The sequence below is a fragment of the Podarcis raffonei genome, chromosome 2, assembly GCF_027172205.1.
Source record: "Podarcis raffonei isolate rPodRaf1 chromosome 2, rPodRaf1.pri, whole genome shotgun sequence".
Classification (NCBI taxonomy): Eukaryota; Metazoa; Chordata; class Lepidosauria; order Squamata; family Lacertidae; genus Podarcis; species Podarcis raffonei.
In genome coordinates, this window is record NC_070603.1 from 67,077,761 (window position 1) to 67,209,875 (window position 132,115).

Genomic DNA, 132,115 nt, shown 5'->3' on the forward strand with positions numbered 1-132,115 from the left:
GACATGGGTGGCGCTGTGGGTTAAACCACAGAGCCTAGGACTTGCCGATCAGAAGGTCACGGTTCAAATCCCCTTGATGGGGTGAGCTCCCATTGCCCGGTCCCTGCTCCTGTCAACCTAACAGTTCGAAAGCACATCAAAGTGCAAGTAGATAAATAGGTACCGCTCCGGCAGGAAGGTAAACAGCGTTTCCATGTGCTGCTCTGGTTCGCCAGAAGTGGCTTAGTCATGCTGGCCACATGACCCAGAAGCTGTCCGCCGGCTCCCTCAGCCAATAAAGTGAGATGAGCGCCACAACCCCAGAGTCGGTCACGACTGGACCTAATGGTCAGGGGTCCCTTTACCTTTACCTTACCCCTGACTTATATATGTGTTGGGAAAACATGTGCGAAGTAGTCCTGGGCATCTAAGGCCCATTTTATTTTGCTGCTTTTGCTAGAGGGGCTTCTTGGATTTCCCACTTTTAGAGGGCAAGTTAAAGAAACTTCCTCCAGCGCGCACACGCACACACAAAGTGGAAGCGTCTGTTTTCCAGGCAGAGCTGAACTCGGGTATGAGAACCGCCCCCCGCCCCATTTTCACCTTAGCGGTTCTCCATGAAACAAGGAAACCCGACATGTGTGGCATCTGACCCCGGGAGTCACGAGCACCTGCCGGATTTGTGCTGCCCCCCCCACTCGCCCCAGGGAAGGAAGCTTCGCAACGCGCGTAGGCGCCGAAGAGCACGTGGGCACAAGCCCCTCCTCTGGAGAAGGGGAGACGGAGTCAGATTGAGAAAACCCGGACCGGGAGGAGTGGTGGATCCGGCTGGGGCAGGTGTGATCTCTTTTCTCGCCCAGGGCAACTTCTCCGCTCGCCACAGGTTGGGGCGAGGCCAGCCGGTCGACTTCGAGTCTCTGACGAAGGGAGAAGAGCCAAGAGCGCGCAGAGGCCGTCCCAATAATTTGTTAGTCTTGAAGTTGCTCTTGCCAAACGAGACTCCTTGGAGTTTTCGCTCGCAGGGCTGCGCTGCCCCTCTGGGAACAGCGAGCGAGCGAAGATCGGCGGCGGCGCGGAAGAAACGATCGCACCCACAGCCTCCTTGGGTCCCGTCTCCGGCAGCCGCGTCCTCTTCGCGTCGCTTCTCCCGGGGATGCGCTGATCTCTGCTGAGCCTCGGCAGGAAAGAGCACATGGAGCGACCGGAGCCGCTCTGGGTGAACAGTAGCTGCGCCAACGGTGAGTAAGAGCGCTCGCTTGGCCGCCGCACGCGGGTTACGAGGAGGGAGATGGAGAAGAGACTGCTCGGCTGCTCTCCTCCTCCTCCTCTTCTTTTCCTGCTTCCACTTCCCAAGGTTAGGGAGACCTTTCCATCTCTATCAGGCGAGTTCCTGGTTCCTGGTCCAAAAAACGGATCGGTCCTTCCCACGCTGGCAGACAAACCCAATAAAATAATCGCTTTGCCCCCTTTTGCTGGAATACATATAATTTTAAGAGGGAGATCAGAAAATTTATAAGGTCTTCAGAACCTCTTGCCCCACGTCGCCCTTGAGGTCTCTGTGTTGCTCCGAAGAGTGGCCTGCTTTGCGTAACTGTGGGGTTTGGGAAGGTGGCGTTTTCTTCTCCTTCGGTTCTCCAGGCGATTGCAGCAGCTTCCTCTGTTTCCTTCCCTCCGGGTGCCTGTAGGTCACCAAGCAAGCAAGCCAAGCGATTGTGCAAAGTACGCCTGAAGAGGCAGGTGCAGAGATTAAAAACAAAAAGGAGAAGCTTGTTTGGTAAGGGGGCTCGTTCTCACGATCAGCCCGGCCAGTCTCCTCCTTTGCAGGTGAAACTCAAACTTAAAGAGCAGGATTTTCCCGGGGGTGTTTTACTTCAACTAGCGAGGTGGTCGTGAGATCGAATTAGAAGTAATTGTATATTTCCTTCTTCTATCTTTTTTGGAACAGGCAGTTCTTGTGAGCGCTTGTGGGAACATGGGAAGTTGCATTGTATCAGGTCAGACCCTTGGCCAGTCTAGTCCAGTATTGTTTACACTGACTCCCAGTGGCTCCCCAGAGTTTCCCAGCTCAACTTGAAGATGCCAGGGATTGAATTTGGGACCTGCATGCAAAGCAGACTCTCTAGCACAGAGCTGTTCACCCCTAGAGAAACAACAAGAACTCTGGTGGCAGGTGAGCTGCCGTGCCCTGATGTATCAATGAGGTTGAACTTCTAACTCCTATCAGCCCCAACCAGTGTAGCCAATGGGAGATGTAGTCCGACAACCTCTGGGAGGGTCAAAGGTTCCTTCATCCCACAGGTAAAAGGGCAAAGGAAAGATTAAAGCATGGGAGGTTGGGAACATTATGGCCCTCAGGGCAGTTACTCCAGTATTATCATGGCCACAAACAGAAAGTTCATAAGAAAGTGGAAAAAGCCCTGAAGACTTCCCTCATGCTCAGGTATAATAGCTGCCTTGTCTTAAATTGTGCTGGCTTGATTGGGAATTATGGCTGAGTATGGCGCTGTGGGTTAAACCACAGAGCCTAGGACTTGCTGATCAGAAGGTTGGCGGTTCGAATCCCCACGACGGGGTGAGCTCCCATTGCTTGGTCCCTGCTCCTGCCAACCTAGCAGTTCGAAAGCAAGTTAAAGTGCAAGTAGATAAATAGGGACCGCTCCGGCGGAAAGGTAAACGGTGTTTCCGTGCGCTGCTCTGGTTCGCCAGAAGTGGCTTAGTCATGCTGGCCACATGACCCAGAAGCTGTCCGCCGGCTCCCTCGGCCAATAAAGCGAGATGAGCGCCACAACCCCAGAGTCGGTCACGACTGGACCTAATGGTCAGGGGTCCTTTTACCTTTACCTTTTTATTCCAGGATAGGGTTATGGGAGTAGTGGAAGGGTTAGGGTGCTAAGTGGGTGGTGAGAATGGTGAAAAGCAGTGGTGACTTGTGAATCCTACAGAACAATGTGGTGTTGCTCAGATTAGGGTTCCCTGTTCACCTTCCAAAAGGGTATAATGATTTTTCCCTCCATTCGCAAGCAAAAGTAATAGAGATGGCTTCTTTTGCTGCCCTTCCGCTGCTGCTTAATTTGCTAAGAATGTTTTGAAACAGGATCAAAAGCCACATCTGCTTTCATGAGTCTGTTTTGTCATAGGCTTCTTGTGAAATAGGCTGTAAAAGATAATAGAAGCATATGACCCATAAGTCTTCAAGAATACCTTCTGTTAGCTTCTACTGATGAGCATGGCTGCTCCCTGGATTAATGTGGCTTTATTGGCTCGTGACTCTTTTTTAATATTTATATTTTATTGAGGTTATAATAGTGAGTTAAAGTAAATAGCGGAGGAAAGAATATAAAATTGAAAAAGAAATAATCATCATAATAATTTTCTTATTTATACCCCACCCGTCTGGCTGGGTTTAAAAACATTTTAAAAAGAAGAGGAAAACAGCAATAACAAAATAACTATAAAATACAAAACTATACAGTATATATGTAGATGGATAAACTTATTGTTTCCCTCAGTATATGATGATTAATGTGTCACTATGGTTTTGATAAATATGTTCCAAAGTATCATTAAATTTGTCCATGCCTAATCTTCATCTGAAAGTGATCAGTTCATGGGTTGCAGGAGTTGTCATGTCAGCTATCCATTAATTAAAGGATCCTTCATCCATATTTTTGTCCTTCCAATGTATCAGTATCAATCCTTTTGCAGATGTGAGTGCATGGAGAATAGTCAAGCCTCATATATTAAGTATATAGTTTAAAATGATGTTATCTTCTGAAATGTTTAACTCTTTCTCCACAATATTTATTCATTCTGCATCTCCAACAGCATGTTGTCGCTGAGAGTCCATGTTTATGCAATCATGATGGAAGCCAATAAACTCGAAATAAAATCTCTTGTCGTATGAGACATCATTTATAATCTAACGATACATTGTAAACGGAGGCTAAAATATTATCCCATTCTTTAACTAAGATGGAGCTTGTTAATAATGTATTCCATTTGCTTCTCAAAGTTTGTGCATCAAACTAATTAATACACAATAAACATTTCTAAAAAGTAATAGCTGGCTTTTTAGCCTCCAGGGATTCAGTCAAGTATCACCTTGGCTTTTGACTCTTGGTGTCAGGCATTATAGCAAGGGGATCCAAAGATGAATAAACAGATTTTTTAAATCTATCAATTTCAAAGAAGTTTGCACTGCAGATTAGGCCGGAATGGATGGCATACTTTTTCTAAGCTTTTATTTTATTTTTACTCAGGAAAAAAACAGAGCAAAGGAAGAAAGATGTATGCCAGATTTTGATGAGTTTACAACTCTTTCATTCTCTCCTTTAACAGATAATCCTGAATACTTTCATGGCAGTTGGTTTACCTGCTTGTGATTTTATGAATATCTGGCTTGGCGGGGGTGGCAGGCTATGGAGTGGGCATCATAATTAAAGGCTTTGACCTTTGTTGAGATGCCATCAGTCTTTAATAAATACATCACTTTCTCCTTGAAAATTAGAAACTATGTTTTCAAGACCGGAATTCACTAAAAACGTTCTTGACTGGGAATTGTTCCAGATGTCTGCTGCTGTGTGTGACACTGCCATTGAAGTATAGAGATGCCTCTCTAAACATGGCCAAGGTGTAAAGAGACAAGCCATAAGAGTCTGAATTGCTCACTGGACAACATATTGCACTCTGTATCCTGAGAAGGTGGTGGGTTGTGGGTCAGCTGCCTGTGGGTGTCATCATTATAGTTGTAAGCTCCTTTAGGTGCCTTTTTTTCTTTTGGCTGAAGAGCAGGGCAAAATGCTTCTGATAAAAAACAGCCAACACCTGCAAACCTAAAAGGGAGCAAGTCCTATTGAAAGTGAGACCTACTTGTGAGTAAATACATTGTTAGTTGTGCTGGAAATTTGACTTTCGAGTTAAACTGCACATTTGGATGTTTACTTCTGTCCTTTGTGATTTTTATGGAAGTTCGAAGGGCTGATCTACACACACAGTAGACTGAGGTGAGAGAATCTTATGATGCACAAGTGGGCTATACTAGTTCATGCTTCCTGCCAACCCAGCAGTTCGAAAGCACGCCAGTGCAAGTAGATAAACAGGTACCATTACGGCGGGAAGGTAAACAGCATTTCTGTGTGCTCTGGTTTCCGTCACGGTGTTCTGTTGTGCCAGAAGCGGTTTAGTCTTGCTGGCCACATGACCCAGAAAGCTGTCTGTGGACAAACACTGACTCCTTCGGCCTGAAAGCGAGATGAGAGCTGCAACCCCATAGTTGCTTTTGACTGGACTTTACCATCCAGGGGTCCTTTACCTTTTACCTTTTTACTGCTTCATGCTGTAGTTGGGGGAGAGGGTTACCCATTTTTTATCACTCTTGCATGTACTCAATCAACAGACTGTTTTAAAAAAACTACTGCAGCAAGGAGAAAAATAGTATCTCAGCCCATTTTCTTCTGTGCTGGTTTGTACAGTCTATTCTGCTCCCTCAGAAGTCTTCCACCTTAGCATTATCACCTTGGCTAGACAGAAGACATGTCCCAGATCCCATTTCATTTCTGTTGCAAAGGGTTGAAATTTGGTGGCGCTCTTCGAATTTCCCCTCACAGAATGCAGCAGAATCTGAGCAAATAAATTGGTGTGGTTGTAACTGGCCTCAATCCTCCCCCTTCTCCTTTCTTTTTTACTTGGGCTTTTGAGGATGTTGGTATTCTTGTCAATCCCCGAGGAAGGAAAAGGCTACATGACATTAGGGCATTGTGAGTATGTCGGAGATAAGAATTCACTGTTTGTTTTCAGGCTCACAAAGACTGGTCTGTATCAGGCAAATTGCCAGTGTCAAAACACCATGCCACATTTGCATTACTGTATTTGTAGCATAGCTACAATCCTGCCCTGTTTTATCAGACCATAGGTATATATGTTCTCTCCCTCTCATTTAAAGAGCTCTTGCAAATGGGTACGCACCATTTCCTTTAACCTTTCCTTTAAGGGTCTAGGTTGCCAACATTTTTTTTCATCAGAACGCCTGTACTTTTAAAAAAATGTTGTATATATTTATTTAACACATATACAGCTCTGCAGCAAAGTGGATTTACAATAAACAACCATGTACAAAACAAACAGTAATAGCAAGGAACAAAACACAAAGCATCTCAGGGTTCTTAAAAAAACCTGATTAAATAACCAATTTAATTCAAAAATATTTTTATCACCTATATCCTGAAAACCAATGGGCAGGGTACAGAATAAACCTCCCATATCCACTAGTTTCACATACCCTCCAGCATTTCTCCGATGAAAATAGGGACATCCCATTCTGTACTGATACTTTTACTATTTATACCCCACACATCTTCCTGGGTTGCCCCAGCCACTCGGGACAGCTTCCAACATATAGAGGGTGAGTCCTTTAAAAGAGGCCCCGTGGATATAGAGTACACATATGAGAGCCAGTGTGGTGTAGTGGTTAAGAGCGGTAGTCACGTAATCTGGGGAACCGGGTTCGCGTCTCCGCTCCTCCACATGCAGCTGCTGGGTGACCTTGGGCCAGTCACACTTCTCTGAAGTCTCTCAGCCCCACTCACCTCACAGAGTGTTTGTTGTGGGGGAGGATGGGAAAGGAGAAAGTTAGCCGCTTTGAGACTCCTTAAAGGGAGTGAAAGGCGGGATATCAAATCCAAACTCTTCTTCTTCTTCTTCATCTTTTAAAAGACTTACCCTGTATATAAAAACATTTAAAAACATTTTTTTAAAAACCTTCCCTATACTGTACAGGATTGCCTTCAGACGCCTCAGGGGCCAGATAACTTCATACCCTCCAACATTTCTCCAATGAAAATAAGGACAACCTAAGCAAACTATGGCAAGTTCTTAAAGAAATGGGAGTGCCTGATCACCTCATCTGTCTCCTGAGAAATCTCTATGTGGGACAAGAAGCTACAGTTAGAACTGGATATGGAACAACGGATTGATTCAAAATTGTGAATGAAAGGGTATGAAAGGAGTACGACAAGGCTGTATATTGTCTCCCTGCCTATTTAACTTATTTGCAGAATTCATCATGCGAAAGGCTGGGCTGGATGAATCCCAAGCCGGAATTAAGATTGCCAGAAGAAATATCAACAACCTCAGATATGCAGATGACACAACCTTGATGGCAGAAAGAGAGGAGGAATTAAAAAACATTTTAATGAGGGTGAAAGAGGAGAGCGCAAAATATGGTCTGAAGCTCAACATCAAAAAAACGAAGATCATGGCCACTGGGCCCATCACCTCCTGACAAATAGAAGGGGAAGAAATGGAGGCAGTGAGAGATTTTACTTTCTTGGGCTCCATAATCACTGCAGATGGTGACAGCAGTCACGAAATTAAAAGACGCCTGCTTCTTGGGAGAAGAGCAATGACAAACCTAGACAGCATCTTAAAAAGCAGAGACATCACCTTGCCAACAAAGGTCTGTATAGTTAAAGCTAGGGTTTACCCAGTAGTGATGTATGGAAGTGAGAGCTGGACCATAAGGAAGGCTGATCGCCAAAGAATTGATGCTTTTGAATTATGGTGCTGGAGGAGACTCTTGAGAGTCCCATGGACTGCAAGAAGATCAAACCTATCCATTCTTAAGGAAATCAGCCCTGAGTGCTCACTGGAAGGACAGATCATGAAGCTGAGGCTCCAATACTTTGGCCATCTCATGAGAAGAGAAGACTCCCTGGAAAAGACCCTGATGCTGGGAAAGATGGAGGGCACAAGGAGAAGGGGACGACAGAGGACAAGATGGTTGGATAGTGTTCTCGAAGCTACCAGCATGAGTTTGACCAAACTGTGGGAGGCAGTGGAAGACAGGAGTGCCTGGCGTGCTCTGGTCCATGGGGTCACGAAGAGTCGGACACGACTAAACGACTAAACAACAACAACAACATTATAGAATGTTTCACCTCCCTCTTTGCTTCTGATTGTTCAAGTATCAGTCTGCCCTAACCCAGGTCCTCCACAAAGCATTGGAGTCCTTAGGTGTCACTCACTTTGCATAGCTCAACCAAAAGGTCTGGACAAGTTTTGACAGCACCTGCTTCTTCTCCTTTCTTTCCTGTTCTGGAAGGCAAAGTAGAACCTACACATGGAGATCAGGTGCTGTCAAGCCCTTTGGCCACAGTTTACCTTTAGAAAGCTTCGCCCAACCTATCCCTATTTGAGTTGTAAGGTTTGTACTCTGCACCTCAACTATCCATAATCCGTTTAGTCACGGAAAAGAAGGATATTTATAGTAATGAGTGGCGTTGTAGAGATGGAAGAGGTGTAATCGTTTCCACCTGTCTTGTATTATGGTGTAAATGAATTGGTGCCTTGGGTGTGTCTTGAGTCTGGGAATCACAGAGGCTCATCAATCCCCACCCACACTAGCTGACACACCTTAGATCTGGGTGCTGGTAAAAAATTTAACTGATGAAACTTGATTTGTATCTGTGTTCATTCCTGTTAAAACTATGTTGCATGCTTTATTTGCAGAGCAGTCTATGCGTATGTATGTGCTGAAAGAGAGTGCGTGTTTCAATTCAATGCTCCAAAAATTCTCCTTTCTCCCTTTCTCTCCCCCCCCCCCAGTTTTATACCCAGCCTGAGGGGAACCTTCTTCAGCCCAAGGCTCAAATTCTTCATGAGCCGCGTGTCCGTGGTACTGGGTGGGACCAGAGGCAACAAAGGGTGGAGAAACAGGTCTTACCTTCCTAAAATAAAAGTTAAAGGTTTCTACATATGTACCCACCCACTTCTGTCTGTCATCCAGCCAGGCAGTAGGCTGGGAATAAAGGGATGCAGGCTGGGAAGGATCCCAAAGCCAGACAGAGAGGCCCGAAGGTCTACGTTCAGCCCTAGGCCTGAAGTTCTTCACCACTGATCTAGCATGTTGACTGCATTGGGAATATTTTATTCTCTCCTATGTGAAGATGATAGTGTTACCGGTACCAAGTCCAAAACGCCGTCCTTCCCAAGCCAATAAAGAGACAGTGGGTGGAAAGGTAAAAGTTTATTCTCAGTTGCTACACAGAGACTCGGCAGGATATCACCAAAATCGAGCACACAAAATGCAAAGCATTTATGCCACTGTAGCAAGCAAACAAGCACATGATTTCTTGCGTCACTGTTAGCTTGTGTGAACAAAGCGTGCCTAAGTCAGGTATTCTACTTGGCTACAGAACAATTACTCACTTATCCTTCTTCATCTCTAGCTCAGGCCATGCCAGGTGTGACTAGCCTTGTACTTGCAACTGTGAGAACATCTTGCTGTTGTGACTGTGTTTATGCGGACTCAGCAGGCTGTGGTTAACTATGTATGTGACATGCAAACTTCAGAGTTATGGCACCCAGGTATCACTAGTGTTTAGTTTGACTTTGACTTTTATTCAGTTAACTTATTTCAGTTCTTGCCGTGGTAGGATTTATTTATTTATTAATTTATTTATTTCATTTTCAGAGGTAAACTCACAAGTTTTGAGCCTTTCTCAGTGTTGTTGCTTTAACAAGGATAGCGCATTTGTTGGCACAATTTGAACAATCATGTCTTGGCTTAGTAAGCTGAGATTTCAAGAAGCCTTTATCCTGCCCAATGCATCCCTTTCACTCCTTCCTTTGTGGCAGGAGCAATCGAACCAGTAAGCCTCTAATTAGCCACACTTCCCCATTTAGTCTGAACGAAAAAACTATGATTACCAGCTTTGGAACAAGATGGGATATTAGAGTTCAGTTTGAAGTTAGTTTAATAACCTTGTTTGTTCCAAAGCTAGTAACCTGGTTCAGATGAAACAGGAAACTATGGTTCATTATAAACTCCACGAAGGGGGTAGAGAAGGGGCTGCCAGGGTGGACAAGAGGTGTGTTCCTATCTCAGTTTATTAAGATGAGATTTGATTGTCTGAATCAACCAGTTTTATAGTCCCATATAAATCTGTAAATCATAATTTATTTGCATTTGCAAAAAAGGGGGGTTGGTTATTATCCTCAGTCGCAGCTCAGTCAAGTTTTTCCAGTTTTATATTTTTTGATAAATGATTTGTTAGTGATGAAATGTTACTGATTCAGTACAAGTGTATGAAAGAGATTTTGAGAAATGCTCTCTTTATATGATGCAATACATTGTAAGACAGACTGCAAGACATACAGCATTATGTCAGCTGTACAATTCGTTTTTTGGGCAACATCTATGGCTCTTCATAGGAGGGAATTCTGATGAGCAGGTAACATTCCCTTACTTCCATCATCCATACAGTAACTACATTTATTAGTTCATGGAACTGTTAGAAATTTAATAAGCACAAAAGCTAATCGTGTTCTTGTGCATGTTCTAGAACAATCATGTTCTAGTGATCTAGCAGGACATTTCTTTTCTTCTTTCAAGGAAGCAAAGGACCTAAATAATGGCACGTAAAATAAAGGCAGCAAATGTATTATTTGCTTAAAGTCTTAATTTCTGCCCTCTTCCCATTTTCTTGTCTTCCCAGGTTCATTATTAGCTCTGACATGCCTTTCCGGGCAGACATTCTGTCAAGTTGTTGGGAATGTCAGCTCAACAGTCTTACCCCACAATAATATCACCTTAAACACAAACTGGATGGTACAGATAGAAGACAAATATGGCTTCTACATTGGCTTGGCCTTGGCCATCTTCTCCAGCTTCTTGATTGGCAGCAGCGTCATCCTTAAGAAAAAAGGACTGCTTCGGCTTGTGGAGACAGGAGGCACCAGGGCAGGTATGGTTTCAATGGCTCAGGAGGTGGGTGAGGAATTATTTTCTGAATGAGCTCTGGTTGTATCTGAGACAGGGCTGGCCAATATGGCACCCTTCAGATGTTTTGGACCACAAGTCCCATCAGTCCTGACCACTGGCTGACAGGAATCGTCATCCACATCTTGAGGATATCATGTTGGCTATTGCTGAGAGATCTGACTTTGAGCCTCAAAGTGTTTTGGATTCTGAGGGCCTTTGCCTACACATTACACAGAGGCAAATCCTTGCCTGAACAGGCAACTACAGTTCATTAGGGAGTGTGCTTGTATGACACATTTCTCCATCTAACCCACTGAACTTCAACTGGTAGATGAAGTTCACCAGGGGTAGGCAGGTGTAGCTGGCCAACAACTTGCCTCAACCCTGACCTTTGGTCATGCTGGGTGGGGGCTGATGGGAGTTACAGTCCAACATCGAGAGAGCACCGCATTGGCAACTTATCTCTGCACTACTTTGTTACAACTTGACCTAAGGCGAGTCTCAACAGCAGCACCATGCAGATATGATAAAAATGAAGAAGCGGGTCCCCAAGTGCATTTAACTAAATCTATTTTTTTTTTTGTTGGTTCATTCATTCACAATCTATTTTATACCTCAACTCAATAATCTTCCTAGGATGGTTTACTAAAATAATTTTTAAAATGGAGAAAATAGAATAATGCGAAATCCACAAAATTATAAAAGCAGCAAAAAAAGTCAGCAAGATTAAAATGGCACCTAATAAATTTGGGAACAGTTTCTGACACTGAAGGGACAATAATGTAATCACCAGCCAAACCTCTTCAGCATTCCACCCCTGGGATGCCACCACCGAGAAGACTCTTTTTCTGGAAGTAACTCGTCTCACCTTGGATGGTGGTGGTAGTGCGAAGCACTTGCAGGGGGGCTCTCCAGTGAATATCTTAATTCCCCTGTTTTGCAAAGCTTGAAGGCAACAGACTAGCTCTTTCTCTTAGAAAAATATCAGCAGTCCCTGCTAAAAGGAAATAAACTCGAAGAGCACACACAGGTTCTATAGCTCTGACAGGACCATGGAGTTTCTAGACTTTGCTGTTCTACTCTCTTCCCCTGTATCTGCCCCATCTAATCTCATGCCCATCTAGGCATTCAGGCCATATTTGTTGTCATGGTATCTAGGTACTTCCTCTTTCTCTTGCATTTTAACATTCCTGAAAGTCTGACATCTATTGATAGGTACTAGCAAAACAGGAAGCACCACCTATTTTCAGTCTTAAGCTGCTTTGGTTTCCAATAAAATACTGGAATCAGGATTCTTGTGTGTAGCAGCTGATAATCTCACTCTGTGTTTTTCCAACAAGGTTTTTTTTTTAACCTAGTTTTTCAGTGTTGTGTCTTGTTCTAAATCTAGGATATAATTATTATGAATAGTAATAATGTTCAGTTAGCTATGGTAGGAGTCACTATACTGACATGCATTGACAAATAGCTTTTAGATCAGGGCCTCAAATTTGCAGGGAGCTTCCACAAGTAGAGCTGGTTCTCAACTGCAGGCACTTAGCTGAAAAACATGTAGGGTCAGAGGGCAGGATCCTAATGGAGGCACTGGGATCTTTTAAGTGCATCCTTGATGTCGTCCCCCTCCCCCAGTCTCACGCAATGGAAAACATATGAGGGGGAATACTTGATTAGGGTAGCATCACAATCACAAAAATATAAGAAGCGTCTTGCTGGATCAGACCAATGGCCCATGTAGTCCAGCATCCTGTTCTTACACTGACCAGGCTTTTTGGAAGCCTGAAAACAGGATTTTTTAATATAGATTTGGGGAGATAATGATCTGACCTGCCAGCCAGAGTAGATTCTCCACCCCGTCATAGTTTAGTATAGAGTGCAAAAGGGCCTGGGCCAAAAGCATTATAATATGCCAAATGGCATTAGGCAAACACCATCGTATTCTTTTAGACACCTGTGAGAAAAATTTCTGTTTTGGTGGGCCTGTTTAGACACGTGATTTGTTACATGTTTTGTTGTGTTTCATTGTTTGAAATGTTTTTAACAATTTTGAAATGTTAAATATGTTTTTTGCTTTATTTTTGATTGGATTTTTATTATCTATGTGTTTGCCACTCTGGGCTTCTTTGGGAGAAAAGGCAGGATATAAGATGGAGGGTGGGATGGCTAAAATTCATATGATGTTGTGTGTCAAAAATGTGCTCTATAATTATCTTAAACATGAAATGCTTTCTTGTCATTCTGGGAAGGAAGTTAAAAATGCACCCAGAACCCACTGGTTTGCATGTGTTTTATCTCTTTTTGTTTCTATTTAATTTTACCTAGTATGTGGTTCTTATTTCCTTTTGAAGTGTCTAAGCCTGTGTGTCTTTTGCTTTCCCAGGGGATGGAGGCCATGGCTACCTTAGGGACTGGCTGTGGTGGGCTGGCTTGCTGACCAGTAAGTATGGTTATTCACACTAGCCTGGATTTGTTCCTATCAAATCTTTATCACTTTCCCTCTTTTTCATTCGCTACGCTACCATGTGGAGGCCATTTCCATTGATAGTGCCCCACATGCTAGCAGTGATATTTGAGAGCCTTTTCCCACAATGACATGGGAAATGGCTAGGTCATCAAACTGAACTATATGGAGTCTTTACCACCATTGCATGAAGCATGCATCTAGCTTTCTTCAGCTTCCCTGTGGGGACTGGAATGTATAGAGCTCATCACCAAGGTTGGGGTGGAGGGAATAATCATCACCAGGGCCAGCCCAAAACATATTGATACATGAGGCAAACCACAAAATGGTGCCGTCCCCCTGGAAGAAGGGTTGAGTTAAGATCTACATCAGGAACGAATTGGGGAATCAAATCAACATTATATGATGGCTGAAGTGGGAATCAAAGACTGTCATTGGGAGTACAGGGTCCCGCTCTGAATTGTGTTCAAGAGACCCAATAGGGCAGCCCTCACCATTTCCTCCCTATGTGTGGGAGACCAGCAGTGCACCCTATTCACCAAGAGGCTGCTGTCAAGGCGGTATGGGGTGGGGGAGCTGCTGAGGAGGTGGGAGATCCAGCCTCCAAGGAGTGTGACACATCAGCAGTAGCAGTAAGCGATACATTCCTTGGAAGCCAGATCTGCTGTCCCTGTGGATCCTGCCACCTGAGGTGGTCGCCTCACCTTGCTTCATGGGTGGGCTGGCCCTGCTCATCACAGTATAAATGATTGACTCCTCAGTAGAGATGTTTGCTGGCCAAAAACAACAAATAGCCTCAAGGCACCTTATGGAATAAGCCAGCAATAAGCAGCCTGGTGCCTTTCATATGTTCTGAACTGCTACTGCAACTCACATCCACCCCAGTTTGGCCACCGGTCAGAGGGAGATGGGTGGTGGGAGATGTAGGAGGCTACCTTGTTGCTGCCCCTGGCATCAGCTTTCATGGGCTAGAGTCCACTTCAGAAGGAGTTGGAAGCAGATTCTAGTCCATGGGCAGGCAAACTAAGGCCTTCTAAATCCCCAATCGCCTTCTAAATCCAGCCCACAGATGGTCTGGAAATCAGCGTGAGTAGAATGTGTCCTTTTATTTAAAATGCATCTCTGGGTTATTTATGGGGCATAGTTCATATTTTTCCCCAAAATATAGTCCAGCCCCCCACAAGGTCTGAGGGACAGTGGACCGGCCCCCTGCTGAAAAAGTTTGCTGACCCCTGTATCTAGTCCATGAAAGCTTATGACACTCTTAAAGGTGCTCCAAGGCTTTGGAAGCTACTGACCCAAGGCAGTGATCAGTCATTTTAGCATTGTCTGGTTTGCTAGGATTGGGTCCATTTTCTAAAATTGGCTGGGCACATCTGCCACCATATTGGATTCTGATCCATTACTCAGGAGATATTTGGTCAATACTTTTCGCACGGAGTTCCTTGAATCTACAACATGACTCTTAAGATGTCTTTTCTTGTTTAAAAAAACAAAAACACAACAGTGATTGCTGTAAAACCATCTTTCTCCTGGTTTTTAACTCCAGTGCTCTTTTTCATTGGGCCAAACTATGCACTGAATGCAAACAAGATTAGCAAAAATGCTTGAGGAGGAATAGCACTCATTGTAATTTACCTGTTTTCTGTTTATTCTTTGGCTGTTTGCTCAGTGGGTGGAGGAGAAGCTGCCAACTTTGCCGCCTATGCCTTTGCTCCTGCAACAATTGTTACTCCACTCGGAGCCCTGAGCGTGCTCATAAGGTGATTTCCTCTCGTTTCTATTCTGTCCTCCCATATTTATTCTAGGTCTGTAAATGTCAGTGGTAGTAACATGACTGGCCATGCAAACAGAAAAATAGCCTGATAACGTTCTCCCAGTACACAGAAGCCAAACATTTGCTTCAGCCTGGCTGTTCCCCGCCCCCCAAAAGCAGATCTTGCATGATACTTTTTGACACAGGGCTGACTTTAATGTAGCACTCATTTAAAACAGCAATCAGCAACCTGGTGCCCTCCAGATGTTTTGGACTGAAATTCCAGTCATTCTTGACCATTGGCCATTCTAACTGGAGCTGATGGGAGTTGTGGAGACACCAAAGTAGTGGTCCCAAAGGCTGCACTCCCTTTGGGGAAAAATGGTGGTGGCAGCCTGCCGCATTGCAGCAGCACCCCTTAAATATTAATCTCAGGGCTGGAAATCAGTCAATAAGACATCAAGTGTTTTCCTCTTCCCAGCTCTGATAAGACTTGATGAACCTCAAGGGCGTTAGGGCTGCTAGGAAGGGATGTGTGGGTGGAGTTGCTCCCCTCTTCCGTCTCTGTGCTCCTCATCAACTGATACACATGGCAGCTAGCATATGATTGGAGGAGCAAACTGGTTGCGTGAGAGTACCCAAAGCTCATCAATATATCAGCTTATTAAGCTAAGATATGAGCATCTGAACATGCCCATTGTGAGTTAGATGATTGATTCTGATTTGAAGTGTCCAAATATTGCATATATCTCTCTGTTTGTCACTGAAAGAAGTTTCCAAAGTTCTGTAGAAGGCTGTTATTAATGGGACAACCATGTATTCTGACTTCTTGTTAGTTTTCTGTATGTTGATTACCCCAAAGCAATTTTATTGATTTTTCTCCCCTATGACCCAGTGCCATTTTGTCCTCGTACCTGCTTGGAGAGCGGCTGAATCTCCTGGGCAAACTCGGTTGCATGCTGAGCATTGTGGGTAGTACAGTTCTTGTGATTCATGCTCCAGAAGAAGAGGAGGTCACTACTCTGGACGAAATGGCCTCTAAACTGAAAGAGCCAGGTAAGCAGAAAAGCAGAAGGTTAAAGGTATCACCAACCAGCTGTATATGTAGCTTATTATCTGAATCCCTTGTTCAAGTGGGATGGCAGTGGCATGGCACTTCAGCTTTGAATCCCCCTTGTGGCTGTCATACTATTTGTGAGCATTGTGGTTCAGTGCCATCCCCTGAAAGGTCTTTGCACCTCTGCTGCTGTTTCCTGGAGACATTGCCCCCTTCACAGATCTCTCATGCCCCATTGCCAAATTGGACATGCAAGGGTGTTAAATGTGGAGAGCACACTTTGAAACCCTCTTCAGACTCTTTGCACTAAAACACACAGTGGTCTAAAGAGGAGCCTGTGTGCCCAGTGATGTTGGGCGCATGATGCCCTCCCATGATTTTAAGTTATGAATTGTTAACCTGTGGCCCTCTAGGTGTTGTTGGACTCAACCAGCAGTGGCAGTGGTCAGGGATGATGGGAGCCACATCTGGAGGGCCACGTTGAGAGTGAGCCACCTCCATTCTAAGACCTTGTTCAGGCAGATGTCCAAATAGCTCTTCTGAGTATATATGCAGGTGCATGAATTAGAGCTCGTGCACATGTCTTTCCCTGGATCCCGCCCTTATGTGTGCTTATTTTCTGCATTTTGTGCCAGTCCTTTTGGCAGACTCACCTCAGTTCCATTTGTTTAGGTGGAATAGTTCTCATTTCTTACAGCTAGGATTCTATTGGTTGATCAGTTGAACTCCTTATACCTGTTAGTGGTGTGTTACTGCCTTGCCACAACTTGTACCCTGCCCCTCATAAAACTGCCGCAACCTGGTGATGAATTCCTCACCCCCCCTTCTTTTCATTCTTTCAGGTTTCCTTGCTTATGCCAGCATTCTGTTGGCGGTCTGCCTGGTTCTGATTTTCTTCCTCGCCCCACGTTACGGCCAGACCAACATTCTCATCTACCTCACCATCTGTTCTGTGATTGGAGCATTCTCAGTATCTTCAGTCAAAGGACTAGGCATCGCCATTAAGGGCTTTTTTGCTCACTGGCCTGTTCTGAAGGACCCACTCACCTGGATTCTTGTCCTCACATTGGTGGCCTCTATCACCACCCAAATCAACTACCTCAACAAAGCTCTGGACATTTTCAACACCTCTATGGTTTTCCCCATCTACTACGTGCTGTTTACCACCATTGTCATCACCACTTCAGTCATCCTCTTTAAGGAGTGGGTCACCATGTCTGTGGTGGACATCATTGGGACGGTCTGTGGGTTCCTCACCATTATTTTAGGGGTCTTTTTACTCCATGCCTTCAAAGATATGGACATCAGTTTGAGGAACCTGCCACAAACCCTTCAAAACGCTGACGAGGCCCCAGCCGTCAAGGACGACAAGAACATCCTGATAGAGCTGGATAATCCAGAAATCAAGGCTGACAACAAACCCAAAGTATTCATGATCTACAGCTGAAACCTAATAGCAACAATCCTGCAGCTGCAGGAACTTGGATTGAACTGTGTGTAGGTAATACAGGCATGTGCTATATTTTGCATTAATGGGTACGCATACGCATCTTCTGAGAAATAGCAACCAAGTTGAATACCGTGAACTAGCTCTCTCACGTTTTGTCTCAGTAACCTTTCCCCCCCATCCTTTGGAATTTCACCGCACACCCCATACTCAGGAATTGCCTTGACTGCTTTGACTGTGCCTGCCTCAGACAAGCAGGTTTTCATTAATCATTTGGGGGTGGGGGTGGGGATTGGTTCCATCTGTGGTTGAAGTTGCTTCTTGGCCCCTTTGCATGACGTTGTCTCCTCCAACGTGATCTTCCCCTCAGAGGCTATACTGAGGTGCTGTGAGGCCACAAAGAGCATTCAGATTTGAAGTCCATGACCTGTGAAACTTCAGGGAAAGTTCTTGTGGCCTTTTTCAACCCTGAGTACTCAGTCCTCTACTGAAAGTGTTAACAGAAAATAACTTAAGTCATTCTTCTGATGAGCCAATTAGATCAGATATATCAAGCTATGCTAGGACTCTTTCCCCAGACAACTAGCTTTCTGTTGTTGCCTGACAATTCCTGATGAAGGGGTGATTGCACCATCGTGCGATTGCCTCATCTGTACGCTAAAGAGGGAACAATTTCACTGGGACAATATCTCATGCGTCTTTCTATCTATGCATACTACCTTTTAGTGCCTTTTTGGTCTTCCACTGTTATTCTGCTTAAAAGTGGATGGAGTTAACCCATTAACCTATTGCCCTGATAGTGCGGCAACTGTCTTACAGTTCCAATGTGTATCAAGAGGACAATTCTGATAGTGGTCCCATTTCTTGTACTATAGTGCCTATGTAATAATGTATTATGAAAAGGCATAACAGCCAGTGCAAAATTGTGAAATACGCTTCATCCCTTGTAAACTTCTGGTAAGACAAAATGCTGTTTATATTTCTGTTAGCTTCTGCCATTATACCAAAGGGTCAGCCATCTAACCAAGGGTGCTTGAGAACCTTTTGCCTTACAGTGTACATACAACCATAAGGAGAATCAGTCAAGTGCAGTATTCATTCCTGTGGTGGTAAGAATCTTGTCCATGCGCCCAGTTTTTGGTTGCAGGAAGATGATGCAGTTCTCCTCGCCACAAGCAGCATACTTCTCATGCAACATGCTTGGTTGCACATTGGGTGCACTTGGGCTCAGTACCCATGTTACTCTGACGACTTGACAGCTGCCAGGGAAACATGAAAAGCCCTGGCCCACACCCAAGGAACCCATGTTTAAAAGCTAGGGCTTTAAACATGATAGATATGAGAGACTGGTGTTGTGATGTAAATATTATTAGCCAATAGCCCTCCATGTTCAAAAGTGCCTTAAGTACCAGAATGATGGTGGTATCTCATGAGTTCTGTTTGGGGTACTGTGTTACGCCATGATTAAAGGGTGGGGGCAGCATGCTAGTTATGTTCTTAATAAGATTTGTAAGTGGCTATAACCATTAGTGTTTATTTTCAATGTTAAGACCCCCCCCCCAAAAAAAACCTTTCTGTACAGCTCAAATCCCCAGTTGTGATCACGGCAGTGTAAACTGGGGTCAAGTCTGCAGGATTTATGATGTCATGAAAGTTGACGGTGGTTTGGGTCCCATGACTGTCACTATTTCCCCAAATGCTTGTAAGATTTCCTTTGGTCAATGAAAGTCTTTTTGCTTAGCCTTGATGACCAAGAAATTGTAAAATGTACTGTAACAGGCACATGCCCCTTTTTTTGAGGAAAACCAATAAGAGAGAAATTAAGCAGGGTTAGGGGACAGACATCAAAATCATGAGAATGATGAATCGAAGCTTTTTGCAACAGCTCCCACCAACCCTGAGTCCATGACTGGCTATGTGTATAGCAGGCGAAAACATTTAGAGAGTGCAAGGTTGGAGACGTCTGCTCCAAATGAAGGGGGCTCAGGCGCAAATGACAAGCATTGGGTGCCATAAAATCCACATCCTGATCCTGTGTTTTGCTCCTGTGAAACAGCAAATCATAGTGCCTAGTGCAGGCTTCCACTTCATGGAGAAATGTATTTGCTTGCTATGGGGAGGGACAACTTCTCAGTCTCCACCGCAGCAGCAGCAAGAGCTGTGCATTTAAAAAGAGCAGCATCCTAAGATTTATACGGATAGCACAGGCATTAACTGAGAGCTGGCAAAAACTTTAAAGGAAATTTTAGGATGCAAAGAGAGTTGATTTTTGCATGCTGGTAATACTTCAGCTGTTGAAGTACAAACAGAAGCTCTGCCTGTCTTTACATAGTCTCCTTTTTTGTCATTTAAATCAGTGGTTCTTCATTCCAGAAGGAAGAACTCCAGTAAGAGTGTTACCCTTCTAAGGTTCACTTTCATTCTGCTGTGCTTCTTTTTCCAATACAAAATGACAAACTGGAGATTATTGGCATCTAAACTTATGGTGGCATGTGTGTTTGATGCTAGGTATGAAAAGTTGACGAGCTTCTAGTTTCTTCTAAATTTGAGGTCCTTTCTTCACTTCTGGAATGGAAAAAATGTGGTGTTTGAAGCCTCCAGGATGTTGAGCTCTAATGGCATAATGAAATCTTACAATAAGATTTGATGGGAAGGTTGGAGAGTGGAGCTCCATAGAGACTGAAGTGCATCCAAGTTCATCTCACCATCATAGTACAGTGGTACCTCGGGTTACAGACGCTTCAGGTTACAGACTCCGCTAATCCAGAAATAGTACCTCGGGCTTCAGGATGAGAACAGAAATCGTGCAGTGGCGGCACGGTGGCAGCAGGAGGCCCCATTAGCTAAAGTGGTACCTCAGGTTAAGAACAGTTTCAGGTTAAGAACAGATCTCCAGAACGAATTAAGTTCTTAACCTGAGGTACCACTGTACAGAGTTCCAATATCAACCAGAAATTTTGGCTTTGGCACTGATGCTGACAAATAACATTCATCCGGAAAAGGGAGGAGATGGATCTTGAATGAGTACAAGCTACAGATCAGAGATCAATGAAAAGTCGCCAACTCAGTTGAGAGGTCATATTTCAAAACTCTATAGCAGCCCACAAGTGTGGGCTAAAATTCTGTGCTCCTCATTGTCTACAAAGGTCTTTTAAAACTCCAGGGATCTTCATTCCTAATGAATGTATTTTACAGTTAAATAAGATCAATGTAACTTTGTGAAGTTTGTGGACAACTTTGTGGACAACTTGGATTTGTCCCTCCCTCCACTCCCAAGTTTGAACATATGGCATTTCAATGGTACTCATTTGTACTTGGAGAGGGGAGGAATAAAGATCTTTTTGTACAAACTCTTAAAAGGTGGAAATTTCAATTGTTTTAAGTTTTGTTTGCTTCCTTGTATTGCTTCCTGTAAGATTTGCTCTGTGACCAACCAGGAAGGCAAGTGCTGCTAATTAGATACTGGGATTGCAGCGCCCTCTGCTGGTGATAAGAGATAATTTTTGATTTATTCTACCTCAGACGTTCTGGGAAATAAATTTGCAACGCAGCCATTATACTGTTCTCCACACACAAGGACCATCTGGCTAACCCAGTAGCACAGGTGACATCTGGAAGTGGTACAAGCCCTGCCCTCCCCCACTTCTCAAGACCAAAGCCAGCCCTCCGTTCAATGATTTGGTAACTGTACATATTGGCCACAAAATTTATTAAATATAACTAGGCAAAAGGCACAACAAACTGCATTATTCAAGTATTTGCATAGATACACAGAGATCATATTGTAAACCTGCGAGACATAAAATGGTGGCGCATGATGCAGAGGCTCTACCATAATAATAATAATTAATAATAATAATTAATAAACACTGAGTGCAGCCCTGTGTGTGTTTACTTGGAAGTAGGTCCCACTGAATTCACAAGGCCTTACTCCTTGGTAAGTGAGCATAGGACTGCAACCACAATGTTCTTCTCCCAATCTATCCTTTCAACATACACGCGAAAGTACAAAACGATTTCCGATGCACTCATCAACCTTGTTTGAAGCAGGGGTGCCAGTTCCCAAACCTGTCTATTTAAAAACTTCTTGTAAGGAAGAAGTTCAGCAAAACTGGGCTATCTCCAGGGGGCAGCATCTGCATATCACCACCTCTCTACCCTGCCATCTCTCGTAGCACCCAAGGAAACTTTACCTTCACACTACAGCAGGTGAGGACAGAGGGCCTACAGCCACATTTCGGCAGCATTAGGGAAGGGAAAGCAGAGTGCTGATCTCTTTGCTGTGGAGCTTTTAAAAGTAAGCTCGGATTGGCATTTGGCAATGCCTTGAGGAAGATAACCTCCAGCTCTGAATAATTTTTTCCCCTTGAAATTGTAGCGAGTTGTTCTTCCGAGTATTCTGAGATGGCATAAGCCAAGACCTAGCAAAGCCAATGACTTCAGGGAGGTACTAAGTTAGCAGAACAAATCTGTTTTGTCTTCACCTGTGACAGTTCTGAACGGAAGATTACTGATCCCACTATGCTAAGAGTGCCTGAGACTTAACCTGAAAAGACAGAGACCAGGATGGATGCTGTTATGTTTTCTGAGACGCACACCTTCTGTCTTGAAATGGCTGCCGGCATGTGCTTAAAGCACACTAGTATGTGTACAACCATTCATTTCGGATATTTGAAACTAGACCAAAAATGTTTTGGAGCGTTAATTGTATTTCCAGTGACCGTTCTTTGTGGCACCAGTTCTGTGCTAGAACTGGAAGAACGTAATGAGCACAACCTGAGGATTTGGGGAAGAATGCAGTGCTCAAAACCACTTGTGCATTGTTATTGATAATGCAGCAGACAGCATAAACCACTTATTCTGTAACATGAGAGCAATGTAGGTACATGCATAGTTAAGATACCACTTGATTATTGCACTGTGCACAACTTGGGAAAATTTCTAGGAAACCTTGTTTTGCATACTCAAGCTGAGTTTTGGACTGTTGAAATAGCTTTTTGGGCCATGGGGCTACAATTGTTTTGGCTCATCTAGAAAGACAACAACCAAGCCTAAAGGGCCTTTTTTTAAAGAAACAAAACCGAAAACACCAGTTTGTACTGCTGCCAAAAAAAAACCCAGAAAGTCTGCATAAACAGCACCTAGACCCATTTCTAAGACTGGCTATGGCAGTTTTGATTCAAGTTTCCTAACAATTCATGGTAATAGACAAAACAGTTCCTTATTTTTAGCACCAGCATATTTGCAAAGCCAACTGAAAAAATATCACCGGTTCAACAAAAGCACCAAAAACACCTAAAACCTGAGAAAACATTCATAAAGCTTCAGACTGGGAACAATGTTGCAGCTGCATATTTGGAAGTTGAGGTTATTTATGCACTATGGTATCCTGTTACAGTATTAAAATAGCTGGGGTTTAATCAGCTACCCAATGGTAAAAGCACCATGAGTTAATTTTTCTATTTAGCCAGCTGAACTGTGTTAAGACACCCAATTAGGTGCCTACAGGTGAACTGGAATATAGAGGCTAGAAAGAAGGCACACAGCCTATGATTTTTTGTTGAATCAAGTGAGATGCAGCAAACCACTGTAGTAATAGGAAAAGAGTCTTAGGATTATAGCACCTGTAGTACCTTGTCCGAGGGCTTGATCACATTGTAAATTTGACATTGGTAATCCATTTTACACTAGCCCCAAATTGGAAAGATGCAAAGGGAATTCCAATTACACCAAGATTTAACCAAGGGTTATTTCCAAATTACTCAATGTTGGTTTCGATCAGCCTTCTCAAGCCTGGTGCACGCAGGATGTTTTGGACCTTAATTCCCAAACAACCCTAGTTAGGGGTTGATAGGAGTTGGTAGTCCGAAACATCGGGGGCACCAGGTTGGGGAAGGCTGGCTTGTATTAATTTAGAGCTATGGTATTCAACCCTTCCCACCAGCTATAGGCTTCAAAGCCTTAGCTTGATAGTGTTGAGTGTAAACTCTCAACCAACTCTCACATCAGGAGAGGATAAGTATCCTCAGGTAAATTAGTGGCACCAATTTCCTGAGTGAGCAAGCCCAATCCAAATGAAACAGAAATAGACAAAAACTAAGCTGAGTGTACTTGATTATATGAACAAGATGTAGCATGCAAAAACAGATAACTAACTGCAATTAATTGTAGGAAACCCTTAAAATGCCTTGCTAATATTTGGTTGATTGGTAGAGTACATTTCTTTTAGGTTGTCATGGGAACAGTGTGCTGCCACACAAAACCGGCCTTGCATTCTGTGCGGCTAGGCAGAACCTATAATTAAGATGCCACATGCAAACAGGATGGAGTAGACTTTAAAGGTTGATGGCGGTTGAGAGCAGAGGAAGGACTCACCATAGTTATGCCACCAACACTTTCAAACCTTGAATGTAATGACCAGAAAAGCTTTGGGCTAATAAGGTGATGGTGTAAGAGGGCAAAGGTAAAGCACTGAACCCTGGGAGATTCCTTAAAAGAGGGAATAAATATAGTCAGTATGTAGCAAAATTCCACAAGATCAGACTACGTCTCCATACAGTACTTTGGAGGAGATGAGGTCATCACAGGGGCACCACAACACTCTCTTCCCCATAGGATTGTCTGTGGTTGTAACAAAGCTGGAAAAGCTGAGAAGGATGCGGTGGCTCAGTGTTGACTAAAATACATTTGTCTTCTGTTGAGGCAATAATGAATTGCTGGGAGAAATAGAGGCTTCTCCCACTTCCGTTCCAGCACATTGCATATTGCACTATAACACACCAGTGCTATTTTAAACAAGTAACTCCTGTAATGAACAAATATCCAAAAGGCAAAGCAGGTCACATTAACCTTGGTGTGCATGGATAGAATCCCCACTGATGTCCAAGGGTGTGTCATCGACCTGTGCCAAGGTTGCTAGAACCGGACCTGAAATTGGTCTCGGCTAGTCATACAAGGCTGTGGGATGGGGAGGAAGTTGAGATTTGCACATGCCCAGCATGTCTTCTTCCTGGAAACAAAGCCTGTGGGAAATCCCAGGTCAAAGAAGGAAGAACCGGTGTGGAGTTCAGAGTTGCAAGATGACCTTCAATGTCTAAACTTCAGGGTATTCACAGCTTCAGCATTCTTCAAGACTGAATTCTAGGAAAGGGGAAATGATTGTGAGTTCAATGGATGCTAATTTAGGTAAGAGAAGCAAGAGAAGAACAGTACCTCTTAAATGGAAATACTTCAGTCTCTTGTAACTGTTCTCACTTCACAGTTATAGACCGATTCTATATGTGTTTATTCAGAAATAAGGCCCACTGAATGTAATAGGACAGTCATCCCCAAACTTGGCCCTCAAGCTGTTTTGGGACAACAACTCCCATCATCCCTAGCTAACAGGACCAGTGGTCAGGGGTGATGGGAACTGTAGCCCCAAAACAGCTGGTGGGCCAAGTCTGTAATAGGACTTGCTGCTAACTATAGGATCTCAGCTTTAATTATATATACAGTGGTACCTCGGTTTACAAACTTAATCTGTTCCAGAAGTCCGTTCTTAAACCAAAGCCATTCTTAAACTGAGGCACATTTTCCTTAATGAGGCCTCCCACCGCTGGTGCCCTTCCATCGTTCGGATTCCGTTCGTAGACCGAGGCAAAGTTCGCTAACCAGAACACTACTTCTGGTTTTGTGGAGTTTGTATACTGAGTTCATAAACAGGGCTGTTCTTAAACCAAGGTGCCACTGTAGTTCTGTGTTACAAGCTGGGTGCTGTAGAAGGAGAGGATGGAGGAAGCCTACTCAGATTGGATTCTTCTTTCTAAAGCACCCACCCAAAAAACCTATTTGTAAATGCCTTCGTATATGACAGAAGCAGTCAAATGTAGCTGCTCCCTGCCTCTCAAAGAAAAACGGAGCTGGCCCAGATTGACAATCCCCAACATCTCATAGTCAGCTGACAAGGCCACAGATTGAATACTTGACACTGAACGCGGTGGAGTTCTGGTCTGAAGTATATTGCTACATAGCCCTTGGGCAATAATAGCACCTGCTGTCCTTTATATGCCTCACCTCCTGACGTACTCTCGTATTCCTTACAGCACTGTAGGGGGGTGGTACTCCTGCGTTCATCCTGGGCAACCCAGCTCTGTTGCTGGCAGGAACTGGATTAGCAGGAAGAGCTTTCTGAGGTGGTCGTGGTCTGGAAGAATCCTGGGACAAGAAAGTAAGATCTAGCAGGGATCTTCTTTTAAAACAACAACAACCTTCCAACTATCCAGTTGCCAGGATGGGCAAAACTCTGTGTTATCTTTATTCCCTGCTTTATGATCTACAGAAATGTTAGGCACCAGGAAAATAGAGCAATGCATTTTTATTCTTCAGAAATGCATGTAATGAGGCAAAAGTCTGGATTTCCCTTTCAGAAAAGAAAAATATGGCCTTAATTCATTTGCATGTGAAAACACATGCAAAAGTTTGGGGCTGAGCTCATGTGAAGCACAGCCAACTGGCAAAAGGATGTAAGCCAATATAGCTATACTTGTGTTTTTTCAGTGTTGATATACACAGTTGGTGGGGAGGGGCAATACCTGTCCTGCTTCTACCAAATGCATTTTTCCATACTGAAGCAGAATTAACTATACTAAAGTTTTATTAGCCCTCATTTACTAATATGTACCAATAGTAAGGCCAAAATCAGCTCTTAGGCACCATTAACTCACATATTCACTCTATTTTTAGCAAGCTGTGGGAACAAGTTATTTCCACGGGTGTAAAGATATCAATCCGTATAAAAATACTCACTTGAGAAACAATGACTTTTGGTGCTGGTGGCGCTGGCCTGCTTGGAGGAGTTCGCTTGGGGAAATTATTTGCCTCACTCTGGTACCCCAGAAAGGGAGGTTTCTTTGTGTTAGCTGGAAGAGCAGGTGGTGGTGGTGGTGGTGGTGGTTGTGCATGAATTTTGAGCTCTGGAGGTGGTTCACAGTAGAGCACTTCAGGCTTTGCAGGGATATTCAGTATGCCAATAGCCTGCATGCAATCACACAAAGAGCTGGTGATCTTTCCAAAATCACTCCTGCATTTACATTGTCTAGGTTTATTCCTGCTGAGACACTTCAAATGACCCAATATGAATAGATTTATTAACCAACCACAGAATCTCAGTGCTGCTTACAAACACCATGCATTTAAAGCATCCCCCCAAAATCCTGGAAACTATAGTACGTCAAGGGTGCTGGGAATTGTAGCCCTGTGGTGGGTAAATTGCAGTGCCCAGGAATTTTTAGTGTGCGTGTGTGTTCTTTAAAAGTACACAAAGTCCTGGTCCCATATACATTTTGTTCCCTGAGCACTCCTTGGGTTTATTTATGAATTTTTCCAATTTCTCTCCCACTACTTGGCTCCATTAAAGCCCTTAGGGTGAGTTACATCTAATATAAACAATACAAATGAATTCTTTAAAACATTGACATTAATACATTCATGCTGGGTCAAATGCGTGCAGGCAATCATTTACCGTGAGAAAAGGTGCTCGCGAGAGCCCAAAGAGGTTCCCTAAACAATCACTTTCACCTTTTGTCTCTAGGATGTAGCAAGAGAAGCAGCTTTGCAGTTCCAGCAGATTGATTGATTGATTGATTGATTGATTGATTGATTGGATCATGTGTTTTATAATGCATGGGAATTATCAGCATGGATCAATACTGGGTTAGCAATACAGTGGTACCTTGGTTCTCGAACTTTATCCGTTCCGGGAGTCTGTTTGACTCCCAGAACTGTTCAAAAACCAAGGTGCGGCTTCCAATTGGCTGTAGGAGCTTCCTGCACTGAAGCAGAAGCCATGTCGGATGTTTGGCTTCCAAAAAACATTTGCAAACTGGAACACTTACTTCCAGGTTTGCGGCGTTCAGGAGCCAATTTGTTTGTCAACTAAGCTGTTCAAGAACCAAGGTTCTACTGCATAGAGAAGATCAGGTGTTATTCAACATGGCAGCTGTAAGTAGTTTCAGCTTTCAGGTACCTTTCTCTGTTCCTGGGGGGTTTTCAGCTTGAAGGCTGGGTTAGCATGCCCAGTCACACCACTCTGAATGGGAGGAGCGGTACTGCTTGGGGAAAACAACAGGAAACAAATATTACAAGGAAGCTGCCTCTCATGGTATATATTTAACCATTTCATGTAGCTGAGTCAGAATCATGTATCAAAAACAACAAACCCAAATAATCTAATTTAGGATAGAATGGGAGCGAGACTGAGATGTCTGGCTCCCATTCTATCCTAATTTAGATTATTGGAACAACGTTTTTGCAAGAGGCCAATATATATTGTAAGTTGATTTGAGTTTATTTTTTGTAAGTTAAAAAAGGAGACTAATAAGTGAATATAAATATAAATAATAATTATAATAATCTGGCCAACTCAACTGCAATAATTCAGGCTCATTTACGGGCAGTGAGTACTGTTGATAAATCTAAACTAAATTTTGCAGCAGGAAGTCTCTGCATGATGAACACTAAATGGGCTAAATGTCTGAGGTGGGAAGTAATTGGAATTTCCTAAAAGAAGAAAGGAACTAGTTTAAACACCTTCCCTTTTCAGTATCTATATCTTTGTTGTTGCATATGCAAGAAATACATTTGTTTATCAGTATATCTGTATCCTGGCCTTTCTCCAAGGTGCATGGTGCGCAAGGCAACTTGCACATGCAATCCCAGACTTCTTTATCCCGGCATCAGAAATGGAAACACATCTGTTACTGTCATGCTATAAATATTCACCTGAACTGCTGCATTTTCTTTGGAGGAATGAAAGCCTGCTTTAGTGGCACAAGCCTGGCTCTCCATTTATAGCAGCAAAAAGCAACTCCAATTGCAATCAAAAGCAAGATGGAAAGGACTCCTATTATGATTGGGAAAGGACCTGAGGGGGGGGGAAATAGACATATCAATATTGTTATAAGTCCTCCTTTCACATCGTTTTCCCCACCCCCCATGCCATGGTGACCAGTGAGTGGAAGAGGGAATTTCAGTAAGTTCTACCTATGTCATAATGTTGCCCAGGAACCTGCCATGCCCAGATGCCAGATGCCACAAGTCAAGATAGGTTAAGAGTTATAGGACCACAGACAGCTCCAAGAGAGCAATTTGCCCCAACAAGGTTGAGCGCAGACCCAGGCTTTACACCTCTACACCCATACCACCCCTTCCAGGCTCTACCCCCTGGTGGATTATTAAAGGGTCAACCCTTTGGCCTGAAGGTGAGCACTCCTCTCCATCCCATAGCCTCATCCCAGGTGTGTGCTCCTTGCACTGGTGGATGGGTAAGGTACTATAGGATGCATTCGGTTCCTACAGATTCAGGGAAAGGTGCCTGTGAGGGTCTCAGCTCTGGCCCTACAAGCCCTGGTGACTTGGGAGCTTGTTCTATTGGCTCCTGTCTGTCAGCCTTAGACTCAACAGTGTCCCAATCTCCAGCAGCTGGTCTAGCTCCTTAGCTGGAGTCTCTGGGCCATAGCTCAGTGGTACAGTACGTGCCTTGCAAACAGAAGGTTCCAGGTTCAATCCCTGGCATCTGCAGGTAGATCCTGGACAGACTTCTTCCTCACATCCTGGATAGCAGCTGCTGGTCTGTGTAGTGGACCAGCAGCAACTATCCAGGATGTGAGGCCCCAGATGCTGTTGGACTACAATTCCCATCATCCATAGTTAGCAAGGATGATGGTAGTTGTAGTCCAAGAACATATGGAGACCCAAGGTTGAGAAAGGCTGGTGTAGGCAATACTTTACTAGATGGACCAATGTTCTGACTCATTATAAGGCAGTTTTCTATAGCTGCTGGAATCTGGAGTTATGACAAAAACTCCGCCTGCCAAATTCCATCACCCACTCAGCTATATAGGTACAGGTTCCCTTGCCCTCTATTGTATCTAGTTACCTTAATTCCCTCCCACCCCCTTCAGATTTCCTTAATTTCCCCAAATAACATAAGTCACACCCACTTTTTTGAGGCATAGGCCCACTGTCCAGGCTTCCTCCATTCCCAGGTTTATTGCAAAATGGAGGTGCCCATCCACTGAAACAATGGCAGTTCTGGTTGTTGTTGCAAATCTGTAGAGAGAACAATGAGGAAATTTGACATTACCCTTTCCTTGTTAGCAGAAACATCACACACTATGATCATTCCAATCCAAAAGCACAGCAGGGTGGATTTGTAAGGAGCGCTTGCACCTTCTGTTGACAACTGTTAGGGCTCAACAACACTACATCTATATGAAGAATGTCTCATCTCCCCCTCCCCCACCCCCAAAAAGTCATGTCTAATACCACCCAGCCTTCCTAAGAATTGCAGTGGAAATTCCTATCATTTCTACCAACCAAGTTCCAATGGATATGTTTTCGCCCTTCAAAAGTATACTGGGATATATGCACATTCCCGAAATGCGACCAAACTGACTTTCCACTATTTTTAACCTCCCAGCAAATGTTTCCTGTAACATTGTCTGGCCATGATGGGCGTGGATAGCTTCTTCTCAAAAACTGCAACATGGCTGAAGAACAACTAGCACATCCAACACATAGTATCCAAGGTCTACATAACACTCAACAATCCCCCTATGCCAAACAAATCCATGAAGACCTCAATCTGACATCTATGTTTGAAAGCCCATCCATAAATGCATGCAGTTGTACAGGAAGCCATTCTAGCAGGCCACAGGGCAGAGTAGCTAACATGGTACCCTCCAGATGTTCTGGAATAACACTAGCTATGGAGGAGGAATCAGTTTTCAGTGGATTTATAAACAAATTTTAATTTTTTTGAGGCGGGCCAGGGTCTGAACCAGTTGAGCTTTGCTCACATCAGTTTGTCTATTTATGCAGGGGTTGTGTTCTGAGGCACTGCATGTGTCAGTGAAATCACATATATTTCCTCCTACAGATAGAAATAAAAATCACTAGTTGAATGGGCAAGTAGCACAGAGTTTCGTATTAAGAAGGCAGAAACCAAGATACCTACTCCATGGCCATTGCACTTCTTCCCACAGTCTCCAGTGTCAAAGAAGGAGGTGTTTCTACAGCGCCCTTCAAAGCAAATCTGTAGGAGGAAGACAGGCATTCAAGATAAAACTGAAGCAGTACTATGAAATGTATTCCTAGGCTGTGAGATAATCAAAGCTGCATCCATTACTTCACTCCACAGATAATACTGCTGCTCTTGGTAGCTGCTGGAGTGGTGGAACAAACAGAAGTCAAAAGGTGGTGGAAGAATGGCAAAAGCCACTTATTATTGTTCTGTGGTTCCCCTCCACAGCTTGCTGATCTGCTGACATGAGGCTGAACAAGAATTATTTTGCTTTCACAGATCTGTAGTGTTCCACCCAACATTTGACGTGGTGGAGCTGGTGAAACACAACCAGCCTCAAGCCTCACAGCATTCCCTTGTATTGAGCACAGTTCTCAAAAGGATACAAGGGATCAAATTTGGGGGTTGGGAACATTCCCTCCCACATGGAGCTGCTTTCCAACAAGCACATGACAATGAGCACACTCATTGTCATGGACTGGTTGGATGGCAGGAGGCACAAGCTAGGGAACCCCCAAGGGAAGAAGACTCAGAGCCAGGGGAAGTGGTGGTGGGGCGACAATGGGTGGTCCAGAGGAAAAGAGGGAGTAGATTGGGAGGAGGAAGCATCAGAAGCTGAAGCGGCAACAGGATTTAGTGAGGAGGAAGAGCATGGGGCAGAGAGCAGTCCAGAATCAGAGGCAGAAGAGGAAGGGGGCATGGGACAGAGATGAAGTAAGCTGCTGAAGAAGCAAGGGAGTCCCCCGCTCCTACTATGACCAGCTCCGTGTCCTTCCTGGTCTCCCAGAACATGCAGAGAAATTAGGAGGACAGAGCAATGAGAGACAAAACACAGCCTTAGGCTGCTGGGGGAAAGAAGTTGAAGAGGAACCTTACAGAGTGGTGGCAAGGTGGTGACCTTCAGCCCTCGCAACTGCCTCACTGGGGCGAGACCTACTGGGAAGAGTTGCTGTGATCACTAGGCCTGTGCTATTTTGGTTTCTTTGAATAAAGAGCTAACTTCACTGGAACTGGTGTTTTTTCTTCTGACCTACTCCTGGCTCTGGTTCCTGACACTCATTTCTGAAGAGAGTTCCACTTGTTGTTGTTTTTTCTTTTTCAAAGCTGTATCAAACCTCTGAAAAAGTGGCACCACTCAGGTGCTTTGAAAACAAAACAAACTGAGCTCTCTTCATAGCGCACAGTTGGAAAAGGTGCCAGAGCATTGTAGGCAACCTGCACTTACATGACTGTCCCCACACTTCGTTCCTGCCATCACAAGGCCCGGGTCTAACATGTCACCTTCGTCTTCATTTCGGTATACATGAGTCCCACGACAGAATATGTTCCTTCCGTCTAACGTGATAGTCGTGTCAATTGCAACGGCATTGGACTCCAAAGGCTTGGAAGCAGAACTTTGGCACTGTATCTTGCCACACTTAGCATCTCTGGAAAGTGAAAATAGTGCATGAGAACCTGAGCATTCTGGCTAAAGTGTCAGCTTTTCTTCACATTCAAGAAACTATCATTTCCATCCTACAAAATGAGCAAATCTGAGACAGAGAACTTTCTATGGGACCAGGAGCTAACGTTCCTTAGGCACAACTAATGGTGTATTTGCATCAACTTTTCCCTGGATATATCTTGGGATCACCCTCAAAGGAGTCAATGCTTAGAGTCAGGCTTGGTTTTGAGAAATAAAGTTTCTCATTAGAGTTTCTCACGAGGGATCACCTAAGCTTCCTCCTTAAAAGATTGGTGGCAACCCATCAATAAGTAGTACCTGCGGTGGCCAGCTGGGCCCACTCTTTTCTAAGTAGCAGATTTGTTCACAAACGAGCACCTCACACAGTTCATTTCACATAGTAGGCTTACTCACAAGTCATGCTGCTTTTCTTTAGATGCAAACCACACACTCAGAAAACCAGCGGATGGATATTTTGAAAAAGTGTGACCCGAAAGAATAGTTTACGTTCACATGGCATGAACATTCACTAAAATATTCAATATAAGCAACTGAATATTGCTAACAAAATTCCTAAGAAACCAGAAGTCATCTTCAGCCAGTTACAATAGAAAACTGATTATTTTTAAGCCTTTAACCTGTAAGGACACCAATCCCACCCAGCATAGTTGGATCTGCTTTCTACCTTAAGTTGCACTTCCTGTATCGGCCATTGATATCCTTCCCACAGTTCCCATAGGAATCGCCAGCAGCATTAACCCTCTCAAAGCAGATGTCAGGTGCTGGCCTTGCTCCTGCATGGAAGAGATTCATGTAACTGATTTTTGTGGAAGATAGTAGCTTACCCAAATCTGCCAACCACCAACTTTCTACCATGGCAGTAGATGTGAACTCTCTATTGTCGTTTACAGGTGAAGAGCAAAAAACCCAACAGCAACACTAAGAAACCGAGGCATACGAGATACGTCATCAGTATCACTCCCCCTGTGGCACAGGATAGCATAGCGTTTCTCAAACTTGGGTCTCCAACTGTTGTGGAACTACTACTCCCATCATCTCTGACCACTTGTCCTGCTAGCTAGGCATGATAGGAATTGTAGTCCAACAACAGCTGAGGACTCAAGTTTGAGGAAAAACTGGCTAGCATGACTGTGGATTGCTACAAACAGTGGAAATGTAAGAGATATGTGTAATGTGCTCCACACGTAGCTTACGAAGCAACTTTTCTTGGTATGTGGAATCATGAGAATTCCATACTCCTTCTAAAGATTTTTTGTTCTGCGTGGTTGTGAAGAAATTCAAAAAGCTATTCCCCACCATTCAAAATATCATAGGCAAGAAATAGGGAAGTGGGGACCAAGATTAAATTGTTTGCTAAAACCATATTTATTTAAAAGGCAATGTCTTCCATAATTTTCAGAGACCAGGAGATTCAGTTTTTGACAATCTGGATAGAAAATTACTGGTAGAGTAAAAGGAATGGTTTTCCTCGTTCCATTTGGTTGGACTGCTACCAGCCACAATAAAGGTATGGACCCATAGGTTGATCATATTCAACCGGGGACAGGGCTGTGTAGCAGAAGGGATTTTAGCATATGCAATTTCCCTTGAACCTACTGCACTGTGATAGGAGAAGCTGCTCCTGCTAAAATTCATTCTACTTAACTATTAAGAGCACACAAGTCACGGTTGCATCTGGTCACAGCATCTGGTCACAGCAGACTCAATGGATGTAAAGTCCATTCCCCAATTTATCATTTTCCCTGCTCCTCTGTCCTAATACAGCTCCATCCCTCAAGCTCAGGATATCAGCAGGGGAACAATTTGCTCCTTCCCTTCCCTAGACCCCATGCTGTTTGAAAAGCCCCCCACCCCATTTAGTCACATGTCCTTCCTTACCATATCCCCAGAGCTGCAAGCACTGCTGTTCGTACGTGAGGCACATTCCGCTGTAGCAATACGCCCTGCCACTCGCACAAGGAGTGCCATCCAGTTGGTAGAAGTTTGCAGGGCAGAATGGGGATTTGCCTGTACAGTATTCTGGCAGGTCACAAGGTCTGGCTTGTTCCCGGCAAAGAGTCCCCGGTGAAATCAACTAAAGAAAGAGGAAACAATTAAAAGAGTTGCTCCAGGGTAAAACTCAGGTAAGCACACCTGGTGACTTAAGTGAACAGGTTCATCTTTCAGCCTGTTGGTTTCCCATAACTTCTTCTAAGGTTTATGATTTTATAGAATACCAGTTTGAATAGGTATGCACTGGTGTACCTATTCCATCAATCCAGCAGTCCCTCAACCTTGTGGGCACACTGTATTGGTCAGCAGCAGCAGCAGCAGTGACAGGAGGGTGGCTTCTGGGCACTGCTGCACCCTTGTTTGTCCTTAATGACATAGGTTCGATCCCCAACATTTCCATTTTTTAAAAGATCTCACTCAGACAGCAGTGCTGGTAAAGACCACTGAGGAGCTTCTGTTACTAGCCAGAGTAGACAGCACCAGGTTAGATGGGAAGGACAGGGAGCAGCCTATGTCTGTATTCTGCACAGTGCCTGGAATATACTGCTGGCACAACATAAAGTTTCAGCACAATGACAGGGCAGAAGAGAAGTATCCGTGCTCACACAAAACACAATGAATCTCGTGTGCAGAACTCTGAAGGACTAACAGCTGCTCCTCACCATCATCAGGGCTACGGTGACTGCTATAAAGTACGGTGATTGTCAGCCTTGTTCCAGCTGTAGGCAGCTGACACCATGTAGAGCAGGTGTAGGGAACCTTTGGCATTCCAGATGCTGATGGATTCCAACTCCCATCATCCCTGGCCATTGGCCATGCTGGCTGTGGCTGATGGGAGTTGTAGTTCAGCAACATCTGGAAGACAAAGGATTCCCTGAAACTGATGGAGAGGATTAAAATGTTGCAGTTGTCTGCAAAAAGATGGAAATTGCCTGGAGAACGACTGGACCTGATAAACTGGCCACAAACAGAGCCAACATGTGCAGTGGTGGTGGTGATGATGATGATGATGATGATGTGCTGCCCATCTGTCTGGGTTGCACCAGGCACCTGATTCTAATGGAAGTCGGCATTTGGAGAGGAGCATGGAAGCAGTTAACATACCAAGACTATTTTAACTACACTTGCCTAGGAAAACTGAGACGTAAAATGAGACACAGGCATCTGCACCCCACCCGAGCCTACTGCTACAGATTTATCAGCCGGTTGGCTGGCAAAGGAATTCAGCTTTGGGTAGTGTAAAGCAGAACAGAAAGCTATTAAGCGAGATACAAGGCAGTTTAATCCCCCTGGAAAACAGCCTCTGTGTGCCTAAGTACATGTTTTGTCTCCCTAGCATTGAAGCGCCCGCAGCGCAGAAAAAGAAATACCAATAACTGGTAATAGAATCGAGCAGGGAGGCCCCACACCAGCCAGTTGCCTGCTTTGAAAGACAAGCCATCCACTTGCAGTTGCTATATCCCATAAACACAAGGCGGCACCAGTATAAGCCAAAACAGCTGGCGGGGTGGGGGCTGGGGCTGAGGAGTAGGTTTCCCACAAGACGAGAAAATAGGTGGCTCTTTCACAGTCTCGCTTAGGCACACAAACACCTGTAGGTTTCTGTCCAGCAGTAACAGAAGGCATTTCAATAAAAATCCAGCCTGACGCTAGCAAAATATACTTGTGGCATTGTCAAAAGCGGTTTGTGCATATTTAAATGACCAGGTCTCCCTGCAGTGACTGCAGAAGTGGGGCTTGATCACTTGGTTTGCTGTTTCTGTGTTTACTATAAGGAAAGCTACATATTTCAACCCCTGTGCCCAGTTTACTGTTGAAAGTGCTATGCATGTGTTCTTCCATTTAAAGTGGAGTACTTTTTATATCTGGGTTTCCTAAAAGAAGTGTGACTCTAACATGCAAACCAGCCAAAGACAGAACAAGGTCACAGTCTCCCTCCCTCTCCTTCTCAGTTATTGTCCTATAAACAGGAAAGCAAACCTTTATTTGTTGTGCTGTACAGAGAGGAACCAAGTAACCCCACCTTGCAGAGGTGACAGCAAGTTCCATGGGCACACTCAGCACCAGGCTTCAGAGAGCAATTAGAGGCATTGCAACAAGGATTATTACATTCCTAAGGGAGAGGGGGGAGAAACAAGACACGTGCTGTGTTTACAGGGCAGACAAAAAAACACCAGGGAGCATTGGGCTGCTTTCCAGGGCAGGTTGTAAGGTTGTAACTGCATGTGCAGTTGGTCTTTAAACCACACACATAACAAATAACCTGGAGCGAGCTCCAAGCACATTTTCTAACTGTATTACTACCTCCATAATGTGCTTGGGAGCTGCCAGAATTATCAAACTGCAGCAATTCTCACATAAATTTTATCATTGTCATTCTTTTATTTGATTGCCAAATCGCTTCCCATGAGATTGTGCATCTAGTCTAGTTTTGTGCTTTTGTCACAAGAAAAATTGTCTTCCAGATGCCACAAGACTCTTGGTTCTTTAGTTGCAAAGGGGATTTGGAATTACAAACAGCCCAGTAATCATTCTATGGGGGTGGGAGGGGGACAGAGGCAGAACTATTCCAGGTTTACAGAGAGTGTTTGTGTTGCTGATATGTCACTGGAACATAATTCCATTTTCTCTCTCTTCTTATGTTGCAGCCTATGTTTTAGTTTTTAAAAGTTGTTGTAACATGGATAAGGGAAAGTCGTGCCAGTGACCCCTTTGATCATGAAATAAGTCCAAAGAGAGTTACCTCTTCTTCTCCACAATCACACTCTTCCCCTTCCTCCAGGTAGCCATTTCCACATCTCTGTCCTCCGTATAAGGTCTTGGTATCTGGCATATTGTAAAGACACATCCCTCCACCAGACTGCAGGTACCTGTCCAGCTCCTTCATATTGCATCTGTTGAACACCCTGGGGAATGGGTCCCTGCAAGCAAGGAGGGCACATTGTTTTGAATGGATTGGGAAGTAATGCATTACAGTGACACAAGAAAATATTTTGTTACTAGAAACCACCAGAGAACAATGCTTCCTTTCCGTATCGGTATATCATTACTGTGTCAAGTGAATGGCAGGCACAACAGAATTGCCCCTTTTGCATTTAAGCAGGAATCTGTCCTGTACCAAATATTTGGGGGGGAGGGGGAGTGCTGTTTCATTTTATCACTGAACTTTAAGTGCTAGACTGTTAGAGCTTTCCTGACCTCTGAGAGAGTGAAAAACATGGTGGGTAGATTTATATTTGGGCTTGTCCACTGTTCCACCTGTCGTGTTGCTTTCCCCCAGAAAAACTGGCTCTTTACTGCTGAATTGGGGCAAACGCCAATCAGGTTTTCCGTGGATTGATGTTTGTACTGATTCAGCGGGAAAATGGCGGGGAAAACAGAAAACCACTTTGGCTCATGGCTAGAAGCACAGGGGAAGCAGAAAACTTCTCAGAAGTGTGGATGAGCCCCTGACAAAGTTATAATTCAGATTAAAGCTCCTTCCTCAAACCAGTCACAAATAAAGGAAAGCACTCTAATGCAACCCAGTTCGTAGCATGTTTTTACCAAACAATGAGAAGAGCCACCTCACCCTGTCGCAGCAGCCATGATGCAACCTCCATCTCTAGCGCTGGCCGTACAGCAGCCAGCCGCATCGTGGCTCATGCCAAAGTTATGGCCCATCTCATGGGCCATGGTGGCAGCAACTCCAATGGCATTTTCAGAGTGATCCTGTCCAGACAAGGAATCAAGGGTGAGAGTCAGTATACCACGTAGCAAAGTGTGAACAGAAATATGTATTATCTGGCACAGGAGATGGGCCTGTCCATCAGAACGCCCAATGAAGCATGGGTGCAAGATGCTCTCCTCTCCCTCAGCTGTGCAACATTCCCGGGAAGAACTACCCTCAGACTCAAGCCAGATATCAGGAACCTGTGCCCCTCCAGTTGCTGTTGGGACACCCAACTCCCATCATCTCAGCATATCCTGGACAGGGATGGCAGGAGTTGGGAGGGCAACATCTTTGGGAAGGGGGCAAACTGGAGTGACCACCCCAGGCTCCACACTCTGATAGGTACTAGGTACCAACAACCCTGCTGTTTCCCATCCACCCAGCGAGACTCTTCACCACCTTCTTTCCTATAGCGAGGCAGGGTGGGATCAGAGGGCCTTGGTGGCACCAAAGTGGCAGAAAAAGCAGGGGAATGTAAACCAGGGGGGCAGAGGGGCAGCTGCTGCAGCAGCAGTACAAGACAAAACATGAAGTGAGGTGGGGAAAGGGGTACCACTGCCATCACAATTAAGAGGATGGGCGGCAGAAGCAGGGAGAAGATGAAGGAATTGTGGGTGGGGGGTGGGTGCAGACAATGTCATTTGCCACAAGCCCTCTTAGGGATGCCCTGAGAACTGGAGTCCAACAGCACCTGGAAGATAACATGTGCCCCATATATGGTTTAAGCTAAGATCCCATGCATATCTACTCAGAAATAAATTTCACCGTGCTCAGTGGTACTCCCAGGTAAGTGTACATAAAACTGCAATTCTAGTTTACTGGGACGATGATCACAGGAATCTGTGATAGGGTCACATGTCATCTCAAGGAGTGCTCTTGGGGCAAGGGGTAGTCTCCTGAATCACCACCAAGCAATGTTAACTTGTGACCTTGCATTCTCTGGATGGTGGTTTCATCAGGCACAAAACAATATGGGAAGTATCCAGTGGAAGCGTGGGATGCTGTGCTGCTACTCATTTTGCTGGATCTTGTGCACAGCAACTTCCTGGAGGGTTGTGCTCTTTGTCAAGTTTAGGAAGCTTACCATATTCACTCCTCCAGACTGGTAGACAGAACACATGGCCATCAAGGGGGCTAAGCCAATTGTAGTACCGTGGAAGGACATCCCACTGAAACAGATTTGGAGAGACATTGCAGAGAAGAGCTGCTTGTCAAAGTGCCCAGCATTCCATAGGAGTCTGTGCTGCCCTTTCTCCACTGCCATCGCTGCAAGCAAACCTGGACAGGGCTGGGTGGCAGCGAGGTTGGGGCTGTGCAGTGCTCTGGTAGGGTCACCACATACAGTAGGTGTTCCCACTCTGCCCTGATCTCACTACCACCCTGCTATACCCCAGCACCGTTCCGATAAGCAGCAATGATCCCAGTGGTTCATTAAACACTGCAAACATTAAAGGAATCATACAAACAACAGCCTTTTGAATTGGTTTATGCATGCAGTTACATTTTAGAGGCAAATCTGGAAATTAAGCCTAAATTTGCAGCTTGCATTGCTTTCTCCAAAAATTACAAGTCAATACGAACCAATGCAAATCTTCTACAGTAGGGGTTGGCAAGACATGAAAGTTGTTGCAGGTATTTTTGAAACAGGATCTGCGTTTGGTCCTTTATACCAGGGATGGGGGCACACAACTAAAGTGTGACTAGTATCAACACAGTTACATAGAACAGTACCAGTTCACATTTAGTAACTAGAGAACTTGGAGCAGCAGTCATATTATTCCTATAAAAAGAACTTACGTGATTAGCTGGGCATTGTCGTGCTTTTTGTACATAAGCAGCTTACGCCTCCAAGCAAGAAAAGACCACAGGGTCGAATGTGGGTTCTCCGAGATGTCACACTTATTGTGGTCATTCCAAACCTCAAGCCCAACCAGAGCAACTCGTATGTTCAGAGATTTGTAAAACTAAGAGGTTGGAGAAAAGAAGAGCTAGAATTAATCACATGCCTCTGTTTCTACCATATTATAGCTCCAATGTGAGTTACATCTTCCTAGAATACAGTACACCCCATTCTTCCTTACCTAGCTCTCCTTGGGAAATAAATGTACATAAAACATGCAGCAAAAGTTGGAACTGAATTCTTTGTGATTCTTAAAGCTGTACTAGACATTACATGCAAATGCTCAGAATTTGCCACTGATTGCTTAAATATTTGGAAAAGCAGTTGGGAGGAGAGGGGATGTAAAGAAAAAAACAGCATAGGGTTAGGTTCTTAATCTTTTCACATGCCAATCATTTTTCTCCTTCAAATGTCCCCTGCAGTGGCTTTCCCCCATACAACAAATTTGTCCTATGAAATACACATTTGTATTATTATTATTATTATTATTATTATTATTATTATTATTATTATTTGATACACCAAAAAAGGGAAAAACAAAACAAGAACACAAACAAAACAGTAACAAAGACAATATTAATTACAAATCAATAAAGCAAAAAGTGTTCCTTAGACTATAGACCCAACCTCCCGTCCATTCCTTATTTCATTTATATATTATTTGTTGCCAATACACACTTTTATCTTAAATTAACTAATTATTGGTTTATCTTAAGTTTCATATCTTTCTTAAAGCTACTACTAAAATTATTCAAATACACATTTCGAACTTCACAGGAGAACAGCGACCTTGGGATGAAAGTTGGAATGATGGGAGGGGTGAAAGTTAAGCACTCCCCCCCCGCCATTTTTTTTAACAACAAATGAAACTCCCCAAACTCTTTTCTCATTTTTTAAAAAGCGAATATTCACTTATAAGCATGTAGTTAAGTCCTTAGCATTTGGCATCTTTCTTTAAAAAAAAAAGCAGTTTTCTCATAAAACGTAGCTATTTGGTCTCACCTTATCTACATAATTGGCAGCCTCCAGTAACTTATTTTTGGTTGCTTGAAGATCATAATTATGCTTCTGAAACTGGGGAGGGAAAAGCATTTCAGAATTATTCCATAAAATATCACTGCCATTCCTAACTCTGTGAAATTTATTCCTTTGAGATTCTGGCCTAACTCACGTGAGGAGCTGCCTGTTTTTACTGCCCAACTACCGGGGATTTGAAACTCACATTTCAATTTATCCCACGAACATTTACAAGCTTTAATAATTTCCTTGTACTCTGCGGGTGGCGCTGTGGGTAAAAGCCTCAGCGCCTAGGGCTTGCTGATCGAAAGGTTGGCGGTTCAAATCCCCGTGGCGGGGTGCGCTCCCGCTGCTCGGTCCCAGCGCCTGCCAACCTAGCAGTTCGAAAGCACCCCCGGGTGCAAGTAGATAAATAGGGACCGCTTACTGGCGGGAAGGTAAACGGCGTTTCCGTGTGCTGCGCTGGCTCGCCAGATGCAGCTTTGTCACGCTGGCCACGTGACCCGGAAGTGTCTCCGGACAGCGCTGGCCCCCGGCCTCTTGAGTGAGATGGGCGCACAACCCCAGAGTCTGTCAAGACTGGCCCGTACGGGCAGGGGTACCTTTACCTTTACCTTTACTCTGCGCTTCCAGAAAACACTTAAATAATTTTTTCGAATTCTTTAGATAAAAAGTTCAGCATAGTCTTTATATGGTCAAATTTGTGGAGCACATTTCAGGCACTTTTGTGCATTTCAGGCACCGCTGTAATAATCTCTAATTTTAGAAATGGAAAGGGTGAACAGCCCTTATGGAGGTACACAGCCCTTATGATGTGGCTTACACAGCAACATCAGAATGGCACCGAAATCAAAACCAGCTCTTAGAATAGCAGAGCCTAGAAACCCTTCTGGTCACCCGGTCTGTCCTAGCAGAATTAGTGTCACCACTCACCCCTGACAGATTAGTGGGGCTCATGGAAGAACAGTCCAGATGGCATAGATGCTAATGGTTTCTTGCTGCAGCTGACTGCCCACTAACCAGTGTTGGTTATTCCTCTGTATCAGGCTATTTGTAATTATAAAAAGAGCACAATCTCTCTGTCCTACATGACCGAACACAGTTGTAACATTATCCTGAAATGCCGCCTATACGTTTTTGGCAGGATTAGTTGTATTCTCCTCAAATGCACAGCATGCTATCTAGTAGTCAGTGTTCTAATCCCTGTCCCTCAAGCTCTGCTGGTTGCATCACCCACACTAGCCTCGGGGCAACTTATCCCATCCAGATGTTTGCATAGCAACCTCCATAAATTGCCGTGCTGGTTTTTGCAGACACCGCAGAGCAGATGTGGCTTCTGCTTTGCGGTGTCTGCAAAAAAACACCACCCAAAAACGGGTGTGATGTGCATGTCCCTTAAAATATTGTCTGTTAACTGAACATAGGTTGCTTGATCCAAGCAACTACTATTTGTGGGTCTGTTTTGTGAAGTGGGTTTTCCCCCCTTTTAGGGCGCGATTGGGGAAAAGGTTGCCTATTTTTCTATCTGATGTCTCCTTATGTATTTCTGTATTCACTTTGTCTAGTAAAAGGAGAGTGAGCAAACAACCAGAAAACCCAGAATGTTATTTTTCTCACACCACCTGCTCAGCTTCTCAGCGCCTACCTGTCAATTACCTGACATTACAATATCACCAGGTGAAATGTTCTCCTTTGCCTGCACAATTTGAAATCAAACCACAATAGCATAGGCAGGGAGTTTTGCAGGTGTCAATGACCAGCTGATTAATAGTGCCTCTAGACCAGTGTTTCTTGAACTCAGGTCACCAGCTGTGGATGGACTACAACTCCCATCAACCTTGACCACTGGGTCCCGCTAGCTAGGGATGATGGGATTTGTAGTCCAACCACAGCTGAGGACTCAAGCTTGAGAAACACTGCTCTAAACCCTGCTTTTGACAGGTAGCCACATCCTTTCCTGCCTCACACTTGGCACCACATATGTAGGGCAGGGAGCCATGACTTGAACAAGTGAACAGACCTGACAGGTCTACAAGTTAGATCAGTGGGCCAGAGGTACCCCACCACTGTCTGAGGCTGAGAAAAATGCAGTGGTTTGTCTACTCTGCTTGGAACAATTTGCAGCCAGTGGCCCAAGTGGGATTGCAGTTTTGGTTGTAAAATCCAAATGGCACTAGTTGTGATTAACTAAACACATTTGTTATGCATGATATTTATGCATAGAGAATTCAGAGAGACAAACTATAGCATAATGGAAGCCTTGTTTGTATGTGCATGTGTGCAGACACACAGATATGTCACAACAGTGGGAATGTGCCCTTTACATCAATTGTAAAATTGCAAGTGGGAAAACAACAGTTATGAAGAGATCCAGTTATGCAGAGAGGATCAAGTTACCTTGACATAAATTATATGAGCAGCGATGAAATCTTAGGAGAAGAGTGTGCCAGGAAAAAAAGCCATTAAAATAAAAGATGCGTGAATGACCTAATACTCTTGGGGATGGTTAACAAGACAAAGACCCAACTAGCTCCAGGTCACTGATTAGAAACAGATTCCAGGCACATGCAGACAGGATGTTTTTACATTTCTGTCAGTTGCTAACATACACAATATGAAATATATGAGTGCTCTCAATACAGTTTGATCCTTTGCTACATGTTTCAGCAGAAGGGTCTGCAGCTAAAAGAACAGGAAAAGAAAAGTATACAGATCTGGGATAAGGAGCATTGTTAAATCAGGTTTGGAAAACGCACATAAATTATACTCATTTTATTTCTATACCGCTTTGTATTTCTAAGAAAAAAATATCAAAGCATTTTAAAACACATTAAAACATCAAATAAAACAATCCAAGACAAAACATTCCTGTTTTGCTATTTTTGGTAGCTCACCAGGTCCAATTAACATATTAATTGGAGCAGGATATTTTGATTTTGTGTCATAGTTTTCTGTATTTTTACTTTAAAGCAGCCTCCAAAGTTACTATTAACACCAAAGGGATGGGGATATGGATGCAGGATCCCCCTACAGCTCCTTTTAAGTAAAAAGACAAATCACCAGAAGGTCCGATCATTGATCTCACATGTAATAATAGTTTGGCCCTGAACTGTCTATCCTGGGTTTGATTCTGGATCTGGTATAAATCCACGTCCCTCTTACCTCTGCATAATCAGCCACTAGAAGGAGCTCCACGTATTTCATAGACTGTTGGTCATCCCTCTTCACCTATGGTGACAAAAGTGACACATCCCAAACTGTTTCATGAGGCTCTTTGAAATCCAAAAAACACTTTTATTAAAAATGTACTCATTTTGTGAGGTTCAAAAATGTCACATATGCTGAAATAATTAGAAACTGTTTGTAGTCCTCATAATTTCAAGAGAAAACCCCACCTCTTCAGCTCAGATTTGAGGACAGTATAGGTGACGTGTGGGCAAAGAAGAGGAAGGAGAAGTTCTGTTATGGATTTTCAGCTCAGACTTCATTTTCCTGGGGTGGACCTAAGGCAAATTACTGTTTTTTAGCCTCAGTCCTTCATCTGTAATCTAGGAATAATGATGTGGCCTTTTTTATACTGCTGTTCCCATGATTATTGAGATAATACAAGTGAAGTACTTTAAACACTTAAGCATGAATCATCGTTTTTCTTAAAGCTTTCAAAACAGATGTCTTCTGGGATGCAACGGAATAATTCAGAAGTACTAACCCTGCGATAACTGGACCCGGCTGGGCTTGTCAATTCTCCAAGCCAATCCATAGCCTTTGATCCTGAATGCTGGTTTCCACAGGTACCCCTGGCAACGTTGAGATGTTCAGACCTGTAGATCAAGTGTTGCTCTTGGCTATGAGGCAGTGGTTCCAAGATATAACTGAGGTTGTTGCTCAATACTATAAGGCCACTGGAAGACAAAATCAATAAAGCAGAAGTTATGGAAGGGAAGTATTTACACTTCATTATTCCTCTGGGATTGCTCAGTCGCTAGAGCATCTTAATCTTAATCTCAGGGTCATGGGTTCGAGCTTCATGTTGGGCAAAAGATTCATGCATTTGCAGGAAGTTGCACTAGATGTCCTTCATGGTCTCTTCCAACTCAATGATTCCATAAATACAAACCAATAATCACCTAGCTTGGTGTATATTTTGCAGAATAATTTTTTACTGAATTTGTATAAAGGCCTGTTTTCAACAAAGGAAACTAATCTAGTATTGTTTCATGAGAATTGCCTATATAAAATTGGGTGTTTTTGCTCTCCCAGTTATTATTTATGCAGAATGACTGGGAACAATTTCTCAAATGAGATTGTTTTGAGTGCATTGTACCAAGGAAGAAGTGTTTGGCCTTAGAGATAGTTACACCCTTCCCCACCTGCTCACTTCCCCCCTTGAGAAGTACAAACATATGCAAGTGTTTAGCTTCTGTATTTCTCCAGTAATTCTGAAAGGACTTAGAACAACATGAAGGATACTGGCCAGCACATGGACCAACTCTACTGTAAATGAAAAATGAGGTTTCAAATGGTCATTTTGCAGCCAGGGATAAAATACCGGAAAATGGGGGGGGGAGGGTGAAAGTAGGCCAGCATGCACCTGCGATGCTTCCTATTTTGTGTGGGCTCTGTGTATTATGTCAGCCATAAATGGCCAGGATTTGCTTTGTTTACACTACTGGACAGTTTGTTTACATTAAAGTGACTTGAGGTCATTGAGGGATTTGGGGGGGAAATAAAAATTGGCCAAAACTGTTTCCTGACTGGATGGCAGCCCAGCTTTCAAATGGCTTTGAATAAAGGTGACCAAAAGGAAACCACATCCTGTTTATAAAAATAATCTCTTTAACTTGTCATTTCAGGAGGTCAAATCATCTCACGTGGAATAAATATGTGCATATCTGTACAACAGACTTGTGGCTAACATGGGATGTTATAGAATTCTGTTCTTGCGACGGGTAAATGGAAGAGAACAGCTTTTCAGAAGAAGCATGTATGTCAAGATTGCTATAAAATGCTGGCACTGAAAGGAAGAAATTCAGAATAATGTTGAGATAAAGAGATAAGATTCTAAGAAGGCAGGAAAGCAAGCATGCGGTGGAAACTGAAGATACTGAAATGAGTCTATTGATGATGAGATTTTATGTAAGATAGAATTCAGAGGAATAGAATCTTGAGTACCTAATGAACATTTCTTCAAATGGTGCTTGGAGGTGAAAATCTTAATGCAGATAACCTCCTTTTGAATGTACATTTCTGGGGATCCCTCACTGATGTCATTTGTCATTTCGGTATAGTTCAGTTGGTACAGCATGAGACTCTTAAATCTCAGGGTTGTAGGTTTCAGCCCCATGTTGAGCAGAAGATTCCTGCACTGCAGTGAGTTAGGCTAGATAACTCTTGTGGTCCCTTCCAACCCTACAATTATGTGGGGATTCTAAGTTTGAGCTGGGGCAACATAAGAACTGTTCTTGTGGCTTAGATCAGGGCATGGTCTTGCTGAAGCTACGCAGGTCTAGGTCTGGTCAGTGTCTGGATGGGAGACCACTTGGGAACCACATGTCTGCTGCACACGGTTCCATTGTAGGAAAAAAGGAGGATATAAGTGCAATAAATAAACAAATCAAATCTACCATTCTGTTACCAACAGTGTAGCTCAGTAGTCCAAGTCCAGCTCAAGTTGTTTCATTGGTCATGTTGTTCAGATGCCTGATTATCATCTTCCAAAGCAACTACTCTATTCTGAACTTAAAATTGGAAAGCGTAATGCTGGTGGTCAACAAAAGAGGTTGAAAGACTCTCTCAAGGCAAATCTTTAAAAAATGTAGTATAAACACTGACAATATGACAACGACATGTTTTTTTAAGCTATTCATTAGTTATTTTTAAGCCATACATGGAGGAATGGTGACAGATGTTAATGGGTATTAACTATGGCAGCTGTTACCAATCCATGAACACAGTCTTAACAGTGAGTCTGTAAGTGACTGTGGAGGCCAATTCTGGGTCTACACATCCTTCCCCTGTGGGGGCATAGGTTTTCAGGCAGGAGTTGATCACGGTGAGGATTTGCCAAGTGTGCCTTCCTCTTATCACGTTTCTCCCTTTCATCCTGAGTTCAAGTGTCTTCAAAGCCCATGACACCTTTGGTAAAGGCTGTTCTCCAACTAGAGTGCTCGCAGGCCAGTGTTTCCCAATTGTCTGATAGGGAATTACAAGACTATCAGGATGTCCCTGTGATCCCAGAGAACTAATCTAATTTGAGATTCTGTAAGGAAGAGCTTGACCTTACCGTAGACCATTGCATATGCTGAGTGCCACACTTGAGTCTTCTACCGCTCTCACTGTACCATGGTAAAAGCAATGATCCTGGAAGGACAGAACAAAGACTGTCAAGGTATTATTCTGTAAATTTATTCTTCCTCCTCAACTCCCCTTGATGGTCGATGCAAGAAGAGGATAGCAAAATGTATAGATTCTTCTCCACCTGCTCCCCAAAATACCCTGCATATGAGAAATCCATAGTTCATGTGCTTTTTTCCTTTATTGTCAATGAAACCTAAGGTGCTTTGAAATCCCAAGAAGGGTAGATGTGGCTAAAGCACATGGCTTGAGTATAAGCACCTTGTCATTTCCATCTGGGAATGTACATGTACTATTTGGGGGAAAACAATTATACATTCAAGTCTCCTTTTCTTTAGGTATATTCCACCACAGTAAGCAGCTTGTCTGGTGTAACAGTTAAAATGCTGGGACTAGGACTCAGAAGGCCCAATTTCAAATCTCTGCAAAACTCACTGAGTGACCTTGGGCTTGTCACTATCTCTACGGTTTGCTGTGAGGAAAGAATGGAGGCAAGTACCTTGTATGCTGCCTTTAGCCTCTTGGAAGAAAGGTGGAATATAAATGTAACAGATAAATGAAATGTCCCTATTCTATAATCTCATAAAGAAATATTCAGGTGTGAATAAAGTACAGATCAGTTACTCATAACCTCTCATTTTGGCATAATACTATTGAGTCCTGCAGTATTATTGAACGTAATTTCTTTGAAAGCCTGCCTAAAGGCCAGATCCAAAGCACACTGAAATCAATATGAACTTTACCGCTCACTCCAAATGGTTCCCGGAGCATTGTTACTTTAAAACACCCACATGGCATGAAGTGATAAAGCCCTATTGTAGCAGGTTCCTGTCATTACAAATGGCAAGAAAAATGTGCTTTACAACCCAATTGCCAATAAAATTCCACCACAGTAATCTTTCTTATTAAACTTTAAACCTAGAGGAAGGGAAGAGGAAGCAGCATCAAGAAGGATGAGCTCATAGACACGAGCTTTTTCATTTTTTAATCATCTAATTAGCAATATGAATTTTTGCAGTGTTTTGGTGAAGTGCCAGCCAGTCAAAGCATTTCCACTCAGTTAATTCATGAAGAAGGTCCTGCTGGATATGAGCCAGCTGGCAAGGGCTAGCTTTGCAGTGATCTGAGAATATAACCAACGTTCAGATCCCTCTTAGCAGAGGACAAGAGCAGAGGGGCCAGCTCAAGGATATCCAGTTTTAGATTCAAGAGGACTTCTTGAGAAGAAGTGTGACCTGCCATGGTGGAACAAGAGCCAACAAGAGCCAATCCAGTTTGTATCGTATGGCCCAGTTCACACATCATAGCAAACCATAGTTAATTGCTTACCATGAATGCACTGATCTGGGCTGCCTTGGTTCTTCTGCCTATTGCACAGGAGAAACCAACTACAACCTACAGTTGTCGTCTCCATTCACTAGTCCCTCTAGTCAGCTAGGCTCCCTGGGGTGGGGACTCTGCGGCTGGGCATGCAATACTTACTGTGTTGTTCAAAGTCACAGTGTAGGGAGTTCCGCTCTTAGTATAATGCGTTTCCGTATAGCCTGGTGCAAAGAGGTGCCTGCCAGCAACAAAGGAGAGACAAAAGAGAGCAGGGAAGAATTATATTTTGCATGTCATTACCTAAACTGTCCACCTCTGTGAAATCTTCCTATCATACATCATTAAAGGCTTACACCAATATCTTACAAAAGCTTTTTTAAAATAACAACAACAACATTGTCATGTGGCATTTGGGCCTGCCAAAGTTGTATGTAGAAAATAGAAATCTTTAAAATAAATAAAAGTACAGTATCTTCTTTTTAAGAAGATCAGACCTAGCCATTCTTAAGGAAATCAGCCCTGAGTGCTCACTGGAAGGACAGATCCTGAAGCTGAGGCTCCAATGCTTTGGCCACCTCATGAGAAGAGAAGACTCCCTGGAAAAGACCCTGATGTTGGGAAAGATGGAGGGCACAAGGAGAAGGGGATGGCAGAGGACGAGATGGCTGGACAGTGTTCTCGAAGCTACCAGCATGAGTTTGCCCAAACTGCGGGAGGCAGTGGAAAACAAGAGTACCTGGCATGCTCTGGTCCATGGGGTCATGAAGAGTCAGACATGACTAAACAACTAAACAACAACAACAACAAATCTTCTTTTGGGTCTGTACAATATATTGTTGGAGATGCAGCTGGCGTGGCAGAGTGGAGTGGAGGTGGCATTGTTCACCTTGCTTCCCAGTGTGGAGGTTGATGCTGGTAACCAAGAGGGAGAGGTGAGGCGGGGCAGAGGTTGGTGCTGTGCAAGCACAGCAGCAGAGCCAATCCAGCGCATTTGCAGTGTGCTGACCTCCCCACTGACTCACCCTTTTCCTTCTTGGTTATTGGCAGTGAGCTCCGTGTTGGGAAGCCGAGTGGGCAGTGCTGTCCTGTTCCGCTGGACACCACTGTGTTGCTAAAATAACCTGCAATGTCTACCATCAAGCGGAATAAAATACACAAATGCAACTAGGGGACAGATAGGCTTTTTGAGGCTTTGCAGGAAGTCTGGTATTCACCGACAAATTGCCTCTGGCACTTCCCCATGATCTGTGAGTCATCAGGAGAGATAAAGGAAAATGCTTCTCTTTTCTTCGCTCCCTTCAGAAGGATCATCATTTAAACCCCTGCATCATTTAAGTTAACTTCAAAAGTTGTATAGCTCACTGTCTGGCCTAGGGTAAGCTGTTAGCTCTTAGTTGCATGTCTTTCACAGAAGGTTACGATATTAAAAGTACCTCTGTATACTGAATGTGCTCTAGAGATAAATAAAGCCAACTAATGCCAATATGGCAACCTTTTATCGTTACTGTACTCCAGCAAAATTAATTTAGCTTCCCTGGCCTTCTTTGCTGATACAGAACACCAAGCCTTGCAACTGTAGACTACAGATAACCACAATAAAACAAAAACCCTAAACAAAAAATACTGCAAAGTAAGCTCTCTATTATCTCCTATGTTGTCATGGTCTGGAAAGCAAGAAAGAATTATTTTCCCCACCCAAACTGTATTAGCTTCCAGGAAACTGACATAAGCAATATGCTCAGAGCAAGCAATGGCCTTAGGAGAGGCTGTGCCAAACTTGCTTCAGGTGTGGTAAACTCAGATGAGATTAAATAATAATAATAATTAAAGTAGTGACTCCTGGAAGCACTTCACAGATATGCAAAGGGTTTGACCAGTGTAAGCTCTTCCAAATTGGCAGTTCAATTGCACACATGAAACTATAACTAAAAACATGGAAGTCACATGGAATTTTAGAATTTGAATGGAGTAGTACTTTTTTGTTTCATCAGGGGACCTAGCATTCTAATATTATGAGAGGAGACAAAATCCAATTTACCCACTTTCCCCATTCTATTTATAAATTTTGTGAAAATTTGTCCCATTTACTTTCTCTCTCTCTCTCTCTCTCTCTCTCTCTCTCTCTCTCACACACACACACACACACACACACACACACACACACAAACACACGTATATATCCTGGTTCTTAAGTCTGGGCTGAGACCAAGAATATGAAAGTATATTTGAGCAATATATCTGTAGTACAGACTGAAACAAAATGGTCATTCCCTCTGACAGGAGAATCTGGTAATTGTATTTCTGTGAGGATGAGGGTGGGGAAGAGGGATCTCTAAACAGAATTTTCAGCCTTACCAAACAGCAATATCCAAGATTTTTTTGGTGAATGCTGATAATAAACTGGTATAAAACACAAATACTTGTAATGTAGGTATATCCAAAGTCAAAGATAAGAGCATGTGATAATTGACACACCGATAACCAAGGCCAGCTGACATCAGCTGAGAGCTTGAGTATGACCATTTTGTCCTAATAGGCAATGAATTGTCAGGGGAGCTATAAAATCATTGCTCTTTCATGAACTGGCATATGCAGATCACCATTCATCCAAATCACAACTACCAGCATCTCCAAGTTACCTAACTTACCCATACATATAACACTGTACCCCTATGCCTGTTCACTTGAACTTCATTTTACTTGAAAATCTTTTATCTCCTCCCATCTTTGGACATCTGATTAAAAGAGGATAGATTCAAAGCTACTGAGTTATGACTTGCACCTTGGCATATGTACGACGACACTAAGGGCACTATAAGCTCAATGGATATTGTTTATACATTCCCTGAATTGTGTGTCTCTCACTCCATTTCCCCTTATTGTTTCCCAACCTATGATGCCATTCTTTAGACTACAAAAGAAACAGGAAATTTTGGGGTTATTTACACCGAGCAAACAAAACCCAACAATCTGAGTTTTGCCCTACTAATGCAAACTTAATATTATTGTGGTCAAGGCTAACTCCGGAGGGTGGGTATTTACCAGGGCCCCAAGAACAACTGAGATCCCATCACTCTAAAAGTCCTGCCATTTCCACTTTACACGGTATATTCCAAGAAGATCAGGTGCAGCTTAATAGAACTGTTATGTCCCACTGGGGGATTGGGGCGCAGCCACCATGGTGGAGGAGCAGGACATGTTGAGCGCTCAACAGCGGCGAGTGCTGGGCAGTGAGTGCCAAGCCACAGCAAGTGGCAGGCGCCCAGTGGCAAGGTGGGGGCCAGGCACAGTGTGGGCGGTGCTTTTGCCTCAAGCAGCAAAATGACCCAGCCTGGCCCTGAGTATGAATCTTATTCTAGAGAAGTCAAAATACAAGTAATCATGTGGTATTTTTATTTTTAAAAAGTCAGGATAAAAATATTCAAAATGAAAATTTTCAGTTACTGTAACTTGCTGGTTTCCATTTTTTGTCAGCCTACCACACAAATATCAGTAAATGCTAAATGTGTCATGCTGTGGTTAACGAGTATGGGCAAGATGTGAAGTACAAATGTGGCCAGCATGTGACAAATTCAGCTAAGTCCTGAAACAAGGCAAATCTCATTCTAATTTTTCCTATGGCTAGATGCTATGGGCCATCCAGCACAACAGCTCTTACATCAGGAATTTAAGAGGAGGGAAAGCGCATGGTGCAGTCAAGGAGCCCTACCTGTGTACTCCCCACCTCCAGAGGTCATCCTACTGTCTGGAACATATGTTGTTTTGAGATTATTTGCAATCCCTATATTTTTTGAAAAAACAAAAACAGACCTTTCTAATTCTTATGTTCTTATTGTCAAACCCATGGACCCAAAATAAGCAGGGTTAAGCTAACTTAATGGCTATGAGCCACACCATTTCATGATTATGAATACAAAAATAAAACATCCTTAATTGGACACTAAACAAATGCCTGGCAGGGATCAACAGTTAAATCCAACATAAAATAAAAACAAACATTGAAATGGCGATCTAACACATGAGCAGCAATGTAATTCTGTGAGGTCATTTGGCCAACTTTTTGCATGTGTTATTATTTATTTGAAAGAGGAAGGTCTGGTTTCTGCAATGCTGATCAATATGTTCATATCCCAAACAGCTGTGGTAAACATTTTTCTTTGTGCGCTATAAGTTACACACCCATACAAGATTGTGACATGGTTCAGACGTTGGCACTAAGCCAAATCATGGCTTAGCCTGAATGAGCACCAGTAAAAACTGCAGCCACATTAGTGCTGTTCTCGTGAGACCCAACACTATTCCATAGGTTTGCACAGCATTACATGTGAACCTGGGCTCGTGGTTTATCTCACTCCAAACTATTAGTTCTAACTTTTGCTCGTTGAATAGTTGTTGGTTTATTATTTCTCAGGTGTTATTGTTTTGGTTCTTTAAGCAAATATATAGTAGAGATTTGGACTGACTTTTATGTATGACAGGTCTCTGAGGTCCATGTTTTAGATGAAGGTGAAGCTCTGGAAATGCCTAAATAAATAAATGTATATTTGTCACCCCTACTAAAACAGGAGTGGGGAACTGCCAACCCCTGGACTGGATGCAGGTCCCAGTGCCTTTCTGCCATGACCTCTCCTCTTTAGCCCTGCTCCATCCTCTTCCATACCATTCCTCTTGCCCAGTGATGACTTCCCAACCTGTTGGGTTTTCATGCTGGTCAGGAAGAAGGAGAAGCTTCTTTTCTTTCCACCCACCACAGAACCAAAGCAAGAGGAGGGCACAGAGAACAAAAGAGAGAAAAAGAGGTGGGGAGGGAGAGATGGGTGCCTCTGCCCACTTTTGGCTTTGGTCCCACCTGCCACCTATGGATCCCCCAAGAAATCACTCCCAAGCAACTCACAACATACAAAACGCTTCCTCATTACCGGTACCTCTGCTATTAAAACTCACATATGCATTTACTGCAGACCTTAGGCACTTCCAGTATACTGTACAGAAATGGCTCTAAGTTTCTCTTGTGATAAAGTAATATGAGCCACTTGGTTCAGATTCTCTGCCTCCTCCCCCCCAACCCCCCCCCCACTTTTTGTTTCTTTTCTGCCAAGGGGATGAAAATCACTAAGTGGTTCTGCTGACTAATAGGACAGTTATTATTTTTCGAGCATCACAAGCAATGGCCCTAAAGAAGAATACAAGTTAACGATGACAGTGAATGTTGTGAAAAATCAGCCCAATCCAGACTACCTGGCAGGAAAGCAATGTCAGCACCATAGATCAGGCTCTAGTCTCTAGCAAAGACTGACCAGCCAGTGATTTCAAAACGTGGTTTGTGCATCAGCCCAACCCTGTTGTAGGGGGCTGATAGCATTTTGCCAGCTGTTGGCTTCAATCTCATATTCTATCTGCAGTGCTTCAGAAAGGAAGCTGCTTCTGCTGATAAGATTAACAACAAAACTGGAACTGTTTTTCAAAGCTGATGTGATTTCAGAAATGGCTGGAGCACACACACACACAACCCGTTTTATATTGGTAATATGTAGAGGGTTGCAGCCTTAACCCAGAAGAAAAAAATAACTGGCCCACATCTAGGCAAGGGAAAGCTGACCTTGATACACCCACATAGCATGCACCCAGCGTTTGCTTTGAAAGAATAACTTCTGTGGGTGCAGGCTGCTTGCTGCTGCCTGCAGTTTTGAATGTCCTCCTGCTGAAGTACAGATGCAGGCTGTATGTGGACAGCTGCTGCCAGTTTTCATTGAGCTGCAAACCTCAGGAGCAGGGTCAGATCCAAGGAGTGAGCAAGGGCCTGGCCCACAGCCACAATGTACAGATGTCTTAAAGTCTTGTTTCCAGCCCCATTCAGAGCCCTCTTGGCTCGGCTCGGCTCTGTCAATGATACCATTGTTCCTAACAAATCCTCCATCTTAACACCATGGGGCAGATCAGCGAAAGTGCCTGCAGTGAAGAGGCTTCTATTTTGTGGTATAGGGTGGGGAGTGTCAAATATTTTATGTATGAGGCAGATGGAAATTAGGTTAGAAAAGAGCATTGTGTCATCCAAATGGCAACAAGGGAACAGAGGCGCATACATTGCAGCTCCCTTGTCGCGTGGCTCTTCTGGAGATTTCATCAGCCCCCTACACGACTGAAGCCTCCACCAGAATGGAGAGATAAATCCATACTTTCCAACATGCCTCCATGGCATCATAGAACCATAGTTGGAAGGGACCACGAGGATCATCTGGTCCAATCCCCTCCAGTGCAGGAGTCTTCCACCCAAGGTGGAGCTCAAACCCACAGCCCTGAGATTAAGAGTCCTATGCTCTACCGACTGAGCTATCCCTCATGGTCAGAGGGATGCAAGGACTGAGGAAGGGAAAGGCACATTCCCTCAGCACCATCCCAGAATATTTGTATGCCTAAAGAACAACTCAAATGGTGTCTCCTCTGCATGGGCTTCCTTGGTATCTGCACCATTCCTACACCCATCCTTGAATTCATCATTTTGCTCTCACCGGAGAAAGTTTTCACCCCACCATAAGAGCTATCCTACCTCTGGTTCCAAGAGACGAACAAAAAGTACAGAGGAACATAACCATAGTTCAACGGTAGAGCATCCTTTGTGCTCTACCACCCCAGAGAGCCCCAAATTCAATCCTCAGGATCTCCAGGCAAGACTGGGAATGTTCTTGGCTTGAAACCTTGGAGAGCTGCTACCAATCAGTGTGGATAATATTAAGATAGATGGACCATTGATCTGACTTGGTATAAGGTAGGCTCCTATTTTCCTATGTGTTCAAAGTCCAAATAGAGAAATAAAAGATGAAATTCCAATGAACAGAAACTAAGAGATACAAAATACTGCACGTCTTGCTTTCATTCACACTAGATGATGTCAGTCAGCACTGGCTAGGTCTGCAGCCTAAGACAGAAGCATAGCTATACTTTAAAGAAATCCAACAATACAGATTAATGAGTAAATGGGGACAATTTCAAATCAGGAAAGAGAAAGTACAGCTCAAGAGAGAAAAACTGATAAGATTCACAACATCAGCCTCACTGAAAAACTATGAGCAGCTTCCAGGGGACGAGAAAGGAGAGGGAAGCAGGTGAGAATTGAAATATACAAAAGCACAAACAAACAAATAAATAAGAAAACGGTTTTGGGTTTTCAGAATTCCAGGGTTTGGATTAATTTGAGAAATTTACCTTCAATCGAATGTAAAACCCACAAAAATACTTTTGAACAATAGGGACTGTTGCTGCAGATGATACTGTATATTCATAGTTTTCACAGCAACAGAAACAAAGTATTATAAGCGTACGTATGTGAAAGGGTAATTGATGACTTGGCTTGTTAGCCCAGTGGATAAATGGAATAAGCAAGTGAATGGAACAGCTCAGGAGCTTCCTCCACCTCAGTAATTCCTGACAACGGCTATTTATTATTATGACATCATCAAACTGGGAATGTGTCCATGTCCTTTGCACTTATAAACATCTATATATGTATATTGGGAGAGCACCTGGGAACCCTGTATATATAGTGTTGAGTCCCATGATAGAAGAAAGATGGATTGCCCTTTTATGATAGTAGTTGCAGAAAAAGTTATGGAGCATAAGAGACAACATGGAGAGGTCAAATCTAAGACATCATTCTCTATTATTTGGTTTCCATTTGTCAAATTTGTTTTGCAGGGAGGGTGCATTGCAGTAATCCAGCCTTGAGGTTACCAATGCAGTCAGGCTATCCATATTATGTGTAAGATTGCAGTGATGATAGAATTTTGTACCAGTGGATCAGCATCCTTCTGGATAAAGGGATAAATGTAAATAAAAAATCCTGACAACAAACTGCGTGAAAAGGACATTAGTGACTTTGAAAAAAAATGGGAACCCTTTACAATATATTTGCAGAAACAACAGAAGGAAATGGTCTCGCTGGCAGGATTTAAATAAACATTTACAATTTTATTTACAGAGAACAAGTAGTACAACAATGTGATAACATAGTATTGTAAATAAACAGCAGAATGTATCATTTGATGTAATAGACCAGAAATGGTAGTTGAGGGAAGTCAACAGGGAGGGGGGGAAAATGGAAAATGTATGTTCAGCAATGATATTGGATATTTGTTTTGAGAAAAGAAAATTAATAAAAATTATTTTTTAAAAACTGTAAATAAAAAATCCTGGACTCTTCATCTTAGTGATCTGAACAAGTTGGAGCAGCATTTTTGTTTAAGAATAATGTATTTGTCTTAAGTTGACCATATCCTTTCCTCAATAGACTGCTGCCATTTATAATAATAATAATAATAATAATAATAATAATAGGTGCATACAAGTATGACAGTCAAAATCCAATATCAATTCATTGAATTTGACAGGGGTATGTCAAAATGAGGTCAAAATCACATGTGCCAAAGCCCACTCACAGCAAATTCTTAATATGAAACAATAAACCTGCCCAAATGGCTTGCCAAGAATACTTGGAAGTAGAGGAAGGATTTATTTCTCAGCGATGCTTTATACACTGTTGGATTAGGACCCAAATCCCAGTTCCTACACTGCTGTGATTCCTTTTGGCTGCAGTACAAATGCCTTCAAGTGAGTGATAATTTGACTTTGCTCTGCCGCATTACTCCAATAACATGAAATCACCATTTGTTATGAAAAACAAAACCATCCCACCCATGCAGTATATGCCAGTAATGAACTGCTTTTTAAATTCCAGAATCACATGGGATTGGAAATGTTCAAATTCTGTAAAATAATTAAAGCTTGAGGTTTTTAGTTGGCTTATGAACTTTGGGAGTTACATAGCACACTTTCCTCATAAGTTCTCTTGGGACTCAAGTCAGCAATATAATGCAAGCCAGCAGCCCTTGGATGAATTATTCAGGATTCTCTTCTTCTTCTTCTTCTTTGCAAAAGGTTTAGTGTCATTTGCAAACACTTACCGTATTTTTTGCTCTATGAGACTCACTTTTTCCCTCCTAAAAAGTAAGGGGAAATGTGTGTGCGTCTTATGGAGCGAATGCAGGCTGTACAGCTATCCCAGAAGCCAGAACAGCAAGAGGGATTGCTGCTTTCGCTGCACAGCGATCCCTCTTGCTGTTCTGGCTTCTGAGATTCAGAATATTTTGTTTCTTGTTTTCCTCCTCCAAAAACTAGGTGCGTCTTATGGTCTGGTGCATCTTATGCAGCAAAAAATACGGTATGTCTTTCCTCGGGTCAACCATGTCTTTCCAAGCTGTCTCTAAGTGTCAGAACTGCCAGGGCGAGTTAACGCTGATGGGCAATGAGATGTGCCCCAAAGCATGCAAAGCCCAAAAGTCAAAGGGAAGCAAATAGAAAATGTGTTCTTCTCACAACTTTTCTTTGTGGCATGTATAGATCCACAAGTTTTTAAAATAAGAAGGCATTTTCAAGTGGGGCTTAATGGGGTTCATAGTGCTGCTGATGCCAAAGGTTTGGGTTCTGCTTATATCATCTCTTCTGGAAAGTATTTCCTTCCTGGAGCATCTTATGCAGAGCTAAGCAGGTCTCCCCTCTTATAACCCCAAAGATTAAAGAACTGTAAAGCTGCAGAGTCCAACTGCTTGTACATCTTCCTATAAGATAAGCAAAATGAGGACAGGAGAGAAGGAAGCTTTCTTCCTGGCTGGGAAATTGTGCAATGTTTAGAGTCAATGAAGAGATAACCTAACTTCCTTGCCTAGCCCTCTGACAATGAAATCACCATTCCAAGAGGAAGATGAGCCGGAATCCCTCCCGGAGCGGGACCTGGCTTTCCAACCATTCAGAGACTCTTCGTGAGACCTGCAGAAGAGGTCAAAGCCTTCTGTCATTTGTTCCCATTCATATCCTACGTGTGTAGGAAGTTACCAGCAAATCACAGTGTGTGTACCGCCTATGCAAAATCCCACAGCAATCCTTCCTACGTAAAGCTGAAATAGGCAACAGCCACATTTGTTTCCAGTTTTCTGTTTCCTTAAACAAGTACTGCAAAGGAAACCAGATAAGGCAGGAAATTATAATGGAAGTGACCCTGTATCCAGCAGCTCAGAATCTCAGGCAGTGGTGGGGGGTGGGGTCTTGTTAGCCCTGACACATGGAAACAGTACAGTGGATTTGTCAGTTTTGTTTTCCAAGGTACAGTAATTCTAGAATTAGATATTTGAGCTGGGCTGAGAGCCAGAGCATTTTCTGTGTCAACTAGCCAACGACTGCATGTCTTGGCTACCATCACAATGAATTCTTCCCAGCCTGAATTATAAATGCCCTTTCTAAACAAACCTGTGCCACGGCTCATTGCCGGCATTAAATGCCATGCCTTGCGTGTCGAGCAAAATGGAGCAAATCACACAGGTGACACAGGAAAGTTTTTAGATTACCAGTAACAAACTTCCATTCTAAAACAAGATCCTCACTAGCAGTAGAATATTTTCTTCTTCTTCAGTACAGCTTCTCTTCTAAAAATTACCCTCTTCATCCAAAGGGACAAGTTCTTAGGCATAGTCTTTTGTCATAAATTACTTATATGTTCATCACATTTTCAACCTTGCTATCTTCGGCCAAAAGGGAATTCTGTCTTTCTTTCAAAAATGCACACAAAGTTTAAAACAAATCTGTTTACATGTGAGGTTCTTCCTGAACTATGGCCAATGTTATTCTTAGAACCTCTCTCCATCTATTTTGTTATCCATCTGCATTGGATTTTCTGCTTTGCAGCTGCAGAGCTTAAGCATCTTGACAGATCATTTAATAATCAATTGGGCTGCACCAGGTGTCTGGGAACCTATTCAGAGATAATAGCTAATAGAGTAACTTCCTGTGGAATTAAATAGAGCTTGAACCTCCTCAATCCCAGCTATAACCACCACCAAAACATAAATTGTTAGACTCTAACATACTCAAAGTATCTTCAGATGTACTGAAACGAAGCTCAAGTATGTGTTAAACTTACTTCAAAACACTAATAGTGCAATACTACACAAACCTACTCGGAAATAAGCTCCATAATAAAATTAAGAACAACAACAAACCAATAATCCCCCTCCCACAACACATTTAAAAGGGCATTGATTAAAAACAAATAACCAGAAAAGAAAAGAAAAACATACTAGTATAAAAATTATACTGGCAAAGAACTAGCATTCTATGTTTGGAGCACGTGACGAAAGTCTCTACCAGTAGCCAAGTGAGGAGTTGTACTTATTACACATCACAGACAACTATGAGCCCTGTACATTTTCTCCTGCAGCCCCTTGCAAAGTTGAATGGCTCTGTGTTTAGAGGAATGAGGGGCCCAACTCAGGAAGTAAACACAATATATGTGTTCCGTTTTGCTAGCCTGTTGAGAGCAGGCCTTAGATGAAAATAGCACAGCATGGTTCCCAGGAGACACCTGGAAATTATGTCATCATGCTCAGAGTTAATCTACTGCTAATGTTTTGCTCAGGAGACTCTGCTTCTGCCAATTCTCTTCCACCACTCATAGCTTTCCCTTCACAATTCCACACAATCCCAAAACACCAGAAATGTAAAAGCAACTAACTGGACAAAGGTCCTGTTTCTGTTAGGCTGCAGACCCAAACCAATTCTTCGGAGCAGACAACAGATTTTTGCGTGTTCAGACCTTTAAACCTCCCCCTTAAATAAATTCAGACACGACTCAAATTTTGGTTTGTGTTTTGGCAGAATTTAGGCCACAACTTTATTGATTACAGCAAGTGAGTGGTTGCATAGGCTCTGCTTCGACTAGCTCCCTGCACCATTGCAGGTAGCGCTGACTCGGGGCACCAGCATAGGTCAGTCTAGGGTGAACACCTGGATAAGGGGAAAGCTGGGAACAGGCTATCTCCACCACCCAAATGCCCCCCTGGACTCAGGTACGGGCACAACCATCAAGTCCCTGGATTCCTTTAACGGAATAACCTTCACATAGGGATGTCGAGACTGCTCTCCCATCCCTATCATTTGAACCAGAGCCTATCCGCAATCTTACAAGTTGTGATGATTTGCTACGTGGCAAGCGAAACCCAAATGGCACCAGCCAATCAGCCAAGTGGGGAAAATTCCTGCCGTGCCCCTGTCCCAACGACAGACGACACGCGACAGCATAGCAAAGTCAAGCTCAAAACCCTAAAAATAAGGAGAGGTGGGCGGGTGTTCCGATGCACGAGCCAAACGAGGAAGCTCTGGGTATATATAAGTATATATATGTCCCTTGATCCATTTAGCCTGCGTCCCATTGGCCTGATTAAACCCTGCATCAAGGGACCTACCAATTGGGTGTTGCGGCTATCCGATCATACCCACCCACAACACAGGGTTTGGTTGCCAGGTCTCACCGCAACATGTGCCCTCTTTAAGGGAGGACCCGATTTCTCAGTTAAAGGGCATGTTGTGCAGCTAAAGCCTCACTTCATAACAGAGTATATTGAATACATTTAACGGTACTCTAATTATTTCCCAAAAGCCAACGCAAGCATGCGGTTTCATGGTTTGTATTAGAAGCTGTGCCAAACAGAAATCTAGCATGTGTTTAGCAACGTAAGATGTGTCAATTTCTCTTCCCCTATCTCGCCTTAGCTGTTGGAACATGTTTAGCAAGTAGCATTTCAGGGCGGGCTGACTGCTCTCAGAAGGTTCCAGTCTGGCCTATTAAGACAAAATCTTTTCTGGAGGGGTTGGGAAGGCCTGTAGACTTTTTAACAAAGGCCTGCCGCTGACTATTTGTAGGACTCGAGCTCTGCTTTCTTCACAGGACCAACATCAACTGCAAAGGATTGAGAACATCCTTGTGATTCTGTGTATCCATCAGCCCTGTGAACCCAGAAGTGCTTAAAGTGGTTAAAGGCACTCAGTCAAATTAAAGTAGCAATAGTCTTTCTTTCCGAGGAATGGGTAGCTGAATAATTAGATAGAAACAGAAAAACAGTTTCTCCAATAGTGGCATAAGCCACTATGGCCTACACTGGCATACCCTCCAAGATTTCTCCGATGAAAGTTGTTATGTACTGAAGTTCTCACCCTGGGTCAGCAGGGGGATACTGTAGATAGTTATGCAAATGAAGGATCGAAAGTGACGTTCAGTGATTGGATAGTTTTAGAAAGTTGTTACAGTAACGAGGTACTGGAGCTCTATATAAGCAGGCTGACTGAGCCCTTCAGTTCAGTTCTATTTCAGCTTACAAATAAAGAGCTGCTTTGGAAGAATCGCTGTGTCGTCTGATATGTTCACTCACAACTTAACAAAAATAGAGACATCCTACTCCATAATGATAATTTTACTATTTATCTATTTACTATTTGTCCTCTGCAAATATGATGAGCACCCCCCTCATCCCCTATATTACAGTTACTTATAAATAAAACTATTTCTAGTGTCTTTCATTCCGGAGAGTATCAAAGCAGTTTACAACAATAAATCATAAAACATACCCCTCCCCCCAAAAACCAATAAAATATTAACGTTAGTTACAGTAATCAGGGTGCTAAAAACTGGTATAGAAACAGCCTAGAAATGGCTGAGGAAATAGGTAAATTGTTGGGGGTTTTTGCAATTTTTAAAATAATGGATAGGTTTTTTAAGCACACTGGAAGCACCCAACAGTTGGTGCCTAGGCTCATCTCCAAGGGGAAGTCATCCCACAGAGAAAGTTATATTGCATACAATTACAACTTCTGCAGCTAATGCAATTAACATGGCTTTATCTATAAATGATCTAGAACTGTAGTTCCCAACAGGTGTTCCATCGAGCTCAGGGGGTCCACAAAACCCACCGGGGGGGAGTCCATGGCACCATTCACCCAACAAAAACAACCATAGAGATATCAAAATTTTCAAAAGTAGGTGGTCCATGGTTTAGCTTTTGAAAAATAGGGGGTCCACCATACTTAGCTAATTGGGATCCACTGGCCTAGAATGCAAATGATAACAAAAACTTGGAAAGGTCTTATACTTCAGTCTCTTGGCAGTTGCCAACACCACCAGAACCCTCTGTTTTCTTTGGCTGGGTGGCAGCAACTAGGCCTCTCTCGCATAGGACAGAGTCTTCTCTTTTGCAGAGTGCCTTTCTTCTGATCTATGGATTTATGTCACGGGTGGAAAACCTTTCCCAGCCTGAGGGTGGCATTCTTTTGTGAACAGGGGGGGGCACATATCAGTGTTGGACACAGCTCGAGACAAAAGTGGGCAAAGCAATAATGTGACCCTTTCCTTCATAGCATTGGCTACATTGCAACTATGCAAAAGCCAGAAGTTTCTGCACCCACGCCTCTTCATCTTCGATCTACTCAAGTAAGTGGCCTTTTAAAATGTGGGGTTTTTGAGGGGGGAGTTATTGGATTATTGTTGTTTTTATTTTGATTCTGTATTTTGTGGTTTTATATTTTGATTTTATTCTGTGAACCACCCTGAGTCTTCCAGATATAGGGCAGTATATAAATTGAAATCAATCAATCAAATAATTACAGTTTAAGGACACATAACCAGCCAGACAAAAGCAGTTGAAGAAGGCTCTGAGGATGGCTAAGGGTGTGGCATGGCATAGGGAGAGTTCCACAGACCAGCTAGAGATGCCTGTAGGGACATAACCCCTGGGCCTGACATTACCTCTGATTTACGTAATCCCATTTCTAGTGCCTAAGAACAGGAACAAGCTAGAGTTTTTGCGGTTTGTTTGTGTACGAGTTTCACAAGTCTTTTTTTGATGCTTGCTCAATATCTTCTGCCTTTGCATTTTGACAGCTATACAACACCATAGCAGAAGATGTTCCACTAACTGAACTTTTATTAAAGGAACAGGAGTGCCCTGTTTGGAGTTCAAAATGGTGGATAACCTCTGCTTAGTTCACACAATAGATTAACAGGAGTGTATATTTAAATGTACCCTGCCTTTTCATACAAGGTTACTTACTCATTCTTCTCAACATCCAAGATGAAGTTTCTTCCTTCAGCTGTTATTTCTACTTCTGCTCTGGGTGGGTGCTGCGTACAACACAGAAACAAAAGGTTTACACACACTCTGCATTTCTGGCTTACGACAGAATCAAGATATTAAGCAAAAATTGAAAAATAATAGCAAATAGTTTATTTCACTGATTCTCAAACAGTAGACTGCAGATCACTTACAACCCAGTTGCTATGACTGTTTTCTTAGAAGCAAATCCAATGGAGTTCAATAAGACCAACTCCCAGGTTGCAACTGGATTGCAGGCTTATTGGTCCACAGCGGTATACCAGACCATAACACAACCAGAGAAGAACACTGGCAAACCATTTCTGGAGCAAATCATGATGAACGCCGAATTAAAATTCCCTTCCTGGGCTCCAGTGCAGCTGTACTGAATGGTCTGACTTGAATGTAAAGGAAAAGCAGGGCTAGAGAGTGGATAAGAACATAAGAAGCATCTACTGGATCAGGCCAATGGCCCGTCTAGTCCAGCATCCTGTTCTCACAGTTGCCAGCCTAAGAGAAGTCCAAAAGCAGGACTTGAGCACAGCAGCACTCTCCCCACTTGTGATTCCTACCAATGGGCACATGTGTACTGCTTGCAGCTGTGAAGACAGAGCATAGCCATTGTGCAGTTGACAGGAACTTGTAGATTTGTGTATGATGCATGCCACTGCGACGTTGGTTGGTCAAGACATTACTGTTCAAGACTGATTCAAAGGACAAGCAAAACACAATACAATGAAGTTTAGGAAATCATTGGCTGATTGGGAATGATGCAAAACCTAATAATGTCTATCTAACACCCGCCCAGCCTCCTTCACTGGACGTTGGGTGGCCTTCTGTCAGGGATTCTTTAGCTGTGGTTCCTGCATTGTAGGGGGTTGGACGAGATGCCCCTTGGGCTCCCTTCCAACCCTACTATGGATATTACAGTATGTTCTCTCAGAAGCGGAACTTGGCTAATGATTCTTTGTGGTGGCTTATGAAGGCTGCAAGGTGGAAATTGGCAAATATTAGCTGAAGTGTCAAAGGCAGAGCAGACGGATGAGGCAGGAAGTCGCTATCACCTCCCCCCAAGCACCCTCATAAAAAAGCAAACCACAGCCTGTTAATAAGAAGGAAAGTGAGTAATGTTGGTTGTCCCAAGTAATCAAAATTGCACCATTGTTAAACATGTTCCCATCCTAAGTGTGGTCTATGAAGGAACCTCGCCCACACTGAACAGCAAATTGTTCAACCAAAATAGCCTCTGGCTTCTGCATTTCTAGTGCTTACACACACACACACACACACACACACACACACACACACACACACACACACAATGGTTGCTACAACTTCCATGGAGAACACCATCCTCTTTTTCTATTCATATATTGACATGGTCCTTGACTATTCATAGTGACAACAGATGTGCCCCCCTTCTCATGCCTAATTTTAAACGATTTTTCCAGTTTCATTTTAGAGCATTCAGGAACATTTTTGAGAGCTTGCATGAGCAGGAGGAGGGAGAGAGCGCTTTGTGGCTAAGGTGCAGGGCAGAGACTCACGAGATGTGGGTTCAGTTCCCAGCTCGAGAGTTGCCTCTGCAATCTCTTTGTTGAGCAACTTGTTCAGAGCAAGAGAAAGGGACAAAAAAAGAAATAGCAATGCCCTCTTGCCCTTATTGACACATGAGGCCTACCACATCCTTCTTCGTCAACTCTGCAAGGGATCTGATAGCAAACGGGCCACAGAGCTGGCCATTCCCTTTGATCAAAAGCACATTTGCATGGCCACACACATAGCAGTAGAGGAAAACTGATGCTTGCTTTGATTAAATCTCTGCTTCCCATCTGTCTGGTGCTTCCACACAGCCAAAACAGAGACGGCCAACAACAACTAGATGAACTCCTCAGATAATTCTGCTGCACATCTGTGACATTTTTGTAGGAAATAACCAGGGAAGGGCTGTGGCTCAATGGGAGAGCATCTGCTTTGCACACAGTGGGCCCCAGCTTCAATCTCCTGCATCTCCAGGCAGGACCGGAAGTGTTCCTTGCCTAAAACCCTGGACAGCCACTGCCTGTCAGTGTGGACAATCTTGAGCGAGAGGGACCCATGGTCATGTCTCAGTATAAGACAGCTTCCTATGTTCTTAAATGGATTGCAGTTGAAGAAACTCCCAATGTTGGCTTGGAGCAGGTGGAAGATGAACAGCACTATTGACTATATCCAATGCCAAGCATACAGAATCCGATTCCTGTGCATCATACAAGGAACCACATGGTACCACAACCAAGGGGGAAAGGGGAAGCATTAGTGAGAATTTGGCTGTGCACAGAAAAAGTTGGCAGGCATTTTTGAGGCCACAGCTTCAGCTTTTCCAGCTGCTGCAGTCTTGAGAACTGTTGCCTCTTTGTGTAGGCTAGTTCACAGCATGGTATCCTTATGTGACTAGAGGGGCTACAGATGCTCTAGTGTGGGGGGGGCTTACAAGCTGCTTCCAAGCCTTTTGAGAACCAGACAGATCAACCCAGTGGTTTGAAATTGTCTTCCGCAAATCACACAGTCTTACGTCTTGCTTACTCATCTTTACAAGATGAATGGCCTAGGTAGCAGGATGGGTGAACAGAACTGATGCACTGTTAACTAATATAAACACTGATAAGGCTATCACACTCTTTTCCCCAGGCCCCATACCAAAAAGCCCTTTATCACCAGTGGTGATAAAGGATCTAAGGGAAGCAGCAAGAGGCACTAAGAAAACATAGTCAAAACAAAAAAAAAAATTTCTTCCAGTAGCACCTTAAAGACCAACTAAGTTAGTTCTTGGTATGAGCTTTCGTGTGCATGCACACTTCTTCAGATACACATAGTCACAAAAAGGCACTTGCAATACACAAAAGACCAATATTGTCAGCATAGACAATATTGATTGAGCTAGATAGACCAAAGGTCTGACTCAGTATAAGACAGCTTCCTTCATTCCTCTTGGTATTGATAATGGGTATATGAGTTTATATGACCATCACTCTATCCAGCTTAGGCAGATTTTACAAGGCACTTCACAGCCAGACTGTCACTGCTATGTAATTCCCACCCATGATCGTATCAGGAGGATAATGGTTATTTGAAAGGGACGAGAAAGCACAGCTCGTTTCCTGTTATTGTGGCTAAGCAACCTACCTTATCATTGCCAGAGCTTCCATCTGATCGCCACCGAGGTATTATGATTTCATGGTGCACCTGGGAGTGGACTGCATTCCATGTCCCTGTGGAAACATAAATAACTGTTCAAAGCCCCAGTCTGAACTCTGAAAGGTCAAAGGAGAAAAGCAGCACACAGGGGGGAAACCCCCACCAACATCCTACTGTACCTATCCAAATAGCCAATGGTGTCTTTTACATACCCAGACAAGTCTTTTTGCCAGTCAAAAGCAGCCTTTGTTCTTGAGAGCAGATTCATCAACCACTTTTCTCACCAATTCCATTCTCCGTTTCACAAGTATAGCTATAATGCTGGCTTCTTGGCATGGAGAGATTAGACTGAGTTGGATTTTTGTGGATAATACACCCCCCCCAAAAAAAGCATTTGGGGCGTCATTTCACCTGGGTCCATTGCTTTCCTTGTAGCTGATTTGGCACATGTGTTTTTTTAATGGTTTCTCCTTTTCCTGACTACATGGTCAAGCCAATCAGGGGTCATAGAGCTAGTATAAGCACATCAAAGCACCACACAGCCAATCAGATTAATTTTTCCTTGAACCACACTCCCTCCTCCTACATTAACCCACAGAGAGCTTTATAACCGTGTTAAGGCAAATTTTGCTGAAGGCATATAGTAGCTGACCACAGACTGCTATATTTGGGGTGAGGTAAAAGGTAAAGGACACTTGGATGGTTAAATCCAGTCAAAGGTGACTATGGGGTGTGGCGCTCATCTCGCGTCAGGCCAGCTCGGCGTTTGTCCACAGACAGCTTTCCAGGTCATGTGTCTAGCATGACTAAACTGCTTCTGGTGCGATGGAACACTGTGACAGAAGCCAGAGCACATGGAAATGCCATTTTCCTTCCTGCCACAGTGGTCCCTATTAATCTCCTTGCACTGGCATGCTTTCAAACTGCTAGGTTGGCAGAAGCTGGGACAGAGCAATGGGAGCTCATCCCGTTGCGCATATTCACACCACCGACCTTCCGATGAGCAAGCCCAAGAGGCTCAGTGGTTTAGACCAAAGCGCCACCCACTCCCATTTCAGGGGGCGGGGGGAGTTAAGAAGGTATTTTCCTACAAGGTTATTCTGGCTGACAGGTGTGGTTTTGGTGAGTAAGTGTGATGAAATAAGCTTGTTTAAACTATGTTGCTTTGCTGTTTCTTATGCTACAGACAGTTCTGGGATGGTACTACATTTGTCCTGGTTTGTGTTTCTTCCTTATTTGTAGAATTTTGCTGATAGTTCTGCTTTATGGGCAAAATGAGCCTTCATGATAAGGGAGAAAGCTGTTCTAATAGAGGGCTTCTCCAGCCTAAATGCTGTTGCACTCCAGCTCCCATCAGTCTCAATCAACATGCCCAGTGGTCATGGACTATGGAAGATGTAGTCCAGGAGTCAGCAAACTGGGGCCGGTCCACTGTCCCTCAGACCTTGTGGAGGGCCAGACTATATTTTGAAGGGGGGGGGGAATGAATAAATTCCTATGCCCCACAAATAACCCAGAGATGCATTTTAAATAAAAGGACACATTCTACTCATGTAAAAACACGCTGATTCCCAGACCATCTGCAGGCCAGATTTAGAAGGAGATTGGGCCGGATCCGGCCCCCGGGCCTTAGGTTGCCTACTCATACTGTAGTCCAACAACCTCTGGAGATCCCTATTCCTTGATTTACAGGCTTTTGCCAGAGTCAAGCACACTGAATCAGCAACTGACAATTTGGCACTACATTTACAGAACAATCCTAACCCATACCTCCCACTGCCCCTTGCTGGTGAGGATTTGTGGCAGACAGTGGAGTGGAGTAGGCAGAAAGAGGATGTTCAGTGCTGATCCATGCTGACCATTTCACCAACTCCAGAATGGCACAGGGAACAGACCCAATGCAATTATGTGGTAGCAGAGGGACCAATTTGGGATCCAGTGAATTTGTCAGGTCAACCCTGCCCTCTCCAAACCTTCAAGTGTCCCATTTCAGCTCTTTCTGATGGCTCCAGCCAACAGGTATCCCACTATTTGGCTTTACTCCTCCTTACATATCTGATGGCTGGAAAAGGGAGTCTGATGTTTTCGCTTCACCAGTGAGGAGGCTGCCTTGACTGTGAGAGCTGGGGGGAGGGGGAGTCTCCATCTGATCCAAGCCATCCACCCCTAACCTGGAATAAAGGAGGGTCTAGATTGCTCTGTTACTATGAAAGTAGCTGTCCAGTTCCAGAATTGTCGAGTTGGAAGGGTGTCTAAGGATAATCTAGTCCAACCCCCATCAATGCAGGACTATGTAGCTGTCCCATACAGGGATTGAACCTGCAACCTTGGTGTTGTCTTGAGAGGGCTACCTTCAGAGGGGCAAAAAAGAGTAAACATGAGAGTGCATATTTCATGCATCTGTGAAGTGGAGTTTGGACGGGGAAAGGGATTGACTGTGTTGTGAACTCTGCGCTTCCCACTCCTTTCCTTCTATAAAGATACTGCATTATATTGAGTGAGTTGGCCTCTGTTTTGTGGGAAGGATTCAGCTAGATATTGGAAATTTAAGATTACGCAATTCATAGGAGTAAAAAACTTCTTGCAGTTAGGAAAATGCACTAAAAAGTGTGGGGTAACATGTGATTAGGGACACGGGTGGCACTGTGGGTTAAACCACAGAGCCTAGGACTTGCCGATCAGAAGGTCAGCGATTCGAATCCCCGCAACAGGGTGAGCTCCCGTTGCTCAGTCCCTGCTCCTGCCAACCTAGCAGTTCAGAAGCAAGTCAAAGTGCAAGTAGCCAATAGGTACCGCTCTGGCGGGAAGGTAAACGGCGTTTCCGTGCACTGCTCTGGTTTGCCAGAAGCAGCTCAGTCATGCTGGCCACATGACCTGGAAGCTGTACGCTGGCTCCCTCGGCCAATAAAGTGAGATGAGTGCCACAACCCCAGAGTCGGCCACGACTGGACCTAATGGTCAGGGGTCCCTTTACCTTTTTAACATGTGATTGACAGAAAGACGTATAACCTCCCTACAAACAAATCTGGATGAATGCTCAATAAAGAGTAAACTTTGTATAACCTCCATGCAAACTTTGCTCAATAAATGCATCATCTGGAGGAACCCTGGGCCATATTCAACTAGCTGGTCCTGCTAAGTGGAAGCCAGAACCAGGATGTATGAAGTTGCATCCCTCCCCAAGAATCCAATTGCCTTTTCCTGTTCATTCTTCCCCACATGCTTCCAGAAGGATGTCTACGGTCCCTTCCCCCTATCCTGGATAAATGCTTAGCATGTTCACCTAATAAAATATCTAGTTAACTCTTTTCTAAAAAGTGTAAAACCTAAAAAAAATAGCTGGTCGGAGAAGGGTAGAAGTCTGACATAAAAAAATGACCACAAGGTCCAGCCAATTAATGTTGCGCACCCCTCTGGTCTGAAGAGGGGATGGTCATAGCATAATATTATCACAAGGACTGGCCAATCAGTGATCTCCAAATCCAAAAGAACAGATTCAACCTAATCCACTCTGGATTAGAAAGCAGTATGCAGAAACTAGGCAGATTTGAAGGATTAGAAATCTGAGGGATTAGAAATTTGGGTGTCTGTACATTTATCTGCCAGTTTTTGCCTTGCATTTTGGTCCTGCATTTCCCACGTTTTGAAGAGCAGATGCATTTTTCATTATTGAATATTCATGAAAGTTCACTGTAGTTCAAAACAATCTTCCGTTCATTTAATTGTACAAAGCAATAACTTGGCAAATATGATTAATGTCACAAGCTCTTAATTAATCTGCCACTGTTCTGTAAGCAATATAGGCATTCCTGAAGGTTAAAAAGGTTTCAAATTATTTCCTTCTGAATTTTAAAGGAACAATTAACAAAAGGTTCATATAGCAGAAAATCTCAGACACATGAAATTAGTTTCACCCCCACTCCTTTCAACTCAGATTGCATGGCCTCCTAGATCAAGTGGTGTGTGTTTGTGTGTGTGTTGCAATCCTTAAGCAATTCAAGGAATTAAATAAGCAAGTGTTTCAGGGTTAGAAGGATTCAGCAAACATATTAGAAGCTTGCTCTCTAACACACTGCCATCAGGTTTCCACGCTGCTTTGTTATCATGAGGACTAGAAACTTACTTTACAACTGAAATGGTAATGAAGCCTATGCATTGCAAGTAAGCAGCTCTCTTATGCATGGGTGACATTATGACTGACAGAATGTTTTTGACCCCTGTGACAAGTCTACAATTAAAGACTTCTGCATTTAGTTCAACTGTGGAGCTGCACAGCTGCCATTCAGTACCCCTTCTGGTCCTACCTACCTAGGACTGTGGTAAGAAGAAATGGAAAATCTGCAGTTCTATTTCTATAACCACTCCCATGGGCATACCTGTTGAACATCCTTTCTTAAATGAATTTGTTGCTTCTGAATTAGAGCTTCATGGCTTGAAGGGAGGGAGGGAGAAGGCAGCATCTTCTACACCTATGGTTTATGTTCATAGCAATCTTGTGCATTTAGCATATTCTTATCAAAAGTGCTGAAACCTTCTTTCCTGTTCAGGTGTGCTCCCAGCTAAGCACCCATCATTTCATGCAAGTATTGCATATACCAAGAGGTAAATGCGCTGTTTAAAATGAAGGTTCGCAAGATTTCCACTCATATCTCGGTTACTGTCGTTTGGTGGATTACGCATTACAGCACAATCCCGTGTATACTCAGAAGTAAGTACTATTCAATTCAGTGGAATTTACTCCCAGGTAAGTGGGGTGAAGATTGCAGCCTTAATCAGAGCATTGTCTCTCTCTCTCCCTACCCCCTTGGTAAAACTGTTCCCACTTTTTATCCTGCCCTCCTCCACAGTGATCCAGACACTTACCTGCCCAGCCTGACTCCTCAGCCGGCAACTGCCTCAGCCAAAGCAAGATGATGGAAATAGAATAAATCAAGTCTCCTTTTGCAGCACCGCACATGATCCCTCCCATGGTCTGCAGAGAAGGCACGTTTCATAGAGATGGAGATGTCATAGCTGCTGGTGGTTCTTGATGCTGCTGCTGCTGCATTTGGCTTGGTACAGAAGCCTCCGCTTTTGCAATGCTTTGGTAGGCACATGAAATAGTGGCTTAAAAAAAAAAAAGACCAGCTTTCAAATCCCGCCCATCACGGAAGCCATCATTCCTATTCCAAGACAGATGTTGGCCGGTGACGTCGCAGCAGCAGCAGCAGCAGCAGCAAAAGGCAGGATCCGTCCAACCATTATTATCCGACGAGGAGCCTTTAAGAAAGCATGGCGGGAGGTGGTGAGAAAGGCAATCTTGACTTTCCTTGCAGCCCGCCTGAAAATATAGCGAGAGCTCGTTCCTGTTACTCCTTTGTCTGCAAACCTACCGGCGGTGTGTGCGGTAAATTTCAGCGCTAGTTGTATTTATTTCAGGAGCTCCTTCGGATTCTGAAATGTATGACTTAAAAGCTTGAGGGGTCGTTTATCAATCAGTCAGTTATAAGCTCACAGGCATTAATTTGATAAGCAGTAAAGAGATCAGAGTGCATGCACCATCAGCCTCCTTGGAAGAAAACGCACGCCGTGCGCATCTCCAGACGCAGAACAGGGTTGGGGCATTTCTTAACGAACAGTTACCTTCCCACGAGGCATCTGTATTAAAGATGCATCTCGACTTAGATCTGTTCATCCGCCCTCTAGTGGCAAAATCAAGAGCTGGAGCAGCCCAAACGGACGCGGTTGTGTGGCTTCAGAGTCCAGGCAGATCCAAATCTTACACTCTCCATTCCTTGTGCCAGCTCTGGTGCCTTCTATTTTTAAGCCAAATGCATTTAAGCAACCAAATACATTTAAAACGGTTTCTCCTGTAAATCACTGGACCAGTATGCAGTGAAGACGAAGGGAATATAGTCTGCCTTCTTCGCTTGTTTGTTGCTCTCCTTTCCACTCTCAAGGCAGCTTAAGTTATGCATAAAATGTTATGCAACAGAGAAAAGTTATTTTTAAAAGGCAACAATGCATTCAGACTGCAGTCCTATGTGCTCTTACCTCGGAGTACCTCTAAGTGAACTCAGTAGGCTTTACTTGTTTAGGGAAGTTTTTAATGACTGGTGTTTTAATGTATTTTTAATCTTTTGTTGGAAGCCACCCAGAGTGGCTGGGGAATAAATAAATAAATTATTATTATTATTATTATTATTATTATTATTATTATTATTATTACTACTACTACTACTACTATTATTTCTGAGTAAACAGACACTGAAAACCCTCACTTTGCAGTATCACACCCACACCCACAGAAAGAGAGTAAAACAAGGGGGACGGCTGTACTGATTTATCCCAGCAACCCCATTCTGTGATATCATAAGGGATGGAAAGTGTCCATACAAGCCTATGCAGTTTACAGAGAAGTAAGTCCCCTATGTTCGTGGAGTCCCAAGTAAACGTACCTCCTCTGAACATCAGTAACCCCAGACAAAGACAGTAATCCAAACAGCAGAAAGAGGAAGGATAGGCAAGAGCTACTACGAAATTAAAAGATGCCTGCTTCTTGGGAGAAAAGCAATGACAAACCTAGACAGCATCTTAAAAAGCAGAGACATCACCTTGCCAACAAAGGTCTGTATAGTTAAAGCTATGGTTTTCCCAGTAGTGCTGTATGGAAGTGAGAGCTGGACCATAAAGAAGGCTGACCGCCGAAGAATTGTTGCTTTTGAATTATGGTGCTGGAGGAGACTCTTGAGAGTCCCATGGACTGCAAGAAGATCAAACGTATCCATTCTTAAGGAAATCAGCCCTGAGTGCTCACTGGAAGGACAGATCCTAAAGCTGAGGCTCCAATAATTTGGTCACCTCATGAGAAGAGAAGACTCCCTGGAAAAGACCCTGATGCTGGGAAAGATGGAGGGCACAAGGAGAAGGGGACGACAGAGGACGAGATGGTTGGACAGTGTTCTCGAAGCTACCAACATGAGTTTGACCAAACTGCGGGAAGCAGTAAAAGACAGGAGTGCCTGGCGTGCTCTGGTCCATGGGGTCACGAAGAGTCAGACAAGACTAAACGACTAAACAACAACAAGAACAACAACTAAGTCACTCTCCATAGTGACCAGTAAGGAAAAAGGCACAAGGCCACCCATCTTGCTGAATCTAAGCAACTCTGGGTCTGGTCAGTGCCTTCCTTGGAGGTTTTTAAACAGAGGTTGGATGGTCATCTGTCTTGGATGCTTTAGTTGAGATTCCTGCATTGCAGGGGGTTGGAGTGGATGACCCTCGGGGTCCCTTCCAACTCTATGATTCTGTGTACAGTTGCTCCATGATGTAAGGAAGGTGAGATATAAATACTGTATAAGGAAATAAATAAATCCCAGTCCATTTGGGACTCGAAACCATTAGTTGAAAAGGGACAAAATGAAAGGAAGAAGACCACAGTCCTAAGCATGGAATGAAGCTCCACTGAAATAAATGGGGTTAACTTTCATGTATTTTTTTTAAAAAAAAAAGATCAGAGGAGGGGAGATCTATTTATCTGCTTCCTTTATCAATGCTTTTATAGAAATCTCAAGAGACGGGTGGGGGAGGAACCCTCCTAATTTGCTGTTCAGCCTCTTAAGAATTGTATTGATCTTTCCTTCTATAAAGACTTCTGCATTTGTACATGTGTAGTTAAAGTGGCACTGTATATATATATGAAAGCAATGAGGTACAAGATTCAAAGAGCAGCAGTTTGCAGGTGGTATCTATTGATCTTTTGACCATATACCAATAAATCAGCCAGGTGGGAAAATAAGGAATTTATTTAAAAGAAAAACACACTGTCTGGAAAAACGATTTTTCTGCTTTGTTCTAAGCTTCAGCTTCTCTCAGTGTTTTGAGGTTGTTATTCAGGGATGGCATCATGGCCCTACCACTAGTAGGATGGTCTCCTTTTAAGGCAGATGGATGCTGAGGGGGCAGGAAGAAGTGGCAAAGCCCTGGGGGGGGCAGAGCTTAGTGTATGCCATGTGGTCTGTTCAACACCCCTAAGCTAGCCAGTACAGTGGTACCTCAGGTTAAGTACTTAATTCATTCCAGAGGTCCATATTTAACCTGAAACTGTTCTTAACCTGAAGCACCACTTTAGCTAATGGGGCCTCCTGCTGCTGCCACGCCACCAGAGCACGATTTCTGTTCTCATCCTGAAGCAAAGTTCTTAATCTGAAGCACTATTTCTGGTTTAGCGGAGTCTGTAACCTGAAGAGTATGTAACCTGAACCGTATGTAACCTGAGGTACTACTGTACTCTTAGGTATGGTAGAGGATGCTGCTTGGCTGCTAGTGTTGAAGTAAGATTCAACTGCAAGTCCATTAGATTTTTCTACATGGAGTGGGGGCTGGAGGTAGGCGCGAGTTTGTCTTTCATCTCAGGCAGCAAATCTAAGGAAGTTATTTTATTAACTTTTACTTTTGTTTCAAACGAACACTGTATTTATCTTGTACACATGTATGCTTTTCAGGGATCACCTACCTTTTGGGGTCTGTCAGCACATTTCCAAATGTGTAGCATGAGCATACACATGCACGCACACTGCAGCCTATTCCACTGGCTGCAATAGAAAGTGTTTTTCAGTAGGGGACAGAAACCCTACAGGCGCCTGATAAGGTAGATAGATGATAGATAGATAGATAGATAGATAGATAGATAGATAGATAGATGATAGAGATAGATAGATGATAGATAGATGATGGATAGATGGATGGATGGATGGATAGGTAGATAGGTAGATAGATGATGATAGATGATAGATAGATAGATGATAGATGATAGATGATAGATGATAGATGATAGATGATAGATAGATAGATAGATAGATAGATAGATAGATAGATAGATGATAGATAGATAGAGTGGTACCTCGGGTTAAGAACTTAATTCGTTCTGGAGGTCCGTTCTTAACTTGAGGTACCACTTTAGCTAATGGGGCCTCCCGTTGCCGCCACACCACTGCCGCACAATTTTTGTTCTCATCCTGAAGCACAGTTCTTAACCTGAGGTACTGTTTCTGGATTAGCGACTGTAACCTGAAGCGTCTGTAACCCGATGTACTACTGTAGATAGATAGATAGATAGATAGATGATAGATGATAGATAGATAGATGATAGATAGATAGATATAGATAGATAGATGATAGATAGATAGATAGATAGATAGATAGATAGATAGATAGATAGATAGATAGATGATAGATAGATAGATAGCCTATGAAGCTGAAAAAGTGGGTTCTGGCCCTCAGTAACTTTTGCCATAAGAAATGTGTTAGTTTTTCGGTGCCACGAGACTTTATTGTTTTTTGGGGAAAGAATATTCTTCTGGCAGCTTATAAAGTTGCTGCTTTAAAAAAAAAATATGGAAAGTATCATCTGGAGAGTAGCGGTTTAGCTTTTGTGTCTCCAGCCATATTGTTGTAAATACGTTCCATGATTATAGAGCTTTCTCACTCTCTAGGATTTTTCCTAGGCTGGAACTCCATGCTGGGCAAGGTGGTCCTGATTATTTGTGTTTGATGACCAACAGCAAGCCAAGCCACTAGAATGTGCATAACGCCACATCTGTCATTGGGATGGCTGAGAGAAACAATTTTGCAGGCAGACTGAATGTGGAAAGGAGAGAGAGAAAGGGAAAATCGGTGCTGGTTTTGAACTTGTTGGAAAAGTTTGCTAAGTTGCTGCTGAGCAGAAACTGCTGCATAGGATACTACCTGGTAGACTGTTGCTGTTTTAAAGCTAGTATTATCTGGGTACATGCTTACTTCCCGTCTGCTCAACCTCCAAATTTATACACAACCAACTTTCAGTGGTGTTGTCTTATAATGAAGCTTGTAATATGAGAATAGTCCTGGAACCTGCTACATACTGTATCAGAGAAGTGTGTGGCTCTGCAGCATGTAACACAATTATTTCTCAGAAGTTGCAAGAAGAGTGGAAACCAAGTCAGTTCATTCACTGTTACTGTACCACAACAATGTGACACCGTTCAAATAATGACATTGAAGATGCATCTGATTAAAGTGGTGGATTCTAGTCAATGAATGCTTGTGTCATAACCACTTTTTTAAGGTGCTGCAAAATTATTTTAAAGTCAAAGCAGACTACAATAATCACCTGTGGCTGATTTGAATTCAAGGCTTTTGTCAGACACATCTTCACCATGATATTCCTTAAAACCCACTCATTCTTAAATTGCTGGACAGGGATGCTCTCATGGTATGTGGCGAGTGTCAGATGACTGAATGAGGCTTGAAAATGAGATTGTTGAATTTGGTGTGTATACACTCATATCTCTCACTTCTGGTTAATTGGCTGTGCAAGGCTCTGTATTGCTTCAAAATCCTATTTCACCAGAAGCGTAAGCTTCCTGGGAGATCTTCATGACAAAAAGGTAAGATAGAAATTCCTAAATAAGTTTTTTTTTTAAAGGAGAGATATAAAACAAAAATGTCTGTACACAATTGGAACCAAAGCTTCTTCCAAGCCTCTCTCAGCTCTCTTGAAATGGCTATCTGTTTCCCACCTTAAAGAACTTTATCCTTGATAAACATGAAGCATATGGCACACCAAAATCCAGCGCATCATGACTGAGGATATGGTTGCTGGAGACTGTGGTCTGTGTTAACAATGGAAAGCCTGTTCTACCCAGGATTTCCCCCCACATAATTCTATGCTGTGCAAGTACTGTAGGAGGGGGCTTTCCTAGAGTGACAGCATATTTAGGAATGCACACTATTATGCATCATCTATGCAGAATTGGAAACTGACAGATGATAGACCTACTTTTCTAGTTGTCCACATAGAATTATGTTTATATGAAACAGGAATTGGTGATGAGGCTGTGTTGGTGCACTGACTACAGAATGGTATCTCTTCCTCTTGTTCTTCAGTTATTCTAGATACTAGGCACATAACAGTTACCCTGCCTTTCAAATAAAGTTTCAATCATTTAAAAAGAAAAGAAGTAACCTGGGTATTTAGCTAGTTTTGCTTGATTTACTTTTTGGACAGTTGCAAGAGAAACAATGGGCAAGGCTGTTCCCCCTCTTCCCTTAGAAATTTTAACAGCTGTGTATCTTTAGTGTATAGTCAGACTTTGTTCTGGGGTCTATCCTGAAATAGTAAAAGCAGCATCTTGGGATCCACCCTAGAGACTTTTATTCCCCTGTGGCTGCCGCACCCAGGCTACAGAATTTTTTTGTTTCAAGAGTTACCAATCCTGCTCTTCAATTGCCAAGATTTTTCATTTTACCAGATCATCACATTCAAAAATGCATAGAGCTTTTTTAAAAAAACAAACCCATTAAGTCGCACAATGGAAGCATGCTGTAATGAAACATGCCATATGGTAGTATTTTTACCACTGGGTTGTGGTCACTTGAGCTTTGCTTTCTCTCTCTCTCTCCCTCCTTCTGTCTGTCTGTCTCTCTCCTTCTCCCCACCCCGCCTATGTTCCAGGAAACCCCCTGCACAAAAATATGAGCTGTTCACTGTCCAGTTGTGCATAGCTTATTCTATATATAAAATATCCTTTGAAGGGTTCAGACAACTTCACAGAGAGAGGCCAAGAAGATCTTAGCGCAGTGAGGTTCTGAATAGACTATGCTGTGAATGTCATTCATCCTACATCAAGCAGAAATATTTCACTAGCAGCCTTTTTCACTTTATAAATACCATAGATATTTCTGATTCAGGCAACCCCTAGTTAAGCTGTCTGAAAGGAACCAGTAATGAAGCAGAGTGAAGAAGCTGGAGCAGTGATGATGGCAGGAACTGAGGCCTCATCAGTATTCTATAACTATGTGAAAGTCTGGGCCTCGTGTCTCACAATGGGATCTCATTTTGAGTGGGGATCTGATCTATTAGGATTGGGAAGTCAAAGATGGTGGAATGTGGTTTGTTATTATGTATTTATTACACTTGTATCCCACCTTTCTTCCAAGGAACTCAAAGTGACTTATTAGTCTTGTGCCACCTCCGCCCATAATGTCTTCACAACAACTCTGAGGAAGTGACTATAAGCTCAAGGTTATTGAGCTTCAAAGAGGTGGATTGAATTAAACCTGGGTTTCACTTGTCCTACTCCTGCACTCTACCCACTAAGCTACATTGACTTCATAGAGTTTATGGTGCAAAATCTGACTTTGGTTTATGGTTACCCTTCCAAAGTTTGCCAGTTTCATGCATTTACTGTGCCATCTTTGTGCATGGTGCTCTACAAAGAACAGATATGGCAGGTCTGTACGCCAAGGGGTTCTGGAAGAAGGGAAACAGGAATAGTGAAAGGAGGTGGGACTCAGTTTCTACCACCGTCCCTCAGTTGCCATACACACATATGTAAACATCTACATGCTGTTTTCTGCTCTTCAGCAAAATCCTGGACAAATACGTCTTTTTCTCCACCAGGTTTCCAGTTCAGAGGTCATTCCACTGAGGCAGCCATCACTTCATCCCTTGGAGTGGTAGCCAAGTGGTATTTTAACTGCTCTACATGGAGAAGGCCCCAGGTTTGGTCCCTGGTGTCTCCATGGAGAGTTCTTGCCAGTCAGTGTCAACAGTACAGAGTGAGGTGAACCAATTGTTTGACTTGGTATAAAGGCAGCTTCCTATGTTCCTTTCTCTTTGTGAGCTCAGTGGCCCATTTGATATTGCTTTTCTTGGCCATTTCTGGTCTCTCCTTTTGCCTGTATGTTCTGTCCTTGCATCTCCACCTTTGTTGAGCCCTGGGCTGGGCAGTGGCAACAACCCAGCTGGGTTAGGCAGGCACAGCTGCACAGTATAAATGTCTTTTTCTGGCACTGTGCAGCTTCCGGCTTGCTGTGCTAATGCAACACAATAACTAGCCACATTGTGTGAGGGCCTAAGTACCGTTGTATCCTGCTCATGTGGCACTCGGCAGAGGATGTGACTGCGCAGAAGCACTGCATTCTTAGCTAAGACAGACAGGGGGTTGTTGCAAACTTTATTTGAGAATGGCCAAAAAAGAAAAGAAAGCTACATTCATTGTGGTTTAATAAAAAGACAGGCTGAAAACCAAGAAGGATGGCTGCTAAAGTAATAAAGTGGTTCAGAGAACAGCTTGGATGGATATCATACTAAATCTCCAGGATTCATTTGAGGAAAGATGGTTGAACAAATCATCGTTTCAAAAAAACCTATTCCACACTGAAAAAGAGATAGACATAAAAGATAATGCTTGCCTGTATTATTCTCTGTGCCCGGAAAGAGCACCAAAGACAGCTCCCACCCCGTGCTGATTGGTGTGTGGAGAGGGGTGATTTTTGCCAAGATCACAGCTGTGGAGGGAAGGCTTACACCTCACCTCCCTGCACACTGACTGCAGTGCTGATAATCACTATTGCATCTGCCTACCCTGTGACCACGACCACCACCAATATGCCTGGTATTTTCTTTTTTAAAACTCATGGTGGGGTTGCTAATCACATTGTTAACATGGTATGCAGCTGCACTCTCAGAGGGGAAAAGTAAAAAGGCAGTGAAAGAAATAGTGCCGAAAGCAGAGCCGGGGGCAGTGAATCTTCGCCAGGCCTCAACAAGGACAACCCAGATGGTGTGGAATTGTTTTTAAATGTGTGTATGTGTGTGTGTTGGAATTGTTTTCAATAGTTTTATATATGGGACGTCTTATAATTTCTTGTTTTACAGATGTAACTTTTCTGTTTGCTTTACCATGTGTGATGGGATGGTGAGCTGCTTGTGCGTAAAATCCTAGTCCCTCAGAGTTTGGCTAAGTCCACAAACCTCTGTCTGTGACGGAGCTCCTTAAGCATGGCTCCATCAGTCGCTCGTTGTATCGGACAGTGGGCGTTTACGGAACTTCTTCCAGCATAAAAGCTCCTTAACGGAAACGCGTCTTCTGGACTCTCGGCGTGACAGTTTCCGGCGAGGAGTGGGTGTCCCTACAGGAGGTCTTGAAACCTCCCCACTATTTTCGCTTGAAGTGTTTCTGAGCCCTCCCTCCGACTCACTTTCCCTTGGAACTCCACTTCTCCCCCTGCTGGTCCCCTCCTCAGCTGAATGTTCTCTCTCACCCTCTGTGAGCCCTTTCACCTCCTGCATCTCAGATGGCAGTTCCCTGACATCCACCTCCCCTCCAGGGCCCCCTTCACCCCCTTCCCTCCCCTCCTCTGCGGGAGGCGAGGGAGCAAAACCCCTGAAGGAACCTCCCTCATCTTCCGAAGTTTCGAACACTTCCCTCCACCTTTTGCTGTCTCCGGTTTCCAAGTACTCCTCCTCATCGGAGTCTGTTCCTCCTTCCAACTCCGATTCCCTGAATCCCTCCAGTTCCTCCTCATCGTCGGTGGTGCCAAAGTACTCCCTCCGGAACCTCGCTATTGGCTGAGGTTTCCTGGGGAACCTTTGGTGGAACGTTTCGACCAAGATCTCGTCACGGACCTCCTCTGCCGTCACCCAGGTGTTTTCCGACTCCGGTTCCCCTTCCCACGCGACCAAATACTCCACCTGATTACCCTTCCACCTGGAGTCGATGATTTCCGCCACATGGTTGCTGCTTTCCCTTTCTTCTATGGCTGGCCCCCGTGTGGATACCCCTTCACCTTCCCCCCTGTATGGTGACAGTAATGACCTGTGGAATACTGGGTGCAGTTTCATGTGGTTCGGTAACCGGAGTCTGAAAGCCACTGGGTTGACCTGTTGGATGACCTCAAATGGTCCCAATCTTTTGGGTCTCAATTTCTTGCAACCCCCCTTGAACGGCAACCCTTGGGTTGATAGCCAGACCTGACTCCCCACCCTAATGGTTTCACCTTCCCTTCTGCTCTTGTCTGCCTGCCTCTTATATTCTTCTTTGGCCCTTTCTAAGTTGAGTTGGAGTTGACGATGGATCGCTTCCATTTCTTCTACAAAATGTTCAGCGGCCGGGACACTCCATCTCTCCCCTCCTCCCCCTGGAAACGCCCTGGGGTGGCACCCATAATTAGCCAAAAAGGGACTCATCCCGGTGGACACATTCTCTGCATTATTGTAAGCAAATTCCGCTAGCGCCAACTTTTCGACCCAATCGTTCTCTCTGTCATTGACATAACACCTCAGGTATTGTTGGAGGATACCGTTTGCCCTCTCCGCCTGCCCATTGGTCTCAGGGTGCCTGGCAGTCGAAAAGTTGACCTCTACGTGCAACAAGCTCATAAGTTTCCTCCAGAATCTGGATGTGAACTGTTTCCCTCTGTCGGAGACCACCCTCAAGGGGGCGCCATGCAGCCTAAAAATATGTTCTACAAACAATTTCGCTGTCTCTTCCGCCGTGACTGCATGTGAGCAAGCTACAAAGTGACCCATCTTAGTTAACAGGTCTACTACAACTAGTATGGCGGTTTTCCCCTGGGATTTAGGCAGATCCGTCATAAAATCTATCGATACCGCCTCCCACGGTCGTTCTGGTGTGGGTAACGGTTCTAATAACCCCGCTGGTGCCCGCCTTTCTCCTTTGGCTCTCTGGCATTGGTCACACCTTCTCACATACTCCCGTACATCCTCCCTCACCTTGGGCCACCAAAACTCCCTGGTCACCAACCACATGGTCTTGTGTTGCCCAAAATGCCCCGCTGTGGGATTGTCGTGCAGCTGTTTGAGTACTCTCCCCCTCAATTCCCCTTCGGGTATATATAGAGCCCCTTTGTAATACAATGCCCCGTTTCTTTCTTCAAAACCTCCGGGGTCTTCTCCCTCTCTCCTTAAACCTCTGAGCTTATCCTGGGCGTATTCATCATTTACCGTTCCCTCTACCAGTTCCCTTTGCCCCACCCAGGCCGCCCCACACACCCAGTGGTCCTCTGGGATAATATGTCTCTCTTCAGGCGCTCCCTCCCCCTCCAAATATTCAGGTTTGCGAGAGAGAGCGTCCGCTCTGATGTTTTCTGGACCTGGCACATAGCAGATTTCAAAATGGAATTTGGAGAACTCCTGGGCCCATCTCACTTGTCGTTGGTTGAGCACTCGTGCCGTTCTCCAATACTCCAAATTCTTGTGGTCCGTACACACTTGCACCTTATGCTGTGCGCCAATTAGTAAGTGTCTCCATCTCCGGAACGCTTCGTGAATGGCGAGTAGTTCTCGGTCATATACGGTGTAGTTCCTCTCGGATTTGTTCAGCTTACGCGAAAAGAAGGCACAAGGTCTCCATTCCGACTTATTGCTCCCTGGCTGAAGCAGCACCGCCCCCACCGCCCGGTCTGAGGCATCAGTTTCCACTCTCATGGGTTTTTGTAAATCCACATGCAGGAGCTGTTCTTCCGAAGCGAATGCCCTTTTCAATTCCTCAAATGCTTGCTCCGCCTCCGCCGTCCAAACGAATTTCTTCTTGCTGCTTAGACAGTCCGTGATGGGAGCCGTTAAGTGGGCAAAGTTCTTGATGAATTTACGGTAAAAGTTCCCAAACCCTAAGAACCTTTGCACATCCTTTTTCGTTTTCGGTGTCTTCCATTCCAGCACCGCCTGGACCTTGCCTGGATCCATGGCTAATCCCTTGTCTGATAAGCGGTACCCCAGGAATTCCACCTCCTTGGTGTGAAACTGACACTTCTCCAATTTCACCCACAGCTGGTTTGCTTGCAGCTGGCTCAGCACTTCCCTGACATCCTTCACATGCTGCTCCTCATTCTCTGAATATATCAGCACGTCATCGAGGAAGGCCACGCAATTCTTGTAGAGCAAAGGTCCCAGGACATGGTTCATGAGCGATTGAAAACAGGCGGAGCCTGATTGTAATCCGAATGGCATAACGAGATATTCAAAAGCCCCCAAAGGGGTGAACATGGTGGTTTTCCATTCATCCCCTTTCTTTATTCGTATCAGGTTGTATGCCCCTCTCAGGTCCAATTTCGTGAATATCTTTCCCTTCCTCACCCTGGTCAAAATGTCATCAATCCTGGGCATGGGGAAAGTCACTGGTTCTGACACGGCATTTAGCCGCCTGTAATCCACTACAAGCCGGGGTTTATCCGTGTTTTTTTTGTCCACAAAAAACACTGGGCTCCCCCCTACCGCTCTGGACTCTCTGATGAAGCCCCTCTTCAGGTTTTTATCAATAAACTCCCTTAACTCCTGCATTTCCCTGTCTGACATGGCGTACAGCTTGCCCACGGGGAGCTGGGCCCCAGGGACCAGGTTAATTTGGCAGTCAAAGTCTCTATGCGGTGGTAGTTTATCTGCTTCCCTTTCGCTGAAGACCTTGCTCAGATCAGCGTATTGTTTGGGCACCTTCCCTTTGTCTGCCACTTCCGTCCCTGCTAGAAAGGCTTTTGCCCCTTCTGGCACCTTTCCCTCTCTGCAATGTTCCAGGCAATGTGCTGACCCAAAGGAGACCACTCTCTGATGCCAGCCCACTAGCGGGTCATGCAACGCTAGCCAGCTCATTCCCAAAATGACGGGAGCCCCTCCCAGGGTGGCCACATTGAACGCTATCCTTTCGGTGTGCCTGGCCACCCTCATAACCATTGGGACGGTCTGTAGACTAACTTCTCCTCCCAACAGCTCCCTCCCATCGATCGTGGTCACCTGCAGGGGGTTGCTTAAAGGGAGTGTCTGTATCTGGTGTTCAGCTGCAAACTCCTTACTCATAAAATTACAGGAGCTGCCTGAGTCCAACAGCGCCTTTGTTTTTAGTGGGTATCCGTTTGCCAGCTCTAGCAACACCTCTATTACTAGGGCTGGTCTTGGAGGTTCCGGAGTGGGCACTTTTACTGCTCCTTGGCCTGGCTGCAGTGCCCCGACGGTGGCAGCCAGGCGTTGGCTTTTACTGGCTCCTGGACTCCCTCCTCCTTCCCCCCAACAGCTCCCGCCATCCCTTGCCATTCCTTTCTTTGCGGGCAGACTCTGGCAAAGTGACCTGGCTGCTGGCAGAGATAACATTTCTTGGCGCTCTTTCCCTCCTTCTTCCTCCCTTCACTGGGATTTGAAACTGCGCGCACGCGCGCTGTTCCAACTTCCATCGGCTCTCCTGGTGGGAAACTTGGCTCTGGAATCTCTGGAATGCGGAAATCCCTCCAACGCTCTCCTTTCCCCTCCCGCTTCTCCAAGGCTCTTGCCTCCTGGCGCGCTCCAATGGTCAGCGCTGCTTTGGTCAGCTGGTCCATAGACTCCGCCCTGGGCGCCCGGGAAAGTTCGTCTTTCACCGCCGAAGAAAGCCCTTCTTCAAAGAGCATTTGAATGGGTTCCGCCGATAGGTCCCATCCCAATTTATGTATCAACATGGTAAACTCAGTCCAGTACTCACGAACCGATCGGCTCCCCTGTTTGCAAGCCATCAATTGTCTGCGCACCAGTCCCTGTTCAATCTCGCTGGAAAACATCAAATCCATGGCGCGAAAAAACTTCCTTGTGTCCTTCAGCATTTCACTATTCCCTGCCATCAGGGGTCTAACCCAGTCTCTCGCCCCTCCTTCGAGATGGCCAATCACAAACGCCACTCGCGATGCCTCGTCGGGAAAGTCGTTAAACTGCAGCTCGAGAGCATACTGCATCTCTGTCCTAAAGGCTTGATAGTTCCTGGGGTCCCCCCCAAACTTCTGCACCAATCCTGGCATCTTTCTTGCTAGTGGGGCGCCTTTTGTCTTATCTGCACCCTGTGCCCTCCTTTCCTCTAGCCTCGCCGTTTGCAGCGCTAGCTGGAGCTCCAACACCCTGTACCTTTCTTCCAGGCTTGGACTCTCTCCAGCTCCTCCTGCTCCCCCGGCTCCGGCTGGGTTGCTCATGATGCCTCTTTGCACAAGCTGCTTTCAGGGACTGTCCGATTGCTGTGATGGGATGGTGAGCTGCTTGTGCGTAAAATCCTAGTCCCTCAGAGTTTGGCTAAGTCCACAAACCTCTGTCTCTGATGGAGCTCCTTAAGCATGGCTCCATCAGTCGCTCGTTGTATCGGACAGTGGGCGTTTACGGAACTTCTTCCAGCATAAAAGCTCCTTAACGGAAACGCGTCTTCTGGACTCTTGGCGTGACAGTTTCCGGCGAGGAGTGGGTGTCCCTACAGGAGGTCTTGAAACCTCCCCACTATTTTCGCTTGAAGTGTCTCTGAGCCCTCCCTCCGACTCACTTTCCCTTGGAACTCCACTTCTCCCCCTGCTGGTCCCCTCCTCAGCTGAATGTTCTCTCTCACCCTCTGTGAGCCCTTTCACCTCCTGCGTCTCAGATGGCAGTTCCCTGACACCATGGTATATTTTATTGTTGTAACCCCAATTTTATTAGGGAGTAACTCCACTGAATACAGTGGAACTTACGGTACTTCTAGGGAAACATGTATAGGGTTACATTGTTAATTGTGAATAAGAGGCATGCAGACTTCTATTTGGGTGTATAAACACAAACAATAAGCACTAATGGTAACAAATTGTAATTTATTTTTTCCTAATTCCTCAGGTTTGGGGAATCTGTGGTCTTTCAAATGTTTCTGGGCTAGAACTCTCATAATCCCTTACAACTGACTGGAGGGATGATGATATTGTGTGTCCAACAATATCTGGAGGGCCAATGGCTCCACATTCCTGAGCTCCACCGTTGACACTTTTTATAACATTTCATTTTCTTCTTCATTTTTCATATCTCCATAGTGAAGTCATATGCTCTGTGCTTCTAGTCTTTCTAAAATATACCACACATACTAGGGTTGCCATATTTCAAAAAGTAAAGAATTTTTTCGGAAACCCTCAAAATAGTTGAACTTTTCTTTTGACTTGCCTAAGATCCAGGACAAAACACCACATGTCCAGGAAAATCCAGACATATGGCAGCCCTATATTAGGCCTGAGCCATGACACTAAAAATAGGTTCTAATACAGTGGTACCTCAGGTTAAGAACTTAATTCATTCTGGAAGTCCGTTTTTAACCTGAAGCACCGCTTTAGCTAATGGGGCCTCCCGCTGCTGCCGCCACGCGATTTCTGTTCTCATCCTGAAGCAAAGTTCTTAACCCAAGGTACTATTTCTGGGTTAACGGAGTCTGTAACCTGAAGTGTCTGTAACCTGAAGCATCTGTAACCTGAGGTACCACTGTACTAACTTCTGGTGGTCCCTGGCCTAATTTAAACTTTGAAATAATTAGTTCCTTCGTTTTTGAGAGTTTGGATTTAAGGTCACAATTGTGAACAACCAGGAACAAATGTTTTTTGGCATTTTCAAAGCTTTGTTGCTTAAATCTTTTGCCAATGGGTGTGTTTGCATTCCCCTAAAAATGGACGGATTCAGAAACTTGTGAAGTGATATTCATTAATTTGAATGGGTAAATTAATTCCGAATTCGAGTAACTGGAATTCATCTTTGTCTGGAACATATATTAATGCCCTCCCACATGGAAGTCTTCCCCTCTATCCAATGGGTTACAGAAAACAGTTGATGTTTCTCAGTGAAAAAACAGTGACATCTGCACATGTTTAAATGTACTTTTTCCTTTGTAAGCACTGTATGCAACTTAATGTGTGCAAGGGAAGGGGCTTAAAAAATTGCAGCTGCACAAACCCAAGAGTCAACAGCTGCCCCTGATTTAAACATTTTTGCTGGCCCTGTTCCTCTGCCTGCAGCTGCAACCTGACACACACAAATCTAGCAGGTAAACATTTCCCCACCACTTCAAGCCAGGAAATATTCGTCTGTGAACTAAAACAATTGTTTATCAGGCTGCTGTTAAAAGCATAGGTGCAGGAGCAGTCAGAACCATCCTACCTCTAATGTTAAACTCTCTACTGCTCATTTTAAAAAGTAGTTCAGAGTTACACGGATGCCCTTAATCTCTAAAAACTTCCTTAGGCTCCTAAGAACAACTTAGGAGTTGTTCTTTAGCAACATCCGAAGGGCCAAAGATTCCCTACAACTTCGTGTGATCACGCTTCACTGTTTGTCATATTTGGAGAAGGCTGCTCAATACATGCATTTAATATGGTTGCTAAGGGTTTTGTTGTTGTTTTACTGGTTGTGTGCCTTAAAAGTCAATGGACACAAGATATTTAGCTGGTAAAACTTTCCCCATCACTTTGGCTGAAGACAGATGATAGTAATTTCAGAGCTGAAAGTGAGTGGGGAAAAGCACTGTTGGTTTTCTTAACCATGGTGTGTCCATTCCTAACACTGCTGTCTGTGGTAAACAGATTTGGCTGGGGTTTGTAGCGCTCGGGGAACCTGCAAAACCCATTTGACCAGGAGCAATCTAAGGCAAAAGCAGCGAATGTTTGCACCACACCTAACACAGAGGAGGCTGGACTATTGGAGGAAATGGGGCACTTCCCCACCAACCTCAGTTCACCCTCAGCCATCCCCCATCAGCTTACCTTCCTACAAACCAGTCCTGTGGGTGGGACAGGCTGTCAACTCCCTCCTTCTTAGTCTATGTTACCTTTGTACAATTCAGCAAGGGGTGGGGCAGCAAAACTAGTAGTTGGGTCTGCCTGCCACTGACTCTAGCTCCACCTACTGCTGGCCTCCCTACCTTCGGCCGCACAAGTTCCAATGGGCACCAGCCACCACTGCCTACATGCCTCAGTCATATTACTTTCATGCAAAATATTCCAGTCTCCATCCCTGGCATGCCCAGATGCAGCTGGGAAAGATTGCTGCATGAAACTCTTAAAAACTAACAGGAGCAGGGAAATATTCGATGGAAGTGAGATCTGAGTCTTTAAAAGAGTCAAATGCGATCTCAAAATACTGTAAAAACAAAGAAAGGGCAGTGACTTTTTCACAGTTCTGAGTCTCTTTCCTCCATCTCCCTTCCCTGTGGGTGATTTCCTCCTATCTTTCTCGGTTTGAGCCAAAGCATAGTCCTACCAGAACACTTATGGTTTCCACTTGCCCCAAAGTGGAAACCAGGGTGGACTGTGGCTTCCAGTCTTGGTCTGCATAGCAGAAACAATGCTTTGCTAGCTCAAGTGAAATGGCAAGCTACAGTTTGCCTCAAACTAGGAAATGTGGGAAGGAATGGAAACATGCAAAGGGAGGAGGGGGGTCGTGTGAGCCCAATGGTCCAGCCAGGCTCGTTCACATAGCACCTAAGCATAGTTTGGCACTATGTCTGAAACATCAGTCTGGATTTAATAAAACTGCAGTCAACCAATATATGGTTCCAGCTAGCCAATACTGCAATTTGTTTAAAAAAGAAAAAAAAAAGATTGGGGCAGGACAGATGGGAAAAAGCAGATGGAGTGAACAATCCGACAGCTGTTTTATACTTTGGAGCCATAGTTATGTGGGAAATAGCACATTTGCCCACAAGAATTCTTGAAGGTCATCTTTCACCCAGTAGTCTGTTTCAGAGCTAGGGCATGCTTTTGGCTATTAATAAGACTTTCCCTTAAAAGCACTATTGACATAGCATGCACAATGGAAGCTGAGGGTCTGGTTGCAGCATTCATGATGGATAAGCCTGGTCCTCAACTACCTTAACTGTATTCAGCACAGTTGGAACAATTTACTGGAAATGCTAGGTCCAAAGTATAGAGTAAAACCATAAACCATAAAGATATCGAAAGGACAAACTGTACACAATTTTGATGAGACACTGCCAACGATTGTCAGTGAAAATTACCAGTGAAGTATATGAACTTCTTTGTTCCTTTTAAGTTTTTCTGCTTCAATTCTGACTGCTACCTTGAAATATATTATCATAAGGTTGTGTACTGTCTGCATTGCTAGCATTCTAAAAACGATTTTTAAAAATTTATAATAAAATCACCCTAAAAATGTATAGAATGTATAAACTTTTGAAGCAGCCAATCTTTTCTTTTATAACAAATATCCCTGAAGAGACTTTAAAGTGGTTACTGTGTTTTCACTTATTATTACATGGACACAATAGGATCATGACATTCTTAATTCATAGTTCATCACAATATATAGAGCTAACAACATACAGTTCATGTGATTTTATTTTAATGTAACAAAAATGGAACAAATGTACTATCAACCCCACCCCCAAAACAAAGAAAAATATCAAAATAAAAATGTTTTCTAACATGAACATTTAGCAACATTACCTTCTGTTACATCTATTTTTCAAAAGATACATTTAAAATGTATGCCTGAGATATTACTGTTAAATATACTCTGGTATAGAATCATAGCCCACTTGTATACAACACACAGCTAGATTCACCATTACTTGTTCTTAGAAACATTCAACAGTCCCATTTATGTGGGCTTTAAATATAAAATCCTCTTATCGAGGAGGAAGTTAAAATCATAAGAGGGGCTGTAGAATTTCAGATTACTATGTAACCATTTTCAGCGCATATATATAATCTGAAACAAGTGCATAAAAAAGATAGCAATTTTAAAATCCTGAAAATAAACAGAATTTCACTTGCTCCATAAATATGTAGATTAGAATGAAAATCCCACTATGTCATCTAGGAACATAAATAACAAAAGTTCTGAGTTAGGAAAGTCTGCCCCCATAAGTGAGTGATCCTATTACCATGTAGGATTAGACGGGCAAGTCTCTAGAAAAGCCTGGTGAATGTATCTGCTGCTTCTGGCATTGCATCAACATAAAACTGATGGCATTGTTTCCTGACTCCATGAATGAGTCACACCTTTCCTTTGCATGCATGTAAAACTGAATGCATGGTGCAGGTAGATCACTGCTGTGTCTGTGCAGTATCAATAAAGTGCATCAGTCAAGTTCTGGAAGTTTGACAGAAAGGTGGTGCACAAACATATAATACAAACAGCTCAGTCTTATGACCTACCCTGACAAGGTAACAAGGTAAAGTATATGAAATCAGGTGTATTAAGGTACAACTCCTGCGATGGTACAGTGCCCTGAAAAACCTTCAATGTATCATAACAATTTTAAAACCTGGATCAATTATGTCTTCTTGACCACACTCACTAAAATAGTGTTATATGACCAACATGTTTTATTTCATGTTTTAAAAAATTATGCTGGATACTATCATTTGGGTTTTTTAAATTACAAATCTCTTAACACCTTTCCTTCTTCCTCATCATCACTATCAGTCACATTGACTTGCTGTACACTAGAGGGTGTGGATGGGGTTGCAGTAAAAACATTCTCAAGGGCCCCAATGTCCAGCTGTGGCATAGGGTTTAAGTATTCCTCTTCAGTCTGACTGTGGCTGCTGTAATAGGATGTCCCTTCCAAGCTCTCGCAGCTACGGGAGTCTTCGCTATGCGTATGCTCATCAGGATACTCTCTAAAAGGATAGTCTCTGTTCAGAGCAGAAAACATTGCCTCGTGTTTTTGATACTGGTCTTCATAAAAGCCAAGACATTCAGGCATGGAGCTGGGGAAGTTTCCATAGCCAAACGGTGGGCGACTGTATGGACATGTGCTGCAGCAAGACAAAGATGAGTTATATCACGGCTTTTACCATAAAACGGAATGATATATTATAGCTTGTTTGTATTCAAATCTGGAAACCAGTTACCATAATAAAGGGATTACCTCAGTCATGGGACACAATTGTAAATAGAATCCAATAATATGGCCGTGTTTCAAAAAGCCAAGATGTGTGCCCATGGTACATTATACAGAATAACTAATTTAGAAGAGACAATGAGAACAGGGTGGGTAACTTGTACCCCTCCAGCTACTGTTGGACTCCAACTCCCATCAGTCTGAACCAACATGGCCAGTGGCTACACATGATGGGAGTTGGAGCCCAACAGCACCTGGAAGACCATATGTTCCCCTTTTCTGGTCCAGAAGGTCATCTGGTCCAGTTCAACAACCAGGGGCAGGACCATATAGCCACATACATCCCATAACTCTTAATGCAGACCTGTTTTTTTGTAACGAATGATTTCAACTTTTGACCAATACCACACCTCATAACACCTCTACGACACTTCATAACACAAAATAGCAAACAAACCATCAGTGTAAAAGTGAAGTAAAACTGAAGACTACATCAAAATAAACATCTTTGCAAAATACTCAATTTAACTAGAAGCTTTTTGAAACAAACAAACAAACAAACAGATATACTAGCAAGCAGCAGGATTGATAAACCACCTCAGTAAGAACATTACACAGTATCCATGCCACCACTAAAAAAAGCCCCCTTCTTCATAACCATCAGCCTAGCTTTTAGACTGTGGCTCATTGAGCAAGGTCTTCTACACTGATATAAGCATGGGTGAATACCAACTGTTGCAGAACATGATGGCCTTTTGTGATAAGGAAAGTGACGTGAAAAGGGACTGGAGCTTCTGCAATAACACTTGCTTGATGCAACATCATCTAATTTCCCCACACACATTATCAGGCTGAATGCTCATTAAACAGGTCATCTGGAGATGACCAAAGAGTCAAGAGAACCTGAAATGAGAGGTTCTCCTTTGAAAGGAGGAAAGTGAGTTGAGGAGAAAAGTTTAAACAACAATATCAAGGTCACAGATCAAATTTAAAAAGCAAGAATGAAAAAGAAACCCTTATAAAAAAGCCCTTTGGTCACTGCAAAGTATGATGAGAAATGTTTCAGTGGAATGAAATGAACAGAGGATAAATGTGTGAGGAAAGAGGAAAAAAGGATGGACAGAAAGGAAGAGTATACAGTCGCACCTTGGAAATCGAACAGCCTACTTCTTGAACATTTTGGCTCCTAAACGTCGCAAACCCGGAAGTGACTGTTCCGGTTTGCGAACTATTTTTGGAAGCCAAATGTCCAACGGGGCTTCCATGGCCAATCAGAAGCCGTGCTTTGGTTTCCAAACATTTTGGAAGTTGAACGGACTTCTGGAATGGATTCCGTTTGACTTCCAAGGTATGACTGTACATGGAAATTCACACAGGTTCTTTTCAATCTTTTCCTTGTAGAAGTCTGCAAATCCTTCCGTGGTTGTCTGACTAGATATGCACCTTTACTGCAGAACACAAATAAATAGCTGCATTACCTTGATGGGAAATAATGGGGCCCAGGTAAAAAGTAAGGATGATGAAATGAAAATCGAGGAGGAGCTCCGAACAGGGTGGCTGGATGACCGATGGGAGGAGGTTGATAAACGTGTGGATGGGGGATGGGAGGAGCTTGAGGAATGGGTCCATTTCTAGAACAAGAAGAAACACCTGAGTACTCCTTAGGGGGTTGACTATTTGAGACACTGTATCTGGAATGTGTGGTGCTTGTATTATTTGGGTTCCTGCTTGCGCTTTCGATAGAAATCTGGGTTGGTCTCTTTATAGAGCAATTTGTTCCTGAAGATACACGGTGAGCTTCTGTTGGTGAAGGTGCAGCAAAACGCTGAGGTTGAAGCACTGGACGAATTGGCAGATTTGCCGTTGAGGCAGCCAGTGGCGCTGTGCTTCCTACATTTGGCTGGAACAGCGTAATAGGGCCTGGATGCTGAGCAGAAGGACCTGGCAGCTGGATAGTAGAAGGGGCTTCACCTTTGGAGAAGAGAAAGTATTATCCATAAGTGAGAAGGTCCCATTAACACTATGTTATAAATATTATAGAATGATCCATGTAATAGCACTGGATCATCCCTCATCATTTTTTAAGCTTTTCTTTAATATAGCATAACCTATGGTTGCCATATGTCTGAATCTTCCCTTTTTGAAATATGGCAACCCTAGCATAACCTACTGCAGTTTCATACCCAACGACATCCATGGATGCAATTTCACGAATCAGCAACATTTAAAAAGACATTCAGTATTTAGACTGTTAATCTTTTTTAAAAAAATGTCTTTTCTTTATAAATCTCCTACAAGTTTCCCTCCCAATGATGCCCAGTATGCAGTGTGCTATCATTGAACATGTATGGCAAAGACTTTCCAGGCACTTTTTGGCAAGTCTCTCAATTCCCTATCAGCATAAAACTGAATCTTTTATATAAAATCAAGTCCCCAACATTTTCTCCCCTAACAGTGTCTCGCGGGACCAAGGAAAAGACCTCCAAACAGGGCTGTGCAGACAGGAACTAGCTTGGTTTTTAATAGTTCCCAGGGAGTTCTAAAAAAACCAAAGGAAACAGTTGCAATATGTGATACAGCTGAAAGGGTGAAAAATCTGATTCTCATTCCAGACACTGGCATAACTGAGCATAGGGAATGGGATATAATGCTTCTTCTTTCCCTCCTGAAGTCAACTTCAGAGTGTTGGGGAGGGGCAATATATTTCTAAGGCAGCCTTTGAAAACTGGGATGTGGGCTCAGCAGGGAAGGAGGAAACACAGAACCTGAAAGACCTTCAGTGTGGTAGTGGTGATGAAGGTTCCTTACCCCTTCCTCAAGACTTTCAAGCCATGTTCATTTTGGGGAAACATGGGACAGGACTAGATTTAGAACAGTGAGCATGCCCTGGTGTCTTACTCTTCATTAAGTCAATGATATATGAGAGGGTGGAGAGTGGTGAGGCAGAAGAGAACTGAATCGCTTTTGCTTCTCTCATCAGACTTAACAGACGTTTTGCTAGTAAGAATAATGACCCAACTTTACTTTGAGAATGATTAAAACAAATAAACAAGCATATAAACAAAGCATTCTGTACTTCACTAATCTAATTTGGAAATGAATTAATAAGGCTACCGCAAAACTATGGCCACATCTCATCATCAAATATTCCTGCATAATCCTACATAATCATACTCTCAACAAGAATACAGACATTGGGTTTTTGTAGTTCCTATCATATAATGAACTCACATAAACTATTGGAATGAACTCACAGACTGGGTGTCCAATGCTGTTCTGTACGCTGGGTATGACCACAGAGTAGGTGGGAGATCGGAAAGGGTAAATGGTAGTTGGATTTGTAGTAATAATATTCTGAGATGTCCCAGTAAAGACAGTGGAGGCTGTCATTGGGCTGGTAGCAATGATATTCTGAGTAGTGCCAGAGAATACTGTGGAGACTGTCAAGGGGAACCGCTTCCTTTTGCCAGGTCGTGGCTGGTAAACCCAACCTGTGGGAATATAAAAGAGTAGGCTCACTGAAATATAATGGGTTATTTTATTTCAAAACTGATTAATGTAATAACAAAGGACACCAAAAAGAGTACAGTGAAAGCACCTGCCTGATGTTAATAAGCAGGGAGTTCCAAAGTCTGGATCAAAAGATCAATTTCTTATAACTACAGAACAAGTATTATGTTGCACCTGTAACAGTGCCAGTTCCGCTGGTGGAAGCTGTCAATTGAGCATATCTAGGGTAAAGTGATCTTGCAAGTAAACTGGTCCCATCCTGTTAAGGGTTTTATATACTAATGGCAACACCTTGAACTTGGCCCAGTAGCATTTGCTATAATAAATCTGCTATTGTACTTAGTTTTAAATACTTAAATAATGTCAATGGCAGATGCTGTAAAAATGCACATGTGCAACATCCATGCATACAAGAGCTTACAGAGTACAGCTCCTTTAAGCAGCTCCCTCTTCTGAACTCGTTTTTAAACTTCCAGAGCCTGAAAAGAAACCACTATGGGAATAGAAGGGGTGGGGTGGTGACAAAAGCTTTAAGGAAGACTGCCTCGTGGTTCCTGCATGGTGGTGGGGTTTTTTTTGTATTTCCTTTCAAGTATCGTCCTTGAACCCCACCTTTCCCCACTCATAAACCTATTTCTGGGTAACACAAGGCACTGCATCAAGACCATCAGATGTTGAGAAACATGTAAAAAAACCAAAACCTATTTTATACCAGGGAATTCTTCTCTGTGCTTTTCTTTAATCTTCTGAGCTTCATCATAATAAGGTTTCTTTTGCTCTTCTGTGAGTTTGTTCCACTCCAATCCAAGCTGAACGCTTATCTCCGCATTATTGGCAGCAGGGTTAGCTTTGGCTAAGGCTGGCCGGTGAATTCTTGCCCACACCATAAATGCATTCATGGGACGCTTGACATGGCCATCTCTGTCTTTGCTAAATGGAGTGTCTGGTATCCCTACAGGAAAGAAAGATGGATGGGTAGGCAGTATAAGTACCATACAAAGTTTGTAGTTAAAAATAATGAGTTTGCTATTGATTCTGGGCTCATTACTTTAGTGCAGACTACAGAAATAAAGGCCAAGCTCCAAATAACCATAAACCATTGTCATAAGCCCACAGGAGCTTTTGGCTTATTTTCCTTAAATTTTTATAAGACACCTTTCTGGATCAAGTCCTCTCAAGGGGGCCAACAGCAATATACCAAAAGAAATACAGTAATAGAGAATGACAGTGCATATGCTATATTTTAAATGTGATACAGTATTGTAATGTAATGGGACTTTTAAAAAAAAGCCTCCATAAAAATAAAATACAGCTGCTATAAACACATTTCCAAAATCACAGCAGGAAAGGAGTAACAGCAACTCTCTCAAACCACATGGCAAACTGTGCTTGAAATCGAGGGGAGCTTCACAAGTGATATGTGACATGGCAACTTTTTTCAGACAGAGCCACATTCCCTTCGAGGGCCATGTGTCAGGGGTAGGTGGCGCCAAAGACAAAAGAGGGTGGAACAATGAATGTAAATTTTATCTTTGTCCACTAGGCTAGTTTTACACACTCTCACTCACCCCTTCCATCAACTACACAAACTAGAGGCATTATCAGAGTTCAAGGACATATTCCAGCCAGTTCAAGAAGAGTGTAAAGTAGAGCTGGAGAAGAGTAGGTTTTGGGGTAGAGTCCTCAGAACCAGACAGGGCTATGATTATATTTGCTTACTTGAAAAACAAATATTTATTGATTTATCAACAAAATCCCCTTCATTTTTGAGTGTAGGAAGGTATTGCATACTGCCAAGAACACTAGAGATGGTGTCTTTATGCTCCACATATATATATAGCATTGCCAAAACAGCCACTGCATCTGTTGTGATTTTGCAGAGAGGGAGCAGTAGACTGTATGTCTGAGTCCCTCCTAATTCCTGGATCCAACAAGGATCCAGTTGCTGCTGGAATAGCCAGACATGTTTCTTGATAATGGCCCCGCAAGTATGGGTCATTAAGGTAACAAAGGAAGTGGCTCTGTGCCAGAGCAGAAATGAGTGGGCCTCCCTCCCTCAACTGTCTGGCAGTTAGAAAGACAAAAGCAAGGGAGGTGTGTAAGTGGTAGATGCTGGAAGCAGCCTGGACAGCTGAGAGACACACAGCCATGTCTGACTTGTGCTGGAATCTAAGGCTGTGGCTATGGGAGAAGCAAGATGCTGTGAGCACCTGCAACACAGGCTCAGGTTGTATATATGTGTAAATAAACCATATATCCTAAAGACCATGGTCTCCACTGTCCCTCATTCTGAGGAAACCAAACTCTGGGTAAGTGCCTGGAACCCCTGGATCTCGCACTACTCAGAGATTGGGGTATATAAAGCATGCTCAAGGAAGGGGGGGACACAGGAGAACAGGAAAAACCCAGGCAATACCCAGCAATCAGAGACTGCCCATCTGACACACAGGGAGTCAATGAATGGGACACCCATCTAGCAGACACCCCCATCACCACACACACAAGATGAGACTACAGCGCCCCCAGTTCATCAACCCTAGTGGCACAGTCAGTAATTACCTTGCTACTGCCAGTCCACAAGCATTCTTCTAGGAAGTAGTTCAAATCCTGTTATGCTCCCACCACTCATTTATTAGCACATGACACATTGAGTAGGGGGTGGGGTTATTGGGCTGTTGTTCTTGATTATTATTATTTTAAAAAATTTATGCCACATTTATGCCACATAATTAAATAATAAATAATAAATAAAATAAATAGGAAAGAGACGACACACAACATGGCACCCACACAATTTCATCTGCAAAGAGCACATGCACATATACACACACCCCCTTACTGGGACAGGGATTCAAGACCCACTGGGGGGATGGGACACTCTAGTTGACAAACAACCAGGGGGAGAGGCCAGGACACACACTGACAGCAGCAGCAGCAGCAGCAGCAGCAGCAGCAGCAGCAGTGTCTCACTCTGTAGGGCAGACTTTGCCAATATGGTGTGTTCCATATATTTTGGACTACCAGTTCCCATCATCCCTTCCATTAGCCAGGTGCATGGGTGTAGCCAAGGGAGGGGCAGCTGCCCCCCATCAAGTAAAACAATATAAATACTTAACTAACCGACCAATCACGTTGGTTCTGCACCCCCAACAAAGGTCTCTCCCCACCCCGCCAAAAAAAATCCTGCCTATGCCCATGGCCAGGTGGCATGGCTATTGGAGTTGTAGTCCAAAATGTCTGAAAGGCATCAAGTTGGGTAAGGGTGCTGTAAAGTATGGAGTTGGGAAGCAGGAGAAAAAGGTTTGCGCATCACCAGGCAGAAGGGGGCAAAATGTCCTGGCTCAACCCCATACTGAGCAGTTCCCTAACAGTTCTGCTGCTACTGCAGCAGACATCAATCGGACACATTGTGTGGAATTTGTTTTCTCCATGCTCCAGTCTCAATACAGGCATTGACACCAGCAGCAGAGAGCTGGAAGGAAAAGCCCTAACTAGGTGAAACAGCTTATGATTACATGCTTGAAGTGTTTGATTTGAATCCAGGGTACATCCCTACACTAGGAAAGGGGGGGTGTCCACCCAGGCATACATCAACCATTCAGGAGGAGCACCACTTCAACCAATACCTGTTCCTGAGTCATTTTATCTCAACCTGTGGATCCCTAGATGTTGTTGGACTACAACTCCCATCATCCCTAGCTAGCAAGGCCAGAGCTCAGGGATGATGGGAGTTGCAGTCCAACAACATCTGGGGACCCACAGGTTGAGAACCACTGGCTTAAACAGATATGTACTAAAAGCAGAATATTGTTTTTAGGCACTAAGGTACTAAACTTTACTCATACATCTGAATCTAAGCTTCCTGAATTATTTCAAAGTACAAGTATTAAGGATTGGAATGCATATCAACAACTTCTATTAATCTATGAAAAGAATTACATATCCACTACAGATGTTTCTGTGGTCAGAACTCAAGGGATACAGCTTAGAAATGGTGAGACCTAAATTTAAAGTTTTCTGGTGCTGCAATCCTATGCACCCTTATACTTGGGGGAGTAAATCTCACCGAAACTAATGCAGACATGCACAAGATCACACAGCAAGCTTTTTTGTGAGATCTAAACTTGGCAAGCCTTAAATTGCTCAACCTCTGTGTCTGACTTTGGAAAGTCATTCAAGTGATAATTCTGAACCCTAGTATTTCAAAAGTATCCCCATTAATTTCACTAAGGTTGGTAATTTCATCAGACTGGAATATTGCAATGCATTCTATGTGGGGCAGCCCTTGAGGCTGATGAGAAAACTTTATTCCTGAAGGGTAGTATTGAAATTTATTAAACAAAAATTTACTTTGAGCATGTTTGCCTCCTACTTACTTGCACTAAGCAGAAACAAACCATGACATCTGGCTTAAAGTAACACCCAAGCCAGCGATCAAGGTTTGTTTTGCTACAACAATTCATAATTGGTAATCTTGCCTACAAATCATAGTTTGTTGGGAGCAATGCCTTCAAATTCTTCGTTACTCACTGTCCCTTCACTGAGTTGGCACAAGGCTTGTTACTTCCCTCCCCCTTGAAAAGAACATAGAGCTGAAGGAAGAAGTTGAAAGGATGGCACTCTTTCCCACTTCTTCTTTCTTCTCTGTCTGCATTTCAGGGCTCAGAAAAATGAAATTGCTCTTTCAGCTCGATGTGCTTTTCAAGACTCAGATCAGCTCCTGAGCTGCTAACAGAATGTGAAGGGAAGAAAGTAAATAGCATAGGAGGGAAAGAGGAGTTATCTGGGAGACTGAAGAAAATGGATCAGTCAGGGGAAACAGGTGCCATGGGAATAAGGAGAGAGGTGCACACATGTGCCTGTGCACATTGGAGCCAGTAAATCAGATCCCCTTGGAATTGCAGAATTTTTCACAGGTGTTTCCCAGAACCAGTATCACATCATGTGTCAGTTGACTGAACCATGGATCTGGTACTTTCCAGAGCTGCCATGACACAAAGACGCTGATCTTAGGCACAGATATTCCTGGATCCTTGTAATACAAGGGATCTCTTCAAAACCATAATCAAACCGTAGTCACCTGTGTCTGCAGACATATTCTGTAATTTATTGGGGGTGTTTTAAGAGTAGCCATGCTTTGATCAATGTTTTTGATACATGAAAGCACCAGATCTGCTTTTTCTTTTTTTAACTGTGTTGTGTACCACTATAAGGTGGGGTTGGGTATTTCTGGTGGGGGTTTTTTTTGCGGAACCCACATAAAATCATGCAAATTCAAGAGGATTCATTTTAATTCAACTGGATTTGACTTTTACCAAACCGTTTGAAAAACCAAACAATCTCTGTGTGTGCTTTCTTTCTGACTACTGGGAGGGGGAGGGAGCAACTAGAGGTGTTGGTGCCCACAATACTCCTTCAAAATACCTAATGTGCCCAAAGGCTCAAGAATGCTTTATGGGTAACAGTCTCAGCCAAGCCTACTTCAGTATTGTAGTGAAAATTAAGGTGGATGTTTGTATAGTGCCCTGGGCTCCTTGGAAGAGGGTCAGAACAAGGCCTAACAGATTTATTGTGGCATAAACTGGCGATGAAGTGGATACTGGTCTATGAATGCTGATGGCACAAAAAATGTTAGTCTTTAATCTGCCACACATGAAAGAAGCACTTTGTTGTTTCTTCTGAGGGTCACAGTTAATCTCTGTGCCCTGGTTACAATGTATTAAAGAGGGCAGTGGCATACTTCTGCAATAGAAAGCTCCTGCAAATATTAAAAAGTTGTAGATGGGACTTTGCATAATTGACCATCTTCATAATCTTTGGTGGTTGCAACAGCCAGTAAAGTATACAGTGAGCTGTTGTTAATTGCATGAACATGAGTGAAGCCCTATCTTCCTTCTGGCCCTTCATATTTTTTTTTTTAAAGTTTGGAATAATAGTGGTGCAGATTAAGGTGTATGAACAGTTCTATCCCGGTGCTTACTTGTACATAAATAGCGACTAAAGGGCAACTTGGCAAATTCTATTATACCTATCTACTACCTGCATCTGAGGGTAGCACTGTGAGAGGCACATCTTTCGTTTCTATTTTCACTGAAGGCTCCAGCAAGGACTGCATTTTAAGGGGTACTTGTGCCACTGGCACTTTAGTCACTCTTATGAGCTCAGATGGAGGTGGCCCCTGAAACTGGATTCTAGCCCCAGGAGGGACAGCATGGAGCGTGACAGGAATCTTCAGTTCTTGAGGATGCTGAGTCCCGAGAGGCTGAGACAAGTCAGCATCTTTGTTGACATGAGCTGGGCCGTTGGAGGAGGGGCGAGGCTTGGATGCCACCTCTTCCCTCCCCTTGCAAGCTTCCTCGCGAGGCTCCACCAGTTCCGTTTTGATGGCCCCTTCTTTTCCGGACCCCAAGGCTTTGGCATCACAATTCTCTTCCACCTTCACCTCTTTCTTGATCTCCTCTGGCTCTTCTCCTTTCCCCACTTTGACTTCCCCCCCTCCTTTCGCGCCGCTGCTTCCCTCCTCCTTCCCTCCTCGACGACTGGCAGCCGCCCTGTGCTCCCCTCTCTTTTTCTTGTTACTGCCGCCCGTCGGGAGCAGTTGGTTCTCTTGCTCCCGCTCCTCCGCTTTCACTTGCAGCACCTTCTGCTGGCCATTTCCCTCCGCCACCGCCTCTTCCAGCATCTCGCAAACCCCAGGTTCCAACCCTGGCTGGCAGAGCTGCCTGGCAAGGCAAGGCTGGTCTTCCAACAGGTGCTGCTGCTGCTGCTGCTCTTTATAGGCAAGCCCTTCCCCAGGCAGTGGAGGTTTCTGCTCCCTGCGCAGGGCATTTTGCTTGGGGTGCAGCAGGGGGTGCTGCGGCCCCTGTTTGGGGGAGAAGAGCAGGAGGTGCGGGTCCCTGGCCCCCTGCCCCGAGAGAGGGTGCAGGAGAAGGTGGTCCATCCGGGGAGCGCCCTGCCAAGCCGCGGGGTGCAGGAGGCGGTGCTGCTCTCGGGGGGTTTCCCCCTGCGCCCCTTCTTCCATGCCGCAGCCCGCCCCCCGGGGAGAGGGATTGTTGCGGGGATTGTGAGCTCAGCCTCCGCCCTCTGTGACCGCCCGTTTGTTTCCTGCGGTTGGTTCGCAAACGTTCTCGGCTCCCCCTCCCGCCAGGGGCACGCGCGCCGCGCTCGGACCCCGCCCTCCGGCTCGCAGGAGCCTCGCGCCGCCTCGGGGCACCGGCTGGAAATGGCAACAGCCGCGGGGCTGGCTCCACGTGCCTCCCGCACTTTCCCCTCCCTGGTGTCGCCAGGGCGACCCTGGGGGCCGCGTAACAATGAGGTCGCCATGGAGACCCCGGGACGAACCCACGCGCCTTGCCCGCTTTTTTGAAAGGGCTTCGTTTGGCGGCGGCGCGCGCGCCCTTCGCCAGCTCCCTCGCCCCCAACGTTCCCTTTCGTCAACAGCTACCGTTCCCTCAGCCCGTGCGCTTTCAGCGCGTCGCCTCCTTCCTTGACAAGCACCAGCTCATTTCCCCTCGTCTACGGGAGTCCTTCTTTTCAAACCCAGCGTCGGGGTTGGGAGGATGGAGACGACCACGGCGAGGATAAAACTTAAAAGGAGTGCGGGATGAGTTACCCCCGCACGGTGCGACACGTGTTGCACCTGACCGTGGGAAGGGAAGATGCGCGTTCAACGGGCACAGGGAACTGGATTAACACTGTCAGAATCCCCGTTAAGCACGTTTGCCCGCCTTTCCACAACCCGGCGTCGCGGGACTACAACTCCTATCAGCCCCGGCAAGCTTGGCCAGTGGCCAGGGATGATGGGAATTGTAGTCCCCCGGCACCGGGTTGAGCAAAGGCAGGCGCGCGTGCGCACATATAACACACATGGCGCGAGGGCCTCTTTTCCTCCCCCGCCCCCATTAAACGCCCCACAGCAGCCTACGCACATCCAGGATGGGCGGCATCAAGACTGGAGGGCGTGGCTTTCAGCCTCGGTTCGCTCTGCATTTATCCCGTCCCCTCTGCTGCGAGGCTTTTTGCGCCCGGCACTGAGAGGCGGCTAATGCGGTTAGGGAGCTGCAATCCCGAAAGACCTTGCGGCGTCATAGAGACTAGCGGCTAGAGCGGAGGATGGAGGGGGGGAATGTTTGTGTGTGTGCGCGAGCGCCAGCCTTCCGGGATCGCGCAACGCAGCTTCCGCTGATGCTGGCGCTGCCTAGGCTTGGTGGCGTTCTTCCGCCTGCTGCCGCCGCCGCCTCCCTCGGTCTGCGCGCGCGGCTGAGCTGCGGCCGCGTCGCCATGGCGAAGAGCAAGTTCGAATATGTGCGGGGTTTCGAAGACGAGGCCACGTGCTTGCCCAACTGCTGGGTCGTGGTCCGGTTGGACGGCCGCGGCTTCCACCGGTAAGCCCCGCTTCAGCTATTGGCGGCAGCTTGGTTGCCGCTGGCGACGGATCAGCCAATGGTGGCGGGAGGAGGGAGGGGTGGAGAGGTTATGGGCATCGTGCAAGGATAGGAAACCGGTGGTCGGATTTCAGGGTAGCAGCTGCCCTTGGGTATCGGGAGGGCTCTATCCAGAGGCGGATTGTGGGCGGCGTAGCATCCTTGGGACACGGCTCCTTAGCCAAGACGGCCACTTGTCGTAATCTGAAGACCACTGTGGGAAGCTTTGGTTTGGGAGGATTTCTCCGTTGGGAGTGTGCGCATCTGTTTATTTCGTAAAAATTATGGATCCACACGTCCTTCCACAGGGGGGACGTAAGTTTCCCTGCGGGAGTTGATCACGATGAGGGTTTGCCAAACGTGCCTTCCTCTTAACCACGTTTTTTTATTCCCCGCAATCAAGTGGTGTATAAATTTTATGAAGCTAAGTTCATAAAATGTATACACCACTTGATTGTAGGGAAAACCCATCAGAGCACTTTACCCAAAAAAAGCAATAAAAATGCACTAAAAAGTTTACAACCATAATTTAAAACACTGATGATTATAATTTTATTTATTTATACCCCATCCATATTGGTGAGAAAGTTAAAACTGCATTAGAATAGACTTAAGACTAATTAAAACTCATGCAATCTTCCTAAACATCTAGGCAGGCTTGTCTAGATGTGTTCATCAGGGGCTGAAAAGAATACAATATGCAGGGAGTTCGTAGGCCACCCCTCATTGCATCCACCTATCTGTTTCACATCTTGTAACTCACAAAACTCACTTCCAGCCATCCCCTATTGGTAGACCAGATAACAATCAGTATTGTCATGAATATTTGAAAAGCTGCAATTGTCCTGCTGCTTCTGAATAAGGAAAGGAGGAATAGAAGGTTTTCATTCTGCTTAAAAAGACACTGAGCTATATGAGTTACAGCTAGGATTCTTAGTAGTGCCTCAGTGGAAGTAGTTTTACTGTTATGTACTGAAGTTCTCACCCTGGGCCAGCAGGGGGATACTGTAGATAGTTTTCACTTAGGTCCACATATGCAAATAAGGGATTGAAAGTGACGTTCAGTGATTGGATAGTTACAGAAAGTAGCTTTAGTTGCATTGTAGTGGAGCTCTATATAAGCAGGCTGGCTGAACCCTTTAGTTCAGTTCAGTTGTGGACTGTGAATAAACAAGAGCTGTTTGAAGAATCGCTGTGTCATCTGATATGTTCACCCACATTTACCTTCCATTTAGCAAAAATGTGAAGAAGTTACAAAAATCTGCTGTTTTTAATAAATTATAAATTAGTATTGCAACTAAAACACAATAACATGCATATGGGATCCAGTCAAAAATTAAAAAATAAAAATATGCTGATCACCACTTTAATAACTTTGACAAATTTCATTTCTTTGTATTTTTCCCTTTTTGAAGCTTTGCCGAGCAACATGGTTTTAAGAAGCCTAATGATGATCGCGCTCTTAACTTGATGAACAAGTCTGCACAGACAGTAATGCAAGAATTAGAGGATATTGTCATTGCCTATGGACAAAGTGATGAATATAGCTTTGTTTTCAAAAAGAAAAGCAACTGGTTTAAGAGAAGAGCAAGGTAACTGGTTTTAGAGCTTCTCTCTCCTCCCATCCCAACCCAATATTTGCATATCTACTCTTCATATAACATGTTTTAAATATGACCAGTTTGTTTATATTTTATTATATTATTTTATTTTATTACATAGTTAGAATATTGATTAAAGTATTAGTAACATTGCTCTTTTAAGCCCTACTATGCTCAGTTCTTGTGTCTGGCTATGCAGACAATAACTCATAACAATTCTGATTTGGTAGAAATTGGCAGCTTTTTAATAGGTGCTGTGTAAAGGCAAGGGGTGTACTATTTATTTTGCTTAAAATTCATTTTCATCCGAAATAATATAAAAAATTGACAGCTGTTGTATGCATGCAACATGTGTTGCTTTTCATAGATTTGATAATGGCCTCCTTTCATGTTCATGCAGTAATAATTGCAGAAAACAAAAGAAATGCAACCAAAGTGGGAGGTGGAAGGGGTTTTGGTGGGGAATTCAGTTCACAAGGTAGGAGAACAAGTAACAATGTATGTATACAGATAAGCTTCAATTTGCACATTTTCATTGGTATAGTCTGTCCATTTGGCTTAGTAGGTGGCCATCAGCTGCTGTTATTAGCATATGATATGCTTTAAGAATGACAGTATACTGCGGCTTTCATTCTATGTCATGATCTCATTGATGCAATCAGCCATCCAGTCCTGAGAGTTGACTGAGCACTATTATGTTCAGCCTGCAAATGGCCAAATTCATAGAATCTTCATTTTCTGTTAGCCAGTTTTCATATCCTGGACTTGGAAAATGTAGGAGTGAATCATACAGATCTGGAAAACTCTGAAACATTCAGCCATTAATGATTTGCTGTAAATGTGCCTTTTAGTCTGTTTCACTCTTTCCTGCTAGTGCTGGGAGGAAACAAACCATGATTTCTGTGTTTTAGGTTTTGTATCTGAACCAGGGATAAAGGTTTCTTTTATTCCCAAGCATAGCCAAGGTTTATTCTTGGCTTACCGGTTATGGTTTGTCGGAAGAGAACAAGCCATGATCCATGGGTTGGATGTAATGCTTAGCCAGGGATTGTGTTTTGTTTCCTTTGTGCACAAGCAGGGAAGAAAGAAGGGGGTCTCTTGGGCATAATCATGGTAAAGTATTAGCCATGACTTTTGATGATGCGTGAACAGGGCCATTGAGTCAGATGCATTTTTGCATTACATAGAGTACTCAAGTGTTTATTTATTTGTCAGTGTTGTAGTACTGATGTTATTAACTTTCACTTCCTTTTTATTTTCTGTTTACAAGTAAGTTCATGACTCATGTGGTCTCCCAGTTTGCCTCCAGCTACGTTTTCTATTGGAAAGATTACTTTAAGGACCAGCCTCTTTTGTATCCACCAGGATTTGATGGGCGTGTTGTGTTATATCCTAGTGACCAGAATTTAAAGGACTATCTTAGTTGGCGACAAGCTGATTGTAAGCATCTCTTACGCACATGAGAAACCTCCACCATCAGGTTTTTGTGTTTGATTGTTTGTTTGTTTGTTTGCATGGGTTTATGATTGTTGGTCAGTATTGCCTGTAGTTACAGAGAGTTATCCTTCAGCTGGGATATTCCAAGACTTTGGTTCTTACACATATGGAAAAAGTTAAAACCTTGGAGATTTTATGCCACGATGGGAGAGGCATTGCTTTCATGTCTTTTCCCCCTGCATCCCAACGACACCATGAGAAATGCAAACAGTATTATATTCAATTGTGCAGTAAGACGTGAACCCTGCTGCTGCCTTCAGAAGTCTAGTCAATGAATGTAAAAGGCACGACAAATAAGATGGCAATCACAGCAACCCATGTTGTTGTTGTTCTCCCTTCACTGCACACAGCAATTTACTTGCATGTTTTCTTCCACCCCACCTTCCCCGACCAATTATCTGGCTACCTGACTGAGTAGTGTTTCCATGAAATGGATAGCAGTAGTTTTAGACTGGCTGGATGGTCTACAGAAACCCTCATGTTTGATGTGACAAAAAAACTGCATAGCAGGAAATTTTATCTATTTTAAAAACATGTCACAGGAACTGTTGGTAGGATAATAATATATAAAACACTGATAAATACTGAACCAAAATACTGGACTTAGATAAAAAGACATACTACTATTTTTACAATATCATATTCATATGTTACAGGTAGGTAGCAGTGTTGGTCTGCCGTAGTGTGCATGCACACGAAAGCTCATACCAATGACAAACTTAGTTGGTCTTTAAGGTGCTACTGGAAGGAATTTTTTTATATTCATATAATAGTATACAAGTCCTTCAGTAACTACTGCTGTGGCAGAAAGCTTGTTCAATGTGCTTCCCAATGTAGTCTGATGTTTGTTATTTCATTCCTGCAGGCCACATAAATAATCTCTACAATACAGTATTTTGGACTCTTGTGCAGAGAGGTGGCTTGACACCTGTACAAGCCCAAAAGCGACTACAGGTATGAAAGTCTTCTTTCAAGATTATGCTAAGTAGTATGTTCACTCATGCTTGAGGTTTTAATGCCAGCATCGTGTGCAGGCATTCAAATTACACAAGTGTTATGGGCAATGAGAATTGGGAGTCTGGATGAGGTTGAAGGGGTTTGTAAGTGACACAGTTATCATAGTGCAAGGGTGTGTGTGTGTGTGAGAGAGAGAGAGAGAGAGAGAGAGAGAGAGAGAGAGAGAAAGAGAGAGAGTGTGAGTGAGTGAATAGGTTACCTGGGGGCCAGATGCGGCCCAATCGTCTTCTCAATCCGGCCCGCGGACAGTCCAGGAATCAGTGTGTTTTTACATGAGTAGAATGTGTCATTTTATTTAAAATGCATCTCTGGGTTATTTGTGGAGCATAGGAATTTGTTCATTCCCCCACCCCCACAAATATAATTCGGCTCACCACATGGTCTGAGGGACAGTGGACCAACCCACGGCTGAAAAAGGTTACTGACCCCTGGGTTAGATCTTTTTTAAAACTATATCCAATAGCTTTATCTTCCTATCTCCATATTAGTATGAATATAACACTTGTCAAAGTTTAAAAACCAGGTGGAACAAATAAGGATTAACTGTTTGTCTAAATGCAAGCAGAAAAGGGGACTGGTGGGTTGTGTATACTCCATCCTGTCTCCAAATACAGTGCTCAGATCTAGATGGAGAGGAGTCAGTGTTTTCATATGGCTGTGTGGTGGTGTTTTTATAAGAAAAAAAATATTTTCTCTTTATCCTTAGGGAACAGTTGCAAGTGACAAGAATGAGATTTTATTTTCTCAGTTCAACATTAACTACAATAACGAATCATTGTTGTATAGAAAAGGAACTGTTCTACTGTGGCAAAAGGTAATATAATTTTGAGAGATACCTATTTGTGTGTAATGCATTTTACAAACTGTTATACAAAATACTTACTTGGGAGGTAAGTGGTTTTTGACAGTCATATGTATGCTGGTTTTACAGGTGTGTCTGCTTTTATAACATTACCACTGTTTAAGACTTAAGGCTAGAAATGTTCTGGTCTTCAGTGAAAAGGATAATTCCTCTGGTAACTTCACTCCTCAAATTTTAAGTAGTGAAGGTTCAATAGGAGCACATCTGCCACTGAAAGACCAGAACTTTACTAGTGATGATTCTAATTTGAGAGTTGTCTCATATTATAGTTAAAAAAGAAATGAAACTGGAATTGCCTTCTAGCCTACTTCAGTTCTGCGATTCTACATTAATATGTCACCTGTCTTTATAGGTAAATCAAGCCATTAAAAAGAAAATTAAAATTCCAGAGGAAACGGAAGAGAAGGAAGTTGAAGTGACCCGGCCAAGGACTACAGTAGTTGCTTTGCACTGTGATATCATTGGGGATCAGTTTTGGGACCAGTATCCTGAAATCCTAGCTGATGATAGCTGACATTTGCCATCTGGATGTTGGTGTGAAATACTCCATACAGTTTACTCCTGCAAGGACCATGGGAGACGGATAGGTGACTGGCCCAGAATGGATATTTCAGTAAACTTGTGTGGTGCACTTAAGAAGCCATGTAGTGCTTGTATTCATTTTTATAGTTTCATAGATGTGTATGTCTTCCCATCAAAATTATGAGGTGCCTTACAATAATATCATTGTCAGGTTGATAAACTTTTTACTTGAAAAGGAATGCCTTTAATTTAGGCTATGGCCCTCAAAGGCACTCTACTGGTACAAGTCCCATGAGATTTTGAGCTGCCCATTTAAAACTGAAAACATTTAAATTCCTGCTTCAAATTAAGTTCTATCATCAGGGAGCCATGTTACAAATTATCCTAGTTGCTAATGTCTCTGGATTATATGAGTGATAAACAAAATACCCTAGCAAATGGCTGAAACTAATTAGGAAGTCTTCTCTCAAGTGTAAATTAGTTATGGCTTTTTTGAAAGCTATGGAAACATAATTTCCCTCCGTAATCATACATTTATTGTTTGGACTCTCTCCTTGCTGCTTTACTGATTATTAGAGAAGGTCTCGGGTGACCAAACTGGAATAATAAACTTATTGAATAAGGGGGGGCATCACAACAGGATATGTTTGTAGGTCATGCTCTCAATTTTCTGCTGCCTGGGAAACTATCCAGTTCCTGCTGTTGAGGATTGTGGCAATCAACTTACTGGAAGTTCTTTACTCTTCAAAAAAAAGTTTGTGTTGCGCTTCTGCATTCTTTGTGCCAGACCTGTGAAGTAATAAGACCTGTTCCGGAGTGGGGGGGAGATGGAGTGTATGTGATACTTTCTCTGACTATGCAGAGACTGGAATGATACATGCTGGGAGATAATGACAAAAGGGTTTTATGTGGAATATTTTGTTAATGTCATTCCATTCCTCACTCTCTGCCTTTCCTGCATTATGTTTTAAAGAAGACAAGGTCCCTTAAAGCCACTTTGAAAAAGAGATAACAATAATCAACCAATTTATCTAAAATGGTGGACATCTTCATTGCTATAGTTAGGTTAATCATTAAGAAAAACAACCTTCTAAGCAATGTGTGTTTAAATTATTGCTGTAATGTTAATAAAATTTTGCATTGATTTATGGAATAATTCTCTTGTATAGTTCAGGAATCATATAAGTCAATTCTCTATCACTGGTGCACTCTGCTACCTATCATACATACAAATATCCTCGCAAACATGCAAATAGATCTTTGACTTCAAGGCTTCCATGTTCTACTTTCTCTCCATCATGGGTGGGCAGAGTATCTGGGTGGTTTGATCAAGGAGGTCCAACTCCCAATTAATGTATACAACAATAACCTTCCCCTAAATCGCTAATTTAGAAAGCTGAAATGAAGAGAGCTTGAGGTACTCAGGAACAGATTTGAGTGAAGGACCTGAAGCTCAGCTGAGTTCTGATGCTCCTACTGTACTCAGTAGCTATGCAGAGGCAACCAGTCTGTTAATTCTAATGTATATATTTTGTACTGTACCCCATTTGGTTGATTTCAGGGTACTAGTAAAACACAAAGTAGCTTCCACAATCCTGTAGTATGTTTTCCTCTGCTCCAAATCAATCAACAAATGTCTGGCTGTCACGAAGCACGCCCGTCAGTAAATCACAGTTCAACACTGGAGTTAACTCATTACTAGAGAAATAAGATCTTCATAGACCTGGCTGGGTTTTAGGCCTAAAAATCCCCATCTCTCCACAGCTGTCTGTCTCCTCCTCTCTGGCTTCTTGCAAGCAATCGGAGACTGTGTCTGCGTGCAGCCTATCTTTGCTCCACCCGTTTTATCCCTCTCCTGGTTCTGGTAGTGATGGTGGATGGAGCTTGCTGTGACTCTTCACTAGCCTGACTCACCTCTGCCTCTTGACCTCCCTCCTCCCACTTGCCTGCTTCAGCTTCTGCCTCTGATTCTTGACTTCTCTCTGCCAGACTCTCCCAGCTCACTGAGCTCTGTTACCCCATCAGCTTCTGACTCCTCATCTTCCTAGTCTCTCCTCCATGACCACTTACCATCCAACCACCACTGCCTAGGTTCTGACCCTCCTTCCTCCCTTGGTGGTTGCCCAGCTGGTTCCTCCCACCATTCATCTTGTGTCCAACCAACCAATCATCATTTTATTTGTATGCTGCCTTTCCACAGTTAAAACAATGCTCAAGGCAGCTTACAATATGAAAAGATTTACATAATTACAGACATAGCAAAGTTGTCATAAAAATAAATGAGATACTGGCTGAGGTTTCAGTGTGGTGTTGGGGCTCATGACCTGCTGTTCACACAGGATCCTTGACCAGTGCAAGTATTTTATTTCCTTTTCTTTGTATTATATGCCACCTTTCTTACATCACGGAACTCAGGGTGGTGTGCATTTGATTCCCTGAGGGTCTGCTTAGCTTCAACAAGGTGATGCCCCCCCCCCCCGTACCTCCAATTCATATCCTTCAATATTTGAATCGACCCTTTTATTTAAAAAATGAAATGAAATGATTTAAAAATAGAAAACGTAGGTGTTAAATACCTGCTATTCTTAACATACCATATACACTTTTAAATGCCAGGCGTGGGTGTGCCAGATGGCTCCCTGAATTTTGTCAATCTCTTGACTTTTGAATTATATAGAAGAGGTCTCATTGTTTTCCCCCTCTGCAAATAGAATGGTTGCTATAAGCGACAAAAGAGTATGCTGTAGCAGCTCGTATTTTAAGATTATTTCATATGAACTTGGTTAGGCGCCACCCTGAAATCCCGCTACTCTTGAGCAGCAACGCCGCGTTCGAAGTGCGATTTTCCGCTTCTGGGCACTTCATTTGGGCTCACTGCGGATTCTAAGAAATGTTAGCGCAATTTTCCTTCGCACGACGTAAGACTTTCTTGCCATATATTATTGCATAGGCATTAAACGCCACTTCTGAGGAAGATCTGCAGAGAGAACTGTGCAAATCCGGCCAGCCAATGCAGCTTTTCTACGGGAATCATGGACACTGCAGGAAGTATTAAACGCGCGATGGGGTGTCGGGCGTTATTTCGGATTAACTAACGCCGAGTAAGGAAGGAGAAGCGAGGGAATAATGTTGCCTGCGTCGGCCAGCGCGATGGGGGACAAGCGGCAACCGGCTGCAGCTACGACTTCCTAGGGCAGCCGATGGGTGAAAAGCCCAAAGACGCTCGCCAGCCCCAGGGCAGGTGCTGGGAATCTCGCTCCTGGCTGTCTTCCGAGAGCGCCAAGCAGCGCTAAGAAAGGCGGGAAGACGCCTGCGGTGCTGGGGCGGCCCTTAGCGGCGAGAGCGAGGAGCTGCGGGCGGATCCCTTCCCTGCAGGGCCAGGGAGTCATGGAGGAGGCGGAGGAGGCCGGCGCAGGGCCCAGGCGCCGGCGCCGCCGCCGCTCGGGCGGCCGCAGCAGCTCGGAGCGCTCGCCCAGCCCCGGGCGCCTGGACGTGAGTTCGCCGCGCTTCGACCCTCTGCTGGCGCTCTACTCGGAGCGCACGACGCTGCCTTACCCGGCCGCGCCGCACTTCAACAATCTGGCCGAGTACGAGAGCTTCCAGCGCGGCCTGCTCCGCGCTCCGGGACGTCAGCGAGGGGCCGCCGGCCGCGGCAGCCGCCCAGCGGGGACCCGCGCCCGGAGCCGAGGCGCCCGGCCCCCCGCCGACCCCGAGCGCATCCAGCGTCTCCGCAGCCTCATGGTGGCCAAGGAGCCCGAGCGAGAAGAGGCCGAGCGGGCCAGGCAGCAGCGGGGCAGGAGGGCGCCTCGTAACGTGCTCACCAGGATGCCCGGTAAGGGGAGCTGGGCTGGCTTGTTTCTGAAGAGGAGTATGTGCTGTGAACGTCTATAAGTCGCTGGTTGGCAAGGGAGGGAAATGCACTCTGCGTATGCTCAGAGGCAGCCCTTTCTTATGACTGGAAAAGGCATTCCGGGGATGGAGCCTGGAGGTTGAAAATGGGTCACTGGCTGGTAGCATTTCACAGTTTTATGGATGTGACAAGTACACCCGCCTGTGGCCCATGTGCACTGTGATGCACCACGTCCCCCATGTGTTGGCTTGGCATAGACCCACGTGTGTACGTGTTGCATGGTCTTGGCACAAGCACTGTGTACATACAGGCAAAACCGCAGAAATAAAAATCTGCATAGCACGCTGATTTCTTTATGTGTTAGTTGGCACTAGCCTGTGCTGCTATTGCAGTGTTTAAAAAGACACAATTTGGTGTTGTGAAACATACGTTTTAAAACACATGTGCATTCTGGAGTTCTGGCTGGGTATTTGTTGTTGTTGTGATTATTTTCTTATTAAATTCATTGGTTGCTTTTTTAGGCAGAGTAACTCAGAAGGACCTGCAATATATGAAAGACCACCTGCATTGAAACTGGCCAAAAAGGGGGGGGGGTCCTAAAAGACATTGCTATTTTCAAAAGGCACGATTAAAACTCCATCTATGTGAGGCCATAGATAATTAAGAGCCGAAAGCATGGTGTGTTTTTTTTTTTTTTAAAAAAGGTTTGTGGCTTCATTGTGGGAAGAATGTGTTTTCTTGATTTGGGTGTGTGTAGGCTGTAGAGAGGGGGTGAAGTGTTTGGAGTGATAAAAATATGATATATTTTGAGGCAAGAGATCATGGGTGTGGGCAAGAGGGAGAACTGAATAAAGAGGGAGTTCTGGAGAAGCTCTGCAGTGTGTGGGAAGGTAGGTGCTTTGATAAGAGATTAAAGTGTAAAAACACGTTAAGATTATTGGTGTAAGGAAATAGGACCTCTTGGTCTGATGTGGAATTTACTTGCTCATATACTACATTTATATCCTGCCTTTCCTCTGAGGATCACAAGATGGTGCATGTGGCTGTACTCCCTATTTTATTCTTTAAACAACCCTGAGAGATAGTGACTAACTGGGCCAAGGTCATGCAGGGAGCCTCATGGCTGAAGGGGAATATGAACCTGGATCCCCTCAAACAGTGTAACCACCACACCATGCTGGCTTAAATGTAATTGACATTAGGTTGATCAAAAATGGGTCATAAATGTTGTTCATAACTGGACGTGTGGACATTTAGTTCAGTATATTCCCTCAGGCTGAGTAACAACATGCAAAGAACATTTTGAAATACGTGTCTGCATAACCGTGTTGTTGAGTAACAAGGGTGAGAGAACTTTCCACGGCCTTGGGGAACACTCTGGCAAGAACAATTGCTAAGGGCATTGGGATGCATAAAATGTTGAGGTGTATTGCCTTAGGGATGTTGTCCATGGTGGATATTAGGCCTGGTACTGGTCAGAGCAGGGATGGAAAGCTCAGGTCCAGGGGCCTATACGGCCCCTAGACCTTTCTGCCTGGCCCTCTGGGCTCTCCCCAGATACACCCTCAATAGCTCTGCTTCACATCCTCCTTGGATGTTTTTCATTGGTTTGGCTGTGTCGTTGAACTTGTATAATGCCTGCTGCTTGCCTGGGTGTAAGAGAGAGAAGGGTGTTTTGTGTAGCACAAAGGTAATATTCAGATTCATTGCTCCACCCACTTTTGCTTCTGGCCCCACCTACTGCTGGCAGGTGGCCCCCAGGAGGTTGCGTACTGGACAGGTTGATTTAGACATCAAAGGTCAGGTACTCTGTTCAGTTGCAAAGCAAGAGTGACTGCATCCTAAGGGCCTCAGCTCAGAGACAGCATGAAGTGAAGACACAATTCTCCTGCCGGGAGATGTAACCAGTCAGGTACTTTCTGCAGCTTGCTGTGCCCCCATATCAAACACATGTTTTTTTCCACATTCTGTGGCTTGACATGTATAATACAAAGCAGAAGCCCTGCATTTGGTGGCAGACAGGGGATCTGTTGAGGTCACTTTTATCCCTCACTCCTCTTGCTTATTTTCTACTTACAGTATCGATTCAAGGAGAGACTAGCCTTTGAGGAAAGGCTCTTTTGCTTCTGAAAAATGCCACTGTCCTAGATAAAACAACAGTATGTCCTGCTAGTTATAACAACGGTATGTCCTTTACATTGTTATAATCTAGGTTCTTAACTATCCATCCTAGGGTTATAAATATAGTGCAGCGACTCGTGATAACATGATGATAGGCAAGTGAATCACAGCTTGAAGTGTGATGATGATTGTTCTGAGATTATGCACGAAATCCTTTTGCAAAACTCCCACTTATTTCAGTGGGATCGTGATTTCCATTATGGTTTGGAATACCTGTACCGAGAGCCAGAAGACTGTCAGAAATAAAGTTTACATGCATCTTAATACAGTAATTAGATCTCAAGTCTTAATTGAACAAGTACAGTGTTGTTTGTTATTGATGCGATGAGTTTCCATTTTTCAGGCTAAAGAGTTGAAAAGGTTGGCTAGTAAATTTCACTTAACTAGCAAATAGATGGTGATTCCTAACCAAATGTAAAGTGATAACTATGTTCACTTCTTGGGAACCTTAGGGCCAAAAAGCGATATATAGGGTTGTATGCAGTTGTGTTCCTCCACACACAGAAGGCTTGTTGTTCCAGCAGAGAGACTTTGTGAACAAAAAGAGGAGAGAGGAGTTTTTTCAAGTTATTATTTTATCCTGTCTCAGGCATGCAGCCTATTCCCCCCCCCAAAAGACACTTTACAACAGTCTAATGTAGTTTGGCCTTAAATTACAAATTTCCATTGTCTTTAAGGTTTTCTTACATGCTGACTTGGTATGTGGCCCAGATGTTGTTGCATCATAAAACCTCTAATCTTCTTTCCTAACTGACTTTGGATTGCTAGCCACTTGTTTTCAAAGTAGATGGTTTTAGGAACAAATATGTGTTCTGTTTCCATATCCAACAAGTAAATAATAAACTGAGCATATATAACCATGGGCAGCAGCATTGACCACATGCTGTCTACATTGACCTTCTATAGCTGTTTGAGTGGAGCATCTGCCCAAGCTTTTCAATGTACAAGATAGGTTTACCTGTAGTGTTCATGCCAGTTTATGTTACAGCAATCTACTATTGGGTCACTGAATTGCTATCCATGCAGAGCTTATTTTATGCAGACTTAACTCATTGATGCCCATGGATCTAGCCATGCTATTTAAAGGACGTGTTACTTCTTTATTTTGCTTTTGTTTTCTCCAGTATAATTGGCGATAGATACATATAGGTTGTTTGGTACAGGCAATCCTTCCTAGCCAGAAAATACATGTGCCCCTTTTCTGAAAATCATATTTAGTTTTGTTGATTACTGATAAAAAAAACCCAGTTATCAGTTGATTACTAATAAAAAAAAGGATTTACCAAGAAAGTACCAAGATTAGTTGTAGCTTCTTAAACTCAGACTATAGAATATCACAGAATTCTTGTATTCAGCCTCTTTCTGATCCTTCGTTAAGCTGCAAAAAGTCTGATTTGGATTCATTGATTCTGTAGCTGGAAGCATTACAGAGTTAATAAACCTTAATAAAACTCTGAAACTTCACAGGCTCCAAGACTGATAAAGCTACATAATCTGCATGGGAAGAGATCTTAAATTCCTTTCTTGTTTTTAAGCCTTGGATAACAATTATTTTCTCTGCTTTTGTGAAAGACCAAAGAATGATTGAAGAACCCAAATAATAATGTGGTCTCTCCCATGCATAAAAATATAGCTGTTTAGCTGTTAAGAGAGAGAAGAGATTATGCTGATTCTTCAGCTCCCCAAAAGTCTTTACAGCACATGGATAGAGCTGGAGAACCAGAAAGGGTCTTCCTATGGTGAGTAATTCTTCCCTGGCACATAATGTTTAGAAGCCATTGTTGCTTGGGGCTCAGTCATCATGCTGTGAGTAGTGGGTCTCTACGCTGCTTAGAGAAGCCATAAGGGATATGGAGTGAAGATCTGCAATCCTATGACCTAGCTCCATCCTGTAAAGTGATCCAAACGTTAGAGCCTGGATGGGGATTGCTGAAGCAGGGAAACGGATACTGCTTATATCCCAAAAGGACTGTAATATTTGTAAAGATCCTAAATCCAGGAGTAGCCAACGTGGTTCCTGCCAGATGTTTAAGGCTACAGTTCCCATTAGCTCCAGCCTTGGTCAGTCATCAGGAATGGAGGAAATTGTAGCCCTATGGAGAGAGCACCATGTTGGTTACCCCTGCTTCGAATCTTGCCATCTTTCAGGGTCACTCTCAATTTCACTTACTAATGGAAACATTAGTTTTGAGTTGATATTTTGTGAGGACAATTCTAGTATGCATGCCAGTTTGCAACATGCTATAATCCGAGGTGTGAGTGTCATCATTTAATTTTTTATAGGTCAGGGTTTTTTGCCTTGCTTATAAGCATAAATAAGGCATTAGTACTGTCCCACTCTGTTGGATGTCTGGCATTTATGTTTACATGTCTGGCATTCACATTTACATAGTTTGCTTATCCAGAAGATTTGGTGCGCAAGACGAAGAATGCTAGATAAGCTACTTTGTTACTACACTGGCTTATATTTGGATGGCTTGGATACAGAGATGCAGAAAGCTTGTTCCACTCATGGGAGGGCTGTTCTTGACACAGCAGAAGAGTGTTGCGCAATAAAAATTATCCACAATCTAGAGGAGCTATTGTGTTTGTGTGAACTCCTCTTCAGACTTTTCTATGGCTTTCTGGTGTTTATATATCACAGCCTGTGTCCTCCCTATGTTTCTTGAGCTGTAATTTAACACCCTGAACTATCCTGGTACTGCAGTGTGTGCAGACTCCTATTGTTTGCACAAGAGTTCATGGAATACATTTGTACCTTGTTCTCAAACGGAATCCGTTCCGGAAGTCCATTCGACTTCTGAAAACATTCGAAAACCAAGCCGTGGCTTTCTGTACTCAATCGAAAGCCATGGAAGCCCCATTGGATGTTTGGCTTCCAAAAATAATTCGCAGACTGGAACAGTCACTTCCAGGTTTGTGCTGTTTGGGAGCCAAAACGTTGGAGCACTAAGCTGTTCGAAAACCAAGGTACGAGTGTAGTACTAACATGTTTTTTTTGCTTTCTACTTAGGATTATTTGAATCTCTCTCTCTCTGTGTATTACTTAGAAGGCGTTTTTCATACCTTACTGCCGCTTACACACACACACACACACACACACACACACACACACACATATTTAAGCTAACTATGAAAGCATCAGAAAAAATCATAAAAAACACCAGGCGAAGCCATTAAAATAACAGGCATTTAAAAGAGTCGAAAGCAGGATGAACTTGACCTGATGCGTTTGCATATTTGTCTAGCGGGGGTGACCAAAATTTGGGTGTTACCACTGAACAGACCTTTCCCCTTGTAGCCAGTCACTTACCCTCCAAAGACAGATGTCCATGGAGAAGGGCCTTTGAGGCTGATTTTAAAGAATGCCATTATTTAGATGGCCAGGTCCCAGGCTCCCAGACTGTTTAGGGCTTTAAAGGTTAAAAGTCAACATTTTAAACTGAATCCAGAAATAGACCAGTAGCCACTGCAGCTCTTTTAAACATGTTCTGATACGTTTTTGTTGCCGGTCTTGTAGTCCCATTAAGGCAAGTGACTACTACTATGTGTGCTTATAGTTGCCCATCAAACTATGGGGTACAGATAATTTTCTTGTATAAATTAAGCCACAGGAACCATGCTGATGATTGGCACTTTGTTACAGAGGCAGTGATTATCTACTAAAAATATTTATGTTGTATGGTGACAACCACCAGTAGCCTTTTAATTATCCTTTAGAATTGGGGTATTAAACACATACTTTACATTGGGGAAAAAATCCATTTTGAACTATTAGGGATGTAATTATGGCCTCGTAGACTGCACAAATGATTGACAATGCATCCGCATTGCTTTTAAGCCACAGAAAAATAATAGCTACATGCAGAGCATAATAGTTTTTGATGTTCACAGAATGGTTATGCGCTGCAGAGACAAATCTAACAGAGGGTTTTTCCTCCTCTGGAGAAATCATCATCAGAGTGTAGAAGCATCTCTTTGTATTTGGTGGTGATAGGGTTAGGGAACTATGCCAGCTGGATATGATTGATAAGAGGTTGAATAGGCCATTCAGTGCCATTAGGATGGGACCAGAGTGCTTTATTAGCAAAATATTCCACAGATAAGCATTCCTGAAAACACACAGGACTAAAGAACAAACTGATATGTGCAAGAGTTGTGAAACCTTGATCATTTCCTGCAAGTCTTACGCTTTGAGCCCATGGAGCTCAGTGTTCAGAATAAGACAAGACTGACCTTGCAGACACTGGTTCTGATTTAAATATCCCTGAGTTCCACTTTATATTACTTACTGGGATTTTGTGGGTTGTAAACCTTAATAGCTAGGTGAGGTTGACCAATTTTGCTTATACAGTGGTACCTCAGTTTACGAACTTAATTAGTTCTGGAGGTCCGTTTGTAACCTGAAACCGTTCTTAACCTGAGGCTCGCTTTTGCTAATGGGACCTCCTGCTGCCGGCGCGCAATTTCCGTTCTCATCCTGGGGCAGAGTTTGCAACCCAGAGCAACTACTTTCGGGTTAGCAGAGTTTGTAATCCAAAGTGTTTGTAACCCGAGGTACCACTGTATGTTGTTACTATGACAGAAGAAGAAAAAGAAGAAGAAGAGGAGGAGGAGGAGTTTGGATTTGATATCCTGCCTTTCACTCCCTTTAAGGAGTCTCAAAGCGGCCAACGTTCTCCTTTCCCTCCCCCCCCCACAACAAACACTCTGTGAGGTGAGTGGGGCTGAGAGACTTCAGAGAAGTGTGACTAGCCCAAGGTAACCCAGCAGCTGCATGTGGAGGAGCGGAGACACGAACCCGGTTCCCCAGATTACGAGACTACCGCTCTTAACCACTACACCACACTGGCTGAAGCCTTCAGTAGTGTTATAAAGCGTAGCTAAATTAGTCATTCCTTAACTGCATTAGGACATGACACTTTAAAAACTAACGTGTTTTATCATGGCAAAAGTGAAAAGTATTATTGGTGCAAACAGGGCAAGTTTGTTTCTTAGATCTTCCCCAAAGCAGGTTGTAGACTAGAGTAAGGATGGGGAACCTATGACCCTTCAGATGTAGTTGGACTCTCAACTTCCATCAGACTCAGCCAGGATGGCTAATGGCTGAGGATAATGGGAGGGCTAAAGCTCTCCTATTCCTGCTGTACAGAAATCTAGTTAAGACATTGCAGCTGAGTGGATACTTGGTATGAGTGTATAAATTTGTGACATTTTCCCTAAGCAGAGTTCACTGTAATGCTTAGAGTTAAAACAGTGAATGGTTTTGTTTTATTCTCCATGGCATTTGTTTCAGTAAAAAGTAATGGCAGTTTACATTTATTCTAGCTCACGAAGGCAGTCCACTTGGGGAGCTTCACCGATGCGTCCGTGATGGTGTAAAAGTCAACGTCCACGTCCGAACTTTCAAAGGACTTCGTGGAGTCTGCAGTGGGTTCTTGGTTGCATTTGACAAGTTCTGGAATATGGTAAGGATTGTCACCCCCTTTCTGATTTTACAGCTAATTACCAATTGGCAAAGGGTTACTTCAACCAGATGGCATGTTCAGCAAAGGGGTAAGGACGATCCTCTAGTTTTCAGGTAGAAGTGAGTCTTGGCTCTTATCCGGTCAGTTCAAGGCAAGGCTTCATCAGTGGAACAGGCTTGCACCCTGTTGACCAGGGAGTGTTTCTTCAGAGTCTTGTCTTCGGTTAACACAAGCTGGGCTAATTGTGTTAGATTGTTCTCACTTACCTTCCTCTTTCTTTCTCTTGTTTTATGCCCCCCATTTCCCCCTCTGCAAGATCTTTCCCACCTCCTTTACTTTCTTGGTTGCTAAGTGAAAGACACACACAAAATGTCTTTGAAAATGTATGGGTGAAAGCAGAAATCTCCCTAAAATATGCAACAAAAGCCCTAGTAGTCATCTGTTTCACTGGAACCCCAAGCCGTCTGGCATTAAGGTCCGTCCCCCCTGCCATTCTCTTGACCTCTCTCCCACATGCATAGTAGTTTGTCATCTTTTTGTTAAGGTTCCTTCCGTGTCATGCTAACTCTGCAATGGCTTTTTAGTTAAGTTCAAACTGGATGCTGACGAGTCAGAATTAAGACACGAGCTGAATGTGCCACCCGTCTAGAGTGTTAGCTGCAAGCGTAAGCACAAAACTTGATACAGAATCAGAGAAAAAGTTTTACTTGCATCACCAGGCCAGAATCCTAACCAAACTGACTAGACCTTCAGAAGAATAGGGAAGGGCAAGAGGCAAGTGGCTGCGCCCTCTAACACAGCCCCCCCACCTCTTCATGTTTGGCAGAAGTTCAAAAGGAGGAGCCCCAATGCACAGGGCTTTCATTCATATGGAGAAGTCTATGTGCACAGACTCCTCTTGTACTGAACCCGGGAACTTGGAAGCATGGAGCCCCTGGGGATGTTAGGGCTGGGGCAGGCAGGCAGGCATGCAAAGCACTTCTGAAAAGGGCTAAGGAGAAGATGAAAAGAAATGTGCAAACATTTTGTAATTGTAATTCTGCAGGTATCCTGTTTAAATTTGTGCTTTCTTCCATTTTTCTTTTAAAAAAATATAATTGTAAGCAGTGTCTTTATAAAACAACAACAACCCGGAAAGGATTAAATTATTGGAGTAATGTGTAAGGTGGATAATTCCTAATTCTCTGCACCCAGGCCCCAAAAGTTACATTACAAAAATGCCATGTACAGCCACAGCCTGCCTTGATGTTTTCTTTCTGCTTCCCTTGCCCTAGGCCCTGACAGACGTAGATGAGACGTATCGAAAACCTGTGCTGGGTAAAGCTTTCTATGTAGAGCCACAGTTGACTCTCACCAGGGTAAGTAGCCATTCTTCCGCTTGTCTGTTGTTCTGGGCCAGCCCTGCTGTTAGGCAGAGTGACAGCAAAGATCCCCTGTGTTGCGAACAGAAAAATCTGGCAACCTAAAAGCAACACGACAGGCTAATAATTTGATTACACTTCATATAGCTACTAAATTGTATCTTCATTCAGAGTCACTAATTAGTAGTGAAAGCTGAACCATTTAACCTATGTACCCTCTCGGACCTCTTATTTGCTGAGGAAGAAAGTTTGAAACAGTCGGTTATCCAGGAAGGACTGTCCTGTTACTGCCTCTGGAGCATCAACTTCTTTCAGCGTGTTCACTGCTAAATATATGAATAAGTCGTGGATCTAATCAGGCGCATCCGTGCTGTGGTTGGGACTTTATACTTATTTTGGAAGGCATGTTGCCTCAAGCTTGAATCATTCTCTGTTTCATACACCATTGAAAAAATCCTCTACTTTGGGAAATTCTCTGAAGTCACATTAGTTGGTGTTACCTTGTATATATTGTATGCCACTTGACTCTGAATGAAGATACAATTTAGGTTGCCAGAGTAGGCAGAGTGAGGCAGCAGATATGGAGGAGAAGAGAATGGTGGCAAGGTGTTGGAAGGGAGAGCTGTGTGTGCCACACCATGGCCTACCCAAGCTAGCCTGCTAATTTCCATTCCAGCTGGATTCTGTACATGCAATGGGAAGGGCACCATCTTGTTCTTTGCCTCAGACAGCAAGATGTCTTGGGCCAGCCTTGTAGTTGGCTGGTGCAAGTACACTAAAGTTAAGCCTATAAGCTCAATTTCCCACATACTAAGGGTGTATTTTATTTCAAAACAGACTTAAGGTTAAGCTGGAGGGCTAGCTCATTTCTTAATGTTAGGTAAATGGATAGAGCAGCAAAAGTGGGCCCCGTTCCCACTTTCCAGTCCTTACCTTGTAAAGAACTTATAAAGTTGCTGGCCAAAGGTAGAGATTTCTTTTTCCAAAACCTTTATCTTTTGGTGCACTTGGCAACATTAATCCACTCTTTCATAAAATGTTAACAAGGTGGCTTACAACATATGGAACGCAATAAAAGCAAACTATAAATATCTACAAAACATAATTAAAAACATTTGATACTGGATGTGTTTTGCAAGCTTCAGTTATAGGTGGCAGACAGTGTAATTTTTTTTTTACTTGCAACTGGTATACACGTGCTTGATGGCTTAGGACTTGTTGCTTTGCAACCTGCTTCCTTGGGAAACACTGTTAAAGGGAGAGGAAACTTCTGTCTATGGTTATGCCCTTGATAGCCTTTTCACATGGGCAGCTTCCTAAAATGATGAGCATCCATGTGTGAGTTCTCCATTAGCCATTGCTCTTCATGACCAGCGGTCAGCAGATTTATCCAGCAAAATGTATCCACTAGTACCGCTTACTGTTTAACATTTATTCAACGCCAGCAATGAACTAGGCTCTATTCACACAACAGACTGAAATGATGCAGTCCTTGTCCCAGAGGGGTTACAGCTCAAATCAGATTGATCTATTGCTTTAGCCCCAGGATTTAACAGAGCAGTACAAAGTCATGGCAGTGGCATTTGTCACAAAGCCAAATCTGCTATGTGTACATGCGTGAAGTGCGTTAGTCATACACACAGAAAACGTGGAAGCTGGATAACGCCATAACTGCTAAATAAGTAATCTCCTTAGCATTAGAGTGCTTACAGTTTGTATTATCCAGCCAACAGAAAGTACTGTACATGAAAAGCATTGCTGTGTATTTTTCCTCTTGCAATAAACACCCACTCTCTAGCTTGGCCCTCCATGGTGGGCCATATGCTTTCAGATTACAGAATGAGATGACAGCTTTCATGACATATTTGTTTCCTCCCACCCCCTGTAGCTGTTTGACAGGCTCAAGCTGCAAGAGTCCCTGGTTAAAAAGGACGTTTCAAAGATGGCTGCTGATCTGCCAGCTCTTCCATGTGATCCTAGGACACTTCGGTGGAAGTCCGAGTCAGGTCGGAGGAGGTCAGAAGAACGAGGGGCAAAGAAGCGCTCGAGCAAAGAGAGGACACGGAGCTCTAGCCTGCCTCGAACTTACGGGAAAGAGATTGAGCTGTCTGGCAGAATCTCCCAAACAGAAGGGACTAGTGCAGGTGGCACAAGAGGTCGATCACGGAAAAAGCGGAGGCCCAAAGTGGATTACCAGCAAGTTTTCACACGGCACATAAACCAGATTTTTATTCGAGGGGAGAATGTCTTGCTTGTTCATCTAGCCCATTGATCTGATTGCCATTACTCAGCCAGCAGCATGAACAGTGGTGGCAGCTGCATGCTACTTTGTGAATTGTTTTGTAACTTCTTCTCTTCCTCTGACTAAAAGGGAGGAAGGCAAGAGCATCTTGAGCCAGCTACCAGCTTGTTTGGACTAAAATTTGGCCAAGGAAGCTGCTGCCTCCACAAAGAGACAGATCTCTTAAGTCCTTGAACTGTGGAACTTCCAGAATTTGTGATGCTGTGGGGCAAGTATTGCTGTATATTAAAAACCCATGTGGTCTGAAAGTAGCTCTGTTTTTGCTACGTGGCTGCAAAAGAAGCAGAGTGTGCCATTGACCTTGGTACTTCATTGTGGAATGCTAGTAATTTGAAATCATGGAAAAGCACGTTTATAAAAAATGGCAATGGAATTCAGAGCGTGTGAAAAGGAGGAATTGCTTTAGGTATGGACTTGTTTGGATCTCATCTCTCCCTCCTCCTAATAGCATGCATGGGTGGGGAGGTATTCCAGAGCTGAACCACAGTGCCCTCTGGTGTCCAAGCTTGTGTCCTGAACAAAAAGGGAATGGAAACTGAATCAAGTGGTTATTTGCTGATGGGATGCCTTTTCTCTCTAACTCATTTGTGATCAAAGGCAGTATTTGGCCTTTTCTTCAATATTTACACAGCCTATGCTCTTAAAACCATCTTCCCCTGCTTCCCCCACCCCACCCCGCGCCACCAGCAAACAGTGAATGTAGCTAACTATGTAACTTCTCTACCTGGAGCTTGTTTAAATGTATGTATTGTAAAATGGGTTGGAACAACCCAGAAATTGCAATCCAGGGTTTTTTTTATTTTATTGTTCATTTCATCCATTTGTGTGTTGCAGCAGTAAAGACTTAAGGCGATGTACATAAGTTGCTTAAAATAGAGAAGATGGTGTTTTATGCTTAGGCACAGTTATACATTATAGAAGTGGCTGATTTCCCTGATGGTGATTGAAGAAAATAATTTGCTTGTGATACCTGCAAGCGTAGTCCTGATTGCTTCTAGGTTCTGAATGACATGCCTCTAATGCTAGTTTGATTGTTCCTGAGAAGCATGTTTTAAGACTACTGAAAAGTATGCATGGTGATTATTTAGAAAATCAGTATTATTAACTGTTTCCCCCCTTATGATTCAGTAATCATCAGAAGAAGCTGTGCAACATGTTGTAACAATACATATATATATAAAGTGTCTGCCAAGAGAGATTTTATGGTGCTGTATAATAGTGCCCTCTGTTTACAGTGCGTGTGTGTATGTAGCACTCCAATAGCTGGACTTTGCTGCCATTGCTTGTGTTGGAATGCAATTACTATTGTATTGGGAGACATTTTAAAAGTCTCTGTAGAATTATTAAGCTCAAAAACACAGATTTCTAACTCAAAACATATAGGTTACATTTTGTAAGTCAGTTCTGATTTTCTAGAATAACCTGACAATCTTCTAATGATTGGCGTTTTCCACCATCGATAGTAACCCTTAGATAATTGCATGTAGTTTGTGATTATCATTTTTTTCAGGCTTAAAAAAAACTATTCATGGGTGGAGCTCAGTTTCTTTCCTCTTATTTCTCCAGCCGAGTTGTGGGCTGCAAAATGGGATGGGTAGGCTCAAGTAGGGTAGGTTTCAAGGTGGGGAGGGCAGATGATTGTTCCAACTTTTGTGTTTGGAGGCAACCATTTCCCCCCCACTCAGTGCCTTGAAATTTGCAGAGTCGTGGCATCATGTGGGATTCACAGGATCTTTTTGTACAAAGAAAGAAAGAAAGAAAATCTGCTGCTGCTAATGATGAGCCCTCTCCCAAATCATCTGGAGAATTATTCCCCTTCAGAAAATATTTGGTGAAGTGGCCCCAATTTGGAGGAGCTCTGAATGTCATGCTCACCCCCGAAAACTGAGGCTGCAGTTTGAAAAGGAGGTCCAGTGTGGAGAAGAGGGGCTTCTTAACCCTTTTCGTTCATGTTGTCTTTCCTGGGGAGTCCTGAAGCTTTCCTCAGTGGGGAGAGTAAAGCAATCTTCAGTGGAGAAAACAGCATGAGGAGAAAGGGCTGTGCCCCCCAGCCCGCCTGCTTCACATTGTGTGAAAAAGAAGCATGGGATGATCCACTGTGTGAAGTTCTGCCCTGAGTATTGTGAGGTTCAAGGAATTAGCCATTTTATTGTCAACCTAGTACAGCTCAAGATGAAAACTGAAAGGAAGGTACAAGAGCTAGGAAAGGAAAGGAGCTGAACTTGGAGTTCATCCGCCATTTGCTATGTTTAGCATAACCTCTTGACCTGATGTGTAGCTTCCCCATTGAGGGGGAATGGGATATGCAAAATGTTTTGGATGATGTTATTTTTTCCCCTTTGCCATGCTGCAATTTAAAATGCATGTCACAAACATGTTTTTCACTCTTTCGCCCTCCTTGCTTCAAAAAGAAACCCAGGGATATGAACTACTAGTTTTTGAATTTCCTTCACAGCCTACCTTTTGCCCTTTCCAGTTTGACTTTTCCCAGTCACCTTTGGCTGCAAAGGCTATCACAAAAATGATCTTAAGAGATTCTTGTGGCTGGATTTAACGAGTTTTGTGTCTGTTCTTGATTCTTCCTCTGTGGCTCTTTTCTCCTCAAAGTACAGTTTCTTGACTCTGTGCTCCAGATAGTTTTCTTTTAGCTTAAAAAGTTCACCTAGACACCTCTCCCTTTATGGCCCACATTTTCTATTTTGGGGGGTGGGTAGGCTTCATATGTCTGTTCTTGAGATGCCTGCCCTTTCACATTCTACTTCGCTAAGGTTAGGCCCCCAAATACAAATTTAAGTGGACCATCAAATTTGGTTTTTTCTTTTTCCTGAATGATCTTTCCCTTCACTGGTCTTTATCCATATTCTTTGGAATGCCAAATGCTTTCATAAGCCTGCCTCTGTAAATTTAATACCTCATGCTTCAGTGTTTAAATTGCTGCTGCTTTTGTCTTCCAGAATCCTTTTCACAACTTTGTCTGTGGTCCCATATCCACTGTCAGTTTCACAAGACTCTCTTTTGAATTCTTAAAAATATCTTCGGACTCTTACTGACTTGCACGTTTTCTATTGTTACTTGAAGCCTCTAGATCAAAGGTGCTAAGCTTAATTTCCAAGCTGTTGTTTTGGAGTTGCAATTTGCCTTGTATAAGTAGTACTTATGGAAGCATATCTGCCTGTCTTACTATTCTTCCCACACACCACAAATTAACTCAGGATTTATTTATTTATTTATTTATTGGCAAGAAATTGAGTTTCTCACTAGAATTCCTATCCTGTCTTGCCACTTGGTGTCTAAAGTTGCAAAGGTGTCAAACGTAAAGTGCCCTCGCTCTCCAAAGATAGTAACTTCATAAATTTGAGACAAAGCCACTATATAGACCTGATGAGTAAGGCACGAATGTCTGGAAAGGGGGACGATTTCATATTCTTCATCAGCTTTCCTCTTCCAGATTTTTCTGTTAGTTTCTTGCCTGATTGATATGAAACACACAACTCTCCAATTCAATCCAACAATTAAAAAGAAGAAAACAGAAAGTTATGGAGAATCAAAACCAAAAAGGTCTGTGTGGCCACATTTTACTTAGCAAGTATGACATTTGAAAACTCTGTACCCATGTCTGAGTCACCCAGGTGTTTGTAGCATTTCCATACCAGTGATGTGACAAATGTTCACCTGTAGAACACTACCACAAATATGCAAAGTGGTTGGGTTTTTTTAGACTTCCATGTAGAGGTTTCGGTATTTAAACCCTCAGTTACTGTGCGGCAGGTGGTTTTGTTCCATCACTGCGGCAAGAAAATTACATGTACTGAGCCTTTCCCTTGCTTTTCAACTTTTGTGAAGAGTTGGCAACCCTGCAAATGCAGGTATGTGTGGCTCTGAAGGTGGCAACTGTGTTATTGGCAGGCTGAATGGAGGTCTCAAAGCCGAACTTTTTCCTGCTGCAGACTTGCTGCCATTGGGGGATTTTTTGTGTAAAGAGAGAAAATACCCAGAGAGAAAAAAATAATTCCTATATTGCTCTGACAATTTTTGTCTCAATATGAGTTCAATAGTGCCTATTTACACTTCCATCAGTAAGAATCTGCTATGTGTCAAAACTCATTACTCATTCCACGCAGCTTAAAGCATACTCTGGGAGTGGTAGAAACATATTTTAATTCTGTTTTCCCAGTTTGCAACACAATTCCTGTTGGGGATGAAGATGCAGAGAATTAAATTTCTATTCAGCACTAGGAATACACCAGTGCCTTGTTGAAGCTCTTCCTCAAAATGGATGTCAGAGGCCTACTTTAGGGGAGGAGTAATGTGAATAACTTGTCTCTTGATGTATACAAGCCCTTTTTAGATGTCTCTGAAAAGAGCTATTGCTCTTGGCTGTCAGAGGTGAAAGCCTGTCATGAAAGAGAAAAGGGCTTATCATGTTTCTGGATACCTGCTTTATTAGCTTCACAACAAGGAATAGGATTAGTACACCTGAGACTCTGTCAGACTTGTATTCGTTTAGAGTGAAAAGTAGTTTGATCAGGTTGTGTACAAACATAGCTAGTCTGTTTCTTCCCTTTTCTCTCAGAAGATTGAAGCTTTCCCTCAGGAGAAGGGGGGGGGGGACCCTGAAAGCCGCTCCAGGCTCCTTTCGCAATTATGTTTGATTTTCACTACTTCAGAGCAAAGTGCAGCTGTATCCTAGTATCATCTCCTTGGTAAGATCAGTTTTAGGCTGAGAAACAAACAACCAGAAATACTTGTCCAACCTCTCTTGGCATTGTTAGGAATTTCTTCAGCTGACTGCTGTACTGATACATTCTCAGCTTAATGATAAAGGTTGGCTTCAGCGTTTAAAGCTTAGATAAGTGAACCTGAACTACATTACAAATTGGTTTAAGTCGCCTGGTCTTCCCACTGAACCTTGGGAACTGTAGTTTAGTGACTTCAAAGTGAACTTCAGTTCACAAGGTTCCTTGCTTAAAAACCATAGCAGGCGCAAAATTGATTTAAATTTGTAGTGCAGGAATACTTTTAGCCTCAATCACTGGGTTTGATTCTTCTGTGCCTCTGCTTTCTGTGTCTATTTTCCCTCTGAGACTGTTCCCATTTGTAAATAAAGGGGTAACGTTTGCATTTTTTGTATAATGTAAAATGTAAAAAATAATACAGTAAAAATACCTATTACACACCCTTTTTGTCAGGCATTAGCTCTCTAGCTTTGCAACTCAACAGATCAGAACAGATAGATATATGGCATATAATACACACACAAATACTCTGAACTAAACCCCGGTTTAGTTGCAAGTACCCACCAGAGAACTTCGGACTGGAAGGAACATGCAAGCTGTTTAATCTGTCTTCCTGTTTTATTTCTGAGAAGAAATTGCTGCTATGAACCTAAAAATGAATGTACAGTTTATTTATTTATTTTTGCTTGATGGATTTAGATTTCTGTATACAAAAGAGTTCAACCTCTAAGGCAATAAATATATTGATGTAACATAGACTGCTTCAGAGTTATTTCTTGCAGACTATTAGGACAATTTATATATGGCACAATTTATATACTGACAATTTTGATGCCAGCAATATTTACACACTTGGTTTATTACGTTGTAGGTTATTGCAGAAAAACAATCCAAAATAAGCTGCTGAGAAGCTGATAAAAACAGCAGTTGCCTTAAAAACCATCCACCATCACCCCACAGCAGGAGAATACAATCACCTTGAGGCCAAAGGCTGGACATTTTCTTATTTTTATTTTTTGAAGGGGAGGAGGAATCTTAGCAAAATAGACTCCACTGCTAAGGTTAACTATTCCTTTATGGCTGTGAGTTGTTTATTTATTGCAGAATTGGAAAGGGTGTGCTTCTGCATTTCAGAGGTGTGTATTTGTGAGATCCCCTTCTGATCTGAGGTGAAATTTTTCGTTTGGGGGGGTGTATAAATGGATTTATTCATAGTTTAATGTAGAAGATTAACTGCGAACTGTCATCATGAGTTTATGCCGGGAGATGCCATGTATCTGCAGGGAGGCTGAGCAGCAGTTATTGCAATGTGTCCAACTGGGGGATATGGCCCACGTACTTGAGCCAAGGCATCAGAATCTGATCAATTTTAGTTGGTTGACTGTAGGCCAGTAAGGCTGCAGAATTCCACCCAAATTGAAATTATTAGCTGGGGGTAGGAGGGGGCCTTCTGAGAGAATAAAAGGCTGGGATCTGGACAAGAAGGGACGGGGGAAAGTGTGTGTGGTTGTTGTTCATCTGCTGGAAGTTGAGTCACACAGTGGACACCTGAGGACTTAAGGAGAGGCTCGGAGTGGCTTGTGAAACCTGAGAGGATCTGAGAGCTGAAATCACTGGCTAGAGCTGTGGAAGAAGAATGGCGGGGAAGCGAGGCAGCATTCAGGAGAGTTCTGCCCTCAAGAATCAGCATTATGGAGAAACTGAGGTAACAACAGTTTCTGGGCAGAGGGGCAGGGGAAGGCTGCAGAAGTCCTGGAAAAAACTTGAGAGACTCAACAGGGAAGTGTTCATAGACTTGACTGAAGACTGCAAGTGTGCTCAGTTGATGAGCATTAACTGAGGAAGAGTGGCATCGGGAAAATTAGCTTTGGGTTTGAATACAGGTAGGACCAAGCTCACACGATTACTGAAAGGAATCCTATGTTGTATTTGCTATTTAATTTAAAGTGACAGTAACCATACAGTGTAAACATTCTTATTTAAAGCAATTCTAAGGAAGCGAAGCTAGTTAAGGAACCACGCATACATACAAATATCACTATTTATATTTTACTAATATAATTGGCTTGTGTTTTTTTTACCTCTGTGCTGTTTTGTCCTACTCCTAACCATAGCCAGTGGTGCTTAAACTGAGGTAGAATATAGATGGCATTCAGATACACAGTGGCTGCAGTAATAAAGGGTTAGGAAATGAAGGAATGTGACGTAGCTAAGGGGAAAAGCTAATGTGTGAGAGGCAATAATAAAAGGGGCATTGAAAGGATGCTGATAGGCTTGTGAGGAACTAGAATATCTTTGCATCCTTCTGCTGAAGTTACGCTGCTGTGATAGGAGATGGTGGAAAGGGGCGCCAGACCCAGTCATGTGCCAAGCATGCAGTAGGAGGAGGTGGCTTGCCTTTTCCACTTGGGACTTTTGTGCTTGTGTATAGAAAACCTATAAATAAAGTAACCCAAGTTAGATTCGGAACAGTTCCTGTAATAGCAAAATGTGAGGACAAAGGACAAGTCAAGTCAAAAAGACTAAGCAGGCAGAAAAGCCCTTGCTTTTTTCCCTTGTTGCTTCCAGATGGAAATGAAGCCTTGTTTTTAAAAGCCGTTATCTCTTTTCCTACGCTTACATCCCTTTATCTTCGGTGTTTTTCACAAAAGCACTTTAATGTTCTTTGCTGAACCCTCTGAAATATTCTTCCTGTTGCCCGTTAGCAAGCAGCACAATCTATTAACAATGTGTTGTTGTTGTTGTTTTACCATTTTACTTCATCAGTAAACTTATGCTGATTTGGGGAATTTTTTTAAAAACTCTGCATACTCTTGTATAGAAAAGTGTCTGAGAAATACGTATACAAATATTATGGGATGTATTCAATGTAGCACTAAGGAGAACATTCCCTCAGCACAAAGATTTCTCTTTACATAATGACATGTTACGGCAAAAGGGTTCTAGCCCTACCTAGTTTTCTACGTACAGGAATGAATTGGGGTTTTTTGTTTTATGTATAAGGGAGATGCAAGTGGTATAGCCACACAAATAGTATAGCCCTTTCGCAACTTTACCATTTCAGTGGGAATGAGGTGTTTGTAACTCAGCGGATGGGACTGTGCCTGACTGCATTTCCTAGAAGAAGCAGGTTGCTCAGTTCTGTCTCATTATATTACTTGAAACAAATGTGTTTGATTATTCTGTTAAGCAAAGGGTGGGGAGCACCAAACCTCAGGAAAAGCAAAAGAAGAAAAAGAGCCTCAGAATGATGCTAAAAGTCCATCTTTATCAAATACAGTTCTTGTAAAATACCTGGAAGCCCAGACTATTTTGATTGAAAATAACTATCTTCATAGATACTTACTGAAAACAAGCTTCTCCTATCCAAAATAAGGATTTTCTATTGTTGACTTGATAAATGCCTCTTCTTTTGCTTCCCTTGATAGCGCCAACCAGATTTGTCACATCAGACTCAATAGAATGTGTCCTATGCTGAAGACAAGCTAGTCATCATGCTAGCCTGTTCTCAGTCTTTGTTAGTAGGATAAAGCCATGCTGTTGGATAAAAGGTATCACAATATTAAATGCTGCCATTGTCAGCTCTTATTTGGTATACATCAGAACCAAAAACCCATCTCTTCAAACATTCTTCAAGGAAAAGAAAAGGCCTTAAACTTTTTTTGCTAGTCCCTCCAAAATTATTCCTGCTGTACTCATTACTACTGTCCGCTAGATGGCAATAGTTTAAAGAGAATTTGTATTCTGCTCAGCTGGCAAAAATGACATCAGCCTCTTTCACTACAGTCTATACAGAAGGCTGGCAAAGTAGAGGGAAGAGCAGTAGGTGCATATGTTTGTTTCAGCCAAGAGCCCAATTTAAAGTAGAAAGAGAATCTTGGAGGAGTTTTGGATGAAAGAGCTGCTTTTCCTGCTTGATTTGACACAGGTAATTTTAAAATAAA

The 132,115-nt window shown here is 43.5% G+C and overlaps 5 protein-coding genes across 9 annotated transcripts; 3 read left to right on the forward strand and 2 right to left on the reverse strand.

The window, feature by feature from the left end:
- The first annotated feature begins 828 nt into the window (after positions 1-828).
- On the forward strand, positions 829-18,994 carry NIPAL4 (NIPA like domain containing 4). The gene is made up of 6 exons (XM_053377116.1): positions 829-1,217; positions 10,473-10,721; positions 13,116-13,172; positions 14,869-14,959; positions 15,848-16,008; positions 16,852-18,994. Exons 1-6 carry the CDS (start codon positions 1,172-1,174, stop codon positions 17,454-17,456), a joined length of 1,209 nt encoding a protein of 402 aa, XP_053233091.1. The 5' UTR covers positions 829-1,171; the 3' UTR covers positions 17,457-18,994.
- A 2,154-nt stretch (positions 18,995-21,148) lies between these two features.
- On the reverse strand, positions 21,149-72,064 carry ADAM19 (ADAM metallopeptidase domain 19). 2 transcript variants are annotated; one of them, XM_053377117.1, is made up of 23 exons: positions 71,289-72,064; positions 66,414-66,499; positions 63,207-63,277; positions 48,442-48,520; positions 46,889-46,965; positions 44,315-44,507; positions 43,768-43,833; positions 40,591-40,662; positions 39,486-39,652; positions 38,773-38,857; positions 37,548-37,687; positions 36,720-36,897; positions 36,000-36,089; positions 33,863-34,058; positions 32,649-32,757; positions 31,745-31,946; positions 30,454-30,531; positions 29,438-29,546; positions 28,218-28,359; positions 27,463-27,547; positions 26,244-26,471; positions 25,512-25,652; positions 21,149-24,596 (listed from the first exon to the last, which is right to left on the reverse strand). In XM_053377117.1, exons 1-23 carry the CDS (start codon positions 71,392-71,394, stop codon positions 24,543-24,545), a joined length of 2,754 nt encoding a protein of 917 aa, XP_053233092.1. In that variant the 5' UTR covers positions 71,395-72,064; the 3' UTR covers positions 21,149-24,542. The 2 variants fall into 2 exon arrangements, with proteins under 2 accessions (XP_053233092.1, XP_053233093.1); XM_053377118.1 differs by having other exon boundaries at positions 27,463-27,544; positions 71,289-72,063.
- An 18,236-nt stretch (positions 72,065-90,300) lies between these two features.
- SOX30 (SRY-box transcription factor 30) lies at positions 90,301-102,447 on the reverse strand. 2 transcript variants are annotated; one of them, XM_053377120.1, is made up of 5 exons: positions 102,280-102,447; positions 95,064-95,303; positions 94,096-94,332; positions 92,320-92,812; positions 90,301-90,755 (listed from the first exon to the last, which is right to left on the reverse strand). In XM_053377120.1, exons 1-5 carry the CDS (start codon positions 102,338-102,340, stop codon positions 90,374-90,376), a joined length of 1,413 nt encoding a protein of 470 aa, XP_053233095.1. In that variant the 5' UTR covers positions 102,341-102,447; the 3' UTR covers positions 90,301-90,373. The 2 variants fall into 2 exon arrangements, with proteins under 2 accessions (XP_053233095.1, XP_053233094.1); XM_053377119.1 differs by lacking the exon at positions 102,280-102,447 and adding an exon at positions 100,391-101,691.
- Position 102,448: 1 nt separating this feature from the next.
- Positions 102,449-109,429, forward strand: THG1L (tRNA-histidine guanylyltransferase 1 like). 3 transcript variants are annotated; one of them, XM_053377121.1, is made up of 6 exons: positions 102,449-102,735; positions 104,190-104,366; positions 105,646-105,815; positions 106,738-106,826; positions 107,596-107,703; positions 108,104-109,429. In XM_053377121.1, exons 1-6 carry the CDS (start codon positions 102,464-102,466, stop codon positions 108,263-108,265), a joined length of 978 nt encoding a protein of 325 aa, XP_053233096.1. In that variant the 5' UTR covers positions 102,449-102,463; the 3' UTR covers positions 108,266-109,429. The 3 variants fall into 3 exon arrangements, with proteins under 3 accessions (XP_053233096.1, XP_053233097.1, XP_053233098.1); XM_053377122.1 differs by lacking the exon at positions 102,449-102,735 and adding an exon at positions 102,778-102,870; XM_053377123.1 differs by lacking the exon at positions 102,449-102,735 and having other exon boundaries at positions 104,196-104,366; positions 105,741-105,815.
- A 1,609-nt stretch (positions 109,430-111,038) lies between these two features.
- Positions 111,039-128,927, forward strand: LSM11 (LSM11, U7 small nuclear RNA associated). Its single transcript, XM_053377124.1, has 4 exons — positions 111,039-112,105; positions 119,633-119,772; positions 121,047-121,130; positions 123,022-128,927. Exons 1-4 carry the CDS (start codon positions 111,661-111,663, stop codon positions 123,403-123,405), a joined length of 1,053 nt encoding a protein of 350 aa, XP_053233099.1. The 5' UTR covers positions 111,039-111,660; the 3' UTR covers positions 123,406-128,927.
- Positions 128,928-132,115: the final 3,188 nt, after the last annotated feature.

What these genes read in the sequence shown, in the direction of transcription:
- NIPAL4 (XM_053377116.1), top strand. Translation starts at nt 1,172, where the DNA reads ATGGAGCGACCGGAGCCGCTCTGGGTGAACAGTAGCTGCGCCAACG. An exon ending in GAACAGTAGCTGCGCCAACG is followed by an intron (nt 1,218 to 10,472) that starts GTGAGTAAGAGC and finishes TTGTCTTCCCAG; the next exon opens with GTTCATTATTAGCTCTGACA. An exon ending in GACAGGAGGCACCAGGGCAG is followed by an intron (nt 10,722 to 13,115) that starts GTATGGTTTCAA and finishes TTGCTTTCCCAG; the next exon opens with GGGATGGAGGCCATGGCTAC.
- THG1L (XM_053377121.1), top strand. Translation starts at nt 102,464, where the DNA reads ATGGAGGGGGGGAATGTTTGTGTGTGTGCGCGAGCGCCAGCCTTCCGG. An exon ending in GACGGCCGCGGCTTCCACCG is followed by an intron (nt 102,736 to 104,189) that starts GTAAGCCCCGCT and finishes CCCTTTTTGAAG; the next exon opens with CTTTGCCGAGCAACATGGTT. An exon ending in TGGTTTAAGAGAAGAGCAAG is followed by an intron (nt 104,367 to 105,645) that starts GTAACTGGTTTT and finishes TCTGTTTACAAG; the next exon opens with TAAGTTCATGACTCATGTGG.
- ADAM19 (XM_053377117.1), bottom strand. Translation starts at nt 71,394, where the DNA reads ATGGGAGGGATCATGTGCGGTGCTGCAAAAGGAGACTTGATTTATTCT. An exon ending in GAAGCTCTGGCAATGATAAG is followed by an intron (nt 63,278 to 66,413) that starts GTAGGTTGCTTA and finishes TGTTGTACGCAG; the next exon opens with CACCCACCCAGAGCAGAAGT. An exon ending in GACAATGCCCAGCTAATCAC is followed by an intron (nt 38,858 to 39,485) that starts GTAAGTTCTTTT and finishes AATCTGTTTCAG; the next exon opens with TGGGATGTCCTTCCACGGTA.
- LSM11 (XM_053377124.1), top strand. Translation starts at nt 111,661, where the DNA reads ATGGAGGAGGCGGAGGAGGCCGGCGCAGGGCCCAGGCGCCGGCGCCGC. An exon ending in CGTGCTCACCAGGATGCCCG is followed by an intron (nt 112,106 to 119,632) that starts GTAAGGGGAGCT and finishes CATTTATTCTAG; the next exon opens with CTCACGAAGGCAGTCCACTT. An exon ending in TTGACAAGTTCTGGAATATG is followed by an intron (nt 119,773 to 121,046) that starts GTAAGGATTGTC and finishes CCCTTGCCCTAG; the next exon opens with GCCCTGACAGACGTAGATGA.
- SOX30 (XM_053377119.1), bottom strand. Translation starts at nt 101,372, where the DNA reads ATGGAAGAAGGGGCGCAGGGGGAAACCCCCCGAGAGCAGCACCGCCTC. An exon ending in AGTGCTACCCTCAGATGCAG is followed by an intron (nt 95,304 to 100,390) that starts GTAGTAGATAGG and finishes TCTTTCCTGTAG; the next exon opens with GGATACCAGACACTCCATTT. An exon ending in GCACAGAGAAGAATTCCCTG is followed by an intron (nt 94,333 to 95,063) that starts GTATAAAATAGG and finishes ATATTCCCACAG; the next exon opens with GTTGGGTTTACCAGCCACGA.